The sequence below is a fragment of the Podarcis muralis genome, chromosome 10 (assembly GCF_964188315.1).
Source record: "Podarcis muralis chromosome 10, rPodMur119.hap1.1, whole genome shotgun sequence".
NCBI lineage: Eukaryota > Metazoa > Chordata > Lepidosauria > Squamata > Lacertidae > Podarcis > Podarcis muralis.
Genome location: NC_135664.1, coordinates 27487 through 165679, shown reverse-complemented (window position 1 = coordinate 165679; position 138193 = coordinate 27487). Strand labels below are relative to the sequence as shown.

The 138193-nt window shown below is 46.6% G+C and overlaps 2 long non-coding RNA genes across 2 annotated transcripts; both read left to right on the top strand.

Annotated features, from left to right (window-relative positions):
- The first annotated feature begins 46965 nt into the window (after positions 1–46965).
- On the top strand, positions 46966–96492 carry LOC144329112 (uncharacterized). The gene is made up of 2 exons (XR_013394516.1): positions 46966–47219; positions 96333–96492. It is a non-coding gene; the product is annotated as an uncharacterized LOC144329112 (long non-coding RNA).
- An 801-nt stretch (positions 96493–97293) lies between these two features.
- LOC144329111 (uncharacterized) lies at positions 97294–110467 on the top strand. The gene is made up of 2 exons (XR_013394515.1): positions 97294–97547; positions 110086–110467. It is a non-coding gene; the product is annotated as an uncharacterized LOC144329111 (long non-coding RNA).
- Positions 110468–138193: the final 27726 nt, after the last annotated feature.

Sequence of the window (138193 nt, the reverse complement as noted above, 5' to 3'; positions counted from 1 at the left end):
TCCTTTCTAGGTGCTCACAGACTGTTTGCTTAATGATCTGCTCCCGAATCTTCCCTGGTATTGATGTCAGACTGACTGGGTGATAATTATTTGGGTCCTCTCTTTTCCCCTTTTTGAAAATAGGGACAACATTTGCCCTCCTCCAGTCTGCCGGGACATCGCCTGTTCTCCAGGTATTCTCAAAGATGACTGCCAGTGGTTCTGAGATCACACCTGCCAGTTCTTTTAATACTCTTGGATGCAGTTCATCTGGCCCTGGAGACTTGAATACATCTAAACTAGTTATTCTGGGCTGTGTTTCCTCGGCTGAATCATTTGCTCCAAATTCTTCAGGTCGGGCATTGTTTTCTTTATCGGAGAAGATTGAGGCAAAGAAGGCATTGAGGAGTTCAGCCCTTTCTGTGTCCCCTGTTTGCATTTCACCATCTTCTCCTCTGAGTGACCCCACTGTTTCTTTGTTCTTCCTTTTGCTACGGACATACCCATAATAGCCTTTTAACCTCTCTAGCAAGCCTGAGTTCATTCTGTGCTTTAGCTTTTCTGACTTTCTGTCTACATGTGCTGGCTATTTGTTTGAATTCCTCTTTGGTCGTTTGCCCCTTTTCCATTTTTTGTACACATCCTTTTTTAATCTTAACTCAGTTAAAAGTTCTTTAGATAGCCACCCTGGCTTCTTTAGGCACCTTCCATGTTTCCGTCTCATTGGTATTGCCTGAAGTTGTGCTTTTACTATCTCCCTCTTAACAGACTCCCAGCCATCATGAACTCCCTTTCCTTTTAGTATTACAGTCCATGGGATCTCACCCAGCACTTCCCTAAGTTTTATGAAGTCGGCTTTCTTAAAGTCAAGAAATTGAGTCCTAGTATGCTTGGCTCCTCCTTTCCGCTGTATAGTAAACTTCAGAAGAGCATGATCACTCGTGCCTAATGATCCTTCCACTTCTACCCCACTAACCAGGTCATCAACATTGGTTAGGACCAGATCTAAAATGGCTGTTCCTCTTGTTGCTTCTCCCACTTTCTGGACAATGAAGTTGTCTGCAAGGCCAGTGAGGAATCTGTTTGACCGTATGCTCTTGGCTGAGTTTGACATCCAACAAATATCCGGGTAATTGAAGTCCCCCATTACTACTATCTCCCTTCCTTTTGCATGCTTGGCCATCTGTTCCAGGAAGGCATCATCTATGTCCTCCGTTTGGCTTGGGGATCTATAGTAAACTCCCACAATGAGGTCTCTGTTATAGAAATAGATTGTATCCCTCCATTATTACATTCCAATCGTGGGACTTATCCCACCAGGTTTCAGTGATTCCTATTATGTCATATTTAGTTTGCTGTACCAAGAGCTCAAGCTCATCTTGTTTATTTCCCATGCTTTGCGCATTAGTGTACAGACATTGAAGTCCATTAATCATTCCCCCGTGTCTCTTATTTAAGGATTTTTTCCTCCCACCACTAGGTCTGCGTGCTGTTTGCTCCATTTGGTCTATGACATTTGGATGATCATCTTCATCAATTGATAGACTCCTACCTTCAGGAGCACTGTCTCCCTCCCCCACATTAGTCAGTTTAAAGCCCTCCTGATGAGGTTTCTGAGATTTTTGGCAAAAACATTCCTCCCAACCGTTGTGAGGTGCAGCCCATCGCTTGCCAGAAGTCCATCTTCAAGAAACTGCAGTCCGTGATCTAAGAATCCAAACCGTTCCTGTTTACACCATTTGCGAAGCCAGCTGTTCACTTCCACTATTTTTCCCTCTCTCCCTGGGCCACGTCGTTCAACTGGGAGGACAGATGAGATGACAATTTGTGCATTTAATTGCTTCAATTTCCTGCTCAGAGCCTTGTAGTCTCTTTTGATCTTCTGGAGGCTATTGCTTGCAGTGTCATTGGCTCCCACATGAACCATGAGGAAGAGGTATTTGTCAGTGGGTTTTATGATTCCTTGCAGTCGTTCAGTTACATCTTGGATCTTAGCCCCAGGGAGACAGCACACCTCCTAAGACATCTTGTCAGGCCCACGGACCACTGCTTCTGTTCCCCTCAGTAGGGAATCCCCTATCACCACTACACGCCTCCTCTTAGGTTTAGTCGGGGTTCTTGCGTGAGCTGTTCGTTCCAAGGTCGCCTGCACATTCCCGGAGGACTGACTTTGCTGCTCGTCTTTGAGAGATCCTCAAATGGAGTCTGTTCTTCGTCTTCCATGCTAGGGGAGAGGACTTCAAAGCGATTGTGTATTTCTAAACAATCAGAGCGAACCCTGGGCCTCCTACTTCTTTGAGTCACGTTTCTCCATATATCTGGCACCTGTGTTGGTGAACTAGCCTCCTTCTCAGGGGTGTCCCCTGTCTCCTCCTTGGTGGAGACGGTGTTCTCTGTTGCTTCCAAGAAGAGCTGCAGCTCTCTAATTCTTTGGAGCGTAGCTACATGTTCCTCCAGTTGCTGGACTTTGTCTTCTAAGAGGGCAATCAACATACAATTGCTGCAGGTAAAGCTGCCTGCAACCTTTGGCAAGATGGCAAACATTGTGCAGGAACCGCAGGCGACTGCAGCTGTTCCCTCACCCTCCATCTTGAAAACGTGTCGTTGGGGGTGGCTACAGTGGTCCTCCATCTTAAAAAGCGTGAAGACAGGACAAATAACCCCCCCCAAAAAAAACCTAGGTCTCCCCCAACAAACGTTTGAGACTAGCTCCCCTAAATCTAAAAGATGGATCAAACTGCGTGCACCGCCAGGCGCACGCCGCTGCCCTGCAAGCTCTCATAAGCTCCTCCCACAGCTAATCACCTGACTCAACAGAAACCCTGCCCCCTCTGACCTTTGCACAGGGAGAGCAGCTAATCAGCCACAAACACACACACAAGAAAACCCTTATGTGCTTTAAGAAATTATGTGCTATAAGAAACCAAGAAACCTCCTGCTGGGTCAGACCAAAAGCCAAGAGCCTTTCTTCCTCCAGTACTCAATCAGATGCCTCCAGGAAAGCCAGCAACAGCCCTCCCCAATTGTTGCTCCCCAGCAACTAGAATTCAGAGACATACTGCCTTTGTACAAGGATCTATCACTTCTCCTTTGGGCAGACCACTCCTCCATGATTTTGTCTGATTCCTCTATAAGCCAGTGACCATGAGCACATCCTGTGGCTTTTTAGTACCATGCATTCATTATGCATAGCATGTCCTTTGTCCTATTTTGTCCTATTCTGCTGCCCACTTATTCCAATCCAAATTGTACATTTTAAAAACTTCTCTATAAGTTAAGAATGCACATGATTTGCAGTGCATGTTTACTCAGGAGTAAAACTTAAGTTTAGTAGGACTTGCCTAGGAGTGTATATAAGACGACAGCCATATTCTGCTTTTGTTGGTCATGGGGAAATGCGCTGAACTATTGATTCTATATGGATGCTTCAGTTGCGAATCCTGCACTGCACTACATGACCCTTGGGGTGCCTTCCAACTCTATGATTCTATGAGTCCCTCCCCATGGTTGCTGACCCACTTTCTGGTGCCTGAGATTTCATCAGTTATTTTGCACACACTTTGAAGGCTCTTCTTTTACTAGAATCCTTTTGTTGAAATGAAACCTGAGGTTACCCAGATGCTGAATTCTACATCCACCCTCTAAATTTTGATGGCTTTTCCTTCACTTGCCCCACCTAAGTCACGCTTGGTCCCAGACAAAAACAAAACTTTATGGTCCAATACTGTGGTGAAATTTATCAGTGTGAATTGTTTTCTTCATTTTTTGGGAACAGATGTGGTGAAGCAGTGGGGGGAAATAAGTGCCTGCTTACTGCTGACCAAAGGGAATATCAACAAGAATTGAAAAAGAACTACAAGAAGTTGAAAGAGAACCTCAGACCAATGATTGAGAGGAAGATCCCAGAGCTGTGTAAACCTATTGTGAAAGTTAACAGTATTTCAAGGTATAAGAATAGCCCTTTCCCCCACATGCCCAATAAGCATAGCAAAATACAACATAGGATGGGGGGAAGCAATATGGTTCACTCCAGATGATCAGCCTCAGTTATCATGGCCAATGGTCATTTTCTTATTTATTTTAGGGGCTTATTCTAGTTTTAGGAAATATGAAAATCTGCCTCCACAGAACAGTTAAGAGCAGCTTCATGAAAAGGAGCTATCTACTTGCAGTGGATCAAATACTAGAGGATATGCAAATGTTGTTTGAAGTCGAAAGATTTCCCTTCTTTCTGTACTCAACAATCACATCTTCTAAGGGAGGGGATATTGAAACTACTTGCAGAAAAACTGATATTTTATTATAAATTGACATGGATATTTGCACGCACAGAGAAAACAGCTTTGTGTTTTCTCTAAATTCTAAAGGCCAGTTCACAATATTGCATTGTCAACACAATGTTCCCTCTATGTATGTATGTATGTATGGGTATCTATGAAACTTCATCTGTGGATGTTTGACCATACCAAGCTCAAGGAAATGTTCCTGAATGCAACCCAAAGCCCCTTCTGCGCAATCATGAATTTGCATCAATGTTACATATAAGCACATTCACCAAGCAGCAGATACGAACAGTTAACCAAAACAAATCAACCCATTTTTTAAGCACATTTCTATTGCATTTATTGTGATAAGAAACTTACAGACATTTGTATCTAGATTCCAACTTATATAAAATTATTGTTGTTTGAATGGGAATAATCTTATTTTATTTTTTTTTATAATAAATTTTTATTAGTTTTCCATAAATAAAGAATAAACAAAGCAAAAACATAAACATAAACAAACAAAAACATGACTTCCCCATACCACCCCTTTTCTGCATTCTTGTTTCAAGATTTTTCAGCAACCCTCTGATCATAACTTAAATATATTTCATGTATTTAACTTCAGTTAGTTATTGATACAACTGTAGTTCTTTATCTCTTATAACTCTGAGCCCCTAATTTTCCAAATTACAACAGTTTTTAAGATAAACTTTAAATTTGTTCCAATCTTCATCCACCGCTTCTTTCCCCCGGTCTCGAATTCTGCCAGTCATCTCTGCCAGTCCCATATAGTCGATCACCTTCGTCTGCCATTCTTCCAACGTGGGTAAATCTTGCGTCTTCCAATACTTTGCTAAAAGAATTCTTGCTGCTGTAGTGGCGTACATAAAAAATGTCCTATCCTTCTTTGGCACCATTTGGCCCACCATACCCAAGAGAAAGGCCTCTGGTTTTTTAACAAACGTTCTCTTCAGAACTTTTTTTATTTCATTGTAGATCATTTCCCAGAAAGCCTTAATCTTCGGGCAGGTCCACCAAAGGTGATAGAAGGTTCCCTCCGTTTCATTGCACTTCCAACACTTGTTATTGGGCAAATGATAGATCTTTGCTAACTTAGCAGGAGTCATGTACCACCTGTAGATCATTTTCATAATGTTTTCTTTTAAGGCATTGCATGCCGTAAATTTAACACCAGTGGTCCATAACTGCTCCCAGTCTGCAAATTCAATGTCATGCCCAATGTCCTGTGCCCATTTAATCATATTAGCTTTCACCATTTCATCTTGAGTATTCCATTTCAACAGCAAGTTGTACATTCTTGACAAATTTTTAGTATTGGGTTCTAACAGTTCTGTTTCTAGTTTTGACTTCTCCACCTGGAAGCCTTTCTTTCTGTCCTGTTTAAATACTTCATTTATCTGTCGATAATGTAACCAATCTCTCACCTTAAATTTCAGTTTCTCAAAACTCTGCAATTTTACATTTTCACCGTCTTGTTCTATAATTTCACAATATTTAGGCCAATTAGAACCCATATTCAGTTTTTTCACCTCTTTTGCTTCCATTGGTGACAACCACCTGGGGGTTTTACTTTCAAACAGGTCTTTATACTTAATCCAAACATTATACAAAGCTTTCCTCACCATATGGTTCTTAAAACCTTTATGCAATTTTACCTTGTCATACCATATATATGCATGCCAACCAAATCTATTGTCAAATCCTTCAAGGTCCAAAATATCTGTGTTCTCGAGGAGCAGCCAATCTTTCAACCAGCAAAACGCTGCTGATTCATAGTAGAGTCTTAAGTCCGGCAGGGCAAAACCCCCTCTATCTTTCGCATCTGTTAATGTCTTAAATTTTATTCTTGGCTTTTTGCCCTGCCAAACAAATTTCGATATGTCTTTCTGCCACCTCTTGAAACAGTCCATCTTGTCTATTATTTGTAATGTCTGAAACAGAAATAACATTCTAGGCAATACATTCATTTTGATGACAGCAATTCTGCCTAACAAGGAAAGTTTCAGCCTTGACCATATGTCTAAATCTTTCTTAACTTCTGTCCAACATTTATCATAATTGTCTTTAAAAAGATTCACATTTTTCGATGTCAAATTCACCCCCAGGTACTTCACTTTTTTTGCTATCTCCAAACCTGTTTCATTCTGGAATGTCTCTTTTTCTTCATTTGTTAGATTTTTTTCCAATACTTTAGTTTTTTGTTTGTTCAGCTTAAATCCTGCAACTTGACCAAATATCTCGATCAGTTCTAAAACTCTTTTTGTACTAGTGATTGGCTGTTGCAAAGTCAAAACTAGCTTATATAAAATTATTGTTGTTTGAATGGGAATAATCTTATTGCTTGATGGAAAGTACTGCAATGGATCTGGTAATAACTTTTCTCATGGAAGTGGATGCCATTATGCTTTTTAACAAGTAAGATAAATTTGCAGGAGGATAAAGCAATGCTCTGTAATATTTAAATCTCATTGGATGGAGGCCACACAGATGCAAAATGGAGACCACTCAAGTGAGAACAATAAAACTCCATTTACTGCAAAAGTTATATTTCTTCCTATGGGCTACAGGGATTCATTCTCGTTACAGATAGGTAGCCGTGTTGGTCTGCTATAGTCAAAACAAAAAAAATTCTTTCCAGTAGCACCTTAAAGACAAACTAAGTTAGTTCTTGGTATGAGCTTTCGTGTGCATGCACACTTCTTCAGATACACTGAAACAGAAGTTGCCAGATCCTTCTATATAGTGAGAAGGTGGGGAGGGGTATTACTCAGAAGGGTGGTGGGAATGGGTGATTGGCAGATAGGGATTCATTCTAGTTAGAATATTTTATTATTGTAATTATAATTGTTATTTAAAAGTAGCACTATATTTCTTCTAATACTTGAAATACAGTGTTGGTTCCTGACTTTTATTTTTGCTTCATGTTGGGTGGGACTCATTTCCCTTCAGTTCAGTGTTCACGAGAGGCAAGGTAAAAACTTTGCAAATTTGTATACATAAATGTATATGGTAGGGACGCGGGTGGCGCTGTGGTCTAAGCCACTGAGCCTCTTGGGCTTGCTGATCAGAAGGTCGGTAATTCGAATCCCTGTGACAGGGTGAGCTCCCATTGCTATCGGGCACCTGCTCTCTCTCCAAACCTGGCTTTCCATCAACAAGGCCCCCAAGAATGGTGATGTTTGGATAAGGGGCCTTACGCACCACCGCTCGATCCAAGGCTTTCCTAGCCCTATTTGTGGCTATCGGGCACCTGCTCTCTCTCCAAACCTGGCTTTCCATCAACAAGGCCCAAAGAATGGTGATGTTTGGATAAGAGGTCAGCGCATTCCCCTCCGAGAAATCCAAGATATATTGATGTAGTAAAGGTGCAGCCTGAGACCGGAATTGATGGCGCGGACCCTGGCCCAATGCACAATGCTGTGCCCGCTTATCCAGATGCACGCCCTCATAGCTCCTGCACCCTAGGGTCCCCGTTAACGGCATGGTTTCTATCCCAGTGGACAGTGCAGGGCCTATAATCCCAAATGTGCACCACAACGTCACCTGAAAGCAAAAGAAGGTAACGAAGCCAGGTCAAGTATACTGTGAACAATCTCAAGGTCTTACAATATATCCCTTAAATGCATCAGACTTCCACTGCCCCCAAGTCCTTCATCCTTTCAGCTGAGAGTCCCAAATGCAGTGCTGTGGTGGCGGCCCCAATCCAGATGGAGGTGTGGCCACTCCTGACTCGTGCCCTCCCTCCTGTTGTGAGCTGCCAGCGCTTGCCCCCTGGCTCCCTTCCTCTTCTCTGTTCTCTGGCGGTGACGCTGGTCCCGATCTCCAACTGCTCTCCTCTGAGTCCCCTCCGGCTCTATCTTCCTGGGGTGCCCCCCTAAACTCCCCCCTTGCCCTGGCCACTGGTGCTCCTTTCTGTGAATCCTCCGATTCACTGGAAAGGCTCGGAGATCTCGGGTCGTCGTCATCGCTCATCTTTTCTTCTGCCTCCTCCCCTTCGCTCTCTGTTTCCTCCCTTGCCCTTGCCTCTGCTCCTGAACCCCTGACATCCATCCCCCCCTCGAAGCCCCCCACTCCCCCTTCCCCTCCTTCCGGTGCTGGAGTTGGGTGCTGCTGTGTCAAGGGGACGAATGTCGGGTACCGTTCGCTTCCCGTAGCGGGCCTCCTTCCGAAGTCTTCCGGTTCTTCCTCCCTGCTCTCGTCGACGACGGTCACCTCTGCTTCCATCTCTGTGCCGCCGTGCTCGAAACCAGGGTCGTCCCCGAAAACGTCCATGTCCGTCTCTCCCTCACTTCCTCCTGGCGGCGTTGCTCATCCTGGACCTTCTTGCCACTTCCTGCGCCACTGTTCCTCTGGTCTGTCGTCCCACCAATACGAGGGTTCTGAGGCAGATCCCGAGGGTGACCCCTCCGGGGAACGGACGTCTCGTGTCGGGTCCTCGTCCGAGTCGAACCCCCGGAACGTGCTGGCCGAAAGCGTGGGCGTGAAAAGCCAGTCGTCGAAAAAGTCTGCTGGCATTGGTCTATGTGGGAAGAGGGCATGAAACTCGTCTTTGAGCAGAGGTTCGTCCAAGGCGTAGCCCGGCACCCAGCTGTTCGCACTGGCCGGGGTGCCCTCCTTGGCGAGAAAGTATTCTACCCCTTCTTCCCCCCATCTGGAATCCAAAATCTCAGTGACTTCGTTGATGCGCTCCTTCTGTGCCCCTCCTGCGCGCCCTGTTCTGTCTCTGACCGGACTCGGCGCCGTTCCGGGTTCCTGAAACCTGTGCGGTGCCTTGTAGGGAGTGAGCACCGATCTGTGGAACACCGGATGCATTCTGGAACCCTCCGGAAGCGCCAGCCTGAAGGCCACCGGGTTGATCTGCTCTTCGACTTGATAGGGCCCAAGTTGCTTATGCCCTAGTTTCTTCTTGGCCAACGACCTGGCCGGCACTGCGTGGGCTGCTAACCAGACCCAGTCTCCCACGTGGAGCTCTTCGCCAACCCTTCTACTTTTGTCCGCTTGTACCTTGTATGCGTGCTTGGCCAGCTCCAGGTGGCGCCTCAGCTGATCGTGGACTTCCTGCAGCTCCGACGCGAACGCATCTGCCGTCTGCGGCTCCCCCTCCCCCAGCCTTTCCAGTCCCGGAAAAGTTCTGGGGTGCCTCCCGTTGTTGGCGAAGAACGGCGTGATCCCCGTGGACACGTGCTTCGTGTTGTTGTAGGCGAACTCGGCGAGCGGCAGGTAATCCACCCACGTCGCAGGCTGTTGATTTGCATAACACCTCAAGTACTGCTGCATGATGGCATTGACCCGCTCGGCTTGCCCGTTGGTCTGCGGGTGTCTCGCCGACGCCAGGTTGATCTTGACGTTCAGGAAGCCCATCAGCTTCTGCCAGAAATTCGAGATGAACTGCCGCCCCCGGTCGGACAGAATAGACCGTGGTAGACCGTGAACCTTGAACACGTGGTCTATGAACAGTTTGGCGGTTTGCTCCGCCGTGGTCACCTTCGCACACGGAATGAAATGTGCCATCTTGGAAAACAGGTCCACCACCACCAGCACTGCCGTCTTGCCCCTCGAGCTGGGCAGATCCGTGACAAAGTCCAGGGCCACTCTCTCCCAAGGTTCGACCGGAGTTTGCAGCGGTTCCAACAGTCCGGCCGGCGGTCTAAGCACTGGCTTCGCCCTCTGGCAGGTGTCACACCTCGCCACGTAGTCCGCGACCTCCCCTCTCATTCCAGGCCACCAGAAATCCCTGGCGACTAATTCCACCGTCTTCTCCTTGCCGAAGTGCCCAGCCGTGGGCGCGTCGTGCAGCTGCTGCAGCACCTTGGCGCGAAGTTCGTCTCCCGGCACGTAGATGGCCCCTTTACGGATGAGCAATCCATCTCTTAGCTGGAAACCGTCGGCCGCTGCCTTGCCCCTTTGCACCTCTGCCATCTTTGCTTGTGCGAAGGAGTCCCCCTGCAACGCTCGTCGCACCGCCTCCAGGTCCACGGTTGCCGCGGCGCACGCCCACACTGTTGGTGCGAAGATGTGCATGGCGGCCGCTGGCGTTGCGTCCTCCAGATACTGTGGCTTACGAGAGAGAGCGTCCGCCATGATGTTGGTGTCCCCCGGGACATACTCTATTCGGAAGTCGAAGTTCGCAAAGAACTCAGCCCAACGTATCTGCCTCTGGTTCAGGAACTGTGCCGTGCGCCAGTGCTCTAGGTTCTTGTGGTCCGTGCAAACCTGCACCGTGTGCTTGGCGCCGATCAGAAAGTGCCTCCACGCCTTGAACGCTGCATGAATGGCCAGCAACTGCAACATAAGCAAATGTTAGACGGAAGGTGGAAGGTTGGGCGCGCGCGCCAAGTTCAAATGCACAGGAAGGCGACGCAGTAGGCAGCCCGGAAAGAGAGCCGGGTCCTAAAGCCCGGCGCAAAGAGACAGGAGGGTCCGGGGGGTCAGCGTCAGAAGAATCCCGGAAGGAAGAGACCCAGGGGGGCAGAGGGACCCAGAGAAGAACAGTCAGGCGGAAAAGGTGGAGCAGGGCTAGGATATTAAGTTGGTGTACGAGGGGCGGAGATTCAGACGGAGCTTCGCCGGTCTAGCTACTAGACGTAGAGTTGCACGCAGCAGCTTGAGAATGGAAACTGTAACTCAATAAAGACTTTTACTTAATGACCGTTGGCTAGCGTGATCCTCTGTGAGCTGGGATCTTGAAGCAACCCTGACAAGCACGAATAAGCTTTAATTGTTCTTTCCGTATATTCACACATAATTAGCAAAGCAAAGTGTAATGTCTAAACTAGGCAAAAGAGGATGTTTTGGGTTTCATTTACTTAGAAAGAAGAATATTGGATTTCACTTATTTCAAGTTGTGTTCTTTGGTGAAAATGCAACATTAGCCCAGAAATCGCAAAGTGTATGTAATGAGACCAAAATAACAAAACACCGTCTTTTCGCTTCCATATGTGATGAAAGAAGACAAATAAGCTTTAATTGAAATTTCAATTCGCATGGTGCTTCTTGGGTGTGCACCAGAATCACCCCTAACCAAATCAAAAATGGTTTTTTCGGTTCCATCTGCATAAGAAGAAGATGATAAAGCTGTGATGGGGTTTATTTCCCGTTGCTGTTTTTGGGTTTAGAATGCATTCACCCAAAAATCGCAGTTAAATGTTTGTTAGCAGCCCAAATCAAGCATAGCTGCTTTGGTTCCATCTCAATCGAAAGAGCACGAATAAGCTTTAATTGTTCTTTCCGTGTTCATTCACACACAATTTAGCAAAGCAAAGTGTAATAAGTCTAAACTTATCACCTCCAATCACCTCCAATCAAATAAAAATGGTGTTTTCTGTTCCATCTGCATAAGAAGAAGCTGTGATTGGGTTTATTTCCCGTCGCTGTTTTTGGGGTTAGAATGCATTCACCCAAAAATCGCAGTTAAATGTTTGTTAGCAGCCGAAATCAATCATAGCTGCTTTGGTTCCATCTCAATCGAAAGAGCACGAATAAGCTTTAATTGTTCTTTCCGTGTTCATTCACACACAATTAGCAAAGCAAAGTGTAATAAGTCTAAACTAGGCAAAAGAGGATGTTTTGGGTTTCATTTACTTAGAAAGAAGAATAATGGATTTCACTTATTTCAAGTTGTGTTCTTTGGTGAAAATGCAACATTAGCCCAGAAATCGCAAAGTGTATGTAATGAGACCAAAATAACAAAACACCGTCTTTTCGCTTCCATATGTGAAGAAATAAGACAAATAAGCTTTGATTGAGCTTATTTCAATTCGTGTGGTGTTTTTTGGGTGTGCACTAGAATCACCTCCAACCAAATAAAAATGGTGTTTTCGGTTCCATCTGCATAAGAAGAAGATGATAAAGCTGTGATTGGGTTTATTTCCCGTTGCTGTTTTTGGGGTTAGAATGCATTCACCCAAAAATCGCAGTTAAATGTTTGTTAGCAGCCCAAATCAAGCATAGCTGCTTTGGTTCCATCTTTCCGTGTTCATTCACACACAATTAGCAAAGCAAAGTGTAATGTCTAAACTAGGCAAAAGAGGATGTTTTGGGTTTCATTTACTTAGAAAGAAGAATAATGGGTTTCACTTATTTCAAGTTGTGTTCTTTGGTGAAAATGCAACATTAGCCCAGAAATCGCAAAGTGTATGTAATGAGACCAAAATAACAAAACAACGTCTTTTCGCTTCCATATGTGAAGAAAGAAGACAAATAAGCTTTCATTGAGCTTATTTCAATTCGCAAGATGTTTTTTGGGTGTGCACTAGAATCACCTCCAACCAACGCAAAAAGGAGGTTTGGGTTCCATTTGTAGATGGAAGAAAAAGAAGATGATAAAGCTTATTTCCAATTGTTGTTTTTGGCGTTAGAAAGCACACTCACCCCAAAATCAAACTGAAGTGTATAAGCCAAAATCAATATATAGGTGTTTTAGTTCCCTCTGAATGAAAAGAGGACGAATAAACTTGGATTGTTTTATTCGGTGTTCACACACCCACAAGTAGCAATGCAAAGTGTAATAAGTCTAAGCTAGGCAAAAGAGGATGGTTTGGGTTTCATCTACTTAGAAAGAAGAATCTTGGATTTCACTTATTTCAAGTTGTGTTCTTTGGTGAAAATGCAACATTAGCCCAGAAATCGCAAAGTGTATGTAATGAGACGAAAATAACAAAACACCGCCTTTTCGCTTCCATATGTGAAGAAAGAAGACAAATAAGCTTTGATTGAGCTTATTTCAATTCGTGTGGTGTTTTTTGGGTGTGCACTAGAATCACCTCCAATCAAATAAAAATGGTGTTTTCGGTTCCATCTGCATAAGAAGAAGCTGTGATTGGGTTTATTTCCCGTTGCTGTTTTTGGGGTTAGAATGCATTCACCCAAAAATCGCAGTTAAATGTTTGTTAGCAGCCGAAATCAAGCATAGCTGCTTTGGTTCCATCTCAATCGAAAGAGCACGAATAAGCTTTAATTGTTCTTTCCGTGTTCATTCACACACAATTAGCAAAGCAAAGTGTAATAAGTCTAAACTAGGCAAAAGAGGATGTTTTGGGTTTCATTTACTTAGAAAGAAGAATAATGGATTTCACTTATTTCAAGTTGTGTTCTTTGGTGAAAATGCAACATTAGCCCAGAAATCGCAAAGTGTATGTAATGAGACCAAAATAACAAAACACCGTCTTTTCGCTTCCATATGTGAAGAAATAAGACAAATAAGCTTTGATTGAGCTTATTTCAATTCGTGTGGTGTTTTTTGGGTGTGCACTAGAATCACCTCCAACCAAATAAAAATGGTGTTTTCGGTTCCATCTGCATAAGAAGAAGATGATAAAGCTGTGATTGGGTTTATTTCCCGTTGCTGTTTTTGGGGTTAGAATGCATTCACCCAAAAATCGCAGTTAAATGTTTGTTAGCAGCCCAAATCAAGCATAGCTGCTTTGGTTCCATCTTTCCGTGTTCATTCACACACAATTAGCAAAGCAAAGTGTAATGTCTAAACTAGGCAAAAGAGGATGTTTTGGGTTTCATTTACTTAGAAAGAAGAATAATGGGTTTCACTTATTTCTTTGGTGAAAATGCAACATTAGCCCAGAAATCGCAAAGTGTATGTAATGAGACCAAAATAACAAAACAACGTCTTTTCGCTTCCATATGTGAAGAAAGAAGACAAATAAGCTTTCATTGAGCTTATTTCAATTCGCAAGATGTTTTTTGGGTGTGCACTAGAATCACCTCCAACCAAAGCAAAAAGGAGGTTTGGGTTCCATTTGTAGATGGAAGAAAAAGAAGATGATAAAGCTTATTTCCAATTGTTGTTTTTGGCGTTAGAAAGCACACTCACCCCAAAATCAAACTGAAGTGTATAAGCCAAAATCAATATATAGGTGTTTTAGTTCCCTCTCAATGAAAAGAGGACGAATAAACTTGGATTGTTTTATTCGGTGTTCACACACCCACAAGTAGCAAAGCAAAGTGTAATAAGTCTAAGCTAGGCAAAAGAGGATGGTTTGGGTTTCATCTACTTAGAAAGAAGAATCTTGGATTTCACTTATTTCAAGTTGTGTTCTTTGGTGAAAATGCAACATTAGCCCAGGAATCGCAAAGTGTATGTAATGAGACGAAAATAACAAAACACCGCCTTTTCGCTTCCATATGTGAAGAAAGAAGACAAATAAGCTTTGATTGAGCTTATTTCAATTCGTGTGGTGTTTTTTGGGTGTGCACTAGAATCACCTCCAATCAAATAAAAATGGTGTTTTCGGTTCCATCTGCATAAGAAGAAGCTGTGATTGGGTTTATTTCCCGTTGCTGTTTTTGGGGTTAGAATGCATTCACCCAAAAATCGCAGTTAAATGTTTGTTAGCAGCCCAAATCAAGCATAGCTGCTTTGGTTCCATCTCAATCGAAAGAGCACGAATAAGCTTTAATTGTTCTTTCCGTGTTCATTCACACACAATTAGCAAAGCAAAGTGTAATAAGTCTAAACTAGGCAAAAGAGGATGTTTTGGGTTTCATTTACTTAGAAAGAAGAATAATGGATTTCACTTATTTCAAGTTGTGTTCTTTGGTGAAAATGCAACATTAGCCCAGAAATCGCAAAGTGTATGTAATGAGACCAAAATAACAAAACACCGTCTTTTCGCTTCCATATGTGAAGAAATAAGACATAAGCTTTGATTGAGCTTATTTCAATTCGTGTGGTGTTTTTTGGGTGTGCACTAGAATCACCTCCAACCAAATAAAAATGGTGTTTTCGGTTCCATCTGCATAAGAAGAAGATGATAAAGCTGTGATTCGGTTTATTTCCCGTTGCTGTTTTTGGGGTTAGAATGCATTCACCCAAAAATCGCAGTTAAATGTTTGTTAGCAGCCCAAATCAAGCATAGCTGCTTTGGTTCCATCTTTCCGTGTTCATTCACACACAATTAGCAAAGCAAAGTGTAATGTCTAAACTAGGCAAAAGAGGATGTTTTGGGTTTCATTTACTTAGAAAGAAGAATAATGGGTTTCACTTATTTCAAGTTGTGTTCTTTGGTGAAAATGCAACATTAGCCCAGAAATCGCAAAGTGTATGTAATGAGACCAAAATAACAAAACAACGTCTTTTCGCTTCCATATGTGAAGAAAGAAGACAAATAAGCTTTCATTGAGCTTATTTCAATTCGCAAGATGTTTTTTGGGTGTGCACTAGAATCACCTCCAACCAAAGCAAAAAGGAGGTTTGGGTTCCATTTGTAGATGGAAGAAAAAGAAGATGATAAAGCTTATTTCCAATTGTTGTTTTTGGCGTTAGAAAGCACACTCACCCCAAAATCAAACTGAAGTGTATAAGCCAAAATCAATATATAGGTGTTTTAGTTCCCTCTCAATGAAAAGAGGACGAATAAACTTGGATTGTTTTATTCGGTGTTCACACACCCACAAGTAGCAAAGCAAAGTGTAATAAGTCTAAGCTAGGCAAAAGAGGATGGTTTGGGTTTCATCTACTTAGAAAGAAGAATAATGGATTTCACTTATTTCAAGTTGTGTTCTTTGGTGAAAATGCAACATTAGCCCAGAAATCGCAAAGTGTATGTAATGAGACCAAAATAACAAAACACCGTCTTTTCGCTTCCATATGTGAAGAAAGAAGACAAATAAGCTTTGATTGAGCTTATTTCAATTCGTGTGGTGTTTTTTGGGTGTGCACTAGAATCACCTCCAACCAAATAAAAATGGTGTTTTCGGTTCCATCTGCATAAGAAGAAGATGATAAAGCTGTGATGGGGTTTATTTCCCGTTGCTGTTTTTGGGGTTAGAATGCATTCACCCAAAAATCGCAGTTAAATGTTTGTTAGCAGCCCAAATCAAGCATAGCTGCTTTGGTTCCATCTTTCCGTGTTCATTCACACACAATTAGCAAAGCAAAGTGTAATGTCTAAACTAGGCAAAAGAGGATGTTTTGGGTTTCATTTACTTAGAAAGAAGAATAATGGGTTTCACTTATTTCAAGTTGTGTTCTTTGGTGAAAATGCAACATTAGCCCAGAAATCGCAAAGTGTATGTAATGAGACCAAAATAACAAAACAACGTCTTTTCGCTTCCATATGTGAAGAAAGAAGACAAATAAGCTTTCATTGAGCTTATTTCAATTCGCAAGATGTTTTTTGGGTGTGCACTAGAATCACCTCCAACCAAAGCAAAAAGGAGGTTTGGGTTCCATTTGTAGATGGAAGAAAAAGAAGATGATAAAGCTTATTTCCAATTGTTGTTTTTGGCGTTAGAAAGCACACTCACCCCAAAATCAAACTGAAGTGTATAAGCCAAAATCAATATATAGGTGTTTTAGTTCCCTCTCAATGAAAAGAGGACGAATAAACTTGGATTGTTTTATTCGGTGTTCACACACCCACAAGTAGCAAAGCAAAGTGTAATAAGTCTAAGCTAGGCAAAAGAGGATGGTTTGGGTTTCATCTACTTAGAAAGAAGAATCTTGGATTTCACTTATTTCAAGTTGTGTTCTTTGGTGAAAATGCAACATTAGCCCAGGAATCGCAAAGTGTATGTAATGAGACGAAAATAACAAAACACCGCCTTTTCGCTTCCATATGTGAAGAAAGAAGACAAATAAGCTTTGATTGAGCTTATTTCAATTCGTGTGGTGTTTTTTGGGTGTGCACTAGAATCACCTCCAATCAAATAAAAATGGTGTTTTCGGTTCCATCTGCATAAGAAGAAGCTGTGATTGGGTTTATTTCCCGTTGCTGTTTTTGGGGTTAGAATGCATTCACCCAAAAATCGCAGTTAAATGTTTGTTAGCAGCCCAAATCAAGCATAGCTGCTTTGGTTCCATCTCAATCGAAAGAGCACGAATAAGCTTTAATTGTTCTTTCCGTGTTCATTCACACACAATTAGCAAAGCAAAGTGTAATAAGTCTAAACTAGGCAAAAGAGGATGTTTTGGGTTTCATTTACTTAGAAAGAAGAATAATGGATTTCACTTATTTCAAGTTGTGTTCTTTGGTGAAAATGCAACATTAGCCCAGAAATCGCAAAGTGTATGTAATGAGACCAAAATAACAAAACACCGTCTTTTCGCTTCCATATGTGAAGAAATAAGACATAAGCTTTGATTGAGCTTATTTCAATTCGTGTGGTGTTTTTTGGGTGTGCACTAGAATCACCTCCAACCAAATAAAAATGGTGTTTTCGGTTCCATCTGCATAAGAAGAAGATGATAAAGCTGTGATTCGGTTTATTTCCCGTTGCTGTTTTTGGGGTTAGAATGCATTCACCCAAAAATCGCAGTTAAATGTTTGTTAGCAGCCCAAATCAAGCATAGCTGCTTTGGTTCCATCTTTCCGTGTTCATTCACACACAATTAGCAAAGCAAAGTGTAATGTCTAAACTAGGCAAAAGAGGATGTTTTGGGTTTCATTTACTTAGAAAGAAGAATAATGGGTTTCACTTATTTCAAGTTGTGTTCTTTGGTGAAAATGCAACATTAGCCCAGAAATCGCAAAGTGTATGTAATGAGACCAAAATAACAAAACAACGTCTTTTCGCTTCCATATGTGAAGAAAGAAGACAAATAAGCTTTCATTGAGCTTATTTCAATTCGCAAGATGTTTTTTGGGTGTGCACTAGAATCACCTCCAACCAAAGCAAAAAGGAGGTTTGGGTTCCATTTGTAGATGGAAGAAAAAGAAGATGATAAAGCTTATTTCCAATTGTTGTTTTTGGCGTTAGAAAGCACACTCACCCCAAAATCAAACTGAAGTGTATAAGCCAAAATCAATATATAGGTGTTTTAGTTCCCTCTCAATGAAAAGAGGACGAATAAACTTGGATTGTTTTATTCGGTGTTCACACACCCACAAGTAGCAAAGCAAAGTGTAATAAGTCTAAGCTAGGCAAAAGAGGATGGTTTGGGTTTCATCTACTTAGAAAGAAGAATCTTGGATTTCACTTATTTCAAGTTGTGTTCTTTGGTGAAAATGCAACATTAGCCCAGAAATCGCAAAGTGTATGTAATGAGACGAAAATAACAAAACACCGCCTTTTCGCTTCCATATGTGAAGAAAGAAGACAAATAAGCTTTGATTGAGCTTATTTCAATTCGTGTGGTGTTTTTTGGGTGTGCACTAGAATCACCTCCAATCAAATAAAAATGGTGTTTTCGGTTCCATCTGCATAAGAAGAAGCTGTGATTGGGTTTATTTCCCGTTGCTGTTTTTGGGGTTAGAATGCATTCACCCAAAAATCGCAGTTAAATGTTTGTTAGCAGCCCAAATCAAGCATAGCTGCTTTGGTTCCATCTCAATCGAAAGAGCACGAATAAGCTTTAATTGTTCTTTCCGTGTTCATTCACACACAATTAGCAAAGCAAAGTGTAATAAGTCTAAACTAGGCAAAAGAGGATGTTTTGGGTTTCATTTACTTAGAAAGAAGAATAATGGATTTCACTTATTTCAAGTTGTGTTCTTTGGTGAAAATGCAACATTAGCCCAGAAATCGCAAAGTGTATGTAATGAGACCAAAATAACAAAACACCGTCTTTTCGCTTCCATATGTGAAGAAAGAAGACAAATAAGCTTTGATTGAGCTTATTTCAATTCGTGTGGTGTTTTTTGGGTGTGCACTAGAATCACCTCCAACCAAATAAAAATGGTGTTTTCGGTTCCATCTGCATAAGAAGATGTTAAAGCTGTGATTGGGTTTATTTCCCGTTGCTGTTTTTGGGGTTAGAATGCATTCACCCAAAAATCGCAGTTAAATGTTTGTTAGCAGCCCAAATCAAGCATAGCTGCTTTGGTTCCATCTTTCCGTGTTCATTCACACACAATTAGCAAAGCAAAGTGTAATGTCTAAACTAGGCAAAAGAGGATGTTTTGGGTTTCATTTACTTAGAAAGAAGAATAATGGGTTTCACTTATTTCAAGTTGTGTTCTTTGGTGAAAATGCAACATTAGCCCAGAAATCGCAAAGTGTATGTAATGAGACCAAAATAACAAAACAACGTCTTTTCGCTTCCATATGTGAAGAAAGAAGACAAATAAGCTTTGATTGAGCTTATTTCAATTCGTGTGGTGTTTTTTGGGTGTGCACTAGAATCACCTCCAACCAAAGCAAAAAGGAGGTTTGGGTTCCATTTGTAGATGGAAGAAAAAGAAGATGATAAAGCTTATTTCCAATTGTTGTTTTTGGCGTTAGAAAGCACACTCACCCCAAAATCAAACTGAAGTGTATAAGCCAAAATCAATATATAGGTGTTTTAGTTCCCTCTCAATGAAAAGAGGACGAATAAACTTGGATTGTTTTATTCGGTGTTCACACACCCACAAGTAGCAAAGCAAAGTGTAATAAGTCTAAGCTAGGCAAAAGAGGGTGGTTTGGGTTTCATCTACTTAGAAAGAAGAATCTTGGATTTCACTTATTTCAAGTTGTGTTCTTTGGTGAAAATGCAACATTAGCCCAGAAATCGCAAAGTGTATGTAATGAGACGAAAATAACAAAACACCGCCTTTTCGCTTCCATATGTGAAGAAAGAAGACAAATAAGCTTTGATTGAGCTTATTTCAATTCGTGTGGTGTTTTTTGGGTGTGCACTAGAATCACCTCCAATCAAATAAAAATGGTGTTTTCGGTTCCATCTGCATAAGAAGAAGCTGTGATTGGGTTTATTTCCCGTTGCTGTTTTTGGGGTTAGAATGCATTCACCCAAAAATCGCAGTTAAATGTTTGTTAGCAGCCGAAATCAAGCATAGCTGCTTTGGTTCCATCTCAATCGAAAGAGCACGAATAAGCTTTAATTGTTCTTTCCGTGTTCATTCACACACAATTAGCAAAGCAAAGTGTAATAAGTCTAAACTAGGCAAAAGAGGATGTTTTGGGTTTCATTTACTTAGAAAGAAGAATAATGGATTTCACTTATTTCAAGTTGTGTTCTTTGGTGAAAATGCAACATTAGCCCAGAAATCGCAAAGTGTATGTAATGAGACCAAAATAACAAAACACCGTCTTTTCGCTTCCATATGTGAAGAAATAAGACAAATAAGCTTTGATTGAGCTTATTTCAATTCGTGTGGTGTTTTTTGGGTGTGCACTAGAATCACCTCCAACCAAATAAAAATGGTGTTTTCGGTTCCATCTGCATGAAGAAGATGATAAAGCTGTGATTGGGTTTATTTCCCGTTGCTGTTTTTGGGGTTAGAATGCATTCACCCAAAAATCGCAGTTAAATGTTTGTTAGCAGCCCAAATCAAGCATAGCTGCTTTGGTTCCATCTTTCCGTGTTCATTCACACACAATTAGCAAAGCAAAGTGTAATGTCTAAACTAGGCAAAAGAGGATGTTTTGGGTTTCATTTACTTAGAAAGAAGAATAATGGGTTTCACTTATTTCTTTGGTGAAAATGCAACATTAGCCCAGAAATCGCAAAGTGTATGTAATGAGACCAAAATAACAAAACAACGTCTTTTCGCTTCCATATGTGAAGAAAGAAGACAAATAAGCTTTCATTGAGCTTATTTCAATTCGCAAGATGTTTTTTGGGTGTGCACTAGAATCACCTCCAACCAAAGCAAAAAGGAGGTTTGGGTTCCATTTGTAGATGGAAGAAAAAGAAGATGATAAAGCTTATTTCCAATTGTTGTTTTTGGCGTTAGAAAGCACACTCACCCCAAAATCAAACTGAAGTGTATAAGCCAAAATCAATATATAGGTGTTTTAGTTCCCTCTCAATGAAAAGAGGACGAATAAACTTGGATTGTTTTATTCGGTGTTCACACACCCACAAGTAGCAAAGCAAAGTGTAATAAGTCTAAGCTAGGCAAAAGAGGATGGTTTGGGTTTCATCTACTTAGAAAGAAGAATCTTGGATTTCACTTATTTCAAGTTGTGTTCTTTGGTGAAAATGCAACATTAGCCCAGGAATCGCAAAGTGTATGTGTCAGGGGTTCAGGAGCAGAGGGACAGGAGAGGGAGGAAGTAGAGACCGAGGGAGAGGAATCTGAGGGAGAAGTCAGCGAGGGTAGCCATCCGAGGTCTCTAAGTCTCTCCAGTGAATCAGAGGATTCACAGAAAGGGGCCCCAGTGGTCAGAGCCAGGGGGTTGCCAGAGGGAACACCCCAGGAAGGAGGGGCCAGAGGGGACTCAGAGAGCAGCAGCTGGAAATCGGGACCAACTTTCCCACCGGAGAGCAGTAAGGGGGAGGAGTCCCAAACATCGGCAGCAGGCAGCCTTCCGTCAGCGGAAGGACATGAGTCAGGGTTAGCCACGCCTGCATCAGAGAGCGAGGTAACGGTCAAGAGGAAGGTCAGGGGCAGCGCGCGCGCGCCAAGTTCAAATGTACAGGAGGGGGGCGCAATGGGCAGTCCGGAGAGAGAGCCGGGTCCCAAAGCCCGCCGGAGAGAAGGGGAGGAGTCCGAAGGGTCCGCTTCCGAGGCATCCCGGAAAGAAGGCACCCAGGGGGGTAGTAGGACCCAGAGGAGGAAGGAGAAACGTAGAAGGTGGAGTAAGGCTAGAGTCTTAAGCTGGTGTACAGGGGGCGGAGACTCAGACGAGGCTTCGCTGGTCTAGGGTTTAGACGTAGAGACGCACGCTAGTGTTTGGAAATGGAAACTAAATGCCAATAAAGACTTCTGTACAGTTCTAATGGCTAGCGTTGGTCTTCTGTGAGCTGAGACCGGGAGGCAGTCTCTGACAGTAAGCCTCGTCTCAAGTTATCATCGGTTTTCTTCGCCTCAAGCATCGCTAAGGAAGCGAGGCAGGGAGGGTGGAAGACTGGTGCCTTGCGAGCTCACAAGAGTCAGGCAAGATGACTACAGAACAGAAAATAGCTTCCCTGCAAGAAGCGGTGACGTTACTCAACGCTGAAATAATCGCATCCAGGAAGAGAGAGGAAGAAGCGGCAGCTGCATGCAGAGATCTTCAAGCCAGGTTGGAAGGGCTTGTAAAGCAGGGGATCCCAGCACCCAGGTCCGAGGGGATCGGTTTGGGGAAGAGAGGAGGCAGCATTGTATCTCATTTTGATGGGAATTTGCAGCAGTACCCCAATTTCCGAGCAGATGTGCTGTTTGCGCTGCAGCTGCTGGAAAGAGACTTTAGAGATGAGAGGGAAAAAGTGGGGTTTATTTTGTCTCATTTGCATGGGGACGCGAAATCATGGCTGCGCAACCTGTGGAGAGATAAGGATGCAGCGCTCCAAAGCGCAGATGCGTTCATTAAGGCGATGGACTCCTGTTTCTTATCCAAAATAGACCTGGACATTGCCCGGAGGGACATATTTGGGCTAAGACAAGGGAAAGCCAGCGTAAGGCAGTATCATTCCCGGTTTTTTGCATTGGTCAACGCGCTGAATTGGGATAAGGATTCTCCGCCGGTTAGAGACCTTTTTTGGGAGGGTCTGAATGCACAGATCAAGGATGAGATGGCAAGGGGAGAGAGACCCACCACCACTCAGCAAGTGGTTGAAAGAGCGTTGTCTATTGGGGTGAGGCAGGAAGAACGTCCGTGGAGCAAAGAAGAAGGGCGTTGGGGACGTTCACCAGCGAGAGTGCCCTCCCTCTTGCCCAGAGAGGCAGCGCGTGCGCAGTCCACGCCTCCACAGGGAGGGGGCGAGGAGCAGATGGAGATTGGCGGTGCTAGGGCTCACTCAGCTACCAGAGCCTTAACGCCGGGAGCAGTAAAATCGAAGCTGCCTAGAAGGAACAGGAAGTGTTATATATGTGAGAGTGCAGAGCACATGGCGAAAGAGTGTCCCCAGAGGAGTTTCAAGCACACTGCAGCTTCAGTGACAGTATTGGAAACAACTCAGCAGAGAGCACCACAGCAGGGAAACGACCAGGTCTGGCTGGAAGAGGAGGCACTGGGGCCCAGCCAGACGAGTCAGTGAGGAAGTCCCCAGAGATTTTGCAGCCCACAGACCCCCTCCCGCCCAAGCCAGTGGTGCAGCTAACCGCATCGCTTCAGCTGCCCAATGGACTCACCTTAGAAGTGCCTATTACAATTGACTCTGGCAGTAACGCAGACTTTATAGGATTGGAGTTCATTCAACAACACAACGTAGCATTACTGCCAGCCACACTGCCCCTGAAGGTTGTCACGGTGGATGGCAGGGAACTGCTAGGGGGGCAGGTGGTGCAGCAGACGCCGCCTATGGTGATGCAAATTGGGAATCACCGGGAAGTCATCAGTTTCAATGTCACCCAGCTGTCCGACACGCCTATAGTGTTAGGCATGAGTTGGCTGCACAGGCACAGCCCAGCATTGGCGTGGTACCAGCGCCACCTGACTTTTGGCTCCTCCTACTGTGCAGAACACTGCATTATACCCAGCCCGGAAGGGGAAGAGGAGGACCCGCAGTTGCAGTTGGGCACGCTGCAAGCAGTACCCCACAAGTATGCGGAGTTTTTGGAGGTATTCTGCGAGAAGGAGGCGGACAAGCTACCCCCTCACAGACCCTATGATTGCAAGATTGACCTCCTGCCGGGGGCGACGCTGCCAACTGGGAAACTGTACTCCATGTCTGAGGATGAACTGCAGGAACTCAGGGAGTTCATAGATCACAATTTGAAGCGTGGGTTCATCCGGGAGTCGAAAGCGGTGGGAGGCAGTCCCGTATTCTTTGTGAAGAAGCGGGATACGCCCCAAAAAAGACTGGTGGTGGACTTCAGAATCTTGAATTCGAAAACCAAGCCCTCAGCTTTCCCCATGCCCAAGATAGACGACCTGCTCGCGACGGTGCGGAAAGGACGCGTTTTCACCAAGCTGGATCTACGTGGCGCGTACAACCTGATTCGCATGCGCGACGGAGACGAGTGGAAGACGGCCATGTTCACGCCACTGGGCACCTACGAATACAGAGTTATGCCCTTCGGATTACAAAATGGCTCTCACACTTTCCAAGCCTTTATGCATCACGTGCTGGCGGGGCTCCTTTACAAGAAGTGCGTATGCTTCCTGGACGACATCCTGATTTTTTCAGAATCGCGAGAGGCGCACGAGAGGGATGTCAGGGAAGTTCTGCAGAGACTGAAGGAGCACAGGCTGTACGCCAAACTGGAGAAGTGCCAGTTCGACGTGACGGAGGTGGATTTCCTGGGCTACAAGTTGTCGGACAAGGGGCTCGCCATGGACAGCGCCAAGGTTCGCGCAGTTTTGGACTGGAAGAGCCCACGCAATCGGAAGGAAGTCCAGCGGTTTGTCGGCTTTGCCAACTTTTACCGCAAGTTCATCAAGGGATTTGCCATGCAGACAGCGGCCATCACCGACACGCTCAGCTCCAAGAAGAAGAAATTCATCTGGACGGAGCAAGCGGAGCAGTCCTTTCAGAAACTCAAGCGTCTCTTCGCGTCCGAAGAGCAGCTGCTGCATGTGAATCCCAGCAGACCCATGAGGGTGGAGACAGACGCCTCAGACAGAGCCGTGGGAGCTGTCCTGTTGCAACAAGACCAGCAGGGGGACTGGAGGCCGTGCGCCTTCTACTCGAGGAAGCTCAGCAAGTCGGAGCAGAATTACACTATCTGGGACAGGGAGTTGCTAGCCATACATGCAGCATTCAAGGCATGGAGGCACTTCCTCATCGGAGCCAGACATACAGTGCAGGTCCACACGGACCACAAGAATCTGGAGTACTGGCGCACGGCTAGGTTCCTCAACCAGAGACACATTAGATGGGCAGAGTTCTTCGCGGACTTCGACTTCAAGATAGAGTACATCCCAGGCGACAGCAACGTGATGGCGGATGCATTGTCCAGAAAGCCGCAATACCTGGAGGAGGCGGCACCGTCGGCGGCCAAGCACATTTTCGCACCGGAAGCGTGGGCATGCGCGTCGGCAACCGTGGACCTGGACGCCGTACGTCGCGCGCTGCGGGAAGACCCCTTCGCACGGGCCAAGATGGAGGAGGTGCACAGGGGCACAGCGAGGGCCGACGAGTTCCAGATTCGCGATGGGTTGCTCCTCCACAAGGGAGCACTCTACGTGCCGGGAGATGACCTCCGCGCAAGGGTCCTGCAGCAGCTACACGACGCTCCCACCGCAGGGCACTTTGGCAAAGAAAAGACTGTCGAACTCGTAGCCAGAGACTTTTGGTGGCCCAAGATGCGGGGGGAAGTAGCGGATTACGTCTCGAGATGTGACACCTGCCAAAGGGCCAAGTCAGTTCACAGACCGCCGGCGGGATTGCTGGAACCGCTGCAGACACCGTCTGAACCGTGGGAGAGGGTGGCCCTGGACTTCGTCACGGATCTGCCCAGCTCGAGGGGAAAGACAGCAGTGCTAGTGGTGGTGGACATGTTTACTAAGATGGCACACTTCATTCCGTGTGCGAAGGTAGCCACGGCAGAGCAGACCGCCAAACTGTTCATAGACCACGTGTTCAAGGTCCACGGTCTGCCACGGTCTATTCTTTCCGACCGGGGGCGACAGTTCATCTCGAACTTCTGGCAGAAGCTGATGGGCATTCTGAACGTCAAAGTCAATTTGGCGTCGGCGAGACACCCGCAGACCAACGGACAAGCGGAGAGGGTCAACGCCGTCATGCAGCAGTACCTAAGATGCTACGCCAACCAGCAGCCCACGACATGGGTGGACTACCTGCCGCTCGCCGAGTTCGCTTACAACAATACGAAGCACGTGTCGACGGGGGTGACGCCGTTCTTCGCCAACAACGGGAGGCATCCCAGAACCTTCCCGGGTTTAGAGAGAGTGGGGGAGGGGGAGCCACAGGCAGCGGAAGCCTTAGCGTCAGAGTTGCAGGAAGTCCACGAACAGCTCAGGAGGCAGTTAGAACTAGCAAAGCACGCATACAAGGTGCAGGCCGACAGACACAGAAGAGTTGGGGAAGACATACAGGTGGGTGACTGGGTCTGGCTAGCAGCGCAAGCAGTGCCGACCAGATCATTAGCTAAGAAGAAGCTAGGACATAAGCAGCTAGGACCTTACCAAGTCCAGGCGCAGGTCAATCCAGTGGCCTTCCGGTTGGCTCTTCCGGAGGGTTCCAGAATGCATCCGGTGTTCCATAGATCGGTGCTCACGCCCTACAAAGCACCTCATAGGTTTCAGGAGCCAGACACCGCACCAAACCAGAGCAGTGAAGGGCCCAGAGTGAGGGGGCCGCCTAGGAAGGGACACATCAATGAGGTCACAGAGATTTTGGACTCCAGATGGGGGGAAGAGGGAGTAGAATATTTCCTAGCCAGAGAGGGTACCCCGGCCAGTGCCAACAGCTGGGTACCGGACTATGCCTTGGAGGAACCGCTGCTCAAAGAGGAGTTTCATGCCCTCTTCCCGCACAGGCCCATGCCAGCAGAGTATTTCGATGACTGGCTTTTCACACCCACTCTTTCAGCCAGCACATTCCTGGGGTTCGACTCGGACGAGGAACAGGCACCAGTCCCCAGCTCTCAGGTGGGTTCGCCACCGGGGTCTGCCTCAGACCACTCGTATTGGTGGGACGATCAACCAGAGGAGCAGTGGCGCAGGAAGTGGCTGAGGGGTCCTTGGATGGGACCACCCGAAGAGGGGGAGAGGGGCGAGACGGACATGGACGTGTTGGGGGACAACGTGGGGTTCGAGCATGAAGACAGAGAGATGGAAGCAGAGGAGAGCGACGTTGACGAGTACATGGGGGATGAACTGTATCCGGCAAGCACCCCCGCGACGACGGAGCACCCAGTACCCGCACCGGAAGGAGGGGAGGGGGGAAGGGGGGGCTTCGAGGGGGGGATGGATGTCAGGGGTTCAGGAGCAGAGGGACAGGAGAGGGAGGAAGTAGAGACCGAGGGAGAGGAATCTGAGGGAGAAGTCAGCGAGGGTAGCCATCCGAGGTCTCTAAGTCTCTCCAGTGAATCAGAGGATTCACAGAAAGGGGCCCCAGTGGTCAGAGCCAGGGGGTTGCCAGAGGGAACACCCCAGGAAGGAGGGGCCAGAGGGGACTCAGAGAGCAGCAGCTGGAAATCGGGACCAACTTTCCCACCGGAGAGCAGTAAGGGGGAGGAGTCCCAAACATCGGCAGCAGGCAGCCTTCCGTCAGCGGAAGGACATGAGTCAGGGTTAGCCACGCCTGCATCAGAGAGCGAGGTAACGGTCAAGAGGAAGGTCAGGGGCAGCGCGCGCGCGCCAAGTTCAAATGTACAGGAGGGGGGCGCAATGGGCAGTCCGGAGAGAGAGCCGGGTCCCAAAGCCCGCCGGAGAGAAGGGGAGGAGTCCGAAGGGTCCGCTTCCGAGGCATCCCGGAAAGAAGGCACCCAGGGGGGTAGTAGGACCCAGAGGAGGAAGGAGAAACGTAGAAGGTGGAGTAAGGCTAGAGTCTTAAGCTGGTGTACAGGGGGCGGAGACTCAGACGAGGCTTCGCTGGTCTAGGGTTTAGACGTAGAGACGCACGCTAGTGTTTGGAAATGGAAACTAAATGCCAATAAAGACTTCTGTACAGTTCTAATGGCTAGCGTTGGTCTTCTGTGAGCTGAGACCGGGAGGCAGTCTCTGACAGTATGTAATGAGACGAAAATAACAAAACACCGCCTTTTCGCTTCCATATGTGAAGAAAGAAGACAAATAAGCTTTGATTGAGCTTATTTCAATTCGTGTGGTGTTTTTTGGGTGTGCACTAGAATCACCTCCAATCAAATAAAAATGGTGTTTTCGGTTCCATCTGCATAAGAAGAAGCTGTGATTGGGTTTATTTCCCGTTGCTGTTTTTGGGGTTAGAATGCATTCACCCAAAAATCGCAGTTAAATGTTTGTTAGCAGCCCAAATCAATCATAGCTGCTTTGGTTCCATCTCAATCGAAAGAGCACGAATAAGCTTTAATTGTTCTTTCCGTGTTCATTCACACACAATTAGCAAAGCAAAGTGTAATAAGTCTAAACTAGGCAAAAGAGGATGTTTTGGGTTTCATTTACTTAGAAAGAAGAATAATGGATTTCACTTATTTCAAGTTGTGTTCTTTGGTGAAAATGCAACATTAGCCCAGAAATCGCAAAGTGTATGTAATGAGACCAAAATAACAAAACACCGTCTTTTCGCTTCCATATGTGAAGAAAGAAGACAAATAAGCTTTGATTGAGCTTATTTCAATTCGTGTGGTGTTTTTTGGGTGTGCACTAGAATCACCTCCAACCAAATAAAAATGGTGTTTTCGGTTCCATCTGCATGAAGAAGATGATAAAGCTGTGATTGGGTTTATTTCCCGTTGCTGTTTTTGGGGTTAGAATGCATTCACCCAAAAATCGCAGTTAAATGTTTGTTAGCAGCCCAAATCAAGCATAGCTGCTTTGGTTCCATCTTTCCGTGTTCATTCACACACAATTAGCAAAGCAAAGTGTAATGTCTAAACTAGGCAAAAGAGGATGTTTTGGGTTTCATTTACTTAGAAAGAAGAATAATGGGTTTCACTTATTTCTTTGGTGAAAATGCAACATTAGCCCAGAAATCGCAAAGTGTATGTAATGAGACCAAAATAACAAAACAACGTCTTTTCGCTTCCATATGTGAAGAAAGAAGACAAATAAGCTTTCATTGAGCTTATTTCAATTCGCAAGATGTTTTTTGGGTGTGCACTAGAATCACCTCCAACCAAAGCAAAAAGGAGGTTTGGGTTCCATTTGTAGATGGAAGAAAAAGAAGATGATAAAGCTTATTTCCAATTGTTGTTTTTGGCGTTAGAAAGCACACTCACCCCAAAATCAAACTGAAGTGTATAAGCCAAAATCAATATATAGGTGTTTTAGTTCCCTCTCAATGAAAAGAGGACGAATAAACTTGGATTGTTTTATTCGGTGTTCACACACCCACAAGTAGCAAAGCAAAGTGTAATAAGTCTAAGCTAGGCAAAAGAGGATGGTTTGGGTTTCATCTACTTAGAAAGAAGAATCTTGGATTTCACTTATTTCAAGTTGTGTTCTTTGGTGAAAATGCAACATTAGCCCAGGAATCGCAAAGTGTATGTGTCAGGGGTTCAGGAGCAGAGGGACAGGAGAGGGAGGAAGTAGAGACCGAGGGAGAGGAATCTGAGGGAGAAGTCAGCGAGGGTAGCCATCCGAGGTCTCTAAGTCTCTCCAGTGAATCAGAGGATTCACAGAAAGGGGCCCCAGTGGTCAGAGCCAGGGGGTTGCCAGAGGGAACACCCCAGGAAGGAGGGGCCAGAGGGGACTCAGAGAGCAGCAGCTGGAAATCGGGACCAACTTTCCCACCGGAGAGCAGTAAGGGGGAGGAGTCCCAAACATCGGCAGCAGGCAGCCTTCCGTCAGCGGAAGGACATGAGTCAGGGTTAGCCACGCCTGCATCAGAGAGCGAGGTAACGGTCAAGAGGAAGGTCAGGGGCAGCGCGCGCGCGCCAAGTTCAAATGTACAGGAGGGGGGCGCAATGGGCAGTCCGGAGAGAGAGCCGGGTCCCAAAGCCCGCCGGAGAGAAGGGGAGGAGTCCGAAGGGTCCGCTTCCGAGGCATCCCGGAAAGAAGGCACCCAGGGGGGTAGTAGGACCCAGAGGAGGAAGGAGAAACGTAGAAGGTGGAGTAAGGCTAGAGTCTTAAGCTGGTGTACAGGGGGCGGAGACTCAGACGAGGCTTCGCTGGTCTAGGGTTTAGACGTAGAGACGCACGCTAGTGTTTGGAAATGGAAACTAAATGCCAATAAAGACTTCTGTACAGTTCTAATGGCTAGCGTTGGTCTTCTGTGAGCTGAGACCGGGAGGCAGTCTCTGACAGTAAGCCTCGTCTCAAGTTATCATCGGTTTTCTTCGCCTCAAGCATCGCTAAGGAAGCGAGGCAGGGAGGGTGGAAGACTGGTGCCTTGCGAGCTCACAAGAGTCAGGCAAGATGACTACAGAACAGAAAATAGCTTCCCTGCAAGAAGCGGTGACGTTACTCAACGCTGAAATAATCGCATCCAGGAAGAGAGAGGAAGAAGCGGCAGCTGCATGCAGAGATCTTCAAGCCAGGTTGGAAGGGCTTGTAAAGCAGGGGATCCCAGCACCCAGGTCCGAGGGGATCGGTTTGGGGAAGAGAGGAGGCAGCATTGTATCTCATTTTGATGGGAATTTGCAGCAGTACCCCAATTTCCGAGCAGATGTGCTGTTTGCGCTGCAGCTGCTGGAAAGAGACTTTAGAGATGAGAGGGAAAAAGTGGGGTTTATTTTGTCTCATTTGCATGGGGACGCGAAATCATGGCTGCGCAACCTGTGGAGAGATAAGGATGCAGCGCTCCAAAGCGCAGATGCGTTCATTAAGGCGATGGACTCCTGTTTCTTATCCAAAATAGACCTGGACATTGCCCGGAGGGACATATTTGGGCTAAGACAAGGGAAAGCCAGCGTAAGGCAGTATCATTCCCGGTTTTTTGCATTGGTCAACGCGCTGAATTGGGATAAGGATTCTCCGCCGGTTAGAGACCTTTTTTGGGAGGGTCTGAATGCACAGATCAAGGATGAGATGGCAAGGGGAGAGAGACCCACCACCACTCAGCAAGTGGTTGAAAGAGCGTTGTCTATTGGGGTGAGGCAGGAAGAACGTCCGTGGAGCAAAGAAGAAGGGCGTTGGGGACGTTCACCAGCGAGAGTGCCCTCCCTCTTGCCCAGAGAGGCAGCGCGTGCGCAGTCCACGCCTCCACAGGGAGGGGGCGAGGAGCAGATGGAGATTGGCGGTGCTAGGGCTCACTCAGCTACCAGAGCCTTAACGCCGGGAGCAGTAAAATCGAAGCTGCCTAGAAGGAACAGGAAGTGTTATATATGTGAGAGTGCAGAGCACATGGCGAAAGAGTGTCCCCAGAGGAGTTTCAAGCACACTGCAGCTTCAGTGACAGTATTGGAAACAACTCAGCAGAGAGCACCACAGCAGGGAAACGACCAGGTCTGGCTGGAAGAGGAGGCACTGGGGCCCAGCCAGACGAGTCAGTGAGGAAGTCCCCAGAGATTTTGCAGCCCACAGACCCCCTCCCGCCCAAGCCAGTGGTGCAGCTAACCGCATCGCTTCAGCTGCCCAATGGACTCACCTTAGAAGTGCCTATTACAATTGACTCTGGCAGTAACGCAGACTTTATAGGATTGGAGTTCATTCAACAACACAACGTAGCATTACTGCCAGCCACACTGCCCCTGAAGGTTGTCACGGTGGATGGCAGGGAACTGCTAGGGGGGCAGGTGGTGCAGCAGACGCCGCCTATGGTGATGCAAATTGGGAATCACCGGGAAGTCATCAGTTTCAATGTCACCCAGCTGTCCGACACGCCTATAGTGTTAGGCATGAGTTGGCTGCACAGGCACAGCCCAGCATTGGCGTGGTACCAGCGCCACCTGACTTTTGGCTCCTCCTACTGTGCAGAACACTGCATTATACCCAGCCCGGAAGGGGAAGAGGAGGACCCGCAGTTGCAGTTGGGCACGCTGCAAGCAGTACCCCACAAGTATGCGGAGTTTTTGGAGGTATTCTGCGAGAAGGAGGCGGACAAGCTACCCCCTCACAGACCCTATGATTGCAAGATTGACCTCCTGCCGGGGGCGACGCTGCCAACTGGGAAACTGTACTCCATGTCTGAGGATGAACTGCAGGAACTCAGGGAGTTCATAGATCACAATTTGAAGCGTGGGTTCATCCGGGAGTCGAAAGCGGTGGGAGGCAGTCCCGTATTCTTTGTGAAGAAGCGGGATACGCCCCAAAAAAGACTGGTGGTGGACTTCAGAATCTTGAATTCGAAAACCAAGCCCTCAGCTTTCCCCATGCCCAAGATAGACGACCTGCTCGCGACGGTGCGGAAAGGACGCGTTTTCACCAAGCTGGATCTACGTGGCGCGTACAACCTGATTCGCATGCGCGACGGAGACGAGTGGAAGACGGCCATGTTCACGCCACTGGGCACCTACGAATACAGAGTTATGCCCTTCGGATTACAAAATGGCTCTCACACTTTCCAAGCCTTTATGCATCACGTGCTGGCGGGGCTCCTTTACAAGAAGTGCGTATGCTTCCTGGACGACATCCTGATTTTTTCAGAATCGCGAGAGGCGCACGAGAGGGATGTCAGGGAAGTTCTGCAGAGACTGAAGGAGCACAGGCTGTACGCCAAACTGGAGAAGTGCCAGTTCGACGTGACGGAGGTGGATTTCCTGGGCTACAAGTTGTCGGACAAGGGGCTCGCCATGGACAGCGCCAAGGTTCGCGCAGTTTTGGACTGGAAGAGCCCACGCAATCGGAAGGAAGTCCAGCGGTTTGTCGGCTTTGCCAACTTTTACCGCAAGTTCATCAAGGGATTTGCCATGCAGACAGCGGCCATCACCGACACGCTCAGCTCCAAGAAGAAGAAATTCATCTGGACGGAGCAAGCGGAGCAGTCCTTTCAGAAACTCAAGCGTCTCTTCGCGTCCGAAGAGCAGCTGCTGCATGTGAATCCCAGCAGACCCATGAGGGTGGAGACAGACGCCTCAGACAGAGCCGTGGGAGCTGTCCTGTTGCAACAAGACCAGCAGGGGGACTGGAGGCCGTGCGCCTTCTACTCGAGGAAGCTCAGCAAGTCGGAGCAGAATTACACTATCTGGGACAGGGAGTTGCTAGCCATACATGCAGCATTCAAGGCATGGAGGCACTTCCTCATCGGAGCCAGACATACAGTGCAGGTCCACACGGACCACAAGAATCTGGAGTACTGGCGCACGGCTAGGTTCCTCAACCAGAGACACATTAGATGGGCAGAGTTCTTCGCGGACTTCGACTTCAAGATAGAGTACATCCCAGGCGACAGCAACGTGATGGCGGATGCATTGTCCAGAAAGCCGCAATACCTGGAGGAGGCGGCACCGTCGGCGGCCAAGCACATTTTCGCACCGGAAGCGTGGGCATGCGCGTCGGCAACCGTGGACCTGGACGCCGTACGTCGCGCGCTGCGGGAAGACCCCTTCGCACGGGCCAAGATGGAGGAGGTGCACAGGGGCACAGCGAGGGCCGACGAGTTCCAGATTCGCGATGGGTTGCTCCTCCACAAGGGAGCACTCTACGTGCCGGGAGATGACCTCCGCGCAAGGGTCCTGCAGCAGCTACACGACGCTCCCACCGCAGGGCACTTTGGCAAAGAAAAGACTGTCGAACTCGTAGCCAGAGACTTTTGGTGGCCCAAGATGCGGGGGGAAGTAGCGGATTACGTCTCGAGATGTGACACCTGCCAAAGGGCCAAGTCAGTTCACAGACCGCCGGCGGGATTGCTGGAACCGCTGCAGACACCGTCTGAACCGTGGGAGAGGGTGGCCCTGGACTTCGTCACGGATCTGCCCAGCTCGAGGGGAAAGACAGCAGTGCTAGTGGTGGTGGACATGTTTACTAAGATGGCACACTTCATTCCGTGTGCGAAGGTAGCCACGGCAGAGCAGACCGCCAAACTGTTCATAGACCACGTGTTCAAGGTCCACGGTCTGCCACGGTCTATTCTTTCCGACCGGGGGCGACAGTTCATCTCGAACTTCTGGCAGAAGCTGATGGGCATTCTGAACGTCAAAGTCAATTTGGCGTCGGCGAGACACCCGCAGACCAACGGACAAGCGGAGAGGGTCAACGCCGTCATGCAGCAGTACCTAAGATGCTACGCCAACCAGCAGCCCACGACATGGGTGGACTACCTGCCGCTCGCCGAGTTCGCTTACAACAATACGAAGCACGTGTCGACGGGGGTGACGCCGTTCTTCGCCAACAACGGGAGGCATCCCAGAACCTTCCCGGGTTTAGAGAGAGTGGGGGAGGGGGAGCCACAGGCAGCGGAAGCCTTAGCGTCAGAGTTGCAGGAAGTCCACGAACAGCTCAGGAGGCAGTTAGAACTAGCAAAGCACGCATACAAGGTGCAGGCCGACAGACACAGAAGAGTTGGGGAAGACATACAGGTGGGTGACTGGGTCTGGCTAGCAGCGCAAGCAGTGCCGACCAGATCATTAGCTAAGAAGAAGCTAGGACATAAGCAGCTAGGACCTTACCAAGTCCAGGCGCAGGTCAATCCAGTGGCCTTCCGGTTGGCTCTTCCGGAGGGTTCCAGAATGCATCCGGTGTTCCATAGATCGGTGCTCACGCCCTACAAAGCACCTCATAGGTTTCAGGAGCCAGACACCGCACCAAACCAGAGCAGTGAAGGGCCCAGAGTGAGGGGGCCGCCTAGGAAGGGACACATCAATGAGGTCACAGAGATTTTGGACTCCAGATGGGGGGAAGAGGGAGTAGAATATTTCCTAGCCAGAGAGGGTACCCCGGCCAGTGCCAACAGCTGGGTACCGGACTATGCCTTGGAGGAACCGCTGCTCAAAGAGGAGTTTCATGCCCTCTTCCCGCACAGGCCCATGCCAGCAGAGTATTTCGATGACTGGCTTTTCACACCCACTCTTTCAGCCAGCACATTCCTGGGGTTCGACTCGGACGAGGAACAGGCACCAGTCCCCAGCTCTCAGGTGGGTTCGCCACCGGGGTCTGCCTCAGACCACTCGTATTGGTGGGACGATCAACCAGAGGAGCAGTGGCGCAGGAAGTGGCTGAGGGGTCCTTGGATGGGACCACCCGAAGAGGGGGAGAGGGGCGAGACGGACATGGACGTGTTGGGGGACAACGTGGGGTTCGAGCATGAAGACAGAGAGATGGAAGCAGAGGAGAGCGACGTTGACGAGTACATGGGGGATGAACTGTATCCGGCAAGCACCCCCGCGACGACGGAGCACCCAGTACCCGCACCGGAAGGAGGGGAGGGGGGAAGGGGGGGCTTCGAGGGGGGGATGGATGTCAGGGGTTCAGGAGCAGAGGGACAGGAGAGGGAGGAAGTAGAGACCGAGGGAGAGGAATCTGAGGGAGAAGTCAGCGAGGGTAGCCATCCGAGGTCTCTAAGTCTCTCCAGTGAATCAGAGGATTCACAGAAAGGGGCCCCAGTGGTCAGAGCCAGGGGGTTGCCAGAGGGAACACCCCAGGAAGGAGGGGCCAGAGGGGACTCAGAGAGCAGCAGCTGGAAATCGGGACCAACTTTCCCACCGGAGAGCAGTAAGGGGGAGGAGTCCCAAACATCGGCAGCAGGCAGCCTTCCGTCAGCGGAAGGACATGAGTCAGGGTTAGCCACGCCTGCATCAGAGAGCGAGGTAACGGTCAAGAGGAAGGTCAGGGGCAGCGCGCGCGCGCCAAGTTCAAATGTACAGGAGGGGGGCGCAATGGGCAGTCCGGAGAGAGAGCCGGGTCCCAAAGCCCGCCGGAGAGAAGGGGAGGAGTCCGAAGGGTCCGCTTCCGAGGCATCCCGGAAAGAAGGCACCCAGGGGGGTAGTAGGACCCAGAGGAGGAAGGAGAAACGTAGAAGGTGGAGTAAGGCTAGAGTCTTAAGCTGGTGTACAGGGGGCGGAGACTCAGACGAGGCTTCGCTGGTCTAGGGTTTAGACGTAGAGACGCACGCTAGTGTTTGGAAATGGAAACTAAATGCCAATAAAGACTTCTGTACAGTTCTAATGGCTAGCGTTGGTCTTCTGTGAGCTGAGACCGGGAGGCAGTCTCTGACAGTATGTAATGAGACGAAAATAACAAAACACCGCCTTTTCGCTTCCATATGTGAAGAAAGAAGACAAATAAGCTTTGATTGAGCTTATTTCAATTCGTGTGGTGTTTTTTGGGTGTGCACTAGAATCACCTCCAATCAAATAAAAATGGTGTTTTCGGTTCCATCTGCATAAGAAGAAGCTGTGATTGGGTTTATTTCCCGTTGCTGTTTTTGGGGTTAGAATGCATTCACCCAAAAATCGCAGTTAAATGTTTGTTAGCAGCCCAAATCAATCATAGCTGCTTTGGTTCCATCTCAATCGAAAGAGCACGAATAAGCTTTAATTGTTCTTTCCGTGTTCATTCACACACAATTAGCAAAGCAAAGTGTAATAAGTCTAAACTAGGCAAAAGAGGATGTTTTGGGTTTCATTTACTTAGAAAGAAGAATAATGGATTTCACTTATTTCAAGTTGTGTTCTTTGGTGAAAATGCAACATTAGCCCAGAAATCGCAAAGTGTATGTAATGAGACCAAAATAACAAAACACCGTCTTTTCGCTTCCATATGTGAAGAAAGAAGACAAATAAGCTTTGATTGAGCTTATTTCAATTCGTGTGGTGTTTTTTGGGTGTGCACTAGAATCACCTCCAACCAAATAAAAATGGTGTTTTCGGTTCCATCTGCATAAGAAGAAGATGATAAAGCTGTGATGGGGTTTATTTTCCGTTGCTGTTTTTGGGGTTAGAATGCATTCACCCAAAAATCGCAGTTAAATGTTTGTTAGCAGCCCAAATCAAGCATAGCTGCTTTGGTTCCATCTTTCCGTGTTCATTCACACACAATTAGCAAAGCAAAGTGTAATGTCTAAACTAGGCAAAAGAGGTTTGGGTTTCATTTACTTAGAAAGAAGAATAATGGGTTTCACTTATTTCAAGTTGTGTTCTTTGGTGAAAATGCAACATTAGCCCAGAAATCGCAAAGTGTATGTAATGAGACCAAAATAACAAAACACCGTCTTTTCGCTTCCATATGTGAAGAAAGAAGACAAATAAGCTTTGATTGAGCTTATTTCAATTCGTGTGGTGTTTTTTGGGTGTGCACTAGAATCACCTCCAACCAAATAAAAATGGTGTTTTCGGTTCCATCTGCATAAGATGTTAAAGCTGTGATTGGGTTTATTTCCCGTTGCTGTTTTTGGGGTTAGAATGCATTCACCCAAAAATCGCAGTTAAATGTTTGTTAGCAGCCCAAATCAAGCATAGCTGCTTTGGTTCCATCTTTCCGTGTTCATTCACACACAATTAGCAAAGCAAAGTGTAATGTCTAAACTAGGCAAAAGAGGATGTTTTGGGTTTCATTTACTTAGAAAGAAGAATAATGGGTTTCACTTATTTCAAGTTGTGTTCTTTGGTGAAAATGCAACATTAGCCCAGAAATCGCAAAGTGTATGTAATGAGACCAAAATAACAAAACAACGTCTTTTCGCTTCCATATGTGAAGAAAGAAGACAAATAAGCTTTCATTGAGCTTATTTCAATTCGCAAGATGTTTTTTGGGTGTGCACTAGAATCACCTCCAACCAAAGCAAAAAGGAGGTTTGGGTTCCATTTGTAGATGGAAGAAAAAGAAGATGATAAAGCTTATTTCCAATTGTTGTTTTTGGCGTTAGAAAGCACACTCACCCCAAAATCAAACTGAAGTGTATAAGCCAAAATCAATATATAGGTGTTTTAGTTCCCTCTCAATGAAAAGAGGACGAATAAACTTGGATTGTTTTATTCGGTGTTCACACACCCACAAGTAGCAAAGCAAAGTGTAATAAGTCTAAGCTAGGCAAAAGAGGATGGTTTGGGTTTCATCTACTTAGAAAGAAGAATCTTGGATTTCACTTATTTCAAGTTGTGTTCTTTGGTGAAAATGCAACATTAGCCCAGAAATCGCAAAGTGTATGTAATGAGACGAAAATAACAAAACACCGCCTTTTCGCTTCCATATGTGAAGAAAGAAGACAAATAAGCTTTGATTGAGCTTATTTCAATTCGTGTGGTGTTTTTTGGGTGTGCACTAGAATCACCTCCAATCAAATAAAAATGGTGTTTTCGGTTCCATCTGCATAAGAAGAAGCTGTGATTGGGTTTATTTCCCGTTGCTGTTTTTGGGGTTAGAATGCATTCACCCAAAAATCGCAGTTAAATGTTTGTTAGCAGCCGAAATCAAGCATAGCTGCTTTGGTTCCATCTCAATCGAAAGAGCACGAATAAGCTTTAATTGTTCTTTCCGTGTTCATTCACACACAATTAGCAAAGCAAAGTGTAATAAGTCTAAACTAGGCAAAAGAGGATGTTTTGGGTTTCATTTACTTAGAAAGAAGAATAATGGATTTCACTTATTTCAAGTTGTGTTCTTTGGTGAAAATGCAACATTAGCCCAGAAATCGCAAAGTGTATGTAATGAGACCAAAATAACAAAACACCGTCTTTTCGCTTCCATATGTGAAGAAATAAGACAAATAAGCTTTGATTGAGCTTATTTCAATTCGTGTGGTGTTTTTTGGGTGTGCACTAGAATCACCTCCAACCAAATAAAAATGGTGTTTTCGGTTCCATCTGCATAAGAAGAAGATGATAAAGCTGTGATTGGGTTTATTTCCCGTTGCTGTTTTTGGGGTTAGAATGCATTCACCCAAAAATCGCAGTTAAATGTTTGTTAGCAGCCCAAATCAAGCATAGCTGCTTTGGTTCCATCTTTCCGTGTTCATTCACACACAATTAGCAAAGCAAAGTGTAATGTCTAAACTAGGCAAAAGAGGATGTTTTGGGTTTCATTTACTTAGAAAGAAGAATAATGGGTTTCACTTATTTCTTTGGTGAAAATGCAACATTAGCCCAGAAATCGCAAAGTGTATGTAATGAGACCAAAATAACAAAACAACGTCTTTTCGCTTCCATATGTGAAGAAAGAAGACAAATAAGCTTTCATTGAGCTTATTTCAATTCGCAAGATGTTTTTTGGGTGTGCACTAGAATCACCTCCAACCAAAGCAAAAAGGAGGTTTGGGTTCCATTTGTAGATGGAAGAAAAAGAAGATGATAAAGCTTATTTCCAATTGTTGTTTTTGGCGTTAGAAAGCACACTCACCCCAAAATCAAACTGAAGTGTATAAGCCAAAATCAATATATAGGTGTTTTAGTTCCCTCTCAATGAAAAGAGGACGAATAAACTTGGATTGTTTTATTCGGTGTTCACACACCCACAAGTAGCAAAGCAAAGTGTAATAAGTCTAAGCTAGGCAAAAGAGGATGGTTTGGGTTTCATCTACTTAGAAAGAAGAATCTTGGATTTCACTTATTTCAAGTTGTGTTCTTTGGTGAAAATGCAACATTAGCCCAGGAATCGCAAAGTGTATGTAATGAGACGAAAATAACAAAACACCGCCTTTTCGCTTCCATATGTGAAGAAAGAAGACAAATAAGCTTTGATTGAGCTTATTTCAATTCGTGTGGTGTTTTTTGGGTGTGCACTAGAATCACCTCCAATCAAATAAAAATGGTGTTTTCGGTTCCATCTGCATAAGAAGAAGCTGTGATTGGGTTTATTTCCCGTTGCTGTTTTTGGGGTTAGAATGCATTCACCCAAAAATCGCAGTTAAATGTTTGTTAGCAGCCCAAATCAAGCATAGCTGCTTTGGTTCCATCTCAATCGAAAGAGCACGAATAAGCTTTAATTGTTCTTTCCGTGTTCATTCACACACAATTAGCAAAGCAAAGTGTAATAAGTCTAAACTAGGCAAAAGAGGATGTTTTGGGTTTCATTTACTTAGAAAGAAGAATAATGGATTTCACTTATTTCAAGTTGTGTTCTTTGGTGAAAATGCAACATTAGCCCAGAAATCGCAAAGTGTATGTAATGAGACCAAAATAACAAAACACCGTCTTTTCGCTTCCATATGTGAAGAAATAAGACATAAGCTTTGATTGAGCTTATTTCAATTCGTGTGGTGTTTTTTGGGTGTGCACTAGAATCACCTCCAACCAAATAAAAATGGTGTTTTCGGTTCCATCTGCATAAGAAGAAGATGATAAAGCTGTGATTCGGTTTATTTCCCGTTGCTGTTTTTGGGGTTAGAATGCATTCACCCAAAAATCGCAGTTAAATGTTTGTTAGCAGCCCAAATCAAGCATAGCTGCTTTGGTTCCATCTTTCCGTGTTCATTCACACACAATTAGCAAAGCAAAGTGTAATGTCTAAACTAGGCAAAAGAGGATGTTTTGGGTTTCATTTACTTAGAAAGAAGAATAATGGGTTTCACTTATTTCAAGTTGTGTTCTTTGGTGAAAATGCAACATTAGCCCAGAAATCGCAAAGTGTATGTAATGAGACCAAAATAACAAAACAACGTCTTTTCGCTTCCATATGTGAAGAAAGAAGACAAATAAGCTTTCATTGAGCTTATTTCAATTCGCAAGATGTTTTTTGGGTGTGCACTAGAATCACCTCCAACCAAAGCAAAAAGGAGGTTTGGGTTCCATTTGTAGATGGAAGAAAAAGAAGATGATAAAGCTTATTTCCAATTGTTGTTTTTGGCGTTAGAAAGCACACTCACCCCAAAATCAAACTGAAGTGTATAAGCCAAAATCAATATATAGGTGTTTTAGTTCCCTCTCAATGAAAAGAGGACGAATAAACTTGGATTGTTTTATTCGGTGTTCACACACCCACAAGTAGCAAAGCAAAGTGTAATAAGTCTAAGCTAGGCAAAAGAGGATGGTTTGGGTTTCATCTACTTAGAAAGAAGAATAATGGATTTCACTTATTTCAAGTTGTGTTCTTTGGTGAAAATGCAACATTAGCCCAGAAATCGCAAAGTGTATGTAATGAGACCAAAATAACAAAACACCGTCTTTTCGCTTCCATATGTGAAGAAAGAAGACAAATAAGCTTTGATTGAGCTTATTTCAATTCGTGTGGTGTTTTTTGGGTGTGCACTAGAATCACCTCCAACCAAATAAAAATGGTGTTTTCGGTTCCATCTGCATAAGAAGAAGATGATAAAGCTGTGATGGGGTTTATTTCCCGTTGCTGTTTTTGGGGTTAGAATGCATTCACCCAAAAATCGCAGTTAAATGTTTGTTAGCAGCCCAAATCAAGCATAGCTGCTTTGGTTCCATCTTTCCGTGTTCATTCACACACAATTAGCAAAGCAAAGTGTAATGTCTAAACTAGGCAAAAGAGGATGTTTTGGGTTTCATTTACTTAGAAAGAAGAATAATGGGTTTCACTTATTTCAAGTTGTGTTCTTTGGTGAAAATGCAACATTAGCCCAGAAATCGCAAAGTGTATGTAATGAGACCAAAATAACAAAACAACGTCTTTTCGCTTCCATATGTGAAGAAAGAAGACAAATAAGCTTTCATTGAGCTTATTTCAATTCGCAAGATGTTTTTTGGGTGTGCACTAGAATCACCTCCAACCAAAGCAAAAAGGAGGTTTGGGTTCCATTTGTAGATGGAAGAAAAAGAAGATGATAAAGCTTATTTCCAATTGTTGTTTTTGGCGTTAGAAAGCACACTCACCCCAAAATCAAACTGAAGTGTATAAGCCAAAATCAATATATAGGTGTTTTAGTTCCCTCTCAATGAAAAGAGGACGAATAAACTTGGATTGTTTTATTCGGTGTTCACACACCCACAAGTAGCAAAGCAAAGTGTAATAAGTCTAAGCTAGGCAAAAGAGGATGGTTTGGGTTTCATCTACTTAGAAAGAAGAATCTTGGATTTCACTTATTTCAAGTTGTGTTCTTTGGTGAAAATGCAACATTAGCCCAGGAATCGCAAAGTGTATGTAATGAGACGAAAATAACAAAACACCGCCTTTTCGCTTCCATATGTGAAGAAAGAAGACAAATAAGCTTTGATTGAGCTTATTTCAATTCGTGTGGTGTTTTTTGGGTGTGCACTAGAATCACCTCCAATCAAATAAAAATGGTGTTTTCGGTTGCATCTGCATAAGAAGAAGCTGTGATTGGGTTTATTTCCCGTTGCTGTTTTTGGGGTTAGAATGCATTCACCCAAAAATCGCAGTTAAATGTTTGTTAGCAGCCCAAATCAAGCATAGCTGCTTTGGTTCCATCTCAATCGAAAGAGCACGAATAAGCTTTAATTGTTCTTTCCGTGTTCATTCACACACAATTAGCAAAGCAAAGTGTAATAAGTCTAAACTAGGCAAAAGAGGATGTTTTGGGTTTCATTTACTTAGAAAGAAGAATAATGGATTTCACTTATTTCAAGTTGTGTTCTTTGGTGAAAATGCAACATTAGCCCAGAAATCGCAAAGTGTATGTAATGAGACCAAAATAACAAAACACCGTCTTTTCGCTTCCATATGTGAAGAAATAAGACATAAGCTTTGATTGAGCTTATTTCAATTCGTGTGGTGTTTTTTGGGTGTGCACTAGAATCACCTCCAACCAAATAAAAATGGTGTTTTCGGTTCCATCTGCATAAGAAGAAGATGATAAAGCTGTGATGGGGTTTATTTCCCGTTGCTGTTTTTGGGGTTAGAATGCATTCACCCAAAAATCGCAGTTAAATGTTTGTTAGCAGCCCAAATCAAGCATAGCTGCTTTGGTTCCATCTTTCCGTGTTCATTCACACACAATTAGCAAAGTAAAGTGTAATGTCTAAACTAGGCAAAAGAGGATGTTTTGGGTTTCATTTACTTAGAAAGAAGAATAATGGGTTTCACTTATTTCAAGTTGTGTTCTTTGGTGAAAATGCAACATTAGCCCAGAAATCGCAAAGTGTATGTAATGAGACCAAAATAACAAAACAACGTCTTTTCGCTTCCATATGTGAAGAAAGAAGACAAATAAGCTTTCATTGAGCTTATTTCAATTCGCAAGATGTTTTTTGGGTGTGCACTAGAATCACCTCCAACCAAAGCAAAAAGGAGGTTTGGGTTCCATTTGTAGATGGAAGAAAAAGAAGATGATAAAGCTTATTTCCAATTGTTGTTTTTGGCGTTAGAAAGCACACTCACCCCAAAATCAAACTGAAGTGTATAAGCCAAAATCAATATATAGGTGTTTTAGTTCCCTCTCAATGAAAAGAGGACGAATAAACTTGGATTGTTTTATTCGGTGTTCACACACCCACAAGTAGCAAAGCAAAGTGTAATAAGTCTAAGCTAGGCAAAAGAGGATGGTTTGGGTTTCATCTACTTAGAAAGAAGAATCTTGGATTTCACTTATTTCAAGTTGTGTACTTTGGTGAAAATGCAACATTAGCCCAGGAATCGCAAAGTGTATGTAATGAGACGAAAATAACAAAACACCGCCTTTTCGCTTCCATATGTGAAGAAAGAAGACAAATAAGCTTTGATTGAGCTTATTTCAATTCGTGTGGTGTTTTTTGGGTGTGCACTAGAATCACCTCCAATCAAATAAAAATGGTGTTTTCGGTTCCATCTGCATAAGAAGAAGCTGTGATTGGGTTTATTTCCCGTTGCTGTTTTTGGGGTTAGAATGCATTCACCCAAAAATCGCAGTTAAATGTTTGTTAGCAGCCCAAATCAAGCATAGCTGCTTTGGTTCCATCTCAATCGAAAGAGCACGAATAAGCTTTAATTGTTCTTTCCGTGTTCATTCACACACAATTAGCAAAGCAAAGTGTAATAAGTCTAAACTAGGCAAAAGAGGATGTTTTGGGTTTCATTTACTTAGAAAGAAGAATAATGGATTTCACTTATTTCAAGTTGTGTTCTTTGGTGAAAATGCAACATTAGCCCAGAAATCGCAAAGTGTATGTAATGAGACCAAAATAACAAAATACCGTCTTTTCGCTTCCATATGTGAAGAAATAAGACAAATAAGCTTTGAGCTTATTTCAATTCGTATGGTGTTTTTTGGGTGTGCACTAGAATCACCTCCAACCAAATAAAAATGGTGTTTTCGGTTCCATCTGCATAAGAAGAAGATGATAAAGCTGTGATTGGGTTTATTTCCCGTTGCTGTTTTTGGGTTTAGAATGCATTCACCCAAAAATCGCAGTTAAATGTTTGTTAGCAGCCCAAATCAAGCATAGCTGCTTTGGTTCCATCTTTCCGTGTTCATTCACACACATTTAGCAAAGCAAAGTGTAATGTCTAAACTAGGCAAAAGAGGTTTGGGTTTCATCTAATTAGAAAGAAGAATCTTGGATTTCACTTATTTCAAGTTATGTTCTTTGGTGAAAATGCAACATTAGCCCAGGAATCGCAAAGTGTATGTAATGAGACGAAAATAACAAAACAACGTCTTTTCGCTTCCATATGTGAAGAAAGAAGACAAATAAGCTTTCATTGAGCTTATTTCAATTCGCAAGATGTTTTTTGGGTGTGCACTAGAATCACCTCCAACCAAAGCAAAAAGGTGGTTTGGGTTCCATCTGTAGATGGAAGAAAAAGAAGATGATAAAGCTTATTTCCAATTGTTGTTTTTGGCGTTAGAAAGCACACTCACCCCAAAATCAAACTGAAGTGTATGTTATAAGCCAAAATCAAGTATAGGTGTTTTAGTTCCATCTCAATGAAAAGAGGACGAATAAACTTGGATTGTTTTATTCGGTGTTCACTCACCCACAAGTAGCAAAGCAAAGTGTAATAAGTCTAGGCAAAAGAGGATGGTTTGGGTTTCATCTACTTAGAAAGAAGAATCTTGGATTTCACTTATTTCAAGTTGTGCTCTTTGGTGAAAATGCAACATTAGCCCAGGAATCGCAAATTGTATGTAATGAGACGAAAATAACAAAACACCGCCTTTTCGCTTCCATATGTGAAGAAAGAAGACAAATAAGCTTTGATTGAGCTTATTTCAATTCGTGTGGTGTTTTTTGGGTGTGCACTAGAATCACCTCCAATCAAATAAAAATGGTGTTTTCGGTTCCATCTGCATAAGAAGAAGCTGTGATTGGGTTTATTTCCCGTTGCTGTTTTTGGGGTTAGAATGCATTCACCCAAAAATCGCAGTTAAATGTTTGTTAGCAGCCCAAATCAATCATAGCTGCTTTGGTTCCATCTCAATCGAAAGAGGACGAATAAACTTGGATTGTTTCATTCGGTGTTCACTCACCCACAAGTAGCAGAGCAAAGTGTAATAAGTCTAAACTAGGCAAAAGAGTATGTTTTGGGATTCATTTACTTAGAAAGAAGAATCTTGGATTTCACTTATTTCAAGTTGTGTTCTTTGGTGAAAATGCAACATCAAACTGAAGTATGCTTGTTTTGGGCTGCTAACAAATATTTAACTGCGAATTTTGACCAAAACACCTTTTTGCTTTGGTTGGAGGTGATTCTAGTGCACACCCAAAAAACATCTTTCGAATGGAAATAAGCTCAATCAAAGCTTATTTTTCTTCTTTCTTCACATATGGAAGCGAAAGGACGGTTTTGTTATTTTCGTCTCATTACATACACTTTGCAATTTCTGGGCTAACGTTGCATTTTCACCAAAGAACACAACTTGAAATAAGTGAAATCCAAGATTCTTCTTTCTAAGTAAATGAATCCCAAAACATCCTCTTTTGCCTAGTTTAGACTTATTACACTTTGCTCTGCTACTTGTGGGTGAGTGAACACCGAATGAAACAATCCACGTTTATTCGTCCTCTTTCGATTGAGATGGAACCAAAGCAGCTATGCTTGATTTGGGCTGATAACAAACATTTCTGCGATTTTTGGGTGAATGCATTCTAACCCCAAAAACAGCAACGGGAAATAAACCCCATCACAGCTTTATCATCTTCTTCTTATGCAGATGGAACTGAAAACACCATTTTGATTTGGTTAGGGGTGATTCTGGTGCACACCCAAGACGCACCATGCATATTCAAATAAGTTCAATCAAAGCTTATTTGTCTTCTTTCTACACATATGGAAGCGAAAAGACGGTGTTTTGTTTTTTTGGTCTCATTACATACACTTTGCAATTTCTGGGTTAATGTTGCATTAACACTAAAGAACACAATTTGAATCTTGGCGAAAGCCAAGATTCTTCTTTCTATGTAGTTGGAACCCAAAACATCCTCTTTTGCCTAGTTTAGACATTACACTTTGCTTTGCTATTTGTTTGTGAATGAACACGGATAGAACAATTAAAGCTTATTCGTGCTCTTTCGATTGAGATGGAACCAAAACACCTATAATTGATTTGGGCTTATAACAAACATTTAACTGCGATTTTTGGTGAATGTGCATTCTAACCACTAAAACACCAATTTGATATAAGCCCACTCAGAGCTTTATCATCTTCTTTTTATGCAGATGGAACCCAAAACGCCATCTCTCTCGCTGCTCTACCTGGAGCTCCGGGCAGCTGAAGGGGAGATTGTGTGCGACTCCTCTCTGGAATGCTATAATTTGTGTTTTGTATGCCTGCTGCTATCTGTTAACCTTATGCAAATAAAGCATTGCTTATTCTTCATCCACTGGCGTGCTTATTGGCTCCAGATCCAGAAATAACCCTGCCCTTGACGGAACATATACAGTGCTTTTTTCGGGGGGGGGGGGACGCAGAGGAATGCATAAAACATTTTGTGAATGTACTTTTGTCCATTTACTATATTTATTTTTCCCGGTTTGAACTATAAAATGGTTATTTTCTTGAGTCAAAATGAGAGTAGACCCAATCATTTTTTTAGAAAAGAAGCACTGCATATATATACACACATATACATATATCCATTTTATTTTTATATATTTATTATATATATACACACACATATACATATATCCATTTTATTTTTAAATATTTACAAACGGACACCTATATCTAGGTATGTATATTCTTGTATATATACTTCCGTGGCCCACCCCCACCATCCCTCCGCCACGGTGCACGAGAAGAAGGCCACTGGGGGAGAAAGGCAGGTGAGGGTGGGGCGGGGGGCAGGGCTGCACCCTGGGGAGAGCGGGGTCGAGAGAGCAACGTCGCAGCGCCTCTTCCGCTCTTTCCCCTCCCCTTCCTGTGCTCATGCCTCTCCTCCGCTGGCACCTCCTTCCGGTAATCCTACCCTCGCCAAACATGGCGGCAGCACAGCCTCTTCCGCCCTTTACTCTCCCCTTCCTGTCCTCTTGCCTCTCCTCCAGTGGCACCTCCTTCCGGTAATCCTACCCTCGCCAAACATGGCGGCAGCACAGCCTCTTCCGCCCTTTCCTCTCCCCTTCCTGTCCTCTTGCCTCTCCTCCAGTGGCACCTCCTTCCGGTAATCCTACCCTCGCCAAACATGGCGGCAGCACAGCCTCTTCCGCCCTTTCCTCTCCCCTTCCTGTCCTCTTGCCTCTCCTCCAGTGGCACCTCCTTCCGGTAATCCTGCCCTCGCCAAACATGGCGGCAGCACAGCTCTTCCACCCTTTCCTCTCCTTTTCCTGTCCTCTTGCCTCTCCTCCGGTGGCACCTCCTTCCGGTACCCCTGCCCTCGCCCAACATGGCGGCAGCACAGCCTCCTCCGCCCTTCCGAACAAGGAGTGCAGAAAAAGGTGAAACTGCCATGAAAAGGAGAGGAGGAGTGTGTGAGTGAGAGTGAGACAGGGAGCATCCTAGTAGAGATGGAAGGGGAACCCAAGGGTCATCTAGTCCAACCCTCTGCAAAGAAGCTCAGAGCTACAATTCCCAGGTCTTCTTTGGGAATTCTATGGGAAGTAAGAGTTTCTACATTCATGAGCATTCACTTAGAGTGCGCTCATGTTTTTACCTTTTATTGAAAGTGGCCACTAGTGACTTGGGTGGAGTATAAATAATAAAATTATATTGCTAATTTAACCCTAACCCTAAGTAATAAAATTAAATTTCTCCTTCTGCTGTTCTTCTCTTACCGTAACGCAACCCCAACTCTAACTCCTAATCCTATTCCAACTCAAACCCAACTCTCACTGTAACCCTCTGCTTCTTTATGATTTGTTTCTGTGTTTCTGGTGTTTTGGCTTGGTTATGTCATAAAATTGAAGAAATACCACCAGAAGCACAAAAACCAAGAAATATTCCCAAAATGAGGCAAAACCAGGAGACATGAAAACCAAGCCAAATCAATGGAAAAGAAACAATCTCACCCAAAACCGCAGAACCATTCAAAGTAAAAGAAGCAAAACAATTAAATGCAAAAAAAAGCAAAACCACCCCAAATTAAACAAACCAGCAGAAAACAAAAAAGAAGCAGTAAAGCCACCAATTACAAAGAAACTGGAAACCAGTTTTTAAAAAGCAAAATGCAATTTATGGGAGTCCAAAAGCACTTCAAGCAACAGAAATTAACCAACATAGCATACTAGTTTTCACTTAGTCTTGGGTTTCTGGTGAATGTGCTTTGTTTGCAGCTGGCTTCATTTCTTTTCCATTGGTTTAGCTTGTTTTTTGGACTTTTGCTTTATTGCTTCTTTTGAGAAGTTTTCTTGTTTTTGCATTCTGGTGGTGTCAGGGCCGCCCCTGAACCCCTGACAGGTGGTAATACTTTTGAATGCTTTGGGGGTTTCTGGTGAATCTGCTTTGTTTGGGATTAGTTGGCTTCTTTGCCAGTTTCCATTGATGTTGCTTTTACATGGTTCTTCTGCTTCTTTTCAGTAGGTTTTTGTGTTTTTAGTGGTTGACTTCATTGTTGGAATGGTCATTTCTGGTGGTTTTGCTTCATTTCTGGTGGTTTTCCTTTTATTCTTGGGATTATCAGATCTCATACAAATTAATATTCTCAAAGGTGCAAAACCCAAAAAACCTAGAAAGGAAGCAAACTCACCATCAATCCAGCACCCAATCTGTTATGTACTAACCTTGGGTCCTAGAATGCAACAACTGATTGGTCTTTTCCTGCAGGCCAATCAGGCTCCAAGAGGGAAGCAGAGTTAGCCAGTCAGACGGTACTCATTGTGTAAATAATGTATATAAAAGCATGAGGGGGGGGGGGGGCAATAAAGAGCATGAAATACATACAAGACTCTGAGTATATTTCACAATTGTAATTTATATAAAAGAATCTATGAAACGAAAACCACAGAAAAAATTCAACATAATCCCCAAAACAAACAAGAAACAACAGAAACAAACCACATCCACAAAAGATGAGAAAACCAATTGAATAGAACCACAAGAAACCCACGCAGTAAACATCTCAGGGAAAAGCGAAATCACCCCAGGCACCATGCAAAACTAAGGTTTAACTGGCTTTGGGGTTTCTGCACAATTTACTTTTTCCCTCTTGTTGGGGGTTTCTGGTGGTATTTCTTCTGCTTCTCACATTTCTGCTTCTTTTCAATTGGTTTTGGGATTCTGGTGAATTTGGTAATGATTTGATTGAAGTCTCTGTCTGGCAATTTTCCTTTTTCATGAATTCCTTCCTTGTTGGGTTTCTGGTATCTCACTTTTGGTTTTCACATTTCTCTTAGTTTTGCTACGTTTCAGGTAGTTTGCTTACTTTTGGGAATTATCCAGTCTCATAAAAATGAAGTGTCAGAGCTGCCCGAGGTCCCAGCTCACAAAGGACCAACGCCAGTTCATTGTTATATAAAACAGTCTTTATTGAAGCTCAATTTCACTTTCACAGCCGCGGCGCGCAGCTCTACGTCTCAAACTCTAGACCTCCGAAGCTCCGTCTGAATCTCCTCCCCCCAGACACCAGTTTAAGACTCTAGCCTTGCTCCACCTCTTCCTTTGCTCTTTCCTCCTTTGGTTCCGCCTGTCCGCTGGGGTCTTGCCCTTCCTAGACTCTTCTGACGCTGAGTCCCCTGAGTCTTCCCCCTGCTTCCGGCGGGCTTTAGGACCTGGTTCCCAATCCGGGTTTTCTGCTGTCCTGTGCGCCTGTACATTCGAACTTGGCGCGCGCGCCCAGCCCGCCACCTTCCTCCTGACCGTTACACTGCTCCTGTCACTGCTTCCCCCTTCGGGGAGGTTAGCTGGACCTGATGTCCACTCCATTCCCCCGCTCTCCGATAGAGGCGTGGTCAGCCCTGACTCATCTTCTCTCTCTGCTGGAGGAGACGCTGGCCCTGACACATGGGACTCTTCCCCCCCCCCACTGCGCTCTGGTGGGGAAGCTGGTCCTGATCTCCCACTGCTGCTTTGGGAGTCTCCGCTGGCCCCTTGCTTCTGTTGCGTCTCCCCTGGGACCCCCCTTGCCCTGACCATAGGCGCTCCCTTCTGGGAATCTTCTGATTCGCTGGAGAGGCTAATGGAATCTCTCGGGTCACTGTCATTCTCCCCTCCACTGCCCTCAGATTCTTCCCCTTCGCTCTCCATTTCCTCTCTCCCCTGTGCCTCTGCTCCTGAGCCCCTGACATCCATCACCCCCTCGAAGCCCCCCTCCCCCTCTTCGGGTGTGGGTTCCGGGTGCTCCAGTGCTGTGGGGGTGAGTGCGGGATACCGTTATTTCCCCCTGGTATGCAGCCGGCCAGCTGGATCCGGCCAGCCCGTAGTGGTCTCGTCGACATCGATCTCCTCTGCTTCCATCTCTCTGCAGTTGTGCTCGAACCCAGGGTCTTCCCCCAAGACGTCCATGTCCTTCCCTCCCCCTGTCTCCTCGGGTGATGCTGCGTGTAAGGGTCCCCTCAGCAGTTCCCTGCTCCACCCCACCTCCGGTTGATTGTCCCACCAATAAGAGCGGTCTGTGCCAAACCCCGAGAGTGACCCCTCTGGGGAGCTTGTGTCTGGCGCCGTTTCCTCAGCTGATGAGAACCCCTGGAACGTGCTGGCTGAGAGTGTGGGTGTGAAAAGCCAGTCATCGAAAAAATCTGCCGGCATAGGTCTGTGTGGGAAGAGTGCATGGAACTCGTCTTTGAGGTAGTGCTCCTCCACGGCATAGTACGGTACCCACCTGTTGGCGCTGGCCGGGGCACCTTCCCTGGCGAGGAGATATTCAACTCCCTCTTTCCCCCATCTCAAGTCTAAAATCTCCGTGACCTCGTTGAGTGGCGCCGCCCTCGGTGACCCCTCCCCTGTTGGCGATTTGCTGAGTAGGTCTGGTGCGTCCCTTCGCGCCTGAAACCTGTGGGGTTCCTTGTAGGGTGTGAGCACTGACCTATGAAAGACCGGGTGCATTCTGGAGCCCTCCGGGAGCGTTAACCGGTAGGCCACTGGATTGATTTGTGCCTCAACTTGGTAAGGCCCTAGCTGCTTGTGTCTGAGCTTCTTCTTAGCTAACGTTCTGGCCGGCACTGCCTGGGCTGCTAACCAGACCCAGTCCCCCACCAGGATGTCTTCCCCGACTCTCCTGTGCCTGTCTGCCTGCATTTTGTAGGCGTGTTTTGCTAGTTCCAAGTGCCTTCGGAGTTGCTCGTGGACCTCCTACAACTCTGCTGCCAAGTGTTCTGCTCCCCGTGGCTCCCCCTCCCCCGTCGTCTCTAACCCGGGAAGGTTCTGGGATGCCGCCCATTGTTGGCGAAGAACGGTGTCACCCCTGTAGACCCGTGCTTCGTGTTGTTGTAGGCAAACTCGGCCAGCGGTAGGTAGTCCACCCAGGTCGAGCGCTGTTGGTTCGCGTAGCATCGCAGATACTGCTGCATGAGCAAAGCTTATGTCTTATGCTGCAAAAGTCTTTATTGAGTTACAGTTTCCATTCTCAAGCTGCTGCGTGCAACTCTACGTCTAGTAGCTAGACCGGCGAAGCTCCGTCTGAATCTCCGCCCCTCGTACACCAACTTAATATCCTAGCCCTGCTCCACCTTTTCCGCCTGACTGTTCTTCTCTGGGTCCCTCTGCCCCCCTGGGTCTCTTCCTTCCGGGATTCTTCTGACGCTGACCCCCCGGACCCTCCTGTCTCCTTGCGCCGGGCTTTAGGACCCGGCTCCCTTTCCGGGCTGCCTACTGCGTCGCCTTCCTGTGCATTTGAACTTGGCGCGCGCGCCCAACCTTCCACCTTCCGTCTAACCGTCTCTTCGCTCCCAGATGGAGGTGTGGCCACTCCTGACTCGTGCCCTCCCTCCTGTTGTGAGCTGCCAGCGCTTGCCCCCTGGCTCCCTTCCTCTTCTCTGTTCTCTGGCGGTGACGCTGGTCCCGATCTCCAACTGCTCTCCTCTGAGTCCCCTCCGGCTCTATCTTCCTGGGGTGCCCCCCTAAACTCCCCCCTTGCCCTGGCCACTGGTGCTCCTTTCTGTGAATCCTCCGATTCACTGGAAAGGCTCGGAGATCTCGGGTCGTCGTCATCGCTCATCTTTTCTTCTGCCTCCTCCCCTTCGCTCTCTGTTTCCTCCCTTGCCCTTGCCTCTGCTCCTGAACCCCTGACATCCATCCCCCCCTCGAAGCCCCCCACTCCCCCTTCCCCTCCTTCCGGTGCTGGAGTTGGGTGCTGCTGTGTCAAGGGGACGAATGTCGGGTACCGTTCGCTTCCCGTAGCGGGCCTCCTTCCGAAGTCTTCCGGTTCTTCCTCCCTGCTCTCGTCGACGACGGTCACCTCTGCTTCCATCTCTGTGCCGCCGTGCTCGAAACCAGGGTCGTCCCCGAAAACGTCCATGTCCGTCTCTCCCTCACTTCCTCCTGGCGGCGTTGCTCGTCCTGGACCTTCTTGCCACTTCCTGCGCCACTGCTCCTCTGGTCTGTCGTCCCACCAATACGAGGGTTCTGAGGCAGATCCCGAGGGTGACCCCTCCGGGGAACGGACGTCTCGTGTCGGGTCCTCGTCCGAGTCGAACCCCCGGAACGTGCTGGCCGAAAGCGTGGGCGTGAAAAGCCAGTCGTCGAAAAAGTCTGCTGGCATTGGTCTATGTGGGAAGAGGGCATGAAACTCGTCTTTGAGCAGAGGTTCGTCCAAGGCGTAGCCCGGCACCCAGCTGTTCGCACTGGCCGGGGTGCCCTCCTTGGCGAGAAAGTATTCTACCCCTTCTTCCCCCCATCTGGAATCCAAAATCTCAGTGACTTCGTTGATGCGCTCCTTCTGTGCCCCTCCTGCGCGCCCTGTTCTGTCTCTGACCGGACTCGGCGCCGTTCCGGGTTCCTGAAACCTGTGCGGTGCCTTGTAGGGAGTGAGCACCGATCTGTGGAACACCGGATGCATTCTGGAACCCTCCGGAAGCGCCAGCCTGAAGGCCACCGGGTTGATCTGCTCTTCGACTTGATAGGGCCCAAGTTGCTTATGCCCTAGTTTCTTCTTGGCCAACGACCTGGCCGGCACTGCGTGGGCTGCTAACCAGACCCAGTCTCCCACGTGGAGCTCTTCGCCAACCCTTCTACTTTTGTCCGCTTGTACCTTGTATGCGTGCTTGGCCAGCTCCAGGTGGCGCCTCAGCTGATCGTGGACTTCCTGCAGCTCCGACGCGAACGCATCTGCCGTCTGCGGCTCCCCCTCCCCCAGCCTTTCCAGTCCCGGAAAAGTTCTGGGGTGCCTCCCGTTGTTGGCGAAGAACGGCGTGATCCCCGTGGACACGTGCTTCGTGTTGTTGTAGGCGAACTCGGCGAGCGGCAGGTAATCCACCCACGTCGCAGGCTGTTGATTTGCATAACACCTCAAGTACTGCTGCATGATGGCATTGACCCGCTCGGCTTGCCCGTTGGTCTGCGGGTGTCTCGCCGACGCCAGGTTGATCTTGACGTTCAGGAAGCCCATCAGCTTCTGCCAGAAATTCGAGATGAACTGCCGCCCCCGGTCGGACAGAATAGACCGTGGCAGACCGTGAACCTTGAACACGTGGTCTATGAACAGTTTGGCGGTTTGCTCCGCCGTGGTCACCTTCGCACACGGAATGAAATGTGCCATCTTGGAAAACAGGTCCACCACCACCAGCACTGCCGTCTTGCCCCTCGAGCTGGGCAGATCCGTGACAAAGTCCAGGGCCACTCTCTCCCAAGGTTCGACCGGAGTTTGCAGCGGTTCCAACAGTCCGGCCGGCGGTCTATGCACTGGCTTCGCCCTCTGGCAGGTGTCACACCTCGCCACGTAGTCCGCGACCTCCCCTCTCATTCCAGGCCACCAGAAATCCCTGGCGACTAATTCCACCGTCTTCTCCTTGCCGAAGTGCCCAGCCGTGGGCGCGTCGTGCAGCTGCTGCAGCACCTTGGCGCGAAGTTCGTCTCCCGGCACGTAGATGGCCCCTTTACGGATGAGCAATCCATCTCTTAGCTGGAAACCGTCGGCCGCTGCCTTGCCCCTTTGCACCTCTGCCATCTTTGCTTGTGCGAAGGAGTCCCCCTGCAACGCTCGTCGCACCGCCTCCAGGTCCACGGTTGCCGCGGCGCACGCCCACACTGTTGGTGCGAAGATGTGCATGGCGGCCGCTGGCGTTGCGTCCTCCAGATACTGTGGCTTACGAGAGAGAGCGTCCGCCATGATGTTGGTGTCCCCCGGGACATACTCTATTCGGAAGTCGAAGTTCGCAAAGAACTCAGCCCAACGTATCTGCCTCTGGTTCAGGAACTGTGCCGTGCGCCAGTGCTCTAGGTTCTTGTGGTCCGTGCAAACCTGCACCGTGTGCTTGGCGCCGATCAGAAAGTGTCTCCACGCCTTGAACGCTGCATGAATGGCCAGCAACTCCCTGTCCCATATGGTGTAGTTCTGCTCGGACTTGCTGAGCTTCCTGGAGTAAAACGCTCCCGGTCGCCACACCCCTTGCGGGTCTTTCTGCAGCAGGACCGCCCCCACGGCTCTGTCCGAGGCGTCTGTCTCCACCCTCATCGGCTTGCTGGGGTTGACGTGAAGCAGCTGCTCTTCCGACGCGAAGAGACGCTTGAGTGCCTGAAAGGACTGTTCCGCCTGCTCTGTCCAAATGAACTTCTTTTTCTTGGAGCTAAGCGTGTCAGTGATGGCCGCCGTCTGCATAGCGAAGCCCTTGATAAACTTGCGATAGAAGTTCGCAAAGCCGACAAACCGTTGGACCTCCTTCCGGTTGCGCGGGCTCTTCCAATCCAACACCGCTTGAACCTTGGCGCTGTCCATGGCGAGCCCCTTGTCAGACAGCTTGTAGCCCAGAAAATCCACCTCCGTCACGTCAAATTGGCACTTCTCCAGCTTGGCGTAGAGCCTATGTTGCTTTAGCCTGTTCAGCACTTCCTTGACGTGTTTGTCATGCTCCTGTTGCGACTCCGAAAAGATCAGGATGTCATCTAAGAAACAGACGCACGTCTTGTAGAGAAGTCCCGCCAACACGTGATGCATGAATGCTTGAAAAACGTGGGCGCCATTTTGCAATCCAAACGGCATAACTCTATATTCGTAGGTCCCCAGTGGCGTGAACATGGCTGTTTTCCACTCATCTCCCTCCCGCATGCGAATGAGGTTGTACGCCCCTCGCAGGTCCAACTTGGTGAACACTCTGCCCTTCCGCACCTTTGCGAGGAGGTCGTCAATTCGGGGCATGGGGAAGTCCGATGGCTTAGTCACACTGTTCAAGATCCTGTAATCCACTACAAGTCTCTTTTGGGGCGTATCCCGCTTCTTAACGAAGAACACCGGACTGCCTCCCGCTGCCTTGGACTCCCGGATGAAACCGCGCTCCAAATTATGATCTATGAACTCCTTGAGTTCTTGCAGTTCGTCCTCTGACATGGAATACAGTCTCCCCTTAGGCAGCGCCGCCCCTGGCAGCAGGTCAATCTTGCAGTCATATGGCCTGTGAGGTGGTAGCCGGTCTGCCTCCTTCTCGCAGAAAACTTCCAAAAATTCTGCGTACTTGTGGGGAATCGCTTGCAGCGTGCCTAGCAGCAGCTGTGACTCCTCTTCCTCTCCTTCCTGCCTGGGCACGATGCAGTGTTCAGCACAAAAGGAAGAGCCGAAGGTCAGCTGCCTCTGGTACCAAGCCAGCGTTGGGCTGTGCTTGTCCAGCCAACTCATGCCCAACACAATGGGCGTGTCTGATAATTGAGTGACGTTGAAGCTGATGACTTCTTTGTGATTCCCAAGTCGCATCACCATTGGTGGCGTTTGCTGCACCACTTGCCCCCCTAGCAGCTCCCTGCCGTCCACCGTGACAACCTGCAGGGGCAGTGTGGCCGGCAGCAACTGTATAGCATGCTTGTTGACAAAGTCCTGCCCTATAAAGTCCGCATTGCTGCCTGAGTCAATGGTGATTGGCACGTCCATGGTGATGCCATTGGGCAGCTGGAGCGATGCGGTGAGCCTCACCACTGGTTTGGGCAGGAGGGGGTTCACGGGCTGTAAAATCTCTGGGGACTGCATCATTAACACGTCTTGCTGGGCCCCAGTGCCTCTTCCTCCAGCCAGACTGCGTCGTTTCCCTGCTGTGGTCCTCCTTGCTGCGTTGCTGCAGTCACCATTGCTGAGGCTGCAGTGAGCTTGTTGAGCCTCTGGGGACACTCTTTCGCCATATGCCCTGGCTCCTCACAGACGTAACACTTCCTGTTCCCTCTAGGAGGCTTCGCTTTCACTGCTGCTGGTGCTAGGGCTCTGGTTGCTGACTGAGCCCTGGCACCTCCAACCTCCATAGGTTCAGCTCCTCCTCCTGGCGGAGGCGTGGATTGCGTACGCGCTGCTTCTCTGGGACAGAAGGAGGAGCCCCTGGCTGTTTCGCGCCCTCCACGCCCTTCGTCCCTGCTCCACGGACGTCCTTCCAGCCGCACCCCCACTGCCAGTGCCCTCTGCACGACCTCCTGGGTGGTTCGGGGTCTCTCCCCCCTCGCAATTTCATCTTTCACAGAGCTGTGTAATCCCTCCCAGAACAGGTCTCTTACAGGAGTCGAATCTCTGTCCCATTCTAGGGCACTGGCCAAGGCGAAAAAGCGGGCATGGTACTGCCGTACGCTGGCCCTTCCCTGTTTCAGTCCATGAATCTGTTGCCTAGCAAGATCCACGTCAATGCTTGATAAAAAACACGCATCCATCGCTTTAATAAAGGCATTCGCATTTTGGAGCGCCGGATCGTTATCCCTCCACAAATTGCGCAGCCATGCTCTGGCATCCCCATGCAAATAAGACATGATGAATCCCACTTTCTCTTGCTCATCTCTAAAATCTTTACTCAGCAGTTGCAGTGCACACAGTACGTCTGCTTTAAAATTGGGATACTGTTGCAGGTTCCCATCGAAGTGAGAGACCAGACCGCCTGTGCGTCTCCCCAACCCAATCCCCTCTGGTTTGGGTGTCTGTTGCCCTTGCTTCGTAAGCACTTCCAACCTGACCTGGAGATCCCTGTAGGCGGCAGCTGCGTCCTCCTCTCTCTTCCTGGATGCGAGAGCCTCGGCATTCAGCTGTGACACTGCTTCTCTGAGTTCCGCTATCTGCTGTTCAGCCGTCATGTCGGCTGCCGTTCGTGAGCTCGCTAGTAGGCACCTGCTTCTCTCCTCTCCTCGAGGCTGTAGATGCCCACAATTAGGGAGACGGAGCTTACTGTCAGGGTTGCTTCAAGATCCCAGCTCACAGAGGATCACGCTAGCCAACGGTCATTAAGTAAAAGTCTTTATTGAGTTACAGTTTCCATTCTCAAGCTGCTGCGTGCAACTCTACGTCTAGTAGCTAGACCGGCGAAGCTCCGTCTGAATCTCCGCCCCTCGTACACCAACTTAGTATCCTAGCCCTGCTCCACCTTTTCCGCCTGACTGTTCTTCTCTGGGTCCCTCTGCCCCCCTGGGTCTCTTCCTTCCGGGATTCTTCTGACGCTGACCCCCCGGACCCTCCTGTCTCCTTGCGCCGGGCTTTAGGACCCGGCTCCCTTTCCGGGCTGCCTACTGCGTCGCCTTCCTGTGCATTTGAACTTGGCGCGCGCGCCCAACCTTCCACCTTCCGTCTAACCGTGTCTTCGCTCCCAGATGGAGGTGTGGCCACTCCTGACTCGTGCCCTCCCTCCTGTTGTGAGCTGCCAGCGCTTGCCCCCTGGCTCCCTTCCTCTTCTCTGTTCTCTGGCGGTGACGCTGGTCCCGATCTCCAACTGCTCTCCTCTGAGTCCCCTCCGGCTCTATCTTCCTGGGGTGCCCCCCTAAACTCCCCCCTTGCCCTGGCCACTGGTGCTCCTTTCTGTGAATCCTCCGATTCACTGGAAAGGCTCGGAGATCTCGGGTCGTCGTCATCGCTCATCTTTTCTTCTGCCTCCTCCCCTTCGCTCTCTGTTTCCTCCCTTGCCCTTGCCTCTGCTCCTGAACCCCTGACAATGGCTGTTTTCCACTCATCTCCCTCCCGCATGCGAATGAGGTTGTACGCCCCTCGCAGGTCCAACTTGGTGAACACTCTGCCCTTCCGCACCTTTGCGAGGAGGTCGTCAATTCGGGGCATGGGGAAGTCCGATGGCTTAGTCACACTGTTCAAGATCCTGTAATCCACTACAAGTCTCTTTTGGGGCGTATCCCGCTTCTTAACGAAGAACACCGGACTGCCTCCCGCTGCCTTGGACTCCCGGATGAAACCGCGCTCCAAATTATGATCTATGAACTCCTTGAGTTCTTGCAGTTCGTCCTCTGACATGGAATACAGTCTCCCCTTAGGCAGCGCCGCCCCTGGCAGCAGGTCAATCTTGCAGTCATATGGCCTGTGAGGTGGTAGCCGGTCTGCCTCCTTCTCGCAGAAAACTTCCAAAAATTCTGCGTACTTGTGGGGAATCGCTTGCAGCGTGCCTAGCAGCAGCTGTGACTCCTCTTCCTCTCCTTCCTGCCTGGGCACGATGCAGTGTTCAGCACAAAAGGAAGAGCCGAAGGTCAGCTGCCTCTGGTACCAAGCCAGCGTTGGGCTGTGCTTGTCCAGCCAACTCATGCCCAACACAATGGGCGTGTCCGATAATTGAGTGACGTTGAAGCTAATGACTTCTTTGTGATTCCCAAGTCGCATCACCATTGGTGGCGTTTGCTGCACCACTTGCCCCCCTAGCAGCTCCCTGCCGTCCACCGTGACAACCTGCAGGGGCAGTGTGGCCGGCAGCAACTGTATAGCATGCTTGTTGACAAAGTCCTGCCCTATAAAGTCCGAATTGCTGCCTGAGTCAATGGTGATTGGCACGTCCATGGTGATGCCATTGGGCAGCTGGAGCGATGCGGTGAGCCTCACCACTGGTTTGGGCGGGAGGGGGTTCACGGGCTGTAAAATCTCTGGGGACTGCATCATTAACACGTCTGGCTGGGCCCCAGTGCCTCTTCCTCCAGCCAGACTGCGTCGTTTCCCTGCTGTGGTCCTCCTTGCTGCGTTGCTGCAGTCACCATTGCTGAGGCTGCAGTGAGCTTGTTGAGCCTCTGGGGACACTCTTTCGCCATATGCCCTGGCTCCTCACAGACGTAACACTTCCTGTTCCCTCTAGGAGGCTTCGCTTTCACTGCTGCTGGTGCTAGGGCTCTGGTTGCTGACTGAGCCCTGGCACCTCCAACCTCCATAGGTTCAGCTCCTCCTCCTGGCGGAGGCGTGGATTGCGTACGCGCTGCTTCTCTGGGAAAGAAGGAGGAGCCCCTGGCTGTTTCGCGCCCTCCACGCCCTTCGTCCCTGCTCCACGGACGTCCTTCCAGCCGCACCCCCACTGCCAGCGCCCTCTGCACGACCTCCTGGGTGGTTCGGGGTCTCTCCCCCCTCGCAATTTCATCTTTCACAGAGCTGTGTAATCCCTCCCAGAACAGGTCTCTTACAGGAGTCGAATCTCTGTCCCATTCTAGGGCACTGGCCAAGGCGAAAAAGCGGGCATGGTACTGCCGTACGCTGGCCCTTCCCTGTTTCAGTCCATGAATCTGTTGCCTAGCAAGATCCACGTCAATGCTTGATAAAAAACACGCATCCATCGCTTTAATAAAGGCATTCGCATTTTGGAGCGCCGGATCGTTATCCCTCCACAAATTGCGCAGCCATGCTCTGGCATCCCCATGCAAATAAGACATGATGAATCCCACTTTCTCTTGCTCATCTCTAAAATCTTTACTCAGCAGTTGCAGTGCACACAGTACGTCTGCTCTAAAATTGGGATACTGTTGCAGGTTCCCATCGAAGTGAGAGACCAGACCGCCTGTGCGTCTCCCCAACCCAATCCCCTCTGGTTTGGGTGTCTGTTGCCCTTGCTTCGTAAGCACTTCCAACCTGACCTGGAGATCCCTGTAGGCGGCAGCTGCGTCCTCCTCTCTCTTCCTGGATGCGAGAGCCTCGGCATTCAGCTGTGACACTGCTTCTCTGAGTTCCGCTATCTGCTGTTCAGCCGTCATGTCGGCTGCCGTTCGTGAGCTCGCTAGTAGGCACCTGCTTCTCTCCTCTCCTCGAGGCTGTAGATGCCCACAATTCTGGAGACGGAGCTTACTGTCAGGGTTGCTTCAAGATCCCAGCTCACAGAGGATCACGCTAGCCAACGGTCATTAAGTAAAAGTCTTTATTGAGTTACAGTTTCCATTCTCAAGCTGCTGCGTGCAACTCTACGTCTAGTAGCTAGACCGGCGAAGCTCCGTCTGAATCTCCGCCCCTCGTACACCAACTTAATATCCTAGCCCTGCTCCACCTTTTCCGCCTGACTGTTCTTCTCTGGGTCCCTCTGCCCCCCTGGGTCTCTTCCTTCCGGGATTCTTCTGACGCTGACCCCCCGGACCCTCCTGTCTCTTTGCGCCGGGCTTTAGGACCCGGCTCTCTTTCCGGGCTGCCTACTGCGTCGCCTTCCTGTGCATTTGAACTTGGCGCGCGCGCCCAACCTTCCACCTTCCGTCTAACCGTCTCTTCGCTCCCAGATGGAGGTGTGGCCACTCCTGACTCGTGCCCTCCCTCCTGTTGTGAGCTGCCAGCGCTTGCCCCCTGGCTCCCTTCCTCTTCTCTGTTCTCTGGCGGTGACGCTGGTCCCGATCTCCAACTGCTCTCCTCTGAGTCCCCTCTGGCTCTATCTTCCTGGGGTGCCCCCCTGAACTCCCCCCTTGCCCTGGCCACTGGTGCTCCTTTCTGTGAATCCTCCGATTCACTGGAAAGGCTCGGAGATCTCGGGTCGTCGTCATCGCTCATCTTTTCTTCTGCCTCCTCCCCTTCGCTCTCTGTTTCCTCCCTTGCCCTTGCCTCTGCTCCTGAACCCCTGACAGTGCTCTTTTGATTTAGATGGAACTAAAACACCTATGCTTGATTTTGGCTTACAACATACACTTCAGTTTGATATTTGGGTGAATGTGCTTTCTAACCCCAAAAACAACAATTGGAAATGAGCCCAATCAGAGCTTTATCATCTTGTTTTTATGTAGATGGAAGCCAAAACTCCTTTTTGCTTTGGTTCGAGGTGATTCTAGTGCACACCCAAAAAACACCTTGCGAATTGAAATAAGCTCAATCGAAGCTTATTTGTCTTCTTTCTTCACATATGGAAGCGAAAAGACGGTGTTTTGTTATTTTGGTCTCATTACAAACACTGCGATTTCTGGGCTAATGTTGCATTTTCACCAAAGAACACGACTTGAAATATGTGAAAGCCAAGATTCTTCTTTCTAAGAAGATGAAACACAAAACATCCTCTTTTGCCTAGTTTAGACATTACACTTTGCTTTGCTAATTATGTGTGAATGTACACGGAAAGAACAATTAAATCGTATTCGTGCTCTTTCGATTGAGATGGAACTAAAACACCTATGCTTGATTTTGGCTTACAACATACACTTCAGTTTGATTTTGGGTGAATGTGCTTTCTAACCCCAAAAACAACAATTGGAAATAAGCCCAAACACAGCTTTATCATCTTCTTCTTATGCAGATGGAACCGACAACACCATTTTTATTTGGTTGGAGGTGATTCTAGTGCACACCCAAAAAACACCATACGAATTGAAATAAGCTCAATCAAAGCTTATTTGTCTTATTTCTTCACATATGGAAGCGAAAAGACGGTGTTTTGTTATTTTCGTCTCCTTACATACACTTTGCGATTTCTGGGTTAATGTTGCATTTTCACCAAAGAACACGACTTGAAATAAGTGAAAGCCAAGATTCTTCTTTCTAAGTAGATGAAACCCAAACCATCCTCTTTTGCCTAGTTTAGACTTATTACACTTTGTTTTGCTACTTGTGGGTGAGTGAACACCGAATAAAACAATCCAAGTTTATTCATCCCCTTTTCATTGAGATGGAACTAAAACACCTATGCCCGATTTTGGCTTATAACATACACTTCAGTTTGATTTTTGGGAGAATGTGCTTTCTAACCCCAAAGCTTATTCGTCTTCTTTCTACACATATGGAAGCGAAAAGCTGGTGTTTTGTTATTTTTGTCTCATTACATGCACTTTGCGATTTCTGGGTCAATGTTGCATTAACACTAAAGAACACAACTTGAAATAAGCGAAAGCCAAGATTCTTCTTTCTATGTAGTTGGAACCCAAAACATCCTCTTTTTCCTAGTTTAGACTTATTTGCTTTGCTATTTGTTTGTGAATGAACACGGAAAGAACAATTAAAGCTTATTCGTGCTCTTTTGATTGAGATGGAAGCAAATCACCTATAATTGATTTGGGCTGATAACAAACATTTTACTGCGATTTTTGGTGAATGTGCATTCTAACCGCCAAAACACCAATTTGATATAAGCCCCATCAGAGCTTTATCATCTTCTTTTTATGCAGATGGAACCCAAACCCAAAGCAGCATTCTTGAGGGGGTGAGTGGCTTCCGCAGAGCATCGCTTCCTCTACAGGCTGTTTTAATTTCGCGCGGAAGTTTAGACTTGGAAAGCAGCTATGCCGTTGCCGGGCAACCAGCATGCCTCGGCCGCCATTTCATCTGCCCACGTGCCTTTCCGCGCGGCCGCCATTTTACTATAGGCATTCCACGTGGGAAGTAATTTTACAAACCCTCCCTTTTAAGCTTAACCGGCGAGAAAACCAGGGGAATAATTAACGTTCATAAGGGGTACATGGGGAATGCCTGCAGGTTTTGCTCTTGAGGCTGCGGAATTTTTCAGTGTTAAAGGGCTAGCGTTAAGTGTTTTCGCACGTGTTCATTGTCGCTAGGCAACGGGAACGCATCACAGCCGCCATTTTGATTGCCCACGTGGCCTTGCGGTGGCAGCCATTTTAGGAGAGGCAAAACCACGTGGGAGCTATCTCCTTTTCGAGTGCCCCTCACTTTCTCGTTGGTTTTAAATTCAAAAGCAATATAAACAAAGGTAATAAACATAAGCAATATAAACAAAGGATGATAGCGCAATTACTAAAAGAGCCTAGCTTAAATAAGAGCGCACAAGGGGCTGCAGGGAGCCCCATAAGCTTGTATAGAGCTGGCTACAGCGTCTCTGGCTAGGCTGATCTTAGAATTGATATCCTCTAATTAATTTGACTGCTTTTGTTTATACTTACACTCTTGAGAATTTCATTCTGGGAATATACGAAACGCATTTAAATTAAATTGAAGCATTAGTGCACAGTATATTGGAATTCAAATTATTTCATTCAGCTTGCGGTGCTCTGAGGAGCTGTGTCATTTACTCTCTGCCTAGGCATTAAGTTTTATAATTTGGTATAGTCAATTCATAGTTATAAGGAAAAAGAGATCCGGGTTTTATATCATTTGATTTATTAAAGGGCTTCTTCGCCTGCAAAATAATCTGTGCATACAGGTTTAAAGTAAATAGCTCATGCCTCTTCTACGTTCATCTCTTTCTGGCATTTCATCTGTTAGTTTGTAAGTATATATTTAATCTGGCAATTTAATTCATTTGGTTGATTTTGATAATAGTGCTTAAGGGCTCTGGGGAGCTTTGCTTTGCTTATAGGTTTGTTGCATAAGTCAATTTATCATTTTTCACTGCTGTATTGCTGGGTTACAATTTATAATTCTACCTCTAGCTTGCTGCATAGCTGCTTATATTATAGGCATCTTTGGGTCCTTTAAACTTACCAGTGCAGACAATACTGAACTACCGTGTTATTGCTCGTAGCTCACGCATATAATCCAAGCTAGTTGGCGTTGATTTTACAGAACCAGGATAATTAAGGGTATCTGTCAGAGACTGCCTCCAGGTCCCAGCTCACAGAGGACCAACGCTAGCCGGTAGTAATGTACAAAAATCTTTATTGAAGTACAGTTTCCATTTTCAAGCCCTAGCGTGCATCTCTACGTCTAGAGGCTAGACCGGCGAAGCTCCATCTGAGTCTCCGCCCCCTGTACACCAGTTTAAGACTCTAACCTTACTCCACCTCTTCCGTCTCTCCTTTCTCCTCTGGGTCCTTCTACCCCCCGGGGTCCCTTCCTTCCTGGACTCTTCTGACGCTGACGCTGACCCCCCTGAGTCTCCTCCCTCCTTTCGGTGGGCTTTAGGACCTGGCTCCCTATCCGGGCTGCCCACTGCGCCGCCCTCTTGTACATTTGAACTTGGCGCGCGCGCCCAGTCTCCGACCTTCCTTTTGACCGTTTCCTCGCTCTCCGATGGAGGCGTGGCCAATCCTGACTCATGTCCTCCCGCTGGCGGTGCGCCGCCTGATCCCGATGCCTGGGACTCCTCCCCCCTACTGCGCTCTGGTGGATAAGCTGGTCCTGATTTCCAACTGCTGCTCTCTGAGTCCCCTCTAGCCCCTTCTTCCTGGGGTGTCCCCCTAGGCACCCCCCTTGCTCTGACCATGGGAGCCCCTTTCTGTGAATCCTCCGAGTCGCTGGAGAGACTCAGAGACCTCGGACGGCTGTCATCGCTAACATTTCCTTCAGATTCCTTCACCTCGGTCTCTATTTCCTCCCTCTCCTGTGCCTCTGCTCCTGAGCCCGACATCCATCCCCCCCTCGAAGCCCCCCCTTCCCCCCTCCCCTCCTTCCGGTGTGGGTACTGGGTGCTCCGTCGTTGTGGGGGTGAGTGCCGGATACAGTTCGTCCCCCGTGTCGTACATCCAGCCGGATAAGTCCGGCTCGTTCTCCGTGCTCTCGTCGACGTCGATCTCCTCTGCCTCCATCTCTCTGCCTCCGTGCTCGAACCCAACGTCCTCCCCCAACACGTCCATGTCCGTCTCTCCCCCGTTCTCATCTGAGGGTGTTGCCTGCCAAGGACCCCCCAGCCACTTCCTGCGCCACTGCTCCTCTGGTTGATCGTCCCACCAATAAGAGCGGTCTGAGGCAGACCCCGAGGGTGATCCCTCCGGAGAGCGTGTGTCTGGTGCCGGTTCCTCGTCCGAGGCGAACCCCTGGAATGTGCTGGTTGAAAGTGTGGGTGTGAAAAGCCAGTCGTCGAAATACTCGGCTGGCATTGGCCTGTGTGGGAAGAGGGCATGAAATTCTTCTTTGAGCAGAGGCTCCTCCAAGGCATAGTCCGGCACCCAACTGTTGGCACTGGCCGGGGTACCTTCTCTGGCGAGGAGATATTCTACTCCCTCTTCCCCCCATCTCGAGTCTAAAATCTCTGTGACCTCATTGATGTGCTCCCCCGTTGGCGACCCCCTCTTTCTGGGCGTTTCTCTGAGCGGGTCTGGTGCCGTGCCTGGCTCCTGAAATCTGTGAGGTGCTTTATAGGGCGTGAGCACTGATCTATGGAAAACCGGGTGCATTCTGGATCCCTCCGGAAGTGTCAACCAGAAGGCCACTGGATTGACCTGTGCCTGGACTTGGTAAGGCCCTAGCTGCTTATGCCCGAGCTTCTTCTTGGCTAACGATCTGGCCGGCACTGCCTGAGCTGCTAACCAAACCCAGTCTCCCACCTGTATGTCTTCCCCCGCTCTTCTGTGTCTGTCAGCCTGCAGTTTGTATGCATGCTTTGCTAGTTCTAACTGCCTCCTAAGCTGTTCGTGGACCTCCTGCAACTCTGACGCTAAGGCTTCCGCTGCCTGTGGCTCCCCCTCCCCCACTCTCTCTAATCCCGGGAAGGTTCTGGGATGCCTCCCGTTGTTGGCGAAGAACGGTGTCACCCCCGTAGACACGTGCTTCGTATTGTTGTAAGCAAACTCGGCGAGTGGTAGGTAGTCTACCCATGTTGCAGGTTGCTGGTTAGCGTAGCATCTCAGGTACTGCTGCATGATGGCGTTGACCCTCTCCGCTTGTCCATTGGTCTGTGGGTGTCTCGCCGACGCTAGATTGATCTTGACGTTCAGGATGCCCATCAGCTTCTGCCAGAAGTTCGAGATGAACTGCCGCCCCCGGTCGGACAGGATAGACCTTGGTAGACCGTGGACCTTGAACACGTGGTCTATGAACAGTTTGGCGGTCTGTTCCGCCGTGGCCACCTTCGCTCACGGAATGAAGTGTGCCATTTTGGTGAGCGAAGGTGGCCACGGCGGAACAGACCGCCAAACTGTTCACTTATTTCAAGTCGTGTTCTTTGGTGAAAATGCAACATTAACCCAGAAATCGCAAAGTGTATGTAAGGAGACGAAAATAACAAAACACCGTCTTTTCGCTTCCATATGTGAAGAAATAAGACAAATAAGCTTTGATTGAGCTTATTTCAATTCGTATGGTGTTTTTTGGGTGTGCACTAGAATCACCTCCAACCAAATAAAAATGGTGTTGTCGGTTCCATCTGCATAAGAAGAAGATGATAAAGCTGTGTTTGGGCTTATTTCCAATTGTTGTTTTTGGGGTTAGAAAGCACATTCACCCAAAATCAAACTGAAGTGTATGTTGTAAGCCAAAATCAAGCATAGGTGTTTTAGTTCCATCTCAATCGAAAGAGCACGAATACGATTTAATTGTTCTTTCCGTGTACATTCACACATAATTAGCAAAGCAAAGTGTAATGTCTAAACTAGGCAAAAGAGGATGTTTTGTGTTTCATCTTCTTAGAAAGAAGAATCTTGGCTTTCACATATTTCAAGTCGTGTTCTTTGGTGAAAATGCAACATTAGCCCAGAAATCGCAGTGTTTGTAATGAGACCAAAATAACAAAACACCGTCTTTTCGCTTCCATATGTGAAGAAAGAAGACAAATAAGCTTCGATTGAGCTTATTTCAATTCGCAAGGTGTTTTTTGGGTGTGCACTAGAATCACCTCGAACCAAAGCAAAAAGGAGTTTTGGCTTCCATCTACATAAAAACAAGATGATAAAGCTCTGATTGGGCTCATTTCCAATTGTTGTTTTTGGGGTTAGAAAGCACATTCACCCAAATATCAAACTGAAGTGTATGTTGTAAGCCAAAATCAAGCATAGGTGTTTTAGTTCCATCTAAATCAAAAGAGCACTGTCAGGGGTTCAGGAGCAGAGGCAAGGGCAAGGGAGGAAACAGAGAGCGAAGGGGAGGAGGCAGAAGAAAAGATGAGCGATGACGACGACCCGAGATCTCCGAGCCTTTCCAGTGAATCGGAGGATTCACAGAAAGGAGCACCAGTGGCCAGGGCAAGGGGGGAGTTCAGGGGGGCACCCCAGGAAGATAGAGCCAGAGGGGACTCAGAGGAGAGCAGTTGGAGATCGGGACCAGCGTCACCGCCAGAGAACAGAGAAGAGGAAGGGAGCCAGGGGGCAAGCGCTGGCAGCTCACAACAGGAGGGAGGGCACGAGTCAGGAGTGGCCACACCTCCATCTGGGAGCGAAGAGACGGTTAGACGGAAGGTGGAAGGTTGGGCGCGCGCGCCAAGTTCAAATGCACAGGAAGGCGACGCAGTAGGCAGCCCGGAAAGAGAGCCGGGTCCTAAAGCCCGGCGCAAAGAGACAGGAGGGTCCGGGGGGTCAGCGTCAGAAGAATCCCGGAAGGAAGAGACCCAGGGGGGCAGAGGGACCCAGAGAAGAACAGTCAGGCGGAAAAGGTGGAGCAGGGCTAGGATATTAAGTTGGTGTACGAGGGGCGGAGATTCAGACGGAGCTTCGCCGGTCTAGCTACTAGACGTAGAGTTGCACGCAGCAGCTTGAGAATGGAAACTGTAACTCAATAAAGACTTTTACTTAATGACCGTTGGCTAGCGTGATCCTCTGTGAGCTGGGATCTTGAAGCAACCCTGACAGTAAGCTCCGTCTCCAGAATTGTGGGCATCTACAGCCTCGAGGAGAGGAGAGAAGCAGGTGCCTACTAGCGAGCTCACGAACGGCAGCCGACATGACGGCTGAACAGCAGATAGCGGAACTCAGAGAAGCAGTGTCACAGCTGAATGCCGAGGCTCTCGCATCCAGGAAGAGAGAGGAGGACGCAGCTGCCGCCTACAGGGATCTCCAGGTCAGGTTGGAAGTGCTTACGAAGCAAGGGCAACAGACACCCAAACCAGAGGGGATTGGGTTGGGGAGACGCACAGGCGGTCTGGTCTCTCACTTCGATGGGAACCTGCAACAGTATCCCAATTTTAGAGCAGACGTACTGTGTGCACTGCAACTGCTGAGTAAAGATTTTAGAGATGAGCAAGAGAAAGTGGGATTCATCATGTCTTATTTGCATGGGGATGCCAGAGCATGGCTGCGCAATTTGTGGAGGGATAACGATCCGGCGCTCCAAAATGCGAATGCCTTTATTAAAGCGATGGATGCGTGTTTTTTATCAAGCATTGACGTGGATCTTGCTAGGCAACAGATTCATGGACTGAAACAGGGAAGGGCCAGCGTACGGCAGTACCATGCCCGCTTTTTCGCCTTGGCCAGTGCCCTAGAATGGGACAGAGATTCGACTCCTGTAAGAGACCTGTTCTGGGAGGGATTACACAGCTCTGTGAAAGATGAAATTGCGAGGGGGGAGAGACCCCGAACCACCCAGGAGGTCGTGCAGAGGGCGCTGGCAGTGGGGGTGCGGCTGGAAGGACGTCCGTGGAGCAGGGACGAAGGGCGTGGAGGGCGCGAAACAGCCAGGGGCTCCTCCTTCTTTCCCAGAGAAGCAGCGCGTACGCAATCCACGCCTCCGCCAGGAGGAGGAGCTGAACCTATGGAGGTTGGAGGTGCCAGGGCTCAGTCAGCAACCAGAGCCCTAGCACCAGCAGCAGTGAAAGCGAAGCCTCCTAGAGGGAACAGGAAGTGTTACGTCTGTGAGGAGCCAGGGCATATGGCGAAAGAGTGTCCCCAGAGGCTCAACAAGCTCACTGCAGCCTCAGCAATGGTGACTGCAGCAACGCAGCAAGGAGGACCACAGCAGGGAAACGACGCAGTCTGGCTGGAGGAAGAGGCACTGGGGCCCAGCCAGACGTGTTAATGATGCAGTCCCCAGAGATTTTACAGCCCGTGAACCCCCTCCCGCCCAAACCAGTGGTGAGGCTCACCGCATCGCTCCAGCTGCCCAATGGCATCACCATGGACGTGCCAATCACCATTGACTCAGGCAGCAATTCGGACTTTATAGGGCAGGACTTTGTCAACAAGCATGCTATACAGTTGCTGCCGGCCACACTGCCCCTGCAGGTTGTCACGGTGGACGGCAGGGAGCTGCTAGGGGGGCAAGTGGTGCAGCAAACGCCACCAATGGTGATGCGACTTGGGAATCACAAAGAAGTCATTAGCTTCAACGTCACTCAATTATCGGACACGCCCATTGTGTTGGGCATGAGTTGGCTGGACAAGCACAGCCCAACGCTGGCTTGGTACCAGAGGCAGCTGACCTTCGGCTCTTCCTTTTGTGCTGAACACTGCATCGTGCCCAGGCAGGAAGGAGAGGAAGAGGAGTCACAGCTGCTGCTAGGCACGCTGCAAGCGATTCCCCACAAGTACGCAGAATTTTTGGAAGTTTTCTGCGAGAAGGAGGCAGACCGGCTACCACCTCACAGGCCATATGACTGCAAGATTGACCTGCTGCCAGGGGCGGCGCTGCCTAAGGGGAGACTGTATTCCATGTCAGAGGACGAACTGCAAGAACTCAAGGAGTTCATAGATCATAATTTGGAGCGCGGTTTCATCCGGGAGTCCAAGGCAGCGGGAGGCAGTCCGGTGTTCTTCGTTAAGAAGCGGGATACGCCCCAAAAGAGACTTGTAGTGGATTACAGGATCTTGAACAGTGTGACTAAGCCATCGGACTTCCCCATGCCCCGAATTGACGACCTCCTCGCAAAGGTGCGGAAGGGAGCCAGGGGGCAAGCGCTGGCAGCTCACAACAGGAGGGAGGGCACGAGTCAGGAGTGGCCACACCTCCATCTGGGAGCGAAGAGACGGTTAGACGGAAGGTGGAAGGTTGGGCGCGCGCGCCAAGTTCAAATGCACAGGAAGGCGACGCAGTAGGCAGCCCGGAAAGAGAGCCGGGTCCTAAAGCCCGGCGCAAAGAGACAGGAGGGTCCGGGGGGTCAGCGTCAGAAGAATCCCGGAAGGAAGAGACCCAGGGGGGCAGAGGGACCCAGAGAAGAACAGTCAGGCGGAAAAGGTGGAGCAGGGCTAGGATATTAAGTTGGTGTACGAGGGGCGGAGATTCAGACGGAGCTTCGCCGGTCTAGCTACTAGACGTAGAGTTGCACGCAGCAGCTTGAGAATGGAAACTGTAACTCAATAAAGACTTTTACTTAATGACCGTTGGCTAGCGTGATCCTCTGTGAGCTGGGATCTTGAAGCAACCCTGACAAGCACGAATAAGCTTTAATTGTTCTTTCCGTATATTCACACATAATTAGCAAAGCAAAGTGTAATGTCTAAACTAGGCAAAAGAGGATGTTTTGGGTTTCATTTACTTAGAAAGAAGAATATTGGATTTCACTTATTTCAAGTTGTGTTCTTTGGTGAAAATGCAACATTAGCCCAGAAATCGCAAAGTGTATGTAATGAGACCAAAATAACAAAACACCGTCTTTTCGCTTCCATATGTGATGAAAGAAGACAAATAAGCTTTAATTGAAATTTCAATTCGCATGGTGCTTCTTGGGTGTGCACCAGAATCACCCCTAACCAAATCAAAAATGGTTTTTTCGGTTCCATCTGCATAAGAAGAAGATGATAAAGCTGTGATGGGGTTTATTTCCCGTTGCTGTTTTTGGGTTTAGAATGCATTCACCCAAAAATCGCAGTTAAATGTTTGTTAGCAGCCCAAATCAAGCATAGCTGCTTTGGTTCCATCTCAATCGAAAGAGCACGAATAAGCTTTAATTGTTCTTTCCGTGTTCATTCACACACAATTTAGCAAAGCAAAGTGTAATAAGTCTAAACTTATCACCTCCAATCACCTCCAATCAAATAAAAATGGTGTTTTCTGTTCCATCTGCATAAGAAGAAGCTGTGATTGGGTTTATTTCCCGTCGCTGTTTTTGGGGTTAGAATGCATTCACCCAAAAATCGCAGTTAAATGTTTGTTAGCAGCCGAAATCAATCATAGCTGCTTTGGTTCCATCTCAATCGAAAGAGCACGAATAAGCTTTAATTGTTCTTTCCGTGTTCATTCACACACAATTAGCAAAGCAAAGTGTAATAAGTCTAAACTAGGCAAAAGAGGATGTTTTGGGTTTCATTTACTTAGAAAGAAGAATAATGGATTTCACTTATTTCAAGTTGTGTTCTTTGGTGAAAATGCAACATTAGCCCAGAAATCGCAAAGTGTATGTAATGAGACCAAAATAACAAAACACCGTCTTTTCGCTTCCATATGTGAAGAAATAAGACAAATAAGCTTTGATTGAGCTTATTTCAATTCGTGTGGTGTTTTTTGGGTGTGCACTAGAATCACCTCCAACCAAATAAAAATGGTGTTTTCGGTTCCATCTGCATAAGAAGAAGATGATAAAGCTGTGATTGGGTTTATTTCCCGTTGCTGTTTTTGGGGTTAGAATGCATTCACCCAAAAATCGCAGTTAAATGTTTGTTAGCAGCCCAAATCAAGCATAGCTGCTTTGGTTCCATCTTTCCGTGTTCATTCACACACAATTAGCAAAGCAAAGTGTAATGTCTAAACTAGGCAAAAGAGGATGTTTTGGGTTTCATTTACTTAGAAAGAAGAATAATGGGTTTCACTTATTTCAAGTTGTGTTCTTTGGTGAAAATGCAACATTAGCCCAGAAATCGCAAAGTGTATGTAATGAGACCAAAATAACAAAACAACGTCTTTTCGCTTCCATATGTGAAGAAAGAAGACAAATAAGCTTTCATTGAGCTTATTTCAATTCGCAAGATGTTTTTTGGGTGTGCACTAGAATCACCTCCAACCAACGCAAAAAGGAGGTTTGGGTTCCATTTGTAGATGGAAGAAAAAGAAGATGATAAAGCTTATTTCCAATTGTTGTTTTTGGCGTTAGAAAGCACACTCACCCCAAAATCAAACTGAAGTGTATAAGCCAAAATCAATATATAGGTGTTTTAGTTCCCTGTCAATGAAAAGAGGACGAATAAACTTGGATTGTTTTATTCGGTGTTCACACACCCACAAGTAGCAAAGCAAAGTGTAATAAGTCTAAGCTAGGCAAAAGAGGATGGTTTGGGTTTCATCTACTTAGAAAGAAGAATCTTGGATTTCACTTATTTCAAGTTGTGTTCTTTGGTGAAAATGCAACATTAGCCCAGAAATCGCAAAGTGTATGTAATGAGACGAAAATAACAAAACACCGCCTTTTCGCTTCCATATGTGAAGAAAGAAGACAAATAAGCTTTGATTGAGCTTATTTCAATTCGTGTGGTGTTTTTTGGGTGTGCACTAGAATCACCTCCAATCAAATAAAAATGGTGTTTTCGGTTCCATCTGCATAAGAAGAAGCTGTGATTGGGTTTATTTCCCGTTGCTGTTTTGGGGGTTAGAATGCATTCACCCAAAAATCGCAGTTAAATGTTTGTTAGCAGCCCAAATCAAGCATAGCTGCTTTGGTTCCATCTCAATCGAAAGAGCACGAATAAGCTTTAATTGTTCTTTCCGTGTTCATTCACACACAATTAGCAAAGCAAAGTGTAATAAGTCTAAACTAGGCAAAAGAGGATGTTTTGGGTTTCATTTACTTAGAAAGAAGAATAATGGATTTCACTTATTTCAAGTTGTGTTCTTTGGTGAAAATGCAACATTAGCCCAGAAATCGCAAAGTGTATGTAATGAGACCAAAATAACAAAACACCGTCTTTTCGCTTCCATATGTGAAGAAAGAAGACAAATAAGCTTTGATTGAGCTTATTTCAATTCGTGTGGTGTTTTTTGGGTGTGCACTAGAATCACCTCCAACCAAATAAAAATGGTGTTTTCGGTTCCATCTGCATAAGAAGATGTTAAAGCTGTGATTGGGTTTATTTCCCGTTGCTGTTTTTGGGGTTAGAATGCATTCACCCAAAAATCGCAGTTAAATGTTTGTTAGCAGCCCAAATCAAGCATAGCTGCTTTGGTTCCATCTTTCCGTGTTCATTCACACACAATTAGCAAAGCAAAGTGTAATGTCTAAACTAGGCAAAAGAGGATGTTTTGGGTTTCATTTACTTAGAAAGAAGAATAATGGGTTTCACTTATTTCAAGTTGTGTTCTTTGGTGAAAATGCAACATTAGCCCAGAAATCGCAAAGTGTATGTAATGAGACCAAAATAACAAAACAACGTCTTTTCGCTTCCATATGTGAAGAAAGAAGACAAATAAGCTTTCATTGAGCTTATTTCAATTCGCAAGATGTTTTTTGGGTGTGCACTAGAATCACCTCCAACCAACGCAAAAAGGAGGTTTGGGTTCCATTTGTAGATGGAAGAAAAAGAAGATGATAAAGCTTATTTCCAATTGTTGTTTTTGGCGTTAGAAAGCACACTCACCCCAAAATCAAACTGAAGTGTATAAGCCAAAATCAATATATAGGTGTTTTAGTTCCCTCTCAATGAAAAGAGGACGAATAAACTTGGATTGTTTTATTCGGTGTTCACACACCCACAAGTAGCAAAGCAAAGTGTAATAAGTCTAAGCTAGGCAAAAGAGGATGGTTTGGGTTTCATCTACTTAGAAAGAAGAATCTTGGATTTCACTTATTTCAAGTTGTGTTCTTTGGTGAAAATGCAACATTAGCCCAGAAATCGCAAAGTGTATGTAATGAGACGAAAATAACAAAACACCGCCTTTTCGCTTCCATATGTGAAGAAAGAAGACAAATAAGCTTTGATTGAGCTTATTTCAATTCGTGTGGTGTTTTTTGGGTGTGCACTAGAATCACCTCCAATCAAATAAAAATGGTGTTTTCGGTTCCATCTGCATAAGAAGAAGCTGTGATTGGGTTTATTTCCCGTTGCTGTTTTTGGGGTTAGAATGCATTCACCCAAAAATCGCAGTTAAATGTTTGTTAGCAGCCCAAATCAAGCATAGCTGCTTTGGTTCCATCTCAATCGAAAGAGCACGAATAAGCTTTAATTGTTCTTTCCGTGTTCATTCACACACAATTAGCAAAGCAAAGTGTAATAAGTCTAAACTAGGCAAAAGAGGATGTTTTGGGTTTCATTTACTTAGAAAGAAGAATAATGGATTTCACTTATTTCAAGTTGTGTTCTTTGGTGAAAATGCAACATTAGCCCAGAAATCGCAAAGTGTATGTAATGAGACCAAAATAACAAAACACCGTCTTTTCGCTTCCATATGTGAAGAAATAAGACAAATAAGCTTTGATTGAGCTTATTTCAATTCGTGTGGTGTTTTTTGGGTGTGCACTAGAATCACCTCCAACCAAATAAAAATGGTGTTTTCGGTTCCATCTGCATAAGAAGAAGATGATAAAGCTGTGATTGGGTTTATTTCCCGTTGCTGTTTTTGGGGTTAGAATGCATTCACCCAAAAATCGCAGTTAAATGTTTGTTAGCAGCCCAAATCAAGCATAGCTGCTTTGGTTCCATCTTTCCGTGTTCATTCACACACAATTAGCAAAGCAAAGTGTAATGTCTAAACTAGGCAAAAGAGGTTTGGGTTTCATTTACTTAGAAAGAAGAATAATGGGTTTCACTTATTTCAAGTTGTGTTCTTTGGTGAAAATGCAACATTAGCCCAGAAATCGCAAAGTGTATGTAATGAGACGAAAATAACAAAACAACGTCTTTTCGCTTCCATATGTGAAGAAAGAAGACAAATAAGCTTTCATTGAGCTTATTTCAATTCGCAAGATGTTTTTTGGGTGTGCACTAGAATCACCTCCAACCAAAGCAAAAAGGAGGTTTGGGTTCCATTTGTAGATGGAAGAAAAAGAAGATGATAAAGCTTATTTCCAATTGTTGTTTTTGGCGTTAGAAAGCACACTCACCCCAAAATCAAACTGAAGTGTATAAGCCAAAATCAATATATAGGTGTTTTAGTTCCCTCTCAATGAAAAGAGGACGAATAAACTTGGATTGTTTTATTCGGTGTTCACACACCCACAAGTAGCAAAGCAAAGTGTAATAAGTCTAAGCTAGGCAAAAGAGGATGGTTTGGGTTTCATCTACTTAGAAAGAAGAATCTTGGATTTCACTTATTTCAAGTTGTGTTCTTTGGTGAAAATGCAACATTAGCCCAGAAATCGCAAAGTGTATGTAATGAGACGAAAATAACAAAACACCGCCTTTTCGCTTCCATATGTGAAGAAAGAAGACAAATAAGCTTTGATTGAGCTTATTTCAATTCGTGTGGTGTTTTTTGGGTGTGCACTAGAATCACCTCCAATCAAATAAAAATGGTGTTTTCGGTTCCATCTGCATAAGAAGAAGCTGTGATTGGGTTTATTTCCCGTTGCTGTTTTTGGGGTTAGAATGCATTCACCCAAAAATCGCAGTTAAATGTTTGTTAGCAGCCCAAATCAAGCATAGCTGCTTTGGTTCCATCTCAATCGAAAGAGCACGAATAAGCTTTAATTGTTCTTTCCGTGTTCATTCACACACAATTAGCAAAGCAAAGTGTAATAAGTCTAAACTAGGCAAAAGAGGATGTTTTGGGTTTCATTTACTTAGAAAGAAGAATAATGGATTTCACTTATTTCAAGTTGTGTTCTTTGGTGAAAATGCAACATTAGCCCAGAAATCGCAAAGTGTATGTAATGAGACCAAAATAACAAAACACCGTCTTTTCGCTTCCATATGTGAAGAAAGAAGACAAATAAGCTTTGATTGAGCTTATTTCAATTCGTGTGGTGTTTTTTGGGTGTGCACTAGAATCACCTCCAACCAAATAAAAATGGTGTTTTCAGTTCCATCTGCATAAGAAGATGTTAAAGCTGTGATTGGGTTTATTTCCCGTTGCTGTTTTTGGGGTTAGAATGCATTCACCCAAAAATCGCAGTTAAATGTTTGTTAGCAGCCCAAATCAAGCATAGCTGCTTTGGTTCCATCTTTCCGTGTTCATTCACACACAATTAGCAAAGCAAAGTGTAATGTCTAAACTAGGCAAAAGAGGATGTTTTGGGTTTCATTTACTTAGAAAGAAGAATAATGGGTTTCACTTATTTCAAGTTGTGTTCTTTGGTGAAAATGCAACATTAGCCCAGAAATCGCAAAGTGTATGTAATGAGACCAAAATAACAAAACAACGTCTTTTCGCTTCCATATGTGAAGAAAGAAGACAAATAAGCTTTCATTGAGCTTATTTCAATTCGCAAGATGTTTTTTGGGTGTGCACTAGAATCACCTCCAACCAAAGCAAAAAGGAGGTTTGGGTTCCATTTGTAGATGGAAGAAAAAGAAGATGATAAAGCTTATTTCCAATTGTTGTTTTTGGCGTTAGAAAGCACACTCACCCCAAAATCAAACTGAAGTGTATAAGCCAAAATCAATATATAGGTGTTTTAGTTCCCTCTCAATGAAAAGAGGACGAATAAACTTGGATTGTTTTATTCGGTGTTCACACACCCACAAGTAGCAAAGCAAAGTGTAATAAGTCTAAGCTAGGCAAAAGAGGATGGTTTGGGTTTCATCTACTTAGAAAGAAGAATCTTGGATTTCACTTATTTCAAGTTGTGTTCTTTGGTGAAAATGCAACATTAGCCCAGAAATCGCAAAGTGTATGTAATGAGACGAAAATAACAAAACACCGCCTTTTCGCTTCCATATGTGAAGAAAGAAGACAAATAAGCTTTGATTGAGCTTATTTCAATTCGTGTGGTGTTTTTTGGGTGTGCACTAGAATCACCTCCAATCAAATAAAAATGGTGTTTTCGGTTCCATCTGCATAAGAAGAAGCTGTGATTGGGTCTATTTCCCGTTGCTGTTTTTGGGGTTAGAATGCATTCACCCAAAAATCGCAGTTAAATGTTTGTTAGCAGCCCAAATCAAGCATAGCTGCTTTGGTTCCATCTCAATCGAAAGAGCACGAATAAGCTTTAATTGTTCTTTCCGTGTTCATTCACACACAATTAGCAAAGCAAAGTGTAATAAGTCTAAACTAGGCAAAAGAGGATGTTTTGGGTTTCATTTACTTAGAAAGAAGAATAATGGATTTCACTTATTTCAAGTTGTGTTCTTTGGTGAAAATGCAACATTAGCCCAGAAATCGCAAAGTGTATGTAATGAGACCAAAATAACAAAACACCGTCTTTTCGCTTCCATATGTGAAGAAAGAAGACAAATAAGCTTTGATTGAGCTTATTTCAATTCGTGTGGTGTTTTTTGGGTGTGCACTAGAATCACCTCCAACCAAATAAAAATGGTGTTTTCGGTTCCATCTGCATAAGAAGAAGATGATAAAGCTGTGATTGGGTTTATTTCCCGTTGCTGTTTTTGGGGTTAGAATGCATTCACCCAAAAATCGCAGTTAAATGTTTGTTAGCAGCCCAAATCAAGCATAGCTGCTTTGGTTCCATCTTTCCGTGTTCATTCACACACAATTAGCAAAGCAAAGTGTAATGTCTAAACTAGGCAAAAGAGGATGTTTTGGGTTTCATTTACTTAGAAAGAAGAATAATGGGTTTCACTTATTTCTTTGGTGAAAATGCAACATTAGCCCAGAAATCGCAAAGTGTATGTAATGAGACCAAAATAACAAAACAACGTCTTTTCGCTTCCATATGTGAAGAAAGAAGACAAATAAGCTTTCATTGAGCTTATTTCAATTCGCAAGATGTTTTTTGGGTGTGCACTAGAATCACCTCCAACCAAAGCAAAAAGGAGGTTTGGGTTCCATTTGTAGATGGAAGAAAAAGAAGATGATAAAGCTTATTTCCAATTGTTGTTTTTGGCGTTAGAAAGCACACTCACCCCAAAATCAAACTGAAGTGTATAAGCCAAAATCAATATATAGGTGTTTTAGTTCCCTCTCAATGAAAAGAGGACGAATAAACTTGGATTGTTTTATTCGGTGTTCACACACCCACAAGTAGCAAAGCAAAGTGTAATAAGTCTAAGCTAGGCAAAAGAGGATGGTTTGGGTTTCATCTACTTAGAAAGAAGAATCTTGGATTTCACTTATTTCAAGTTGTGTTCTTTGGTGAAAATGCAACATTAGCCCAGGAATCGCAAAGTGTATGTAATGAGACGAAAATAACAAAACACCGCCTTTTCGCTTCCATATGTGAAGAAAGAAGACAAATAAGCTTTGATTGAGCTTATTTCAATTCGTGTGGTGTTTTTTGGGTGTGCACTAGAATCACCTCCAATCAAATAAAAATGGTGTTTTCGGTTCCATCTGCATAAGAAGAAGCTGTGATTGGGTTTATTTCCCGTTGCTGTTTTTGGGGTTAGAATGCATTCACCCAAAAATCGCAGTTAAATGTTTGTTAGCAGCCCAAATCAAGCATAGCTGCTTTGGTTCCATCTCAATCGAAAGAGCACGAATAAGCTTTAATTGTTCTTTCCGTGTTCATTCACACACAATTAGCAAAGCAAAGTGTAATAAGTCTAAACTAGGCAAAAGAGGATGTTTTGGGTTTCATTTACTTAGAAAGAAGAATAATGGATTTCACTTATTTCAAGTTGTGTTCTTTGGTGAAAATGCAACATTAGCCCAGAAATCGCAAAGTGTATGTAATGAGACCAAAATAACAAAACACCGTCTTTTCGCTTCCATATGTGAAGAAAGAAGACAAATAAGCTTTGATTGAGCTTATTTCAATTCGTGTGGTGTTTTTTGGGTGTGCACTAGAATCACCTCCAACCAAATAAAAATGGTGTTTTCGGTTCCATCTGCATAAGAAGAAGATGATAAAGCTGTGATGGGGTTTATTTTCCGTTGCTGTTTTTGGGGTTAGAATGCATTCACCCAAAAATCGCAGTTAAATGTTTGTTAGCAGCCCAAATCAAGCATAGCTGCTTTGGTTCCATCTTTCCGTGTTCATTCACACACAATTAGCAAAGCAAAGTGTAATGTCTAAACTAGGCAAAAGAGGTTTGGGTTTCATTTACTTAGAAAGAAGAATAATGGGTTTCACTTATTTCAAGTTGTGTTCTTTGGTGAAAATGCAACATTAGCCCAGAAATCGCAAAGTGTATGTAATGAGACGAAAATAACAAAACAACGTCTTTTCGCTTCCATATGTGAAGAAAGAAGACAAATAAGCTTTCATTGAGCTTATTTCAATTCGCAAGATGTTTTTTGGGTGTGCACTAGAATCACCTCCAACCAAAGCAAAAAGGAGGTTTGGGTTCCATTTGTAGATGGAAGAAAAAGAAGATGATAAAGCTTATTTCCAATTGTTGTTTTTGGCGTTAGAAAGCACACTCACCCCAAAATCAAACTGAAGTGTATAAGCCAAAATCAATATATAGGTGTTTTAGTTCCCTCTCAATGAAAAGAGGACGAATAAACTTGGATTGTTTTATTCGGTGTTCACACACCCACAAGTAGCAAAGCAAAGTGTAATAAGTCTAAGCTAGGCAAAAGAGGATGGTTTGGGTTTCATCTACTTAGAAAGAAGAATCTTGGATTTCACTTATTTCAAGTTGTGTTCTTTGGTGAAAATGCAACATTAGCCCAGAAATCGCAAAGTGTATGTAATGAGACGAAAATAACAAAACACCGCCTTTTCGCTTCCATATGTGAAGAAAGAAGACAAATAAGCTTTGATTGAGCTTATTTCAATTCGTGTGGTGTTTTTTGGGTGTGCACTAGAATCACCTCCAATCAAATAAAAATGGTGTTTTCGGTTCCATCTGCATAAGAAGAAGCTGTGATTGGGTTTATTTCCCGTTGCTGTTTTTGGGGTTAGAATGCATTCACCCAAAAATCGCAGTTAAATGTTTGTTAGCAGCCCAAATCAAGCATAGCTGCTTTGGTTCCATCTCAATCGAAAGAGCACGAATAAGCTTTAATTGTTCTTTCCGTGTTCATTCACACACAATTAGCAAAGCAAAGTGTAATAAGTCTAAACTAGGCAAAAGAGGATGTTTTGGGTTTCATTTACTTAGAAAGAATAATAATGGATTTCACTTATTTCAAGTTGTGTTCTTTGGTGAAAATGCAACATTAGCCCAGAAATCGCAAAGTGTATGTAATGAGACCAAAATAACAAAACAACGTCTTTTCGCTTCCATATGTGAAGAAAGAAGACAAATAAGCTTTGATTGAGCTTATTTCAATTCGTGTGGTGTTTTTTGGGTGTGCACTAGAATCACCTCCAACCAAATAAAAATGGTGTTTTCAGTTCCATCTGCATAAGAAGATGTTAAAGCTGTGATTGGGTTTATTTCCCGTTGCTGTTTTTGGGGTTAGAATGCATTCACCCAAAAATCGCAGTTAAATGTTTGTTAGCAGCCCAAATCAAGCATAGCTGCTTTGGTTCCATCTTTCCGTGTTCATTCACACACAATTAGCAAAGCAAAGTGTAATGTCTAAACTAGGCAAAAGAGGATGTTTTGGGTTTCATTTACTTAGAAAGAAGAATAATGGGTTTCACTTATTTCAAGTTGTGTTCTTTGGTGAAAATGCAACATTAGCCCAGAAATCGCAAAGTGTATGTAATGAGACCAAAATAACAAAACAACGTCTTTTCGCTTCCATATGTGAAGAAAGAAGACAAATAAGCTTTCATTGAGCTTATTTCAATTCGCAAGATGTTTTTTGGGTGTGCACTAGAATCACCTCCAACCAAAGCAAAAAGGAGGTTTGGGTTCCATTTGTAGATGGAAGAAAAAGAAGATGATAAAGCTTATTTCCAATTGTTGTTTTTGGCGTTAGAAAGCACACTCACCCCAAAATCAAACTGAAGTGTATAAGCCAAAATCAATATATAGGTGTTTTAGTTCCCTCTCAATGAAAAGAGGACGAATAAACTTGGATTGTTTTATTCGGTGTTCACACACCCACAAGTAGCAAAGCAAAGTGTAATAAGGCTAAGCTAGGCAAAAGAGGATGGTTTGGGTTTCATCTACTTAGAAAGAAGAATCTTGGATTTCACTTATTTCAAGTTGTGTTCTTTGGTGAAAATGCAACATTAGCCCAGGAATCGCAAAGTGTATGTAATGAGACGAAAATAACAAAACACCGCCTTTTCGCTTCCATATGTGAAGAAAGAAGACAAATAAGCTTTGATTGAGCTTATTTCAATTCGTGTGGTGTTTTTTGGGTGTGCACTAGAATCACCTCCAATCAAATAAAAATGGTGTTTTCGGTTGCATCTGCATAAGAAGAAGCTGTGATTGGGTTTATTTCCCGTTGCTGTTTTTGGGGTTAGAATGCATTCACCCAAAAATCGCAGTTAAATGTTTGTTAGCAGCCCAAATCAAGCATAGCTGCTTTGGTTCCATCTCAATCGAAAGAGCACGAATAAGCTTTAATTGTTCTTTCCGTGTTCATTCACACACAATTAGCAAAGCAAAGTGTAATAAGTCTAAACTAGGCAAAAGAGGATGTTTTGGGTTTCATTTACTTAGAAAGAAGAATAATGGATTTCACTTATTTCAAGTTGTGTTCTTTGGTGAAAATGCAACATTAGCCCAGAAATCGCAAAGTGTATGTAATGAGACCAAAATAACAAAACACCGTCTTTTCGCTTCCATATGTGAAGAAAGAAGACAAATAAGCTTTGATTGAGCTTATTTCAATTCGTGTGGTGTTTTTTGGGTGTGCACTAGAATCACCTCCAACCAAATAAAAATGGTGTTTTCGGTTCCATCTGCATAAGAAGAAGATGATAAAGCTGTGATGGGGTTTATTTCCCGTTGCTGTTTTTGGGGTTAGAATGCATTCACCCAAAAATCGCAGTTAAATGTTTGTTAGCAGCCCAAATCAAGCATAGCTGCTTTGGTTCCATCTTTCCGTGTTCATTCACACACAATTAGCAAAGCAAAGTGTAATGTCTAAACTAGGCAAAAGAGGATGTTTTGGGTTTCATTTACTTAGAAAGAAGAATAATGGGTTTCACTTATTTCAAGTTGTGTTCTTTGGTGAAAATGCAACATTAGCCCAGAAATCGCAAAGTGTATGTAATGAGACCAAAATAACAAAACAACGTCTTTTCGCTTCCATATGTGAAGAAAGAAGACAAATAAGCTTTCATTGAGCTTATTTCAATTCGCAAGATGTTTTTTGGGTGTGCACTAGAATCACCTCCAACCAAAGCAAAAAGGAGGTTTGGGTTCCATTTGTAGATGGAAGAAAAAGAAGATGATAAAGCTTATTTCCAATTGTTGTTTTTGGCGTTAGAAAGCACACTCACCCCAAAATCAAACTGAAGTGTATAAGCCAAAATCAATATATAGGTGTTTTAGTTCCCTCTCAATGAAAAGAGGACGAATAAACTTGGATTGTTTTATTCGGTGTTCACACACCCACAAGTAGCAAAGCAAAGTGTAATAAGTCTAAGCTAGGCAAAAGAGGATGGTTTGGGTTTCATCTACTTAGAAAGAAGAATCTTGGATTTCACTTATTTCAAGTTGTGTTCTTTGGTGAAAATGCAACATTAGCCCAGAAATCGCAAAGTGTATGTAATGAGACGAAAATAACAAAACACCGCCTTTTCGCTTCCATATGTGAAGAAAGAAGACAAATAAGCTTTGATTGAGCTTATTTCAATTCGTGTGGTGTTTTTTGGGTGTGCACTAGAATCACCTCCAATCAAATAAAAATGGTGTTTTCGGTTCCATCTGCATAAGAAGAAGCTGTGATTGGGTTTATTTCCCGTTGCTGTTTTTGGGGTTAGAATGCATTCACCCAAAAATCGCAGTTAAATGTTTGTTAGCAGCCCAAATCAAGCATAGCTGCTTTGGTTCCATCTCAATCGAAAGAGCACGAATAAGCTTTAATTGTTCTTTCCGTGTTCATTCACACACAATTAGCAAAGCAAAGTGTAATAAGTCTAAACTAGGCAAAAGAGGATGTTTTGGGTTTCATTTACTTAGAAAGAAGAATAATGGATTTCACTTATTTCAAGTTGTGTTCTTTGGTGAAAATGCAACATTAGCCCAGAAATCGCAAAGTGTATGTAATGAGACCAAAATAACAAAACACCGTCTTTTCGCTTCCATATGTGAAGAAAGAAGACAAATAAGCTTTGATTGAGCTTATTTCAATTCGTGTGGTGTTTTTTGGGTGTGCACTAGAATCACCTCCAACCAAATAAAAATGGTGTTTTCGGTTCCATCTGCATAAGAAGATGTTAAAGCTGTGATTGGGTTTATTTCCCGTTGCTGTTTTTGGGGTTAGAATGCATTCACCCAAAAATCGCAGTTAAATGTTTGTTAGCAGCCCAAATCAAGCATAGCTGCTTTGGTTCCATCTTTCCGTGTTCATTCACACACAATTAGCAAAGCAAAGTGTAATGTCTAAACTAGGCAAAAGAGGATGTTTTGGGTTTCATTTACTTAGAAAGAAGAATAATGGGTTTCACTTATTTCAAGTTGTGTTCTTTGGTGAAAATGCAACATTAGCCCAGAAATCGCAAAGTGTATGTAATGAGACCAAAATAACAAAACAACGTCTTTTCGCTTCCATATGTGAAGAAAGAAGACAAATAAGCTTTCATTGAGCTTATTTCAATTCGCAAGATGTTTTTTGGGTGTGCACTAGAATCACCTCCAACCAAAGCAAAAAGGAGGTTTGGGTTCCATTTGTAGATGGAAGAAAAAGAAGATGATAAAGCTTATTTCCAATTGTTGTTTTTGGCGTTAGAAAGCACACTCACCCCAAAATCAAACTGAAGTGTATAAGCCAAAATCAATATATAGGTGTTTTAGTTCCCTCTCAATGAAAAGAGGACGAATAAACTTGGATTGTTTTATTCGGTGTTCACACACCCACAAGTAGCAAAGCAAAGTGTAATAAGGCTAAGCTAGGCAAAAGAGGATGGTTTGGGTTTCATCTACTTAGAAAGAAGAATCTTGGATTTCACTTATTTCAAGTTGTGTTCTTTGGTGAAAATGCAACATTAGCCCAGGAATCGCAAAGTGTATGTAATGAGACGAAAATAACAAAACACCGCCTTTTCGCTTCCATATGTGAAGAAAGAAGACAAATAAGCTTTGATTGAGCTTATTTCAATTCGTGTGGTGTTTTTTGGGTGTGCACTAGAATCACCTCCAATCAAATAAAAATGGTGTTTTCGGTTGCATCTGCATAAGAAGAAGCTGTGATTGGGTTTATTTCCCGTTGCTGTTTTTGGGGTTAGAATGCATTCACCCAAAAATCGCAGTTAAATGTTTGTTAGCAGCCCAAATCAAGCATAGCTGCTTTGGTTCCATCTCAATCGAAAGAGCACGAATAAGCTTTAATTGTTCTTTCCGTGTTCATTCACACACAATTAGCAAAGCAAAGTGTAATAAGTCTAAACTAGGCAAAAGAGGATGTTTTGGGTTTCATTTACTTAGAAAGAAGAATAATGGATTTCACTTATTTCAAGTTGTGTTCTTTGGTGAAAATGCAACATTAGCCCAGAAATCGCAAAGTGTATGTAATGAGACCAAAATAACAAAACACCGTCTTTTCGCTTCCATATGTGAAGAAAGAAGACAAATAAGCTTTGATTGAGCTTATTTCAATTCGTGTGGTGTTTTTTGGGTGTGCACTAGAATCACCTCCAACCAAATAAAAATGGTGTTTTCGGTTCCATCTGCATAAGAAGAAGATGATAAAGCTGTGATGGGGTTTATTTCCCGTTGCTGTTTTTGGGGTTAGAATGCATTCACCCAAAAATCGCAGTTAAATGTTTGTTAGCAGCCCAAATCAAGCATAGCTGCTTTGGTTCCATCTTTCCGTGTTCATTCACACACAATTAGCAAAGCAAAGTGTAATGTCTAAACTAGGCAAAAGAGGATGTTTTGGGTTTCATTTACTTAGAAAGAAGAATAATGGGTTTCACTTATTTCAAGTTGTGTTCTTTGGTGAAAATGCAACATTAGCCCAGAAATCGCAAAGTGTATGTAATGAGACCAAAATAACAAAACAACGTCTTTTCGCTTCCATATGTGAAGAAAGAAGACAAATAAGCTTTCATTGAGCTTATTTCAATTCGCAAGATGTTTTTTGGGTGTGCACTAGAATCACCTCCAACCAAAGCAAAAAGGAGGTTTGGGTTCCATTTGTAGATGGAAGAAAAAGAAGATGATAAAGCTTATTTCCAATTGTTGTTTTTGGCGTTAGAAAGCACACTCACCCCAAAATCAAACTGAAGTGTATAAGCCAAAATCAATATATAGGTGTTTTAGTTCCCTCTCAATGAAAAGAGGACGAATAAACTTGGATTGTTTTATTCGGTGTTCACACACCCACAAGTAGCAAAGCAAAGTGTAATAAGTCTAAGCTAGGCAAAAGAGGATGGTTTGGGTTTCATCTACTTAGAAAGAAGAATCTTGGATTTCACTTATTTCAAGTTGTGTTCTTTGGTGAAAATGCAACATTAGCCCAGAAATCGCAAAGTGTATGTAATGAGACGAAAATAACAAAACACCGCCTTTTCGCTTCCATATGTGAAGAAAGAAGACAAATAAGCTTTGATTGAGCTTATTTCAATTCGTGTGGTGTTTTTTGGGTGTGCACTAGAATCACCTCCAATCAAATAAAAATGGTGTTTTCGGTTCCATCTGCATAAGAAGAAGCTGTGATTGGGTTTATTTCCCGTTGCTGTTTTTGGGGTTAGAATGCATTCACCCAAAAATCGCAGTTAAATGTTTGTTAGCAGCCCAAATCAAGCATAGCTGCTTTGGTTCCATCTCAATCGAAAGAGCACGAATAAGCTTTAATTGTTCTTTCCGTGTTCATTCACACACAATTAGCAAAGCAAAGTGTAATAAGTCTAAACTAGGCAAAAGAGGATGTTTTGGGTTTCATTTACTTAGAAAGAAGAATAATGGATTTCACTTATTTCAAGTTGTGTTCTTTGGTGAAAATGCAACATTAGCCCAGAAATCGCAAAGTGTATGTAATGAGACCAAAATAACAAAACACCGTCTTTTCGCTTCCATATGTGAAGAAAGAAGACAAATAAGCTTTGATTGAGCTTATTTCAATTCGTGTGGTGTTTTTTGGGTGTGCACTAGAATCACCTCCAACCAAATAAAAATGGTGTTTTCGGTTCCATCTGCATAAGAAGATGTTAAAGCTGTGATTGGGTTTATTTCCCGTTGCTGTTTTTGGGGTTAGAATGCATTCACCCAAAAATCGCAGTTAAATGTTTGTTAGCAGCCCAAATCAAGCATAGCTGCTTTGGTTCCATCTTTCCGTGTTCATTCACACACAATTAGCAAAGCAAAGTGTAATGTCTAAACTAGGCAAAAGAGGATGTTTTGGGTTTCATTTACTTAGAAAGAAGAATAATGGGTTTCACTTATTTCAAGTTGTGTTCTTTGGTGAAAATGCAACATTAGCCCAGAAATCGCAAAGTGTATGTAATGAGACCAAAATAACAAAACAACGTCTTTTCGCTTCCATATGTGAAGAAAGAAGACAAATAAGCTTTCATTGAGCTTATTTCAATTCGCAAGATGTTTTTTGGGTGTGCACTAGAATCACCTCCAACCAAAGCAAAAAGGAGGTTTGGGTTCCATTTGTAGATGGAAGAAAAAGAAGATGATAAAGCTTATTTCCAATTGTTGTTTTTGGCGTTAGAAAGCACACTCACCCCAAAATCAAACTGAAGTGTATAAGCCAAAATCAATATATAGGTGTTTTAGTTCCCTCTCAATGAAAAGAGGACGAATAAACTTGGATTGTTTTATTCGGTGTTCACACACCCACAAGTAGCAAAGCAAAGTGTAATAAGGCTAAGCTAGGCAAAAGAGGATGGTTTGGGTTTCATCTACTTAGAAAGAAGAATCTTGGATTTCACTTATTTCAAGTTGTGTTCTTTGGTGAAAATGCAACATTAGCCCAGGAATCGCAAAGTGTATGTAATGAGACGAAAATAACAAAACACCGCCTTTTCGCTTCCATATGTGAAGAAAGAAGACAAATAAGCTTTGATTGAGCTTATTTCAATTCGTGTGGTGTTTTTTGGGTGTGCACTAGAATCACCTCCAATCAAATAAAAATGGTGTTTTCGGTTGCATCTGCATAAGAAGAAGCTGTGATTGGGTTTATTTCCCGTTGCTGTTTTTGGGGTTAGAATGCATTCACCCAAAAATCGCAGTTAAATGTTTGTTAGCAGCCCAAATCAAGCATAGCTGCTTTGGTTCCATCTCAATCGAAAGAGCACGAATAAGCTTTAATTGTTCTTTCCGTGTTCATTCACACACAATTAGCAAAGCAAAGTGTAATAAGTCTAAACTAGGCAAAAGAGGATGTTTTGGGTTTCATTTACTTAGAAAGAAGAATAATGGATTTCACTTATTTCAAGTTGTGTTCTTTGGTGAAAATGCAACATTAGCCCAGAAATCGCAAAGTGTATGTAATGAGACCAAAATAACAAAACACCGTCTTTTCGCTTCCATATGTGAAGAAAGAAGACAAATAAGCTTTGATTGAGCTTATTTCAATTCGTGTGGTGTTTTTTGGGTGTGCACTAGAATCACCTCCAACCAAATAAAAATGGTGTTTTCGGTTCCATCTGCATAAGAAGAAGATGATAAAGCTGTGATGGGGTTTATTTCCCGTTGCTGTTTTTGGGGTTAGAATGCATTCACCCAAAAATCGCAGTTAAATGTTTGTTAGCAGCCCAAATCAAGCATAGCTGCTTTGGTTCCATCTTTCCGTGTTCATTCACACACAATTAGCAAAGCAAAGTGTAATGTCTAAACTAGGCAAAAGAGGATGTTTTGGGTTTCATTTACTTAGAAAGAAGAATAATGGGTTTCACTTATTTCAAGTTGTGTTCTTTGGTGAAAATGCAACATTAGCCCAGAAATCGCAAAGTGTATGTAATGAGACCAAAATAACAAAACAACGTCTTTTCGCTTCCATATGTGAAGAAAGAAGACAAATAAGCTTTCATTGAGCTTATTTCAATTCGCAAGATGTTTTTTGGGTGTGCACTAGAATCACCTCCAACCAAAGCAAAAAGGAGGTTTGGGTTCCATTTGTAGATGGAAGAAAAAGAAGATGATAAAGCTTATTTCCAATTGTTGTTTTTGGCGTTAGAAAGCACACTCACCCCAAAATCAAACTGAAGTGTATAAGCCAAAATCAATATATAGGTGTTTTAGTTCCCTCTCAATGAAAAGAGGACGAATAAACTTGGATTGTTTTATTCGGTGTTCACACACCCACAAGTAGCAAAGCAAAGTGTAATAAGTCTAAGCTAGGCAAAAGAGGATGGTTTGGGTTTCATCTACTTAGAAAGAAGAATCTTGGATTTCACTTATTTCAAGTTGTGTTCTTTGGTGAAAATGCAACATTAGCCCAGAAATCGCAAAGTGTATGTAATGAGACGAAAATAACAAAACACCGCCTTTTCGCTTCCATATGTGAAGAAAGAAGACAAATAAGCTTTGATTGAGCTTATTTCAATTCGTGTGGTGTTTTTTGGGTGTGCACTAGAATCACCTCCAATCAAATAAAAATGGTGTTTTCGGTTCCATCTGCATAAGAAGAAGCTGTGATTGGGTTTATTTCCCGTTGCTGTTTTTGGGGTTAGAATGCATTCACCCAAAAATCGCAGTTAAATGTTTGTTAGCAGCCCAAATCAAGCATAGCTGCTTTGGTTCCATCTCAATCGAAAGAGCACGAATAAGCTTTAATTGTTCTTTCCGTGTTCATTCACACACAATTAGCAAAGCAAAGTGTAATAAGTCTAAACTAGGCAAAAGAGGATGTTTTGGGTTTCATTTACTTAGAAAGAAGAATAATGGATTTCACTTATTTCAAGTTGTGTTCTTTGGTGAAAATGCAACATTAGCCCAGAAATCGCAAAGTGTATGTAATGAGACCAAAATAACAAAACACCGTCTTTTCGCTTCCATATGTGAAGAAAGAAGACAAATAAGCTTTGATTGAGCTTATTTCAATTCGTGTGGTGTTTTTTGGGTGTGCACTAGAATCACCTCCAACCAAATAAAAATGGTGTTTTCGGTTCCATCTGCATAAGAAGATGTTAAAGCTGTGATTGGGTTTATTTCCCGTTGCTGTTTTTGGGGTTAGAATGCATTCACCCAAAAATCGCAGTTAAATGTTTGTTAGCAGCCCAAATCAAGCATAGCTGCTTTGGTTCCATCTTTCCGTGTTCATTCACACACAATTAGCAAAGCAAAGTGTAATGTCTAAACTAGGCAAAAGAGGATGTTTTGGGTTTCATTTACTTAGAAAGAAGAATAATGGGTTTCACTTATTTCAAGTTGTGTTCTTTGGTGAAAATGCAACATTAGCCCAGAAATCGCAAAGTGTATGTAATGAGACCAAAATAACAAAACAACGTCTTTTCGCTTCCATATGTGAAGAAAGAAGACAAATAAGCTTTCATTGAGCTTATTTCAATTCGCAAGATGTTTTTTGGGTGTGCACTAGAATCACCTCCAACCAAAGCAAAAAGGAGGTTTGGGTTCCATTTGTAGATGGAAGAAAAAGAAGATGATAAAGCTTATTTCCAATTGTTGTTTTTGGCGTTAGAAAGCACACTCACCCCAAAATCAAACTGAAGTGTATAAGCCAAAATCAATATATAGGTGTTTTAGTTCCCTCTCAATGAAAAGAGGACGAATAAACTTGGATTGTTTTATTCGGTGTTCACACACCCACAAGTAGCAAAGCAAAGTGTAATAAGGCTAAGCTAGGCAAAAGAGGATGGTTTGGGTTTCATCTACTTAGAAAGAAGAATCTTGGATTTCACTTATTTCAAGTTGTGTTCTTTGGTGAAAATGCAACATTAGCCCAGGAATCGCAAAGTGTATGTAATGAGACGAAAATAACAAAACACCGCCTTTTCGCTTCCATATGTGAAGAAAGAAGACAAATAAGCTTTGATTGAGCTTATTTCAATTCGTGTGGTGTTTTTTGGGTGTGCACTAGAATCACCTCCAATCAAATAAAAATGGTGTTTTCGGTTGCATCTGCATAAGAAGAAGCTGTGATTGGGTTTATTTCCCGTTGCTGTTTTTGGGGTTAGAATGCATTCACCCAAAAATCGCAGTTAAATGTTTGTTAGCAGCCCAAATCAAGCATAGCTGCTTTGGTTCCATCTCAATCGAAAGAGCACGAATAAGCTTTAATTGTTCTTTCCGTGTTCATTCACACACAATTAGCAAAGCAAAGTGTAATAAGTCTAAACTAGGCAAAAGAGGATGTTTTGGGTTTCATTTACTTAGAAAGAAGAATAATGGATTTCACTTATTTCAAGTTGTGTTCTTTGGTGAAAATGCAACATTAGCCCAGAAATCGCAAAGTGTATGTAATGAGACCAAAATAACAAAACACCGTCTTTTCGCTTCCATATGTGAAGAAAGAAGACAAATAAGCTTTGATTGAGCTTATTTCAATTCGTGTGGTGTTTTTTGGGTGTGCACTAGAATCACCTCCAACCAAATAAAAATGGTGTTTTCGGTTCCATCTGCATAAGAAGAAGATGATAAAGCTGTGATGGGGTTTATTTCCCGTTGCTGTTTTTGGGGTTAGAATGCATTCACCCAAAAATCGCAGTTAAATGTTTGTTAGCAGCCCAAATCAAGCATAGCTGCTTTGGTTCCATCTTTCCGTGTTCATTCACACACAATTAGCAAAGCAAAGTGTAATGTCTAAACTAGGCAAAAGAGGATGTTTTGGGTTTCATTTACTTAGAAAGAAGAATAATGGGTTTCACTTATTTCAAGTTGTGTTCTTTGGTGAAAATGCAACATTAGCCCAGAAATCGCAAAGTGTATGTAATGAGACCAAAATAACAAAACAACGTCTTTTCGCTTCCATATGTGAAGAAAGAAGACAAATAAGCTTTCATTGAGCTTATTTCAATTCGCAAGATGTTTTTTGGGTGTGCACTAGAATCACCTCCAACCAACGCAAAAAGGAGGTTTGGGTTCCATTTGTAGATGGAAGAAAAAGAAGATGATAAAGCTTATTTCCAATTGTTGTTTTTGGCGTTAGAAAGCACACTCACCCCAAAATCAAACTGAAGTGTATAAGCCAAAATCAATATATAGGTGTTTTAGTTCCCTCTCAATGAAAAGAGGACGAATAAACTTGGATTGTTTTATTCGGTGTTCACACACCCACAAGTAGCAAAGCAAAGTGTAATAAGTCTAAGCTAGGCAAAAGAGGATGGTTTGGGTTTCATCTACTTAGAAAGAAGAATCTTGGATTTCACTTATTTCAAGTTGTGTTCTTTGGTGAAAATGCAACATTAGCCCAGAAATCGCAAAGTGTATGTAATGAGACGAAAATAACAAAACACCGCCTTTTCGCTTCCATATGTGAAGAAAGAAGACAAATAAGCTTTGATTGAGCTTATTTCAATTCGTGTGGTGTTTTTTGGGTGTGCACTAGAATCACCTCCAATCAAATAAAAATGGTGTTTTCGGTTCCATCTGCATAAGAAGAAGCTGTGATTGGGTTTATTTCCCGTTGCTGTTTTTGGGGTTAGAATGCATTCACCCAAAAATCGCAGTTAAATGTTTGTTAGCAGCCCAAATCAAGCATAGCTGCTTTGGTTCCATCTCAATCGAAAGAGCACGAATAAGCTTTAATTGTTCTTTCCGTGTTCATTCACACACAATTAGCAAAGCAAAGTGTAATAAGTCTAAACTAGGCAAAAGAGGATGTTTTGGGTTTCATTTACTTAGAAAGAAGAATAATGGATTTCACTTATTTCAAGTTGTGTTCTTTGGTGAAAATGCAACATTAGCCCAGAAATCGCAAAGTGTATGTAATGAGACCAAAATAACAAAACACCGTCTTTTCGCTTCCATATGTGAAGAAAGAAGACAAATAAGCTTTGATTGAGCTTATTTCAATTCGTGTGGTGTTTTTTGGGTGTGCACTAGAATCACCTCCAACCAAATAAAAATGGTGTTTTCAGTTCCATCTGCATAAGAAGATGTTAAAGCTGTGATTGGGTTTATTTCCCGTTGCTGTTTTTGGGGTTAGAATGCATTCACCCAAAAATCGCAGTTAAATGTTTGTTAGCAGCCCAAATCAAGCATAGCTGCTTTGGTTCCATCTTTCCGTGTTCATTCACACACAATTAGCAAAGCAAAGTGTAATGTCTAAACTAGGCAAAAGAGGATGTTTTGGGTTTCATTTACTTAGAAAGAAGAATAATGGGTTTCACTTATTTCAAGTTGTGTTCTTTGGTGAAAATGCAACATTAGCCCAGAAATCGCAAAGTGTATGTAATGAGACCAAAATAACAAAACAACGTCTTTTCGCTTCCATATGTGAAGAAAGAAGACAAATAAGCTTTCATTGAGCTTATTTCAATTCGCAAGATGTTTTTTGGGTGTGCACTAGAATCACCTCCAACCAAAGCAAAAAGGAGGTTTGGGTTCCATTTGTAGATGGAAGAAAAAGAAGATGATAAAGCTTATTTCCAATTGTTGTTTTTGGCGTTAGAAAGCACACTCACCCCAAAATCAAACTGAAGTGTATAAGCCAAAATCAATATATAGGTGTTTTAGTTCCCTCTCAATGAAAAGAGGACGAATAAACTTGGATTGTTTTATTCGGTGTTCACACACCCACAAGTAGCAAAGCAAAGTGTAATAAGGCTAAGCTAGGCAAAAGAGGATGGTTTGGGTTTCATCTACTTAGAAAGAAGAATCTTGGATTTCACTTATTTCAAGTTGTGTTCTTTGGTGAAAATGCAACATTAGCCCAGGAATCGCAAAGTGTATGTAATGAGACGAAAATAACAAAACACCGCCTTTTCGCTTCCATATGTGAAGAAAGAAGACAAATAAGCTTTGATTGAGCTTATTTCAATTCGTGTGGTGTTTTTTGGGTGTGCACTAGAATCACCTCCAATCAAATAAAAATGGTGTTTTCGGTTGCATCTGCATAAGAAGAAGCTGTGATTGGGTTTATTTCCCGTTGCTGTTTTTGGGGTTAGAATGCATTCACCCAAAAATCGCAGTTAAATGTTTGTTAGCAGCCCAAATCAATCATAGCTGCTTTGGTTCCATCTCAATCGAAAGAGCACGAATAAGCTTTAATTGTTCTTTCCGTGTTCATTCACACACAATTAGCAAAGCAAAGTGTAATAAGTCTAAACTAGGCAAAAGAGGATGTTTTGGGTTTCATTTACTTAGAAAGAAGAATAATGGATTTCACTTATTTCAAGTTGTGTTCTTTGGTGAAAATGCAACATTAGCCCAGAAATCGCAAAGTGTATGTAATGAGACCAAAATAACAAAACACCGTCTTTTCGCTTCCATATGTGAAGAAAGAAGACAAATAAGCTTTGATTGAGCTTATTTCAATTCGTGTGGTGTTTTTTGGGTGTGCACTAGAATCACCTCCAACCAAATAAAAATGGTGTTTTCGGTTCCATCTGCATAAGAAGAAGATGATAAAGCTGTGATGGGGTTTATTTCCCGTTGCTGTTTTTGGGGTTAGAATGCATTCACCCAAAAATCGCAGTTAAATGTTTGTTAGCAGCCCAAATCAAGCATAGCTGCTTTGGTTCCATCTTTCCGTGTTCATTCACACACAATTAGCAAAGCAAAGTGTAATGTCTAAACTAGGCAAAAGAGGATGTTTTGGGTTTCATTTACTTAGAAAGAAGAATAATGGGTTTCACTTATTTCAAGTTGTGTTCTTTGGTGAAAATGCAACATTAGCCCAGAAATCGCAAAGTGTATGTAATGAGACCAAAATAACAAAACAACGTCTTTTCGCTTCCATATGTGAAGAAAGAAGACAAATAAGCTTTCATTGAGCTTATTTCAATTCGCAAGATGTTTTTTGGGTGTGCACTAGAATCACCTCCAACCAAAGCAAAAAGGAGGTTTGGGTTCCATTTGTAGATGGAAGAAAAAGAAGATGATAAAGCTTATTTCCAATTGTTGTTTTTGGCGTTAGAAAGCACACTCACCCCAAAATCAAACTGAAGTGTATAAGCCAAAATCAATATATAGGTGTTTTAGTTCCCTCTCAATGAAAAGAGGACGAATAAACTTGGATTGTTTTATTCGGTGTTCACACACCCACAAGTAGCAAAGCAAAGTGTAATAAGTCTAAGCTAGGCAAAAGAGGATGGTTTGGGTTTCATCTACTTAGAAAGAAGAATCTTGGATTTCACTTATTTCAAGTTGTGTTCTTTGGTGAAAATGCAACATTAGCCCAGGAATCGCAAAGTGTATGTAATGAGACGAAAATAACAAAACACCGCCTTTTCGCTTCCATATGTGAAGAAAGAAGACAAATAAGCTTTGATTGAGCTTATTTCAATTCGTGTGGTGTTTTTTGGGTGTGCACTAGAATCACCTCCAATCAAATAAAAATGGTGTTTTCGGTTCCATCTGCATAAGAAGAAGCTGTGATTGGGTTTATTTCCCGTTGCTGTTTTTGGGGTTAGAATGCATTCACCCAAAAATCGCAGTTAAATGTTAGCAGCCCAAATCAAGCATAGCTGCTTTGGTTCCATCTCAATCGAAAGAGCACGAATAAGCTTTAATTGTTCTTTCCGTGTTCATTCACACACAATTAGCAAAGCAAAGTGTAATAAGTCTAAACTAGGCAAAAGAGGATGTTTTGGGTTTCATTTACTTAGAAAGAAGAATAATGGATTTCACTTATTTCAAGTTGTGTTCTTTGGTGAAAATGCAACATTAGCCCAGAAATCGCAAAGTGTATGTAATGAGACCAAAATAACAAAATACCGTCTTTTCGCTTCCATATGTGAAGAAATAAGACAAATAAGCTTTGAGCTTATTTCAATTCGTATGGTGTTTTTTGGGTGTGCACTAGAATCACCTCCAACCAAATAAAAATGGTGTTTTCGGTTCCATCTGCATAAGAAGAAGATGATAAAGCTGTGATTGGGTTTATTTCCCGTTGCTGTTTTTGGGTTTAGAATGCATTCACCCAAAAATCGCAGTTAAATGTTTGTTAGCAGCCCAAATCAAGCATAGCTGCTTTGGTTCCATCTTTCCGTGTTCATTCACACACATTTAGCAAAGCAAAGTGTAATGTCTAAACTAGGCAAAAGAGGTTTGGGTTTCATCTAATTGGAAAGAAGAATCTTGGATTTCACTTATTTCAAGTTATGTTCTTTGGTGAAAATGCAACATTAGCCCAGGAATCGCAAAGTGTATGTAATGAGACGAAAATAACAAAACACCGCCTTTTCGCTTCCATATGTGAAGAAAGAAGACAAATAAGCTTTGATTGAGCTTATTTCAATTCGTGTGGTGTTTTTTGGGTGTGCACTAGAATCACCTCCAATCAAATAAAAATGGTGTTTTCGGTTCCATCTGCATAAGAAGAAGCTGTGATTGGGTTTATTTCCCGTTGCTGTTTTTGGGGTTAGAATGCATTCACCCAAAAATCGCAGTTAAATGTTTGTTAGCAGCCCAAATCAATCATAGCTGCTTTGGTTCCATCTCAATCGAAAGAGGACGAATAAACTTGGATTGTTTCATTCGGTGTTCACTCACCCACAAGTAGCAGAGCAAAGTGTAATAAGTCTAAACTAGGCAAAAGAGTATGTTTTGGGATTCATTTACTTAGAAAGAAGAATCTTGGATTTCACTTATTTCAAGTTGTGTTCTTTGGTGAAAATGCAACATCAAACTGAAGTATGCTTGTTTTGGGCTGCTAACAAATATTTAACTGCGAATTTTGACCAAAACACCTTTTTGCTTTGGTTGGAGGTGATTCTAGTGCACACCCAAAAAACATCTTTCGAATGGAAATAAGCTCAATCAAAGCTTATTTTTCTTCTTTCTTCACATATGGAAGCGAAAGGACGGTTTTGTTATTTTCGTCTCATTACATACACTTTGCAATTTCTGGGCTAACGTTGCATTTTCACCAAAGAACACAACTTGAAATAAGTGAAATCCAAGATTCTTCTTTCTAAGTAAATGAATCCCAAAACATCCTCTTTTGCCTAGTTTAGACTTATTACACTTTGCTCTGCTACTTGTGGGTGAGTGAACACCGAATGAAACAATCCACGTTTATTCGTCCTCTTTCGATTGAGATGGAACCAAAGCAGCTATGCTTGATTTGGGCTGATAACAAACATTTCTGCGATTTTTGGGTGAATGCATTCTAACCCCAAAAACAGCAACGGGAAATAAACCCCATCACAGCTTTATCATCTTCTTCTTATGCAGATGGAACTGAAAACACCATTTTGATTTGGTTAGGGGTGATTCTGGTGCACACCCAAGACGCACCATGCATATTCAAATAAGTTCAATCAAAGCTTATTTGTCTTCTTTCTACACATATGGAAGCGAAAAGACGGTGTTTTGTTTTTTTGGTCTCATTACATACACTTTGCAATTTCTGGGTTAATGTTGCATTAACACTAAAGAACACAATTTGAATCTTGGCGAAAGCCAAGATTCTTCTTTCTATGTAGTTGGAACCCAAAACATCCTCTTTTGCCTAGTTTAGACATTACACTTTGCTTTGCTATTTGTTTGTGAATGAACACGGATAGAACAATTAAAGCTTATTCGTGCTCTTTCGATTGAGATGGAACCAAAACACCTATAATTGATTTGGGCTTATAACAAACATTTAACTGCGATTTTTGGTGAATGTGCATTCTAACCACTAAAACACCAATTTGATATAAGCCCACTCAGAGCTTTATCATCTTCTTTTTATGCAGATGGAACCCAAAACGCCATCTCTCTCGCTGCTCTACCTGGAGCTCCGGGCAGCTGAAGGGGAGATTGTGTGCGACTCCTCTCTGGAATGCTATAATTTGTGTTTTGTATGCCTGCTGCTATCTGTTAACCTTATGCAAATAAAGCATTGCTTATTCTTCATCCACTGGCGTGCTTATTGGCTCCAGATCCAGAAATAACCCTGCCCTTGACGGAACATATACAGTGCTTTTTTCGGGGGGGGGGGGACGCAGAGGAATGCATAAAACATTTTGTGAATGTACTTTTGTCCATTTACTATATTTATTTTTCCCGGTTTGAACTATAAAATGGTTATTTTCTTGAGTCAAAATGAGAGTAGACCCAATCATTTTTTTAGAAAAGAAGCACTGCATATATATACACACATATACATATATCCATTTTATTTTTATATATTTATTATATATATACACACACATATACATATATCCATTTTATTTTTAAATATTTACAAACGGACACCTATATCTAGGTATGTATATTCTTGTATATATACTTCCGTGGCCCACCCCCACCATCCCTCCGCCACGGTGCACGAGAAGAAGGCCACTGGGGGAGAAAGGCAGGTGAGGGTGGGGCGGGGGGCAGGGCTGCACCCTGGGGAGAGCGGGGTCGAGAGAGCAACGTCGCAGCGCCTCTTCCGCTCTTTCCCCTCCCCTTCCTGTGCTCATGCCTCTCCTCCGCTGGCACCTCCTTCCGGTAATCCTACCCTCGCCAAACATGGCGGCAGCACAGCCTCTTCCGCCCTTTACTCTCCCCTTCCTGTCCTCTTGCCTCTCCTCCAGTGGCACCTCCTTCCGGTAATCCTACCCTCGCCAAACATGGCGGCAGCACAGCCTCTTCCGCCCTTTCCTCTCCCCTTCCTGTCCTCTTGCCTCTCCTCCAGTGGCACCTCCTTCCGGTAATCCTACCCTCGCCAAACATGGCGGCAGCACAGCCTCTTCCGCCCTTTCCTCTCCCCTTCCTGTCCTCTTGCCTCTCCTCCAGTGGCACCTCCTTCCGGTAATCCTGCCCTCGCCAAACATGGCGGCAGCACAGCTCTTCCACCCTTTCCTCTCCTTTTCCTGTCCTCTTGCCTCTCCTCCGGTGGCACCTCCTTCCGGTACCCCTGCCCTCGCCCAACATGGCGGCAGCACAGCCTCCTCCGCCCTTCCGAACAAGGAGTGCAGAAAAAGGTGAAACTGCCATGAAAAGGAGAGGAGGAGTGTGTGAGTGAGAGTGAGACAGGGAGCATCCTAGTAGAGATGGAAGGGGAACCCAAGGGTCATCTAGTCCAACCCTCTGCAAAGAAGCTCAGAGCTACAATTCCCAGGTCTTCTTTGGGAATTCTATGGGAAGTAAGAGTTTCTACATTCATGAGCATTCACTTAGAGTGCGCTCATGTTTTTACCTTTTATTGAAAGTGGCCACTAGTGACTTGGGTGGAGTATAAATAATAAAATTATATTGCTAATTTAACCCTAACCCTAAGTAATAAAATTAAATTTCTCCTTCTGCTGTTCTTCTCTTACCGTAACGCAACCCCAACTCTAACTCCTAATCCTATTCCAACTCAAACCCAACTCTCACTGTAACCCTCTGCTTCTTTATGATTTGTTTCTGTGTTTCTGGTGTTTTGGCTTGGTTATGTCATAAAATTGAAGAAATACCACCAGAAGCACAAAAACCAAGAAATATTCCCAAAATGAGGCAAAACCAGGAGACATGAAAACCAAGCCAAATCAATGGAAAAGAAACAATCTCACCCAAAACCGCAGAACCATTCAAAGTAAAAGAAGCAAAACAATTAAATGCAAAAAAAAGCAAAACCACCCCAAATTAAACAAACCAGCAGAAAACAAAAAAGAAGCAGTAAAGCCACCAATTACAAAGAAACTGGAAACCAGTTTTTAAAAAGCAAAATGCAATTTATGGGAGTCCAAAAGCACTTCAAGCAACAGAAATTAACCAACATAGCATACTAGTTTTCACTTAGTCTTGGGTTTCTGGTGAATGTGCTTTGTTTGCAGCTGGCTTCATTTCTTTTCCATTGGTTTAGCTTGTTTTTTGGACTTTTGCTTTATTGCTTCTTTTGAGAAGTTTTCTTGTTTTTGCATTCTGGTGGTGTCAGGGCCGCCCCTGAACCCCTGACAGGTGGTAATACTTTTGAATGCTTTGGGGGTTTCTGGTGAATCTGCTTTGTTTGGGATTAGTTGGCTTCTTTGCCAGTTTCCATTGATGTTGCTTTTACATGGTTCTTCTGCTTCTTTTCAGTAGGTTTTTGTGTTTTTAGTGGTTGACTTCATTGTTGGAATGGTCATTTCTGGTGGTTTTGCTTCATTTCTGGTGGTTTTCCTTTTATTCTTGGGATTATCAGATCTCATACAAATTAATATTCTCAAAGGTGCAAAACCCAAAAAACCTAGAAAGGAAGCAAACTCACCATCAATCCAGCACCCAATCTGTTATGTACTAACCTTGGGTCCTAGAATGCAACAACTGATTGGTCTTTTCCTGCAGGCCAATCAGGCTCCAAGAGGGAAGCAGAGTTAGCCAGTCAGACGGTACTCATTGTGTAAATAATGTATATAAAAGCATGAGGGGGGGGGGCAATAAAGAGCATGAAATACATACAAGACTCTGAGTATATTTCACAATTGTAATTTATATAAAAGAATCTATGAAACGAAAACCACAGAAAAAATTCAACATAATCCCCAAAACAAACAAGAAACAACAGAAACAAACCACATCCACAAAAGATGAGAAAACCAATTGAATAGAACCACAAGAAACCCACGCAGTAAACATCTCAGGGAAAAGCGAAATCACCCCAGGCACCATGCAAAACTAAGGTTTAACTGGCTTTGGGGTTTCTGCACAATTTACTTTTTCCCTCTTGTTGGGGGTTTCTGGTGGTATTTCTTCTGCTTCTCACATTTCTGCTTCTTTTCAATTGGTTTTGGGATTCTGGTGAATTTGGTAATGATTTGATTGAAGTCTCTGTCTGGCAATTTTCCTTTTTCATGAATTCCTTCCTTGTTGGGTTTCTGGTATCTCACTTTTGGTTTTCATATTTCTCTTAGTTTTGCTACGTTTCAGGTAGTTTGCTTACTTTTGGGAATTATCCAGTCTCATAAAAATGAAGTGTCAGAGCTGCCCGAGGTCCCAGCTCACAAAGGACCAACGCCAGTTCATTGTTATATAAAACAGTCTTTATTGAAGCTCAATTTCACTTTCACAGCCGCGGCGCGCAGCTCTACGTCTCAAACTCTAGACCTCCGAAGCTCCGTCTGAATCTCCTCCCCCCAGACACCAGTTTAAGACTCTAGCCTTGCTCCACCTCTTCCTTTGCTCTTTCCTCCTTTGGTTCCGCCTGTCCGCTGGGGTCTTGCCCTTCCTAGACTCTTCTGACGCTGAGTCCCCTGAGTCTTCCCCCTGCTTCCGGCGGGCTTTAGGACCTGGTTCCCAATCCGGGTTTTCTGCTGTCCTGTGCGCCTGTACATTCGAACTTGGCGCGCGCGCCCAGCCCGCCACCTTCCTCCTGACCGTTACACTGCTCCTGTCACTGCTTCCCCCTTCGGGGAGGTTAGCTGGACCTGATGTCCACTCCATTCCCCCGCTCTCCGATAGAGGCGTGGTCAGCCCTGACTCATCTTCTCTCTCTGCTGGAGGAGACGCTGGCCCTGACACATGGGACTCTTCCCCCCCCCCACTGCGCTCTGGTGGGGAAGCTGGTCCTGATCTCCCACTGCTGCTTTGGGAGTCTCCGCTGGCCCCTTGCTTCTGTTGCATCTCCCCTGGGACCCCCCTTGCCCTGACCATAGGCGCTCCCTTCTGGGAATCTTCTGATTCGCTGGAGAGGCTAATGGAATCTCTCGGGTCACTGTCATTCTCCCCTCCACTGCCCTCAGATTCTTCCCCTTCGCTCTCCATTTCCTCTCTCCCCTGTGCCTCTGCTCCTGAGCCCCTGACATCCATCACCCCCTCGAAGCCCCCCTCCCCCTCTTCGGGTGTGGGTTCCGGGTGCTCCAGTGCTGTGGGGGTGAGTGCGGGATACCGTTATTTCCCCCTGGTATGCAGCCGGCCAGCTGGATCCGGCCAGCCCGTAGTGGTCTCGTCGACATCGATCTCCTCTGCTTCCATCTCTCTGCAGTTGTGCTCGAACCCAGGGTCTTCCCCCAAGACGTCCATGTCCTTCCCTCCCCCTGTCTCCTCGGGTGATGCTGCGTGTAAGGGTCCCCTCAGCAGTTCCCTGCTCCACCCCACCTCCGGTTGATTGTCCCACCAATAAGAGCGGTCTGTGCCAAACCCCGAGAGTGACCCCTCTGGGGAGCTTGTGTCTGGCGCCGTTTCCTCAGCTGATGAGAACCCCTGGAACGTGCTGGCTGAGAGTGTGGGTGTGAAAAGCCAGTCATCGAAAAAATCTGCCGGCATAGGTCTGTGTGGGAAGAGTGCATGGAACTCGTCTTTGAGGTAGTGCTCCTCCACGGCATAGTACGGTACCCACCTGTTGGCGCTGGCCGGGGCACCTTCCCTGGCGAGGAGATATTCAACTCCCTCTTTCCCCCATCTCAAGTCTAAAATCTCCGTGACCTCGTTGAGTGGCGCCGCCCTCGGTGACCCCTCCCCTGTTGGCGATTTGCTGAGTAGGTCTGGTGCGTCCCTTCGCGCCTGAAACCTGTGGGGTTCCTTGTAGGGTGTGAGCACTGACCTATGAAAGACCGGGTGCATTCTGGAGCCCTCCGGGAGCGTTAACCGGTAGGCCACTGGATTGATTTGTGCCTCAACTTGGTAAGGCCCTAGCTGCTTGTGTCTGAGCTTCTTCTTAGCTAACGTTCTGGCCGGCACTGCCTGGGCTGCTAACCAGACCCAGTCCCCCACCAGGATGTCTTCCCCGACTCTCCTGTGCCTGTCTGCCTGCATTTTGTAGGCGTGTTTTGCTAGTTCCAAGTGCCTTCGGAGTTGCTCGTGGACCTCCTACAACTCTGCTGCCAAGTGTTCTGCTCCCCGTGGCTCCCCCTCCCCCGTCGTCTCTAACCCGGGAAGGTTCTGGGATGCCGCCCATTGTTGGCGAAGAACGGTGTCACCCCTGTAGACCCGTGCTTCGTGTTGTTGTAGGCAAACTCGGCCAGCGGTAGGTAGTCCACCCAGGTCGAGCGCTGTTGGTTCGCGTAGCATCGCAGATACTGCTGCATGATGGCGTTGACCCTCTCCACTTGTCCGTTGGTCTGCGGGTGTCGTGCCGACGCTAAGTTGATCTTGACGTTCAGGATGCCCAGCAGCTTCTGCCAGAAGCTCGAGATGAATTGGCGACCGTGGTCGGACAGGATGAACAGCTTGGCGGTCTGTTCCGCTGTGGCCACCTTCACGCAAGGAATGAAGTGCGCCATCTTGGTGAACAGGTCTACGACCACGAGTACCGCTGTCTTGCCTCGCGAGCTGGGCAGATCTGTGACAAAGTCCAGGGCCACTTTCTCCCACGGTTCGAGCGGCGTCTGTAGCGGTTCCAGCAGTCCCGCCGGCGCCCTGTGTACTGGTTTGGCCCTTTGGCATGTGTCGCACCGAGCGACGTAATCCGCGACTTCTCCCCTCATCTTGGGCCACCAAAAGTCTCTGGCTACTAATTCCGCTGTCTTGTCCTTGCCGAAGTGCCCAGCGCTGGGCGCGTCGTGTAACTGCTGCAGGACTTTCGCGCGGAGGTCGTCTCCTGGCACATAGAGAGCCCCTTTGCGGATGAGCAGTCCGTCGCGTATCTGGAACTCTCCGTCCTTCACTGTGCCTCTTTGCACCTCCTCCATCTTGGATTGAGCGAACGAATCCGTCTGCAGCGCGTGACGCACCGCGTCCAGGTCCACGGTGGCTGAAGCGCACGCCCACGCTTTCGGTGCGAAAATGTGTTTGGCCGCCACCAGTGCCGCTTCCTCGAGATACTGCGGCTTCCTGGATAGTGCATCCGCCATGATGTTGTTGTCTCCCGGGATGTATTCTATTCGGAAGTCGAAATCCGCAAAGAACTCCGCCCAGCGGATGTGTCTCTGGTTCAGGAACCGTGCCGTGCGCCAGTACTCCAGGTTCTTATGGTCCGTGCGGACCTGCACTGTGTGTCTGGCTCCAATGAGGAAGTGCCGCCACGCCTTGAAGGCTGCATGAATGGCCAGCAACTCTCGGTCCCAGATGGTGTAGTTCTGTTCCGACTTGCTGAGTTTCCTGGAGTAGAATGTGCATGGCCTCCAATCCCCTTGCGGGTCTTGCTGCAACAGGACCGCCCCACCGCTCTGTCCGAGGCGTCCGTTTCAACCCTCATTGGTTTGCTGGGGTTTATGTGTAGCAGCTGTTCTTCGGACGCGAAGAGACGCTTGAGCCTCCGAAAGGACTGCTCCGCCTGGTCCGTCCAGGTGAACTTCTTCTTTTTGGAGCTGAGGGTGTCCGTGATGGCCGCCGTCTCCATCGCGAACCCCTTGATGAATTTGCAATAAAAGTTGGCGAATCCGACGAACTTCTGGACCTCCTTCCGATTGTGCGGGCTCTTCCAGTCCAACACCGAGCGGACCTTGGTGCTGTCCATGGCGAGTCCCTTGTCGGACAGCTTGTAGCCCAGGAAATCCACCTCCGTCATGTCGAACTGGCACTTTTCCAGTTTGGCGTAAAGTCTGTGCTCCCGTAGTCTCTGCAGGACCTCCTTGACGTCTCCCTCGTGAGCCTCTTGTGTTTCCGAGAAGATCAGGATGTCGTCTAGGAAGCAGACGCACTTTTTGTAGAGGAGTCCCGCTAACACGTGGTGCATAAAAGCTTGGAAACAATGGGAGCCATTTTGGAGACCAAACGGCATAACTCGATATTCATAGGTGCCTAAAGGCGTAAACATGGCCGTCTTCCACTCATCGCCCTCCCGCATGCATATAAGGTTGTACGCCCCTCGTAGATCCAACTTGGTGAAGATTCGTCCCTCCCTCACCGTCACGAGCAGGTCGTCAATCTTGGGCATGGGGAATGCTGTGGGCTTTGTCCTGGAATTGATGATTCTATAATCAACTACCAGCCTCCGTTGGGGCGTGTCTTTCTTCTTCACGAAGAACACGGGACTGCCCCCCCACTGCTTTGGATTCTTGGATGAATCCCCGCTTCAAGTTGTGATCTATGAACTCCCTCAGTTCTTGCAGTTCGTCTTCAGACATGGAATACAGTTTTCCAGTCGGCAGCGTCGCCCCCGGCAGGAGGCCAATCTTGCAGTCGTAGGGCCTGTGGGGAGGCAGCTTGTCCGCTTCCTTCTCGCAGAAGACCTCCAAAAACGCCTTGTACTTGTTCAGTACCGCTTGCACCATGCCTAGGTGTAGCTGTGGTTCATCCTCTTGCCCTTCCTCTTCCTGGCTGGTCCGGATGCAGTGTTCCGCGCAGTAGGAGGAGCAGAAGGTCAATTGACGCTGGTACCATGCTAAAGCCGGGCTGTGCCTATCCAGCCAACTCATGCCCAACACTATGGGCGTGTCCGACAGGTGGGTGACGTTGAAGCTGATGACTTCGCGGTGATTTCCAATTTGCATTACCATAGGGGGTGTTTGCTGTACCACCTGTCCTCCCAGTAGCTTTCTGCCATCGACCGTGACTACGTTTAGGGGCATCGTGGCTGGTAGGAGCGCTATGCGATGTTGCTTGATGAAGTCCACTCCTACAAAGTCTGCGTTACTGCCAGAGTCAATGGTAATAGGGACTTCCAGGGTGAGTCCATTGGGCAGCTGGAGCGATGCGGTGAGTTGTACCACTGGTTTGGGTGGGAGGGGGTCTGTGGGCTGTAAAATCTCTGGGGACTGCTTCACTGACTCGCCTGGCTGGGCCCCAGTGCCTCTGCCTCCAACCAGGCTTCGTCGTTTCCCTGTAGCTGTTCCCCCTGCTGAACTGCTCCTCTTACTGTTGCTGAGGCTGCAGTGTGCCTCTGGATCCTCTGGGGACACTCTTTGGCCATGTGTTGTGCACTGTCGCAGATATAGCACTTCCTGTTCCCTCTAGGAGCCTTCACCTTGACTGCTCCTGGTGTTTGGGCTCTGGTCGCTGTCTGATCCCTAGCACCACCTATCTCCATCGGCTCCTCTCCCCGCCCCAGGGGAGGCGTGGATTGCGCGCACCCTGTCTCTCTGGGTAGGAAGGGAGTTGTTCTGGCTGGTGTGCGCGCCATACCTCCCTCATTCCTGCTCCAAGGGCGTTCTTCCAGGCGCACGCCTATCGCCAGCGCTCTCTGGACGACTTCTGTGGTGCTGTTAGGTCTCTCCCCCCTCGCCAGCTCATCTTTCACGGACCCATTTAGTCCCTCCCAGAACAGATCCCTGACGGCAGCGGAGTCCTTTTCCCAGCCCAGCACATTTACTAACGCAAAAAAGCGGGAGTGATATTGTCTCACAGTGGCTTTGCCCTGCTTCAGTCCATGCATTTCCCTCCTGGCCACATCCACATCTACTGTTGATTTAAAACAATCGTCCATAGCCTTGATAAATGCCTTTGAATCTTGGAGGGCGGGATCATTTTCGCGCCATAAGTTGTGCAGCCACGATTTAGCTTCCCCATGCAGATGAGTTATTATGAAGCCTACTTTCTCCTCCTCATCTCTAAAGTCTCTCCGAAGCAAATTGAGCGCGAAAACTATGTCTGCTCTGAAGTTAGGATACTGCTGTAGGTTCCCGTCGAAGTGGGCTACGATGCTGCCCCCCCCTCTTCCCGAGGCCAACTCCCTCCGGCTTGCGTCCCGGCAGCCCCTCTTTGCCCACACTTTCCCACCTGGTCTGCAGATCCTGGCAGAGCGCTACTGCTTCTTCCTCTCTCTTTCTGGATGCTGCTACTTCTGCGTAAAGCGTCGTGACTGCTTCTTGCAGCTCTTTCACCTTCTCCTCTGTAGTCATCTTTGCCTATCTTCGTGAGCTCGCAAAACACCAAGTTTTGCCCCTCGCTGCGCCAACTCGCGCTGCGAGGGTTCAATTATGTGAGACGGAGCTTACTGTCAGAGCTGCCCGAGGTCCCAGCTCACAAAGGACCAAGCCAGTTCGTTGTTATATAAAACAGTCTTTATTGAAGCTCAATTTCACTTTCACAGCCGCGGCGCGCAGCTCTACGTCTCAAACTCTAGACCGCCGAAGCTTCGTCTGAATCTCCTCCCCCCAGACACCAGTTTAAGACTCTAGCCTTGCTCCACCTCTTCCTTTGCTCTTTCCTCCTTTGGTTCCGCCTGTCCGCTGGGGTCTTGCCCTTCCTAGACTCTTCTGACGCTGAGTCCCCTGAGTCTTCCCCCTGCCTCCGGCGGGCTTTAGGACCTGGTTCCCAATCCGGGTTTTCTGCTGTCCCGCGCGCCTGTACATTCGAACTGGGCGCACGCGCCCAGCCTGCCGCCTTCCTCCTGACCGTTACACTGCTCCTGTCACTGCTTCCCCCTTCGGGGAGGCTAGCTGGACCTGACGTCCCCTCCGTTCCCCCGCTCTCCGATAGAGGCATGGTCAGCCCTGACTCATCTTCTCTCTCTGCTGGAGGAGATGCTGGCCCTGACACATGGCACTCTCCCCCCCCCCCCACTGCGCTCTGGTGGGGAAGCTGGTCCTGATCTCCCACTGCTGCTTTGGGAGTCTCCGCTGGCCCCTTGCTTCTGTTGCGTCTCCCCTGGGACCCCCCTTGCCCTGACCATAGGCGCTCCCTTCTTGGAATCTTCTGATTCGCTGGAGAGGCTCATGGAATCTCTCGGGTCACTGTCATTCTCCCCTCCACTGCCCTCAGATTCTTCCCCTTCGCTCTCCATTTCCTCTCTCCCCTGTGCCTCTGCTCCTGAGCCCCTGACATGAAGCAATATCATTAGAAGCTTAAAAAGCATGAAAAAAACCCCCAGGCACTAACCCTAACCCTGAACGTCCACCTATCCCCTGCCCTAGCCCTAACCCTAATCCTGACATTCTGGTCATCCATCTTGGGGATAACAATCTGGTGAGGTAAATTCAGTTGAGATCACTAAATATCTCCATCAGCTGTGCTTCCTCATCCCTGAGCTTATCATAGTTTGGTTTGGAATGTTGTAGAGGTGCTTATGGAGTGGGGGCAGCCTTCCTAAGAAGGTGGATGGGCAAGACACAAAGCTAATCATTCTACAACGATGTTTGTGTTTGAGAATGTGGGTGCTTATATCCCTCATGGCAGAATTATGTTCTGTGCCCAACAGTTGTATAGACCTGGTGGTATGCATCTTTCTGATTTGGGTTGTGACATCTTTCTGATTTGGGTTGGGTTCTTAAGGATCTGCAAAGAGCTCTGTTTGAGCACTTGTGTGTTTGTGGGTAGAGGTGAACAAGCACACCTGCCCAGACAATTTGATTTGGTTACATTGGTCGAATCTGACTAGTTTTGCCGATCCTCAAGTTGTTATATTTAATAAATACAACCTATTTATCCACTTTTGGTTGTCTTGACTCTTCCTCCTGATGTGCTAGGAACCACTCCGTTTGGGGGGCACTGCAAAACATGCGGTTTTTACTGCAAACATTTTGCCAGACTTTGGCCTTGATTTGGAGTGAATCAGGCGATGTTGGGTTTTGGGGTGACCTTATGACCCCTGTCACTTACTTGGTTTGTCGGGCAAAATGCTAAAAAAATTCTACAATGTCTGGCAAAATGCTACAAGACTTTTGCCAGACTTTGGCACCAGTTTGGAGTGAACCGGACAATGATGGGTTTTTGATATTAATTATGAACCCCGGTTTGATGTATCAATTACTCTGTTTATGGGGTGTTACAAAATGTGGGGGGTTTGCTGCAAAACTTTTACCAAACATTAGTTTTGATGGGATCCCAGATTTGGGGGTTTGTAGTTAAATGAAGCATTCTTTCAGTGCTGCTCGGGAAATGTGCAGTTTCCGTCAGATCAAACTAATACTACTGGATAAAATTATATGGTTGTTGATTATCAGACAGTTCTCCCATTTATCAAGGAAAACGTCTGTTATGGGTGGCTTTTGCTTGGTGTGTGTGACTGTTGACAGACAGATTTGAAAAGGAACACAGCTTCCTCTGTTTGTCTCGCAGTAACTTACTGGCCTTTTTGATTATGCAGTCGGCTCGCCCAACACTTCCAGTTGGATTCCGAGGACAGGAAATGATTCTGCTAAAGGCTTTCTGTGAATATACCGGTAATTCCAGTTGATTTGATTTAATGGTCACATAAAGGCACTTTCTTTGGTTATAAAATGATGTTGTGAGTCTTATAACTGAGCAGTCAATAAACTCCCTCCCCCACAGAAACGCTTGTCTTCTTCTTCTGCTTGGCATCCATACAGTACTTACATGTTTGTTTAAAGAAAGACTAACCCCACCCCGAACCCCACCTCCAGCTTTCATCTTATTATTCTAGTGACTAGTCAGTGTTCATAGCAACACTTGCTTTTGTTCCTAGACAAACTGCCCTGAAAGACAGTTACTATGAACTACATGTGTCTTCTTGATATATAAGGTTGTTGCTAGTTTCTGAAAAACACTTCTTTATCTTTCAACAAGAAATAAATGAATAGGAGGCTGCTCTAAGGAAGAAGTGTGATTGCATCTGGAATATCAGACTCTCTGTATTTTTATTTATTTACTTGATTTAGGGGTGGCCACTTCACCCCCTGGCTATGCCCATGTCCCCAACTAACTGAGCTTCTTGGGATCATCCTGCCATGCTGTGAGCTACTACATTATCCTGCACTTTACAGAACCTTCCTTAAAGAATAAAAAACTGAGGCAAATTTCCAGTCTAAACAGGCTACACAAAAAGAAACAGCAGCGATTCTTTATGTTTGACTTGTGCTTGAGCGCCTGATATCTCAGAAAATCAACATCAGTGTTGGGGTGGGTGGGTCAGGGCATTTCCAAAATGTTATGATAGATGGAGCCATGGATGTGGCCAAGGGGGGCCAACTAAATAAAAATACATAGCTAACTGAGGTTCTGACCCCCTAACAAAAGGCCTGCCTCCACTAACAAAAATCCTGGCTACGCCCATGGATGAAGCCAACTACAGTAACTCTGGTTTTGTCCCCACCCAGAAGTGTAGCATGTGTGGGCCTTGGGGGCACAAATTTGTGTCAGGGGCACAAACAGGTGCCCCCACAGCAGGCTCCCTCATTGGTGCCTGGCTCCACGTGAGAAGGAGCTGACCTAAGCTGCAGTGCTTCTGCTGGCCACAGCTCTGTCCTTAGGTTAGGCCTGACCCAGGGAAGAGAGCAGGAGGGTGGGTGGCTGCAGTGCACCTCGCTCCCAGTCACAGCAGCAGCTCCGCCTCCGGGTCGCGTCTGACCTGGCGCACTCAAGGAGCCTGAGCAGCAGCTTCCCTGCCCCTCTCCTCCCCTGGACAGGGGCATGTGGGGCATGCCCCTCCCCCCTCGTTGAGTTCTGCAAAGGCAGCCCTGAGACTGAGGAGGAAGGAGCTCACTGCTCATGCCAACCCTAGAGAGGATGTAAGAAAGAAGCAGGCTGTTGGAGGACAGCCAAGAAACAATTGAGCTTGGTGGAGCAGTGCCCCAGTCCCCCTTAAGGACGAGCCTCCACTGACAGGGAGCAAGAAGGAATTTGAAATGGGGAACTACAATATTGGCATGGGAACTACAATAGCTCAATGTTGCAATTTGTCTACCCTACTTAATATTTACCATTAAGGAAAGTATAAAGTCATGGAGTAAATCCTTTCAGGTTGTTGATGTGAAGCAGCAGACCTCAATCTGATACTGCAAATGTTATAGAATTATTGAATATTCAGAAGTATACCTCTCCACCACTCCTTAGTCAGGCTAGTTTTGGGCATTTATGGCAAGATTATCCCAAGTGGAAAGGAATAATGTATTTTCACTGTTATGTATTCAGTGGTCTGTCTTTGCTTCCCATTGTCTCAGGAATTGGGTAATTACCATCTCAAAGGAATGGCCAGACTACCAGGAAAGGCAATCAGATAAGGCATTATCAGATAACCTGGCAGACAGGAAAAACAACATTCAAATTTCTATTGTAGAAATTTTCCTTTTCTGTGATGTAGGTATGATGTTTGTGGGGGTGGTCTTGAGCTCCAGGGCAGGGAATTTCAAAATGGCAAGCACACATTGTTTGCGGTCCTCCTCCTCTCTCCTGCGTGTGGGTGGAGCACCCTGTTGCAACAGTTTAATAAAGATCAGGCTTACTAGCTGCTTTGCTTCTCAATATTCTCTGGTTGGCCTCTGTTATTTTCTCCTACCGATGGAGAACCTACAAGGTTCTCCAATACATAAAGGAATAAGGGCAGATTTTGTTTACAACAACACAAAGCCATCTGAAACTGTCAAATAAACTGCAAGAGCAGCAATGGAAAATTGCTTTCACACACTAAAAGTTCCCTGCAACTAGAAAGCCAGCAAAGCAGGGGAAAGGCTAGCTTTTTTAATTGACAAGTACCTTCTCTATGATGTGCTAGGCTTTGGTTTTTACGCATAGAAGTGTTATTCCTCACCTGTAGCTTGAGGTAGTATGGTCCATTTGGCCACCTCATTCTGCTGCATATGGAGAGTGCTGGAATTTTTAATTCTTAAGGAAACATTGTGTCTATTTTTCCCACATGAGATGTTTCTTTACTTATATCAATAATGTTATGAAAGACTTGTAGCATGCTTCAAGCTGATTAGCACTTGGTGGCTGTGAAGCTTTAAATACAAAACAGACACATAGTGAAAAGATTTCTACACACTGAATTTTTTATTTATTTCACAGAGCAATTGCTTTCAGCTTTGCAGAGGAGCCCGTAGTATCCAAACTACAGTACTTCCGTGAGAGCTGTGAAGCAGAGCTCCCTCCACTGGCTCTGCAGTGACAGGACAGCTCCCTCGGGCCTCCTCTCCCCACAACTGTTATCTGGGGCAGCCATCAGTGGGAGAGCTTTGCTGGAGGTCCAGCTCCTGAACTGTGCCAGCTGGTCAACATAGGAACAACTGTTTAGTGATTTGTGACTGAGATTTGATATTCCTCTTCCCTCCCTGCCCCCTTTGCCTGTGGGTAGGGACCATCTTGCTTTGATTGCATTTAAGTTGTCTGGTGGCCTTGTTGGCTGAACAGCGAGGCACAAATGTTCCAAATAAATAAATCTCTATACACAGTTGTCAGGGTTGCTTCAAGATCCTAGCTCACAGAGGATCACGCTAGCCAACGGTCATTAAGTAAAAGTCTTTATTGAGTTACAGTTTCCATTCTCAAGCTGCTGCGTGCAACCCTACGTCTAGTAGCTAGATCGGCGAAGCTCCGTCTGAATCTCCGCCCCTCGTACACCAACTTAATATCCTAGCCCTGCTCCACCTTTTCCGCCTGACTGTTCTTCTCTGGGTCCCTCTGCCCCCCTGGGTCTCTTCCTTCCGGGATTCTTCGGACGCTGACCCCCCGGACTCTCCTGTCTCCTTGCGCCGGGCTTTAGGACCCGGCTCTCTTTCCGGGCTGCCTACTGCGCCTCCTTCCTGTGCATTTGAACTTGGCGCGCGCGCCCAACCTTCCACCTTCCGTCTAACCGTTTCTTCGCTCCCAGATGGAGGTGTGGCCACCCCTGACTCGTGCCCTCCCTCCTGCTGTGAGCTGCCAGCGCTTGCCCCCTGGCTCCTTTCCTCTTCCCTGCTCTCTGGCGGTGACGCTGGACCCGATCTCCAACTGCTCTCCTCTGATTCCCCTCTGGCTCTATCTCCCTGGGGTGCCCCCCTAAACTCCCCCCTTGCCTTGGCCACTGGTGCTCCTTTCTGTGAATCCTCCGACTCACTGGAGAGACTCGGAGATCTCGGGTCGTCGTCATCGCTCATCCTTTCTTCTGCCTCCTCCCCTTCGCTCTCTGTTTCCTCCCTTGCCCTTGCCTCTGCTCCTGAACCCCTGACATCCATCCCCCCCTCGAAGCCCCCCACTCCCCCTTCCCCTCCTTCCGGTGCTGGAGCTGGGTGCTGCTGCGTCAAGGAGACGAATGTCGGGTACCGTTCGGTTCCCGTAGCGGGCCTCCCTCCGAAGTCTTCCGGTTCTTCCTCCCTTCTCTCGTCGACGACGGTCACCTCTGCTTCCATCTCTGTGCCGCCGTGCTCGAAACCTGGATCGTCCCCGAAAATGTCCATGTCCGTCTCTCCCTCGCTTCCTCCAGGCGGCGTTGCTCGGCCTGGACCTTCTTGCCACTTCCTGCGCCACTGTTCCTCTGGTTTGTCGTCCCACCAATACGAGGGTTCTGAGGCAGATCCCGAGGGCGACCCCTCCGGGGAACGGACGTCTCGTATCGGGTCCTCGTCAGAGTCGAACCCCCGGAACGTGCTGCCCGAAAGCGTGGGTGTGAAAAGCCAGTCGTCGAAAAAGTCTGCTGGCATCGGTCTATGTGGGAAGAGGGCATGAAACTCGTCTTTGAGCAGAGGTTCGTCCAAGGCGTAGTCCGGCACCCAACTGTTCGCACTGGCCGGGGTGCCCTCCCTGGCGAGAAAGTATTCTACCCCTTCTTCCCCCCATCTGGAATCCAAAATCTCTGTGACTTCGTTGATGCGCTCCTTCTGTGGCACTCCTGCGTGCCCTGTTCTGTCTCTGGCCGGACTCTGCGCCGTTCCGGGTTCCTGAAACCTGTGCGGTGCCTTGTAGGGCGTGAGCACCGATCTGTGGAATACCGGATGCATTCTGGAACCCTCCGGAAGCGCCAGCCTGAAGGCCACCGGGTTGACCTGCTCTTCGACTTGATAGGGCCCCAGTTGCTTATGCCCTAGTTTCTTCTTGGCCAACGACCTGGCCGGCACTGCGTGGGCTGCTAACCAGACCCAGTCCCCCACGTGTAGCTCTTCGCCAACCCTTCTGCGTTTGTCCGCTTGTACCTTGTATGCGTGCTTGGCCAGCTCCAGGTGGCGCCTCAGCTGATCGTGGACTTCCTGCAGTTCCGACGCGAACGCATCTGCCGTCTGCGGCTCCCCCTTCCCCCAGCCTTTCCAGTCCCGGGAAGGTTCTGGGGTGCCTCCCGTTGTTGGCGAAGAACGGTGTGACCCCCGTGGACACGTGCTTCGTGTTGTTGTAAGCGAACTCGGCGAGCGGCAGGTAATCCACCCACGTCGCAGGCTGTTGATTTGCATAGCACCTCAAGTACTGCTGCATGATGGCATTGACCCGTTCTGCTTGCCCGTTGGTTTGCGGGTGTCTCGCCGACGCCAGGTTGATCTTGACGTTCAGGAAGCCCATCAGCCGCTGCCAGAAATTTGAGATGAACTGCCGCCCCCGGTCGGACAGAATAGACCGTGGCAGACCGTGAACCTTGAACACGTGGTCTATGAACAGTTTGGCGGTTTGTTCCGCCGTGGCCACCTTCGCACACGGAATGAAATGTGCCATCTTGGAGAACAAGTCCACCACCACCAGCACTGCCGTCTTGCCCCTCGAGCTGGGCAGATCCGTGACAAAGTCCAGGGCCACCCTCTCCCAAGGTTCGGCCGGAGTTTGCAGCGGTTCCAACAGTCCGGCCGGCGGTCTAAGCACTGGCTTCGCCCTCTGGCAGGTGTCACACCTCGCCACGTAGTCCGCGACCTCCCTTCTCATTCCAGGCCACCAGAAATCCCTGGCTACTAGTTCCACCGTCTTCTCCTTGCCGAAGTGCCCTGCAGTGGGCGCGTCGTGCAGCTGCTGCAGCACCTTGGCGCGAAGTTCGTCTCCCGGCACGTAGATGGCCCCTTTACGGATGAGCAATCCATCTCTTAGCTGGAAACCGTCGGCCGCTGCTTTGCCCCTTTGCACCTCTGAGATCTTTGCTTGCGCGAAGGAGTCCCCTTGCAACGCTCGTCGCACCCCCTCCAGATCCACGGTTGCCGCGGCGCACGCCCACACTGTTGGTGCGAAGATGTGCATGGCGGCCGCTGGCGTTGCTTCCTCCAGATACTGTGGCTTGCGGGAGAGAGCGTCCGCCATGATGTTGGTGTCCCCCGGGACATACTCTATTCGGAAGTCGAAGTTCGCAAAGAACTCAGCCCAACGTATCTGCCTCTGGTTCAGGAACTGTGCCGTGCGCCAGTGCTCTAGGTTCTTGTGGTCCGTGCAAACCTGCACCGTGTGCTTGGCGCCGATCAGAAAGTGCCTCCACGCCTTGAACGCTGCATGAATGGCCAGCAACTCCCTGTCCCATATGGTGTAGTTCTGCTCGGACTTGCTGAGCTTCCTGGAGTAAAACGCTCCCGGTCGCCACACCCCCTGCGGGTCTTTCTGCAGCAGGACCGCCCCCACGGCTCTGTCCGAGGCGTCAGTCTCCACCCTCATCGGCTTGCTGGGGTTGACATGAAGCAGCTGCTCTTCCGACGCGAAGAGACGCTTGAGTGCCTGAAAGGACTGTTCCGCCTGCTCTGTCCAAATGAACTTCTTTTTCTTGGAGCTAAGCGTGTCAGTGATGGCCGCCGTCTGCATAGCGAAGCCCTTGATAAACTTGCGATAGAAGTTCGCAAAGCCGACAAACCGTTGGACCTCCTTCCGGTTGCGCGGGCTCTTCCAATCCAACACCGCTCGAACCTTGGCGCTGTCCATGGCGAGCCCCTTGTCAGACAGCTTGTAGCCCAGAAAATCCACCTCCGTCACGTCAAATTGGCACTTCTCCAGCTTGGCGTAGAGCCTATGGTGCTTCAGCCTGTTCAGTACTTCCTTGACGTGTTTGTCATGCTCCTGTTGCGACTCCGAAAAGATCAGGATGTCATCTAAGAAACAGACGCACGTCTTGTAGAGAAGTCCCGCCAACACGTGATGCATGAATGCTTGAAAAACGTGGGAGCCATTTTGCAATCCAAAAGGCATAACTCTATATTCGTAGGTCCCCAGTGGCGTGAACATGGCTGTTTTCCACTCGTCTCCCTCCCGCATGCGAATGAGGTTGTACGCACCTCGCAGATCCAATTTGGTGAACACTCTGCCCTTCCGCACCTTTGCGAGGAGGTCGTCAATTCGGGGCATGGGGAAGTCCGACGGCTTAGTCACACTGTTCAAGGTCCTGTAATCCACTACGAGCCTCTTTTGGGCGTATCCCGCTTCTTAACGAAGAACACCGGGCTGCCTCCCACCGCCTTGGACTCTCGGATGAAACCGCGCTCCAAATTATGATCTATGAACTCCTTGAGTTCTTGCAGCTCGTCCTCTGACATGGAATACAGTCTCCCCTTAGGCAGCGCCGCCCCTGGCAGCAGGTCAATCTTGCAGTCATATGGCCTGTGAGGGGGTAGCCTGTCTGCCTCCTTCTCGCAGAAAACTTCCAAAAATTCTGCGTACTTGTGGGGAATCGCTTGCAGCGTGCCTAGCAGTAGCTGTGACTCCTCTTCCTCTCCTTCCTGCCTGGGCACGATGCAGTGTTCAGCACAAAAGGAAGAGCCGAAGGTCAGCTGCCTCTGGTACCAAGCCAGCGTTGGGCTGTGTTTGTCCAGCCAACTCATGCCCAACACAATGGGCGTGTCCGACAATTGAGTGACGTTGAAGCTGATGACTTCTTGGTGATTCCCAAGTCGCATCACCATCGGTGGCGTCTGCTGCACCACTTGCCCTCCTAGCAGCTCCCTGCCATCCACCGTGACCACCTGCAGAGGCAGTGTGGCCGGCAGCAACTGTATAGCATGCTGGTTGACGAAGTCCTGCCCCATAAAGTCCGCATTGCTGCCTGAGTCAATGGTGATTGGCACGTCCATGGTGATGCCATTGGGCAGCTGGAGCGACGCGGTGAGCCTCACCACTGGTTTGGGCGGGAGGGGGTTCACGGGCTGTAAAATCTCTGGGGACTGCATCATTAATACGTCTGGCTGGGCCCCAGTGCCTCTTCCTCCAGCCAGACAGCATCGTTTCCCTGCTGTGGTTCTCCTTGCTGCGTTGCTGCAGTCGCCATTGCTGAGGCTGCAGTGAGCTTGTGGAGCCTCTGGGGACACTCTTTCGCCATATGCCCTGGCTCCTCACAGACGTAACACTTCCTGTTCCCTCTAGGAGGCTTCGCTTTCACTGCTGCTGGTGCTAGGGCTCTGGTTGCTGACTGAGCCCTGGCACCTCCAACCTCCATCGGTTCAGCTCCTCCCCCTGGCGGAGGCGTGGATTGCGTACGTGCTGCTTCTCTGGGAAAGAAGGAGGAGCCCCTGGCTGGTTCGCGCCCTCCACGCCCTTCGTCCCTGCTCCACGGACGTCCTTCCAGCCGTACCCCCACTGCCAGCGCCCTCTGCACGACCTCCTGGGTGGTCCGGGGTCTCTCCCCCCTCGCAATCTCATCTTTTACAGAGCTGTTTAGTCCCTCCCAGAAAAGGTCTCTTACAGGGGTCGCATCTCTGTCCCATTCTAGGGCACTGGCCAAGGCGAAAAAGCGGGCATGGTACTGCCGTACGCTGGCCCTTCCCTGCTTCAGTCCATGAATCTGTTGCCGAGCAAGATCCACGTCAATGCTTGATAAAAAACACGCATCCATCGCTTTAATAAAGGCATTCGCATTTTGGAGCGCCGGATCGTTATCCCTCCATAAATTGCGCAGCCATGCTCTGGCATCCCCATGCAAATAAGACATGATGAACCCCACTTTCTCTTGCTCATCTCTAAAATCTTTACTCAGCAGTTGCAGTGCACACAGTACGTCTGCTTTAAAATTGGGATACTGTTGCAGGTTCCCATCGAAGTGAGAGACCAGACCGCCTGTGCGTCTCCCCAACCCAATCCCCTCTGGTTTGGGTGTCTGTTGCCCTTGCTTCGTAAGCACTTCCAACCTGACCTGGAGATCCCTGTAGGCGGCAGCTGCGTCCTCCTCTCTCTTCCTGGATGCGAGAGCCTCGGCATTCAGCTGTGACACTGCTTCTCTGAGTTCCGCTATCTGCTGTTCAGCCGTCATGTCGGCTGCCGTTCGTGAGCTCACTAGTAGGCACCTGCTTCTCTCCTCTCCTCGAGGCTGTAGATGCCCACAATACAGGAGACGGAGCTTACTGTCAGGGTTGCTTCAAGATCCTAGCTCACAGAGGATCACGCTAGCCAACGGTCATTAAGTAAAAGTCTTTATTGAGTTACAGTTTCCATTCTCAAGCTGCTGCGTGCAACCCTACGTCTAGTAGCTAGATCGGCGAAGCTCCGTCTGAATCTCCGCCCCTCGTACACCAACTTAATATCCTAGCCCTGCTCCACCTTTTCCGCCTGACTGTTCTTCTCTGGGTCCCTCTGCCCCCCTGGGTCTCTTCCTTCCGGGATTCTTCGGACGCTGACCCCCCGGACTCTCCTGTCTCCTTGCGCCGGGCTTTAGGACCCGGCTCTCTTTCCGGGCTGCCTACTGCGCCTCCTTCCTGTGCATTTGAACTTGGCGCGCGCGCCCAACCTTCCACCTTCCGTCTAACCGTTTCTTCGCTCCCAGATGGAGGTGTGGCCACCCCTGACTCGTGCCCTCCCTCCTGCTGTGAGCTGCCAGCGCTTGCCCCCTGGCTCCTTTCCTCTTCCCTGCTCTCTGGCGGTGACGCTGGACCCGATCTCCAACTGCTCTCCTCTGATTCCCCTCTGGCTCTATCTCCCTGGGGTGCCCCCCTAAACTCCCCCCTTGCCTTGGCCACTGGTGCTCCTTTCTGTGAATCCTCCGACTCACTGGAGAGACTCGGAGATCTCGGGTCGTCGTCATCGCTCATCCTTTCTTCTGCCTCCTCCCCTTCGCTCTCTGTTTCCTCCCTTGCCCTTGCCTCTGCTCCTGAACCCCTGACAACAGTATAGAAAATTAGTGATCTTTGTAATGTGTGATTTTGTAGTACTACTTTGTAGTAGGGTGGCCAGATACCACATAGTATTTGAGCAAGAACAGAAGACCAAATAAGTGAATAAGGCTAAAACCGGAGTGGGGGGTTGGGGGTGCAAATGTGATTTACAAATCATAGAATCATAGAGTTGGAAGAGACCACAAGGGCCATCGAGTCCAACCCCCTGCCAAGCAGGAAACACCATCAGAGCACTCCTGACATATGGTTGTCAAGCCTCTGCTTAAAGACCTCCAAAGAAGGAGACTCCACCACACTCCTTGGCAGCAAATTCCACTGTCGAACAGCTCTTACTGTCAGGAAGTTCTTCCTAATGTTTAGGTGGAATCTTCTTTCTTGTAGTTTGAATCCATTGCTCCGTGTCTGCTTCTCTGGAGCAGCAGAAAACAACCTTTCTCCCTCCTCTATATGACATCCTTTTATATATTTGAACCGTTCAAATATAATATATAATATATAATAGCCGTTCCTATATGACATCCTTTTATATATTTGAACCGTTCAAATATAATATATAATATATAATAGCCGTTCCTCATAAGGCATTGTTTCCAGGCCTTTGACCATTTCGGTTGCCCTCCTCTGGACACGTTCCAGTTTGTCAGTGTCCTTCTTGAACTGTGGTGCCCAGAACTGGACACAGTACTCCAGGTAAGGTCTGACCAGAGCAGAATACAGTGGCACTATTACTTCCCTTGATCTAGATGCTATACTCCTATTGATGCAGCCCAGAATTGCATTGGCTTTTTTAGCTGCCGCGTCACACTGTTGGCTCATGTCAAGTTTGTGGTCAACCAAGACTCCTAGATCCTTTTCACATGTACTGCTCTCAAGCCAGGTGTCCCCCATCTTGTATTTGTGCCTCTCATTTTTTTTTGCCCAAGTGCAATACTTTACATTTCTCCCTGTTAAAGTTCATCTTGTTTGTTTTGGCCCAGTTCTCTAATCTGTCAAGGTCGTTTTGAAGTGTGATCCTGTCCTCTGGGGTGTTGGCCACCCCTCCCAGTTTGGTGTCATCTGCAAATTTGATCAGGATGCCCTTGAGTCCATCATCCAAGTCGTTGATAAAGATATTGAATAAGACCGGGCCCAAGACAGAACCCTGTGGCACCCCACTAGTCACTCTTCTCCAGGATGAAGAGAAACCATTGATGAGCGCCCTTTGGGTTCGTTCGGTCAGTCAGCCAGTTACAAATCTACTGAGTGGTAGCATAGTCAAGACCGCATTTTACCAGCTTCTCTACAAGAATATCATGGGGCACCTTGTCGAATGCCTTGCGTCAAGGCATCAAGGTAGGCTACATCCACTGCGTTCCCTTCATCTACCAGGCTTGTAATTCTGTCAAAAAACGAGATCAGGTTAGTCTGACATGACTTATTTTTCAGAAATCCATGCTGACTATTGGTGATCACAGCATTCCTTTCTAGGTGCTCACAGACTGTTTGCTTAATGATCTGCTCCCGAATCTTCCCTGGTATTGATGTCAGACTGACTGGGTGATAATTATTTGGGTCCTCTCTTTTCCCCTTTTTGAAAATAGGGACAACATTTGCCCTCCTCCAGTCTGCTGGGACATCGCCTGTTCTCCAGGTATTCTCAAAGATGACTGCCAGTGGTTCTGAGATCACACCTGCCAGTTCTTTTAATACTCTTGGATGCAGTTCATCTGGCCCTGGAGACTTGAATACATCTAAACTAGTTATTCTGGGCTGTGTTTCCTCGGCTGAATCATTTGCTCCAAATTCTTCAGGTCGGGCATTGTTTTCTTTATCGGAGAAGATTGAGGCAAAGAAGGCATTGAGGAGTTCAGCCCTTTCTGTGTCCCCTGTTTGCATTTCACCATCTTCTCCTCTGAGTGACCCCACTGTTTCTTTGTTCTTCCTTTTGCTACGGACATACCCATAATAGCCTTTTAACCTCTCTAGCAAGCCTGAGTTCATTCTGTGCTTTAGCTTTTCTGACTTTCTGTCTACATGTGCTGGCTATTTGTTTGAATTCCTCTTTGGTCGTTTGCCCCTTTTCCATTTTTTGTACACATCCTTTTTTAATCTTAACTCAGTTAAAAGTTCTTTAGATAGCCACCCTGGCTTCTTTAGGCACCTTCCATGTTTCCGTCTCATTGGTATTGCCTGAAGTTGTGCTTTTACTATCTCCCTCTTAACAGACTCCCAGCCATCATGAACTCCCTTTCCTTTTAGTATTACAGTCCATGGGATCTCACCCAGCACTTCCCTAAGTTTTATGAAGTCGGCTTTCTTAAAGTCAAGAAATTGAGTCCTAGTATGCTTGGCTCCTCCTTTCCGCTGTATAGTAAACTTCAGAAGAGCATGATCACTCGTGCCTAATGATCCTTCCACTTCTACCCCACTAACCAGGTCATCAACATTGGTTAGGACCAGATCTAAAATGGCTGTTCCTCTTGTTGCTTCTCCCACTTTCTGGACAATGAAGTTGTCTGCAAGGCCAGTGAGGAATCTGTTTGACCGTATGCTCTTGGCTGAGTTTGACATCCAACAAATATCCGGGTAATTGAAGTCCCCCATTACTACTATCTCCCTTCCTTTTGCATGCTTGGCCATCTGTTCCAGGAAGGCATCATCTATGTCCTCCGTTTGGCTTGGGGATCTATAGTAAACTCCCACAATGAGGTCTCTGTTATAGAAATAGATTGTATCCCTCCATTATTACATTCCAATCGTGGGACTTATCCCACCAGGTTTCAGTGATTCCTATTATGTCATATTTAGTTTGCTGTACCAAGAGCTCAAGCTCATCTTGTTTATTTCCCATGCTTTGCGCATTAGTGTACAGACATTGAAGTCCATTAATCATTCCCCCGTGTCTCTTATTTAAGGATTTTTTCCTCCCACCACTAGGTCTGCGTGCTGTTTGCTCCATTTGGTCTATGACATTTGGATGATCATCTTCATCAATTGATAGACTCCTACCTTCAGGAGCACTGTCTCCCTCCCCCACATTAGTCAGTTTAAAGCCCTCCTGATGAGGTTTCTGAGATTTTTGGCAAAAACATTCCTCCCAACCGTTGTGAGGTGCAGCCCATCGCTTGCCAGAAGTCCATCTTCAAGAAACTGCAGTCCGTGATCTAAGAATCCAAACCGTTCCTGTTTACACCATTTGCGAAGCCAGCTGTTCACTTCCACTATTTTTCCCTCTCTCCCTGGGCCACGTCGTTCAACTGGGAGGACAGATGAGATGACAATTTGTGCATTTAATTGCTTCAATTTCCTGCTCAGAGCCTTGTAGTCTCTTTTGATCTTCTGGAGGCTATTGCTTGCAGTGTCATTGGCTCCCACATGAACCATGAGGAAGAGGTATTTGTCAGTGGGTTTTATGATTCCTTGCAGTCGTTCAGTTACATCTTGGATCTTAGCCCCAGGGAGACAGCACACCTCCTAAGACATCTTGTCAGGCCCACGGACCACTGCTTCTGTTCCCCTCAGTAGGGAATCCCCTATCACCACTACACGCCTCCTCTTAGGTTTAGTCGGGGTTCTTGCGTGAGCTGTTCGTTCCAAGGTCGCCTGCACATTCCCGGAGGACTGACTTTGCTGCTCGTCTTTGAGAGATCCTCAAATGGAGTCTGTTCTTCGTCTTCCATGCTAGGGGAGAGGACTTCAAAGCGATTGTGTATTTCTAAACAATCAGAGCGAACCCTGGGCCTCCTACTTCTTTGAGTCACGTTTCTCCATATATCTGGCACCTGTGTTGGTGAACTAGCCTCCTTCTCAGGGGTGTCCCCTGTCTCCTCCTTGGTGGAGACGGTGTTCTCTGTTGCTTCCAAGAAGAGCTGCAGCTCTCTAATTCTTTGGAGCGTAGCTACATGTTCCTCCAGTTGCTGGACTTTGTCTTCTAAGAGGGCAATCAACATACAATTGCTGCAGGTAAAGCTGCCTGCAACCTTTGGCAAGATGGCAAACATTGTGCAGGAACCGCAGGCGACTGCAGCTGTTCCCTCACCCTCCATCTTGAAAACGTGTCGTTGGGGGTGGCTACAGTGGTCCTCCATCTTAAAAAGCGTGAAGACAGGACAAATAACCCCCCCCAAAAAAACCTAGGTCTCCCCCAACAAACGTTTGAGACTAGCTCCCCTAAATCTAAAAGATGGATCAAACTGCGTGCACCGCCAGGCGCACGCCGCTGCCCTGCAAGCTCTCATAAGCTCCTCCCACAGCTAATCACCTGACTCAACAGAAACCCTGCCCCCTCTGACCTTTGCACAGGGAGAGCAGCTAATCAGCCACAAACACACACACAAGAAAACCCTTATGTGCTATAAGAAATTATGTGCTATAAGAAACCAAGAAACCTCCTGCTGGGTCAGACCAAAAGCCAAGAGCCTTTCTTCCTCCAGTACCCAATCAGATGCCTCCAGGAAAGCCAGCAACAGCCCTCCCCAATTGTTGCTCCCCAGCAACTAGAATTCAGAGACATACTGCCTTTGTACAAGGATCTATCACTTCTCCTTTGGGCAGACCACTCCTCCATGATTTTGTCTGATTCCTCTATAAGCCAGTGACCATGAGCACATCCTGTGGCTTTTTAGTACCATGCATTCATTATGCATAGCATGAATAAATACTTTGTCCTATTCTGCTGCCCACTTATTCCAATCCAAATTGTACATTTTAAAAACTTCTCTATAAGTTAAGAATGCACATGATTTGCAGTGCATGTTTACTCAGGAGTAAAACTTAAGTTTAGTAGGACTTGCCTAGGAGTGTATATAAGACGACAGCCATATTCTGCTTTTGTTGGTCATGGGGAAATGCACTGAACTATTGATTCTATATGGATGCTTCAGTTGCGAATCCTGCACTGCACTACATGACCCTTGGGGTGCCTTCCAACTCTATGATTCTATGAGTCCCTCCCCATGGTTGCTGACCCACTTTCTGGTGCCTGAGATTTCATCAGTTATTTTGCACACACTTTGAAGGCTCTTCTTTTACTAGAATCTTTTTGTTGAAATGAAACCTGAGGTTACCCAGATGCTGAATTCTACATCCACCCTCTAAATTTTGATGGCTTTTCCTTCACTTGCCCCACCTAAGTCACGCTTGGTCCCAGACAAAAACAAAACTTTATGGTCCAATACTGTGGTGAAATTTATCAGTGTGAATTGTTTTCTTCATTTTTTGGGAACAGATGTGGTGAAGCAGTGGGGGGAAATAAGTGCCTGCTTACTGCTGACCAAAGGGAATATCAACAAGAATTGAAAAAGAACTACAAGAAGTTGAAAGAGAACCTCAGACCAATGATTGAGAGGAAGATCCCAGAGCTGTGTAAACCTATTGTGAAAGTTAACAGTATTTCAAGGTATAAGAATAGCCCTTTCCCCCACATGCCCAATAAGCATAGCAAAATACAACATAGGATGGGGGGAAGCAATATGGTTCACTCCAGATGATCAGCCTCAGTTATCATGGCCAATGGTCATTTTCTTATTTATTTTAGGGGCTTATTCTAGTTTTAGGAAATATGAAAATCTGCCTCCACAGAACAGTTAAGAGCAGCTTCATGAAAAGGAGCTATCTACTTGCAGTGGATCAAATACTAGAGGATATGCAAATGTTGTTTGAAGTCGAAAGATTTCCCTTCTTTCTGTACTCAACAATCACATCTTCTAAGGGAGGGGATATTGAAACTACTTGCAGAAAAACTGATATTTTATTATAAATTGACATGGATATTTGCACGCACAGAGAAAACAGCTTTGTGTTTTCTCTAAATTCTAAAGGCCAGTTCACAATATTGCATTGTCAACACAATGTTCCCTCTATGTATGTATGTATGTGTCAGGGGTTCAGGAGCAGAGGGACAGGAAAGGGAGGAAGTAGAGACCGAGGGAGAGGAATCTGAGGGAGAAGTCAGCGAGGGTAGCCATCCGAGGTCTCTAAGTCTCTCCAGTGAATCAGAGGATTCACAGAAAGGGGCCCCAGTGGTCAGAGCCAGGGGGTTGCCAGAGGGAACACCCCAGGAAGGAGGGGCCAGAGGGGACTCAGAGAGCAGCAGCTGGAAATCGGGACCAGCTTCCCCACCGGAGAGCAGTAAGGGGGAGGAGTCCCAAACATCGGCAGCAGGCAGCCTTCCGTCAGCGGAAGGACAGGAGTCAGGGTTAGCCACGCCTGCATCAGAGAGCGAGGTAACGGTCAAAAGGAAGGTCAGGGGCAGCGCGCGCGCGCCAAGTTCAAATGTACAGGAGGGGGGCGCAATGGGCAGTCCGGAGAGAGAGCCGGGTCCCAAAGCCCGCCGGAGAGAAGGGGAGGAGTCCGAAGGGTCCGCTTCCGAGGCGTCCAGGAAGGAAGGCACCCAGGGGGGTAGTAGGACCCAGAGGAGGAAGGAGAAACGTAGAAGGTGGAGTAAGGCTAGAGTCTTAAGCTGGTGTACAGGGGGCGGAGACTCAGACGAGGCTTCGCTGGTCTAGGGTCTAGACGTAGAGACGCACGCTAGTGCTTGAAAATGGAAACTAAATGTCAATAAAGACTTTTGTACAGTTCTAATGGCTAGCGTTGGTCTTCTGTGAGCTGAGACCGGGAGGCAGTCTCTGACAGTATGTATGGGTATCTATGAAACTTCATCTGTGGATGTTTGACCATACCAAGCTCAAGGAAATGTTCCTGAATGCAACCCAAAGCCCCTTCTGCGCAATCATGAATTTGCATCAATGTTACATATAAGCACATTCACCAAGCAGCAGACACGAACAGTTAACCAAAACAAATCAACCCATTTTTTAAGCACATTTCTATTGCATTTATTGTGATAAGAAACTTACAGACATTTGTATCTAGATTCCAACTTATATAAAATTATTGTTGTTTGAATGGGAATAATCTTATTGCTTGATGGAAAGTACTGCAATGGATCTGGTAATAACTTTTCTCATGGAAGTGGATGCCATTATGCTTTTTAACAAGTAAGATAAATTTGCAGGAGGATAAAGCAATGCTCTGTAATATTTAAATCTCATTGGATGGAGGCCACACAGATGCAAAATGGAGACCACTCAAGTGAGAACAATAAAACTCCATTTACTGCAAAAGTTATATTTCTTCCTATGGGCCTCAGGGATTCATTCTCGTTACAGATAGGTAGCCGTGTTGGTCTGCCATAGTCAAAACAAAAAAAATTCTTTCCAGTAGCACCTTAAAGACAAACTAAGTTAGTTCTTGGTATGAGCTTTCGTGTGCATGCACACTTCTTCAGATACACTGAAACAGAAGTTGCCAGATCCTTCTATATAGTGAGAAGGTGGGGAGGGGTATTACTCAGAAGGGTGGTGGGAATGGGTGATTGGCAGATAGGGATTCATTCTAGTTAGAATATTTTATTATTGTAATTATAATTGTTATTTAAAAGTAGCACTATATTTCTTCTAATACTTGAAATACAGTGTTGGTTCCTGACTTTTATTTTTGCTTCATGTTGGGTGGGACTCATTTCCCTTCAGTTCAGTGTTCACGAGAGGCAAGGTAAAAACTTTGCAAATTTGTATACATAAATGTATATGGTAGGGACGCGGGTGGCGCTGTGGTCTAAGCCACTGAGCCTCTTGGGCTTGCTGATCAGAAGGTCAGTAATTCGAATCCCTGTGACAGGGTGAGCTCCCATTGCTATCGGGCACCTGCTCTCTCTCCAAACCTGGCTTTCCATCAACAAGGCCCCCAAGAATGGTGATGTTTGGATAAGGGGCCTTACGCACCACCGCTCGATCCAAGGCTTTCCTAGCCCTATTTGTGGCTATCGGGCACCTGCTCTCTCTCCAAACCTGGCTTTCCATCAACAAGGCCCAAAGAATGGTGATGTTTGGATAAGAGGTCAGCGCATTCCCCTCCGAGAAATCCAAGATATATTGATGTAGTAAAGGTGCAGCCTGAGACCGGAATTGATGGCGCGGACCCTGGCCCAATGCACAATGCTGTGCCCGCTTATCCAGATGCACGCCCTCATAGCTCCTGCACCCTAGGGTCCCCGTTAACGGCATGGTTTCTATCCCAGTGGACAGTGCAGGGCCTATAATCCCAAATGTGCACCACAACGTCACCTGAAAGCAAAAGAAGGTAACGAAGCCAGGTCAAGTATACTGTGAACAATCTCAAGGTCTTACAATATATCCCTTAAATGCATCAGACTTCCACTGCCCCCAAGTCCTTCATCCTTTCAGCTGAGAGTCCCAAATGCAGTGCTGTGGTGGCGGCCCCAATCCTAAAGGAGTTAGCCGCGAATTCAGCTGAGGATAAACCGCAGGCAGCCATCTCTCTTTGCATAATGCGCGTGGACTGGTGCCGTGCAAGGCGGGAGCCATCCAAATGTATAAGGAATGGACCTGAGACGGTTGGTCTCACGTGCATGAAATGTTTAGTGTCCTTTACCGCTGATCGGTTTTGGAACATTGGACATGCAGGACTAAATTGGATCTGGACAAGGTCATGTCTCTCAAACTAACCCCGGGCAGCGGATTCTGGTTGGCCCTTACAAACTACTTCGCCAATGCGCATAGCACCAAAGGCAATGGAGTATGCAGCTGAAAATAACCGGGCCTTGTCCTCGGACCAACAGTTACTTCTTATTTTATTTTATTTAAATTATTTTTATTTTATTTAATTATTTGGAATTGGCATAGAATGTCATAAGGGCCTTCTACCATCACTTTTAGGAGGCTGCAGCCTGCGCCAGCCCTACAACAACAACAACAACAATAATAATAGTAATAATAATAATAAGTTATTATTTGTACCCCGCCCATCTGGATGTGTTTCCCCAGCCACTCTGGGCGGCTTCCATAGAAATCAAACATACACTAAAATATCACACATTTTTTAAAAAAACCACAACTTCCCTGAACAGCAGCCCTACAGTGCCCTTCACACTAAGAAGTCCACGCCAGGGTCTATGGATTAAACAACCTTACAGAAAAAGGGAGATTGCCGCTGTCAGGGGTTCAGGAGCAGAGGGACAGGAGAGGGAGGAAGTAGAGACCGAGGGAGAGGAATCTGAGGGAGAAGTCAGCGAGGGTAGCCATCCGAGGTCTCTAAGTCTCTCCAGTGAATCAGAGGATTCACAGAAAGGGGCCCCAGTGGTCAGAGCCAGGGGGTTGCCAGAGGGAACACCCCAGGAAGGAGGGGCCAGAGGGGACTCAGAGAGCAGCAGCTGGAAATCGGGACCAACTTTCCCACCGGAGAGCAGTAAGGGGGAGGAGTCCCAAACATCGGCAGCAGGCAGCCTTCCGTCAGCGGAAGGACATGAGTCAGGGTTAGCCACGCCTGCATCAGAGAGCGAGGTAACGGTCAAAAGGAAGGTCAGGGGCAGCGCGCGCGCGCCAAGTTCAAATGTACAGGAGGGGGGGGGCAATGGGCAGTCCGGAGAGAGAGCCGGGTCCCAAAGCCCGCCGGAGAGAAGGGGAGGAGTCCGAAGGGTCCGCTTCCGAGGCATCCCGGAAAGAAGGCACCCAGGGGGGTAGTAGGACCCAGAGGAGGAAGGAGAAACGTAGAAGGTGGAGTAAGGCTAGAGTCTTAAGCTGGTGTACAGGGGGCGGAGACTCAGACGAGGCTTCGCTGGTCTAGGGTTTAGACGTAGAGACGCACGCTAGTGTTTGGAAATGGAAACTAAATGCCAATAAAGACTTCTGTACAGTTCTAATGGCTAGCGTTGGTCTTCTGTGAGCTGAGACCGGGAGGCAGTCTCTGACAGTAAGCCTCGTCTCACGTTATCATCGGTTTTCTTCGCCTCAAGCATCGCTAAGGAAGCGAGGCAGGGAGGGTGGAAGACTGGTGCCTTGCGAGCTCACAAGAGTCAGGCAAGATGACTACAGAACAGAAAATAGCTTCCCTGCAAGAAGCGGTGACGCTACTCAACGCTGAAATAATCGCATCCAGGAAGAGAGAGGAAGAAGCGGCAGCTGCATGCAGAGATCTTCAAGCCAGGTTGGAAGGGCTTGTAAAGCAGGGGATTCCAGCACCCAGGTCCGAGGGGATCGGTTTGGGGAAGAGAGGAGGCAGCATTGTATCTCATTTTGATGGGAATTTGCAGCAGTACCCCAATTTCAGAGCAGATGTGCTGTTTGCGCTGCAGCTGCTGGAAAGAGACTTTAGAGATGAGCGGGAAAAAGTGGGGTTTATTTTGTCTCATTTGCATGGGGACGCGAAATCATGGCTACGCAACCTGTGGAGAGATAAGGATCCAGCGCTCCAAAGCGCAGATGCGTTCATTAAGGCGATGGACTCCTGTTTCTTATCCAAAATAGACCTGGACATTGCCCGGAGGGACATATTTGGGCTAAGACAAGGGAAAGCCAGCGTAAGGCAGTATCATTCCCGGTTTTTTGCATTGGTCAACGCGCTGAATTGGGATAAGGATTCTCCGCCGGTTAGAGACCTTTTTTGGGAGGGTCTGAATGCACAGATCAAGGATGAGATGGCAAGGGGTGAGAGACCCACCACCACTCAGCAAGTGGTAGAAAGAGCGTTGTCTATTGGGGTGAGGCAGGAAGAACGTCCGTGGAGCAAAGAAGAAGGGCGTTGGGGACGTTCACCAGCGAGAGTGCCCTCCCTCTTGCCCAGAGAGGCAGCGCGTGCGCAGTCCACGCCTCCACAGGGAGGGGGCGAGGAGCAGATGGAGATTGGCGGTGCTAGGGCTCACTCAGCTACCAGAGCCTTAACGCCGGGAGCAGTAAAATCGAAGCTGCCTAGAAGGAACAGGAAGTGTTATATATGTGAGAGTGCAGAGCACATGGCGAAAGAGTGTCCACAGAGGAGTTTCAAGCACACTGCAGCTTCAGTGACAGTATTGGAAACAACTCAGCAGAGAGCACCACAGCAGGGAAACGACCAGGTCTGGCTGGAAGAGGAGGCACTGGGGCCCAGCCAGACGAGTCAGTGAGGAAGTCCCCAGAGATTTTGCAGCCCACAGACCCCCTCCCGCCCAAGCCAGTGGTGCAGCTAACCGCATCGCTTCAGCTGCCCAATGGACTCACCTTAGAAGTGCCTATTACAATTGACTCTGGCAGTAACGCAGATTTTATAGGATTGGAGTTCATTCAACAACACAACGTAGCATTACTGCCAGCCACACTGCCCCTGAAGGTTGTCACGGTGGATGGCAGGGAACTGCTAGGGGGGCAGGTGGTGCAGCAGACGCCGCCTATGGTGATGCAAATTGGGAATCACCGGGAAGTCATCAGTTTCAATGTCACCCAGCTGTCCGACACGCCTATAGTATTAGGCATGAGTTGGCTGCACAGGCACAGCCCAGCATTGGCGTGGTACCAGCGCCACCTGACTTTTGGCTCCTCCTACTGTGCAGAACACTGCATTATACCCAGCCCGGAAGGGGAAGAGGAGGACCCGCAGTTGCAGTTGGGCACGCTGCAAGCAGTACCCCACAAGTATGCGGAGTTTTTGGAGGTATTCTGCGAGAAGGAGGCGGACAAGCTACCCCCTCACAGACCCTATGATTGCAAGATTGACCTGCCGGGGGCGACGCTGCCAACTGGGAAACTGTACTCCATGTCTGAGGATGAACTGCAAGAACTCAGGGAGTTCATAGATCACAATTTGAAGCGTGGGTTCATCCGGGAGTCGAAAGCGGTGGGGGGCAGTCCCGTATTCTTTGTGAAGAAGCGGGATACGCCCCAAAAAAGACTGGTGGTGGACTTCAGAATCTTGAATTCGAAAACCAAGCCCTCAGCTTTCCCCATGCCCAAGATAGACGACTTGCTCGCGACGGTGCGGAAAGGACGCGTTTTCACCAAGCTGGATCTACGTGGCGCGTACAACTTGATTCGCATGCGCAACGGAGACGAGTGGAAGACGGCCATGTTCACGCCACTGGGCACCTACGAATACAGAGTTATGCCCTTCGGATTACAAAATGGCTCTCACACTTTCCAAGCCTTTATGCATCACGTGCTGGCGGGGCTCCTTTACAAGAAGTGCGTATGCTTCCTGGACGACATCCTGATTTTTTCAGAATCGCGAGAGGCGCACGAGAGGGATGTCAGGGAAGTTCTGCAGAGACTGAAGGAGCACAGGCTGTACGCCAAACTGGAGAAGTGCCAGTTCGACGTGACGGAGGTGGATTTCCTGGGCTACAAGTTGTCGGACAAGGGGCTCGCCATGGACAGCGCCAAGGTTCGCGCAGTTTTGGACTGGAAGAGCCCACGCAATCGGAAGGAAGTCCAGCGGTTTGTCGGCTTTGCCAACTTTTACCGCAAGTTCATCAAGGGATTTGCCATGCAGACAGCGGCCATCACCGACACGCTCAGCTCCAAGAAGAAGAAATTCATCTGGACGGAGCAAGCGGAGCAGTCCTTTCAGAAACTCAAGCGTCTCTTCGCGTCCGAAGAGCAGCTGCTGCATGTGAATCCCAGCAGACCCATGAGGGTGGAGACGGACGCCTCAGACAGAGCCGTGGGAGCTGTCCTGTTGCAACAAGACCAGCAGGGGGACTGGAGGCCGTGCGCCTTCTACTCGCGGAAGCTCAGCAAGTCGGAGCAGAATTACACTATCTGGGACAGGGAGTTGCTAGCCATACATGCAGCATTCAAGGCATGGAGGCACTTCCTCATCGGAGCCAGACATACAGTGCAGGTCCACACGGACCACAAGAATCTGGAGTACTGGCGCACGGCTAGGTTCCTCAACCAGAGACACATCAGATGGGCAGAGTTCTTCGCGGACTTCGACTTCAAGATAGAGTACATCCCAGGCGACAACAACGTGATGGCGGATGCATTGTCCAGAAAGCCGCAATACCTGGAGGAGGCGGCACCGTCGGCGGCCAAGCACATTTTCGCACCGGAAGCGTGGGCATGCGCGTCGGCAACCGTGGACCTGGACGCCGTACGTCGCGCGCTGCGGGAAGACCCCTTCGCACGGGCCAAGATGGAGGAGGTGCACAGGGGCACAGCGAGGGCCGACGAGTTCCAGATCCGCGATGGGTTGCTCCTCCACAAGGGAGCACTCTACGTGCCGGGAGACGACCTCCGCGCAAGGGTCCTGCAGCAGCTACACGACGCTCCCACCGCAGGGCACTTTGGCAAAGAAAAGACTGTCGAACTCGTAGCCAGAGACTTTTGGTGGCCCAAGATGCGGGGGGAAGTAGCGGATTACGTCTCGAGATGTGACACCTGCCAAAGGGCCAAGTCAGTTCACAGACCGCCGGCGGGATTGCTGGAACCGCTGCAGACACCGTCTGAACCGTGGGAGAGGGTGGCCCTGGACTTCGTCACGGATCTGCCCAGCTCGAGGGGAAAGACAGCAGTGCTAGTGGTGGTGGACATGTTTACTAAGATGGCACACTTCATTCCGTGTGCGAAGGTAGCCACGGCAGAGCAGACCGCCAAACTGTTCATAGACCACGTGTTCAAGGTCCACGGTCTGCCACGGTCTATTCTTTCCGACCGGGGGCGACAGTTCATCTCGAACTTCTGGCAGAAGCTGATGGGCATTCTGAACGTCAAGGTCAATTTGGCGTCGGCGAGACACCCGCAGACCAACGGACAAGCGGAGAGGGTCAACGCCGTCATGCAGCAGTACCTAAGATGCTACGCCAACCAGCAGCCCACGACATGGGTGGACTACCTGCCGCTCGCCGAGTTCGCTTACAACAATACGAAGCACGTGTCGACGGGGGTGACGCCGTTCTTCGCCAACAACGGGAGGCATCCCAGAACCTTCCCGGGTTTAGAGAGAGTGGGGGAGGGGGAGCCACAGGCAGCGGAAGCCTTAGCGTCAGAGTTGCAGGAAGTCCACGAACAGCTCAGGAGGCAGCTAGAACTAGCAAAGCACGCATACAAGGTGCAGGCCGACAGACACAGAAGAGTTGGGGAAGACATACAGGTGGGTGACTGGGTCTGGCTAGCAGCGCAAGCAGTGCCGACCAGATCATTAGCTAAGAAGAAGCTAGGACATAAGCAGCTAGGACCTTACCAAGTCCAGGCGCAGGTCAATCCAGTGGCCTTCCGGCTGGCTCTTCCGGAGGGTTCCAGAATGCATCCGGTGTTCCATAGATCGGTGCTCACGCTCTACAAAGCACCTCATAGGTTTCAGGAGCCAGACACAGCACCAGACCAGAGCAGTGAAGGGCCCAGAGTGAGGGGGCCGCCTAGGAAGGGACACATCAATGAGGTCACAGAGATTTTGGACTCCAGATGGGGGGAAGAGGGAGTAGAATATTTCCTAGCCAGAGAGGGTACCCCGGCCAGTGCCAACAGCTGGGTACCGGACTATGCCTTGGAGGAACCGCTGCTCAAAGAGGAGTTTCATGCCCTCTTCCCGCACAGGCCCATGCCAGCAGAGTATTTCGATGACTGGCTTTTCACACCCACTCTTTCAGCCAGCACATTCCTGGGGTTCGACTCGGACGAGGAACAGGCACCAGTCCCCAGCTCTCAGGTGGGTTCGCCACCGGGGTCTGCCTCAGACCACTCGTATTGGTGGGACGATCAACCAGAGGAGCAGTGGCGCAGGAAGTGGCTGAGGGGTCCTTGGATGGGACCACCCGAAGAGGGGGAGAGGGGCGAGACGGACATGGACGTGTTGGGGGACAACGTGGGGTTCGAGCATGAAGACAGAGAGATGGAAGCAGAGGAGAGCGACGTTGACGAGTACATGGGGGATGAACTGTATCCGGCAAGCACCCCCGCGACGACGGAGCACCCAGTACCCGCACCGGAAGGAGGGGAGGGGGGAAGGGGGGGCTTCGAGGGGGGGATGGATGTCAGGGGTTCAGGAGCAGAGGGACAGGAGAGGGAGGAAGTAGAGACCGAGGGAGAGGAATCTGAGGGAGAAGTCAGCGAGGGTAGCCATCCGAGGTCTCTAAGTCTCTCCAGTGAATCAGAGGATTCACAGAAAGGGGCCCCAGTGGTCAGAGCCAGGGGGTTGCCAGAGGGAACACCCCAGGAAGGAGGGGCCAGAGGGGACTCAGAGAGCAGCAGCTGGAAATCGGGACCAACTTTCCCACCGGAGAGCAGTAAGGGGGAGGAGTCCCAAACATCGGCAGCAGGCAGCCTTCCGTCAGCGGAAGGACATGAGTCAGGGTTAGCCACGCCTGCATCAGAGAGCGAGGTAACGGTCAAAAGGAAGGTCAGGGGCAGCGCGCGCGCGCCAAGTTCAAATGTACAGGAGGGGGGCGCAATGGGCAGTCCGGAGAGAGAGCCGGGTCCCAAAGCCCGCCGGAGAGAAGGGGAGGAGTCCGAAGGGTCCGCTTCCGAGGCATCCCGGAAAGAAGGCACCCAGGGGGGTAGTAGGACCCAGAGGAGGAAGGAGAAACGTAGAAGGTGGAGTAAGGCTAGAGTCTTAAGCTGGTGTACAGGGGGCGGAGACTCAGACGAGGCTTCGCTGGTCTAGGGTTTAGACGTAGAGACGCACGCTAGTGTTTGGAAATGGAAACTAAATGCCAATAAAGACTTCTGTACAGTTCTAATGGCTAGCGTTGGTCTTCTGTGAGCTGAGACCGGGAGGCAGTCTCTGACAGCCGCCTACTGGATGTTTAAGAGTCTTTGCTGCACGACCCCAGCACCCTCCAATGTACCAAGTATTGCAGAGCTTCAGCCTTGGTAGGAGGTGTGTCAAGCCTAGGATTTTCTAGTTTGCCTTGAGGTGTGTCAAGCCTAGCATTTATTCATTCATTTTTTTATATTTTATATTTATTTATTTATTTATTTATTTATTTATTTATTTATTTATTTGCCTTGGAACTTGGAACTTTATGAAGTCCAACCAAGCCTTTTTATAAGATCTAAGCGTGGACAGGGCTCCTGAAGCTAATACTCCTTTCAGGACATCACGTTCCCAAGGCTCCAAGGGTGCTCCCGGAATGGCTGTGGCAATTTGCTGCGCCTGAGCATCCGTGATCTCACTGTTAACCCTAGGGGTAAATTTGGTAGAGAAATAGATGTTTAACTCTAAGCACAAAAGGACAAAGGTCCGGGGCAGATCTGCCACTCTAGGAGAGTGTGATAATTGCTTTGACAGGACACTGACAACCGTTTGATTGTCGGTCCAGAAGCATACCTGGTGATTCCTGAACTCGTCAGCACACAAATGCCATTGTACTTTTCCAGGAACTTCAACCCAACCTTCAGGTCTGACTTGACCACTTTAGAGAGGCGCACTCAGTGTTGCGGAGCACGCAGTCCCGCTGACAGCTTAGCCAATCGCCCACAAAAGGGAACACTACCCAGCATGCAAAGTTGAGGTGACCCAAGCGCGAATTGACTCTGGCCAAGGGTTCTTGAGGGGAATTTGCAGAATTAATGCAAGCCTCTCCCTTGGTAGGCGGGATGTCTGTGCAATTGTGTACAATTCAATACCCAAAATAGGTTATGGTCAAAAGTGGACCCTCTGTTTTGTCGGCCACCAAAGGTACCCCAAGCTCCTCAGCCAGGGAGGTGAAAGCCTTTGCTGGTTCCGCCTGTCCGCTGGGGTCTTGCCCTTCCTAGACTCTTCTGACGCTGAGTCCCCTGAGTCTTCCCCCTGCCTCCGGCGGGCTTTAGGAGCTGGTTCCCAATCCGGGTTTTCTGCTGTCCCGCACGCCTGTACATTCGAACTTGGCGCGCGCGCCCAGCCGGCAACCTTCCTCCTGACCGTTACACTGCTCCTGTCACTGCTTCCCCCTTCGGGGAGGCTAGCTGGACCTGACCTCCCCTCCGTTCCCCCACTCTCCGATAGAGGCGTGGTCAGCCCTGACTCATCTTCTCTCCCCGCTGGAGGAGACGCTGGCCCTGACACATGGGACTCTTCCCCCCCACTACGCTCTGGTGGGGAAGCTGGTCCTGATCTCCCGCTGCTGCTTTGGGAGTCCCCGCTGGCCCCTTGTTTCTGGTGCGTCCCCCCTGGGACCCCCCTTGCCCTGACCATCGGCGCCCCCTTCTGGGAATCTTCTGATTCGCTGGAGAAGCTCATGGAATATCTCGGGTCACTGTCATACTCCCCTACGCTGCCCTCAGATTCTTCCCCTTCGCTCTCCATTTCCTCTCTCCCCTGTGCCTCTGCTCCTGAGCCCCTGACAGCGCCCCTGCTGAACCTTCGCATACGCTTTATAGCCTGATCAAAGGAGGCATACTTCACAGAACAAGGCTTCTGTGGTATTGCATCATTGACTGAGCCACCTCTAGGGTAGGATAGGTTGTGGATCATAGGATACTCTCCTGGAGACAATGCCTAAAGATGAAATGAGTAAACCTGCTATAGGTGGCTCCCTGAAGGGGCCGGCCACCCTCCCGGCCAGACATTTCTTTAATTTCTTTTTTGCAATAGCTGGCATTTCCCAATGAAACGAGGATCTTGAAGCACTAACAGAAACTCTTCCCAGGGTACTTTGCTGCCTCTATTTTAGGTTATTTATCGAGAAGAGTTCTAAGAGGTGAGAGCTTAACAGAAGAGAACACCACAGTCAAGGGCCAAATTCATACCAGTTTGTGGCTGTTCTTTTTGGCGGGTCTGTGAGCTTTTCAAGACCCCTGGTGGAAATGCCCCCTGCTGCCCGGAAAGGGGTGTTTACCTTTAAAACATGAAGACACTGGGTGGTTACCTAGGCACTTCTCACCTTCATGCGCATACTTACAATTTGGCCCCTGGCACACACCCGTGTTGTACTCCCAGCAAACCTCATGGTGAGAGACTCGCTTAGCTTCAAATCTTCCAACTTTCCTTTTTCCACATAGGGACCCATATGCTCCATCCAGTCATTCTGGTCGCTCGGAACCCAGCAGGTGGTGGGCAGCAGGAAGCTATTCTGAATTGTCCTCGGCATCAGAAGGCTTACTTCTTTTGCTCTTCTTGGCCGAATGCTTCTGCTTACTTAGACTTCTTTCTCCCTTGCCCATCATTGGAGACTGGTGCTGTTCTGCAGCCGCTGCCACTTCCTGTTGCCCCTGCGCCTCTTCCTCCGATGATGTTTCGGAACCCCCTTCCGCGGTAAAGACTGAGGTTGTGAATGCTGTAGAATACAGGGAAAGTCTGGGGTATACTGAGAGGCAGAAAGGTTATAATTGTGAGCATGAGCCCTACCTCCCGAGGATCTGTCATTGGAAACCCAGGGACACGTAGACTGTAATTATGTGTGAGGATGCATAAATGGATTGCTACCCGAATGTGGAACCCTAAATAAGGAGGCCAAAGTGCAAGGGAGCTCCTCATTGCTGGACGGAAGAACTCACTATTTGGGGACCATGGGCCTGAATTGCTGGTAAAAGGTTTCAAAAGCAGAGGAAACACTGACTAGGCCTGTGGGTTTCAGGGCACAGGAGGCTACCCTGACCCATCTTGGACAAAGGACCCACTGTTGAGTCATTGGCTGCTCTCAGCACTGCTGCGGTGGCCGCGGAGGTGCTGGGGCAGTCCACAACGTTAGGTGGCGTATCTGGGATGCATTCTTGGGTGAGCGCCAGAGGTGCCGCTGCCACCTGGTCTGCGGGCCTATATTGCCTATAAAATGTCTAAAAAGCATTGAAAAACTGTGCCAAAGCCTGTGGGTTACTAGGCACTACGAAGGCCTGAGGCCCCTCTTGGTTCCCTTGTGCCCCCCCCCCCCCCAGATACAGCAGGCATTACAAAGCTTGGGACCCCTCCTGGTTCCCTTGTGCCACCCCAGATATAGCGGCATTTTGCTGGTTCTCTTGAGCAGACATAGTTTGATACCCTTAATTATCCTGGTTCTGTAAAATCAACGCCAACTAGCTTGGATTATATGCGTGAGCTGCGAGCAATAACACGGTAGTTCAGTATTGTCTGCACTGGTAAGTTTAAAGGACCCAAAGATGCCTATAATATAAGCAGCTATGCAGCAAGCTAGAGGTAGAATTATAAATTGTAACCCAGCAATACAGCAGTGAAAAATGATAAATTGACTTATGCAACAAACCTATAAGCAAAGCAAAGCTCCCCAGAGCCCTTAAGCACTATTATCAAAATCAACCAAATGAATTAAATTGCCAGATTAAATATATACTTACAAACTAACAGATGAAATGCCAGAAAGAGATGAACGTAGAAGAGGCATGAGCTATTTACTTTAAACCTGTATGCACAGATTATTTTGCAGGCGAAGAAGCCCTTTAATAAATCAAATGATATAAAACCCGGATCTCTTTTTCCTTATAACTATGAATTGACTATACCAAATTATAAAACTTAATGCCAAGGCAGAGAGTAAATGACACAGCTCCTCAGAGCACCGCAAGCTGAATGAAATAATTTGAATTCCAATATACTGTGCACTAATGCTTCAATTTAATTTAAATGCTGTCAGGGGCTCAGGAGCAGAGGCACAGGAGAGGGAGGAAATAGAGACCGAGGGGGAGGAATCTGAAGGAAATGTTAGCGATGACAGCCGTCTGAGGTCTCGGAGTCTCTCCAGCGACTCGGAGGATTCACAGAAAGGGGCTCCCATGGTCAGAGCAAGGGGGTGCCTAGGGGGACACCCCAGGAAGAAGGGGCTAGAGGGGACTCAGAGAGCAGCAGTTGGAAATCAGGACCAGCTTATCCACCAGAGCGCAGTAGGGGGGAGGAGTCCCAGGCATCGGGATCAGGCGGCGCACCGCCAGCGGGAGGACATGAGTCAGGATTGGCCACGCCTCCATCGGAGAGCGAGGAAACGGTCAAAAGGAAGGTCGGAGACTGGGCGCGCGCGCCAAGTTCAAATGTACAAGAGGGTGGCGCAGTGGGCAGCCCGGATAGGGAGCCAGGTCCTAAAGCCCGCCGAAAGGAGGGAGGAGACTCAGGGGGGTCAGCGTCAGCGTCAGAAGAGTCCAGGAAGGAAGGGACCCCGGGGGGTAGAAGGACCCAGAGGAGAAAGGAGAGACGGAAGAGGTGGAGTAAGGTTAGAGTCTTAAACTGGTGTACAGGGGGCGGAGACTCAGATGGAGCTTCGCCGGTCTAGCATCTAGACGTAGAGATGCCCGCTAGGGCTTGAAAATGGAAACTGTACTTCAATAAAGACTTTTGTACATTACTACCGGCTAGCGTTGGTCCTCTGTGAGCTGGGACCTGGAGGCAGTCTCTGACAGTAAGCTCCATCTCCCTTTCATCAGTTTTCTTCACCAAAAACCTCGCTACGTGAGTGGACGCAGTGAGAGAAGAAGATTGGTACTTCGCGAGCTCACAAAAGTCAAGCGAGATGACTACAGAACAGCAAATAGCAGCCCTGCAAAATGCAGTGACACAACTCAACGCGGAGATAATCGCATCCAGGAAGAGGGAAGACGAAGCGGCTGTCGCCTGCAGGGATCTCCAAGCCAGGTTGGAAGTGCTTACTAAGCAGGGGCAACCGGGACCCAAATCAGAGGGGATTGGGCTGGGGAAGAGAGGAGGCAGCCTTGTATCTCATTTCGATGGGAATTTACAGCAGTACCCCAACTTCCGAGCAGACGTGCTGTTTGCGCTGCAACTGCTGGATAAAGACTTTAGAGATGAGCAAGAGAAGGTGGGGTTTATCTTATCTCATTTGCATGGAGACGCTAAAGCGTGGCTGCGTAATCTGTGGAGAGATAAGGATCCGGCGCTCCAAAGTGCGGATGCATTCATTAAAGCGATGGATTCGTGTTTTTTATCTAATATAGACATTGATATCGCCAGAAAAGACATACATGGTTTGAAACAAGGAAGAGCCACTGTAAGGCAGTATCATTCTCGCTTTTTTGCATTGGTCAACGCGCTGGGTTGGGAGAAACATTCTGCTCCAGTCAGAGACCTTTTTTGGGAAGGATTGAATGCAAATTTGAAAGACGAAATTGCAAGGGGGGAGAGACCCCAGAGCACTCAGGAAGTGGTCCAGAAGGCTCTGACAATCGGGGTGCGTCTGGAAGAACGTCCATGGAGCAAAGAAGAAGGGCGTTGGGGACGCACGCCAGCGAGAGTGCCCGCCCTCTTGCCCAGGGATGCAGCACGTGCGCAATCCACGCCTCCGCTGGGAGGAGGAGAAGAGCCGATGGAGATTGGCGGTGCTAGGGCTCAGTCAGCAACCAGAGCCTTAACACCGGGAGCAGTCAAAGCGAAGCCGCCTAGAGGGAACAGGAAGTGCTACATCTGCGACAGTGCTCAGCACATGGCGAAAGAGTGTCCCCAGAGGCTCCACAAGCACACTGCAGCCT